General features: G+C 44.0%; 3 protein-coding genes across 12 annotated transcripts; 1 reads left to right on the top strand and 2 right to left on the bottom strand.

Annotated features, from left to right (window-relative positions):
• Window positions 1-9,135: 9,135 nt before the first annotated feature.
• Window positions 9,136-48,321, bottom strand: LINGO3 (leucine rich repeat and Ig domain containing 3). 2 transcript variants are annotated; one of them, XM_072601464.1, is made up of 4 exons: window positions 48,158-48,321; window positions 34,070-34,255; window positions 21,977-22,727; window positions 9,136-20,365 (listed from the first exon to the last, which is right to left on the bottom strand). In XM_072601464.1, the coding sequence occupies exons 3-4, from the start codon at window positions 22,691-22,693 to the stop codon at window positions 19,286-19,288; spliced, it is 1,797 nt and encodes a 598-aa protein (XP_072457565.1). In that variant the 5' UTR covers window positions 22,694-22,727; window positions 34,070-34,255; window positions 48,158-48,321; the 3' UTR covers window positions 9,136-19,285. The 2 variants fall into 2 exon arrangements, with proteins under 2 accessions (XP_072457565.1, XP_072457566.1); XM_072601465.1 differs by lacking the exon at window positions 48,158-48,321 and adding an exon at window positions 44,390-44,648.
• Window positions 48,322-81,697: 33,376 nt separating this feature from the next.
• On the bottom strand, window positions 81,698-89,763 carry LSM7 (LSM7 homolog, U6 small nuclear RNA and mRNA degradation associated). The gene is made up of 4 exons (XM_072601463.1): window positions 89,510-89,763; window positions 89,302-89,392; window positions 83,841-83,912; window positions 81,698-82,037 (listed from the first exon to the last, which is right to left on the bottom strand). Exons 1-4 carry the CDS (start codon window positions 89,513-89,515, stop codon window positions 81,895-81,897), a joined length of 312 nt encoding a protein of 103 aa, XP_072457564.1. The 5' UTR covers window positions 89,516-89,763; the 3' UTR covers window positions 81,698-81,894.
• Window positions 89,764-89,780: 17 nt separating this feature from the next.
• SPPL2B (signal peptide peptidase like 2B) lies at window positions 89,781-135,994 on the top strand. Of its 9 annotated transcripts, none has more exons than XR_011965515.1 (16): window positions 89,781-89,989; window positions 103,090-103,209; window positions 107,161-107,343; window positions 107,758-107,847; window positions 108,855-108,994; window positions 114,293-114,435; window positions 115,278-115,374; window positions 116,490-116,606; window positions 120,237-120,318; window positions 121,930-122,004; window positions 122,101-122,163; window positions 123,374-123,473; window positions 125,311-125,388; window positions 130,571-130,731; window positions 131,807-132,450; window positions 132,782-132,806. XR_011965515.1 is itself a non-coding variant. In XM_072601457.1 (16 exons), the coding sequence occupies exons 3-16, from the start codon at window positions 103,108-103,110 to the stop codon at window positions 132,965-132,967; spliced, it is 1,704 nt and encodes a 567-aa protein (XP_072457558.1). In that variant the 5' UTR covers window positions 89,789-89,989; window positions 101,071-101,166; window positions 103,090-103,107; the 3' UTR covers window positions 132,968-135,994. The 9 variants fall into 9 exon arrangements, 7 of the variants coding, with proteins under 7 accessions (XP_072457560.1, XP_072457556.1, XP_072457563.1 ...); XR_011965514.1 differs by lacking the exon at window positions 132,782-132,806 and adding an exon at window positions 132,695-132,772; XM_072601457.1 differs by lacking the exon at window positions 131,807-132,450 and adding an exon at window positions 101,071-101,166 and having other exon boundaries at window positions 89,789-89,989; window positions 132,695-135,994.
• Window positions 135,995-143,754: the final 7,760 nt, after the last annotated feature.

The raw sequence follows: 143,754 nt of genomic DNA, 5'->3' as shown, positions 1-143,754 counted from the left end.
TATATTCTTTGACCACTTATCAATTGGGGAATGACTTGTATTCTTGTACATTTGACTCAGTTCTCTCTATATTTTAGAAATGAGGCCTTTATCACAGACACTAATTGCAAAAATTCTTTCTGTTTTCTGCTTCCCTCCTAATCTTGGTTGCATTGGGCTTGTTTGTGCAAAAACTTTTCATTTTAATGTAATCAAAATTATCCATTTTGTACTTCATAATGTTCTCTATCTCTTGTTTGGTCAAAAATTTCTCCATTCTCCATAAATCTGACAAATACGCTATTTCTTGCTCCACTAATTTGTCTATAGTATCAATCTTTATACCTAGATCAAGTACTCATTTGGACTTTATTCTTGTGTACGGTATCAGGCATTGGTCCATGCCCACTTTCTGTCACACTGTTATCCAGTTTTCCCAGTAATTTTTGTCAAACAGTGAGTTCTTATCCCAGAAGCTGGGGTCCTTGGGTTTATCAAACAGTAGATTGCTGTACTCATGGACTACTGTGTCTTGAGTACCTAACTTATTCCACTGGTCTACCCCTCTGTTTTTTAGCCAATACCAAGTGGTTTTGATAAACATAGCAGGATTTCATGATCAGAGCATGGGGACTTGTCCAAGCTTGTCTAGGACTTATCCAAGCTCAGAAAACACCTGGTGCTGGTCAGAGCAATACAGTAATTATTATGTGATTGTGCCAGAGGATGAGATCCTCCAGAGGGTGGGCGCAAAGGATCATTGTCGCAAAGGATCATTGTTTTGCCAAGTTGAGGGCACAGCTTGCTTACTGGGCCTTAGCTCCAGAAAACAGTGTGTGTCTCCTAATATCCTGACAGGACAAATGCTGGGGTCCAAGACCTGAGTTGAAATCTGGCCTCAAACACTTAATAGCTGTATGATCCTGGATAAGTCACTTAACCTCTACTTTCCTCAGTTTCTTCACATGTAAATAATTTCTTCACCAGGTAAATAATAATTGCACCTACCTCCCAGGGTTGTGGTGAGGATTAATAAGATTGTATTTGTAAAAAGTGCTTAGCATAGTGCCTAGCACATAGTAGGCATTTAATAAATCCTTCCTTTCCTTCCTCCTCTTTTCTTCCTTCTTCCTCCCTCCCTCCTTCCTTCCTTCCCTCTTTCCTCCCTACTTCCTTCCTCTTTTTCTTCATTTCCTTTCTTCCTTCCTAGCAGGGCAATGGTCCTGTTGCCCTTTGTATTTGTCAGATCTCATCTGAACTATCGTTGCAGTTCTATATATCATGTTTTAGAAAGGACACTGAAGGTTGGACAACATCCAGACAGGGCAACCAGAATGATGAAGAATCTTGAATCCATGCCTTATGAAGGAACTGGGAAGGAGGCTTAGCCTAGAATAGACTCAGGGGAGCATAATTATTTTCTTCAAGTACTTGAAAGGCCATCATGTGGAAAAAGGATTAGACATTGTTCTAGGCCTCAGAGGACAGAAGTGGGAGAAATGGATAGAAGTTGCAAAGAGGCAACTTGAGGTTTGATGTAATTGAAAACAAACAAAAACAATAAGAAAATACTTCTTAACAATTAGAACTATACAAACACAGAAGGAGCTGCCTGGAGAGGCTGTGGGATCCCTTTCACTCTGAGACCTCAGGCACAGGCTGGATGAATACTTGGGGATGCTATAAAGCAGGCTCTTACTCAAGCAAGGGCTGGAATAGATAACTTCTGAAATGCCTTGTGTATCTGAGATTCTATGGTCCACTAAACTATGGAAAGGAAGGCAAGTGACAGCCCAAGGCTCTGGATCATATCCAGATGAGATGTACTTTGAAGGAAGAGAAATTGGTGAGACCTAGTGGGAGAGGGAGAATTTGAAAATGGTGATGGGGAGCAAAGATGATGGGAATCTCTTCTGGTCCAATGTATCAAAAGGCAAGAGAAGGAGGGCCACTAGTACTGGAGAGGGTAACAAGGATAAGGTGAGGTAACTTCCAGAGAGTCAGTTTTCTATAAGCACCAGAAGAGAGGAAGAGTATGAGAGGAAGAAATCTAGGATGAGGGAGATTTTGCTAAAATGCAGGTACCTGAGTGTACAATGGCAGGGAAGGGCAGGTGTGACCCTGGTCAATCCAAATCTAAAGAATTCTATTTGGTTCTGGACAATACTTTTTTCTTTGGAAACAGGATCTCTCTGTCTCACTGAGCCTTGAAATTCAGTGGCCACTTATGGACACAATTCCAGTAATGATTGGAAGCTTTGTACCACTTTATTTTTTCTGACCTGGGTCATTTTTCCCCTACTTAGGCAGCCTGGTGCCCCCTGCCCTTCCCAGCCCCAACTTCCTACTTCAATGTGCTCACCATATTGGTCCAGACTTAGAGCAGACACCCATTTGGTTTTAGTCCTAATGCATCTCAGAACTCTTGAGTTTAAACGATCCATTAGTCTCAGTCTCCCCGACAATTACAGGTATAATTACTTAACCTTTTCTTTTCTCGCCACATTTTAGGAAGGGCATTTATAAGGTTGCAAGGTATCCATTAGAGGACAACCAAGACAGTAAGATGCTTTGAGATCACACTGTATGAGGATTGTTAAAAAAAAAAAAAACTGGGGATATTTAGCCTAGAAAAGAGTAGACTTGGCAGAGGGGACATAATAGCTATCTTCCAATTTTTTTTTCTTTTTAAAAATAATATTTATTTATTCATTTTTAGTTTTCTACATTCACTTCTATAAGATTTCTATTTCTAAACTTTTCCCTATCCCTACTCTCCCTACTCCCCAAGACAACCTGCAATCTGATATAGGCTATACATGCAAAATTATATTACACATATTTCTATGTCAGTCATGTTGTGAAAGATATCTTCCAATATTTGAAGGGCTCTCTTGGAGAAGAGGGATTACATCTGTTCTGGTTGACTCTGGAGTGCAGATCGATTAAGAGCAATGGGAAGACCATTTTGGCTCCATTAAAAGAGAGGGGAAACCGAAAAAAAAACTCCCTGATACTCCCTGATAATTAGTGGCACCACTGAAGGAGTAAGTTCCCCCCTCACTGTTAAGTACTCAAGCAAAAGTAAGATGACTTGTAAGGAATGTGGTAGAGGGAATTATTGCTCAAGAACAATTTGAACATTTTATCTGCTGAAAGGGTCAGAGAAGGAATATTTTGTGCAAATACTGAGAAAAAATAGTTTATCATATAGAAATTCTGAGATGATCTGGAAGAGAATCTTTCCTCAGATGAAAAAGTACTGGTTGAAGGGTATAACTTCAGGGCATTGTTTCCCAGTGACTAACTTAAATATAACTTTTTTCGGGACTTTGAAGATTTTTACTGGGAAATTCTGAATCAAAGACTTGTTTGGGGACTATGAGACTACACCCACTAACTCTTTGTATCATCTGACAGAAATGTGTATTTGGGTTTTCTCAACATAAGTAAGGGAAAAGACCATGATTTGAAGTATTTGAAGTATCTCTGGCAGAGATAAGATGGTCATGGGTTCATGACCACAGAAGCAGGACAGGGATCAGAGAAGCCAAGGAGAGAATTTGCTTCCAGAGGTTGAGATGTCAGAAAACAGAATACAGAAGAACACAAGACACAGAAGCCAAGAAGCTACTAGAACTTAGAGGCCAACAGAAGCCAAGCCTAATTGACAGAGAAGCTCTGTTGATGTAGAGAGCTGATCTGACTGGAGGAGAGCTATGTTGTTTGAAAGAGTTGATTGGAGGAAAATAGCTAGTACATATGTAGTACTTTACAAACATTATTTCATTTGAGTCTCACAACATCCCTGGGAGACAGATGCTATTATTATCACCCTCATTTTATACATGAGGAGATATAGGTCATTTTGCCCCTGCCCTTCCCAACCCCCACACTTCCACCCTCCACTCCCTATTTCAATAGGCTCACCACATTGATGCAGACACCCAATTGGCTTTAGCCCTACTGCATCTCAGAACTCTTGAATTTAAACATTCCACTAGCCTCAGCCTCCCCACCAATTACGGAGAGCTTGTGACTTGCCCAAGGTCACATGACTAGCATCAGGCAGAATTTGAACTCATATCTTCTTCACTCTAGTTCCAGTGCTTTGTCCAGTGTGCCATTTTTTACTCTGGGTGAAAAGCTGAGAGAAGTACGGGAAAGCTGCCTAGCCTTCTAGCAAAATCTATGGCTTAAAGACTCACCTATTTCCTTTGTTGCCCTCTATGGCTTCAAGTAGAATTGGAAGGTAGGGAACCCTACAAAACCTATAGAGAACAAGACATGAATGGCTTGGCAGATCCTGGGTTTATAAGTAATTGCTTTTTCACTCAGTGTCCAACTGCCTCAGCGCCTAGCCAAGGAAGCTGACCTTCGAAACTGCAGATTCTAGTCTTAAGGGTACTATTAGCTTAAAAAAGCTTAACATTACTTCAGAGCTTTGCCCAGGAGGAGAGTGGAGGGGCTCTGAAGAGGAATGGTGTCACCCAGCCAGTGACCCATGGTACAGAATGTTCTCTAAAGAGAATATAGACATCTGGGCCTGAAGTCCAGAGTCCTGAGCTAACCTTGGACCACATGGACCCTATTTGGACCCTTGGACCCTATTTATATACCTCATAGCTAGGTTTCTGTAAGCTTGTCCCCATTCTTCTCCCAAAAGACACCCTATGCATTGGTGAGAGAGTACAACCCAGGTTTATAAGTGCACTGTTACATTTTGATTTGTAACTGATTTTGCCTCTCGTTTACTAAATGTTTCATGTTTAAGAATTAATGGTTTCATTGTGACTAATTTGGGTAATTAGGAAGCACACTGGTGGTAGTTCAGGAGCTATAGTTATGAATTTAAGTGTATAAATATACCCCTGCACACACCCCCCTTCAAAGTTACCCCTAGGGCCCTGGCAGCCATGGCTAGTCCACTCCTTTGGGAAACTCCCTCTGTTCTCAGACCTGCCAGTATGAGTACAGATTGGGCAGGGGAGAGAGAGAGAGAGAGAGAGAGAGAGAGAGAGAGAGAGAGAGAGAGAGAGAGAGAGAGAGAGAGAGAGAGAGAGAGAGAGAGAGAGAGAGATGAGGTGACATCAAGGTTCTGTGAGGATAGGGAACAGGAAAGCTGAAATTCATCAGGGATGAGAATGTCAGGGCAGGTAGCAGATGGAGGGGGACTTTCACCTCTACAGACAGTAAAAACTCAATCACAGAAATTAGGGGAATGCTCTGTAGGAATCTGCTAATCTGGTAGGGCAGAGAAGGTACTAGTTGGTAAGAACAGGAGGTGGGAGGGTTGGTGGAACGCCAGGAGAGGAAATCACTTTTCAATGTTTAATCTGGATTTAGGCGGATGGTCTCTTCAAGCATTTGAAAGATTTATGTGGGATTGAATTTATCCTGCTTGACCCCAGAGGACAAAACTAGCACTGGAAGTACAGTTTGTTGTTGTTCAGTCGTGTTTGACTCTTTGTGATTCCATTTGGGGTTTTCTTGGCAAAGATAACGGAGTGGTTTGCTGTCTCCTCCAGTTCATTTTACAGATGAGGAAACTGAGACAAACAGGTGTTAAGTGACTTGCCCAGGGTCACACAGCTAGTAAATATGTGAGGATGGATTTGAACTCAGATTTTCCTAACTCCAGACCCAGTCTTCTATCTACTGGGCCACCTAGCTGCCCCTTGGAAGTTCACAGGATCACAGATTTAGAGCTCGAAGAGGTTTCACAGGATAGCTAGACTAACCCTCTCATTCTGCAGATGAGGAAACAGAACCAGAGGAGTTAAATATCTTGCCCAAGGTCCTACAGGTAAGTGGGCAAAACTAAGATTCGAACCCTGGTCATCAATTCCAAATCTTATTCCCTTTCTGCTGTGCCAGGAACAATGAATGGAAGGAAGTCAGAGGGAGGGAATAGGTTGGATTAAAGGCTTTCTGAGGTCTCTTCCAGCCTTAGCTCAGTGCCTGGCACTGCTGGCACGCAGGAGGCACTTAATAAATGTTTACTGACTGACTTCCAGTATTCAGAATCTCTGAGATGATTCTTTGCAACCATCCAGCCAGAAGACCTGGAAGAAGACTGTGCTCTCTGGGCCTCAGATCACAGACATCCCTTCATATTCTAAGGTCTTTTCTTCCCATGCAGAGAAAAGACTTTTTCTCCAGAAGGCCCAGTGGAAATATTCATCATAATAATGGCGCATTAGCATATCTGAGCTTGAAAGTGCCTTAAAAACCATCTGGTTCCTAGTTCCTCTTTGCCCTGATTTAACCCAGAGCTGGTCCTTGGTCCTACCCCCTAAGACCTGTGCCATCTGGTCTTGGAGACACCCTTTGGGGAGGGGTGCACAAACCTCTTGGGAACCTGGGGGAGATTTATGAGTCCTGGAGGCCTTGGGTAAGGCTCTTCAAGGAACTGTTCTTGGGAGGAAGTACTTTAATAATACAGAGTTGGAAGGTCATCCAGTATAATCTATACCTGAATGGAAAAACCATCTACAAAATTCTCTGGTGTTTTCCAAATTCCACTTGAACACCTCCACTGATAGGATGGACAGTCATGTCAGTCAGTTGATCAAGAGTCATGGTTGTAACTATTTCCTTATATTGGGCCAGAATCTGCCCCTCTGAAATTTTCACCCACTCATTGCTCCTGGTTCTGCCCATTTAGCAGACTGAGTTTATGAAACTTTCTTATGATAGAGCAGTATGTGTTCTCTTCCCTAGGCTAAACAAACCCATTTCTTTCAATGAATCTTTAAGGCAGCCTGGGTTTACAGAATTCTCCCTATCCTGGCTGACCTTCCCAGGAAAATCTCTAACTTGTCAATGTCCTTCCTAAAATGAGGTTCCTGGATCGGAACATGGTACTCCAAGGGTGTGGGGAGGGGGTGGCATCTAAGCAAGGAGAACAGTACCAGAGGTAGCACCTCACCTTTTGGGCCTCCACATTCTACTGCTCCCAGCATGGCAACCCACCCCTCCTACTCCTTTCACAGCACCGGCACAAACCATGTCTCCTCACTCTGATTTGATTATCACGCCATTTATTCTTATTTCAAACCATCTGTCATATTTTTCAACATCGGAACAGCCAAACACCTGCTTTGGCTTTTGTCTGATTTTTAGGAAGGGCAAAGGATGTGGAGAATTACCCAGCAATGAGGAGGATTTACCCTCTCCTGACTGGTATCATCTACTCTTCATGCCCCCTCCAGGAGAGGGAGACAGGCAGAAACAGGGCTACTTTTTCTATTTCATACCAGAACCCACAGGAACCCAGAGAAGGCAAGTAACATTTCAGATCACTTGCTAGTCCATGGCAGAGACATTTCAGGTAGGTGATGGTGAAGGGCTTTGGAAAGAGTCCAGGACCAGGAGTCAGAATATCTGGGTTCTAGACCTAGACCTGTTATTGATGTTGTGTCACTTTGGGCAAGTCAGTTCCCCTTTCTGGTCTCTCTTTATTCCTCTATAAAACAGGGTGTTGGACTGGTTTCTCCCAATCTAGATAGCCTGCATTCTAAGGTCCCTGTCAGCTCTGACATTCTATGTTCTAAGATGACTCCTAGCTTTGATATTCTGCGTTCTAAGTATCCCTCCCATTTCTTTCGTTTGTTTGTTCTGAGGTCCCTCCTACCTCCAATGTTCCAAGTTCTAAAATTCATCCCAGCTCTAATATATACTTCAAGTTTTAAAGTTCTGACATTCTGTGTTCTTTGGGCCCTCCCCTCTCTGACAGTCTACTTTTTAAGGCTCCTTCCAACTTTAATATCTTATGGTTCTATAATGAACATGTGCGTATGTGTGTATGTGAAAGACAGACCGACAGACCGATGACCTAGGCAGACAGAGAGTCCTCCAGGCATCTGTGTCTGGCACTGCTAGTCCCAGGGCCAGAACACACTCTGATCCTACATCTTTTGTATTCTCAGCATCTCTCCTGGGATGATTTATGATTCCTGCCTCTAATAAAGGCATATCCAGCCTGAGGTCCAGAGAGACAAGATCTTTAATATGACTTTGGCTGATTACAAGATACCATGGCCTTCCAGCCTCTGATCAGCTTGTTTGTTTCATGTTAGTCACTAGCAAGTGGGGGTGGGGGAAGAAGGGGGACATTTCACTCCTACTCAGATTGTGTGTGTGTGTATAGATAGATCGATAGATACACATATACACATACATGTATATACACACACATATGTAGGCTTATAAATGTATATGTATATATACATAAATATATATAAATAATTCATATGTACATGTATATATGTTAGCTTTCCAAGAGAATGTAAACTCCTTGAGAATAGGGACTGCTTCATTTTTTCGTTTGCATTACCATTGGCTATTAAGCATATAGCAGGTGCTTAATAAATGTTGATCGACTGAATGAATGAATGAGCCACAACTACCTACCCAAAGCAATTATTTAGGGGCAGGAGTAATCAGTAATCTCTGAGGATTCTCATGCCCTGTCATGCTTTAGCTAGAGGAAGTCATTAGCTAAGGAATGAGCATGAGCCTACATACCTGAGAGATGGTGGCCTGGCACTGTCACTTATCAGGTGTGCAGTGGAGGCAAGTCACTTAGAGGTAGTTGGCTGTGTGGTAAAAAGAGCTTCTGACCCCCTGGAGTCAAGTGCAAGACTGCAGGAAGGTGTCCAATTGTTATGAGGCTGCAGGGATGCCAACATATTTCTAAAGCACCTTGGCTACCTTGATCTGAGTTGAGCTTTAATGTCTTATTTGTAAAGGGATGATAATATTTGTCTTGTGTCCCTACCTCATAGAGAACGTGAGGAAGGTTCATTATAAACCATAAAATTCTACGGAAACCCAATCATTTATTAGCCATAAAATGGGGGTGGTGATCCTTGTCCTCTCCGTGGCACTATGCTATAAACCACTGAGTACTGCAGACGTGTATTATCTACTGGTAGATTCTTGGAACTGGAGAGAACCTGTGAAATCACATGACCCAGCAATTCTTAGGATCCCTTTACCCTCTTAAATTTGAGAATCCTACTCCCTAAGAGCTCTTGTTTATGTGGGTTATATCTATCAATATTTACTACATTATATATTGAAATAGCATTATTATGAAAATAGTTTTGACCATGAGGACTCTCCAGAGTCCCTGGACCACACTTTGAGAACCACTGTTAATTCTGATTTATTTTTAGTTTTCAACATTCATTTCCACAAGATTTTGAGTTCCAAATTTTCTCCCCAACTCTCCCCTTCACCCACCCCATGACAGTATGCATTCTGATCACCCCATTCCCCCAATATTCCCTCCCTTCTATCACACCCCTCACTTCTTTTATACCCTTCCCCTCTATTTTCTTGAAGGACAAGATAGATTTCTATACCTCACTGCCTGTATATCTTATTTCCCAGTTGCATGTAAAAACAATTTTTGTCATTCATTTTTAAAACTTTGAGTTCCAACTTCTCTCCCTTCCTCCCTCCCCACCCATCCCCACTAAGAAGGCAAGCAATTAAATATATGTTATACATGTGTAGTTATGCAACAGACTTCCACAAAAGTCATGTTGTGGAAGACTAATTATATTTCCCTCCATCCTATCCTGCCCCCCATTTATTCTATTCTCTCTTTTGACCCTATCCCTCCTCAAAAGTATTTACTTCTAATTACTCCCTCCTCCCATTTGCCCTCCCTTCTATCATCTGCCAGCCCCTGCTTCTCCCCTTCTCCCCTATTTTCCTGTAGTGTAAGATAGAGTTTCATAGCAAATTGAGTGTGCATGTTATTCCCTCCTTAAGCCAAATGTGATGAGAGTAAGGTTCGCTTTTTCCCTCTCACCTCTCCTCTCTTCCCTTCCATTGAAAAATAGCAGACAATGTAAAATATCTCATTGGAAAAACAACTGACCTGGAAAACAGATCCAGAAGAGACAATTTAAAAATTACAGGACTACCTGAAAGCCATGATCAAAAAAAGAGCCCAAACATTATCTGCTTCTTTTATGTGAGACATAATTTGCCCCATTCTATTTTTCCCTTTCTCCTCCCAATGTATTCTTCTCTCACCCCTTAATTTTATCAACTCAACCTGTGCCCTCTGTCTGTATGTATATAATCCCTCCAACTACCCTAGTGCTGAGAAGTCTCAAATTATAAATATTATCTTTCCATGAAGAATGTAAACAGTTCAACTTTAGTAAGTCCCTTATGATTTCTCTTTTCTGTTTACCTTTCATGCTTCTCTTGATTCTTGTGTTTGAAAATCAGATTTTCTATTCAGCTCTAGTCTTTTCATCAAGAATACTTGAAAGTCTTCTATTTCACTGAATGACCATTTTTTCCCTCTGAAGTATTATACTCAGTTTTGCTGGGTAGGTGATTCTTGGTTTTAGTCCTAGTTCCTTTGACTTCTGGAATATCATATTCCATGCCCTTTGATCCCTTAATGTAGAAGCTGCTAGATCTTGTGTTATTCTGATTGTATTTCCACAATACTTGAATTGTTTCTTTCTAGCTGCTTGCGATATTTTCTCCTTGACCTGGGAACTCTGGAATTTGGCCACAATGTTCCTAGGAGTTTCTCTTTTTGGATCTCTTTCAGGTGGTGATCGGTGGATTCCTTGAATACTTATTTTGCCCTCTGGTTCTAGAATCTCAGGGCAGTTTTCCTTGATAATTTCATGAAAGATGATGTCTAGGCTCTTTTTTTGATCATGGCTTTCAGGTGGTCCCATAATTTTTAAATTGTCTCTCCCAGATCTATTTTCCAGGTCAGTTGTTTTTCCAATGAGATATTTCACAGTCTGCTATTTTTTTCATTCCTTTGGTTTTGTCTTATAATTTCTTGATTTTTCATAAAGTCATTAGCTACCATCTGCTCTATTCTAATCTTTAAGGAATTATTTTCTTCAATGAGCTTTTGGACCTCCTTTTCCATTTGGCCAATTCTGCTTTTTAGAGCATTCTTCTCCTTATTGGCTTTTTGGATCTCTTTTGTCATTTGGGTTAGTGTATGTTTTACAGTGTTACTTTCTTCAGCTTTTTTTTGGGTCTCCTTTAGCAAGCAGTTGACTTGTTTTTCATAATTTTCTTGTATCATTCTCATATCTCTTCCCAATTTTTGCTCTACTTCTCTTACTTGATTTTCAAAATTCTTTTTGAGCTCTTTCATGGCCTGAGACCAACTCATGTTTTTCTTGGAGGCTTTGGATGCAGGAACTTTGACTTTGTTTTCTTCTGTTTGCATACTTTGATCTTCCTTGTCACCAAAGTAAGATTCTATAGACTGATTCTTTTTTCTGTTTTTGCTCATTTCCCCAGTCATTTATTTGACTTTTGAGCTCTTTGTCAAGGTAGATCTCTGCTTCCAGTGGGGGTGGGGGATGTACTGTTAGCCACTCGATTCCCCCACAATCTCTGGGCCTAGAGCTCCAGAAACAGTTGCTGTCTCTGTCCCTGCTGCTGGGGCTGCTGTGGATTCCTCCACTCCCTTCCCCCTCTGACATCCTGGGGCTAGGGTCAGACCACTCCTCTCTCTCACAGTGGTCCCACAGGCTTATTCCACTGATGTTCCAACTTATCCTCAGTTTTTGGGGTCATGAAGTCTGGAAACTGCCACAGGTTTGAGAGATTCAGTCTCCCCAAGGCCTGCTCAGGTCCTGTCTGTGCTGGCAAGGCCCATGCTGGACTGTGCCCTGCCCCCTGCGTGGTTTGATAGATACTTCCTGGTGACCTTCCAAGCTGTCTTGGGCTGGAGATTTGCTTCACTCTGTCATTCTGTGGGTTCTGCAGCTCCAGAATTTGTTTAGAGTCATTTTTTACAGGTATTTGGCTGGGCTTGGGGGGCAGCACTCTAGAAAGTGCATGCTGCTACTCCTCCATCTTGGCTCCGCACCCCCTCCTCTTGTTTTTATAGATGAGGCAACTGAGACCCAGAGAAGAAACTGAGTTATCCACGGTTATGTAGTGAGTTAGTGACAAAGCTGGAACTGGAATCCTTTGCTCCTGGGTCCCTGAATTCCTAGGGGATGATAAAACTGGGCAGCTAAGTGCTGCAGTGGATAGACCACCAGTCCTGAGGTTAGGAAAACTGATCTTCTTGAATTCAAATCCAGTCTCAGACACTTGCTAGACACTTATGTGACCTGGACAAGATACTTAACCCTATTTGCCTCAGTTTTCTCATCTGTAAAATGAGCTGGAGAAGGAAATGGCAAGCCATTCTGGTATCTCTGCCAATGAAAATCCCAAATAGGGTCACAAAGAGTAGGACATGACTGAAAAATGACTCCAATACAACAAAGAGACCAGAGTTGCTAGACAATTCAATTCTGGACACGGCTGAAAGTTTATAAGCTTCAGAGATCCAAAGCTGGAAAGGACCTCAGAGGCCTTGTTTAAAAGCAAAGAAACTGAGGCTGGGAATCTAAGTGACCAGCCCAGAGTCATCCAGGTAGCTGATATCAGGGGAGAATTGTAATCTACTTCCTCTAACTTCAGAACCAATGCTCTTTCCACTCTTCCCCAGTAGGACTTGAACATAAGTAGGGAAATTAGGAAGCAGGGAATAAAAGGAGGGAAAGCACCCTGTGAGCTATTTTGGAGAAGGTGAGGTCAGGGAGCTGCTGGGAAGAGAGGTCAGCCTGCCTCAGAGAAGAAGGCCTTAGCAGATGGACAGCTACCTGCTTCCTCAGGGGTCAGAGCCAGTCTATTAGAATTTATTAAGTGACTGCTCTGTGTGAGACACTGTACTAAGCCCTAGGGGTACAGAGAAAGGGAAAAACCAGTCCCTGCTGTCCAGGAGCTCATGATCTAATGAAAGACAATATATAATGGATTATGTACAAATCAGCTACAAACAGGAAAAGTAGGAATCTGCTGGGTAGATCCAGAAAGGAAGAACTGAATAGAACTATGGAGAGGGGAATCTGGGCCCCAAATGGACTGTCGTTAGCCAATGGTCTCAAAGCCTCTAGGATGCAGAAATTGCTAGGACAGGGTAGCAAATATCTCAGCTTGTCTGAAATAATGATGCCTCCTTGGAGTTGGGCATTGAGGAGTGTTTATGCCTGTTGAGTTTATACACTCAACAGAAAGTCTTTAGTATGAGGGGGAGGGAGATGGGAAGGAGAGAGACTAGATTTTTTGTTCATTGAAAAAAATAAGAGAAAAATACTTTTTAAAAAAAGCATATGGATAGAGTCTTTCTCCTGAAAGGAAATAAGGGGAAGCCATTATCTCCCTTAGCTGTAGCCTCAGGGAGCATCCCAGGTGGACCCTGTGATGCTGTAGAGGGAGCAGAAGACTGCTGGGAGCTTCATTAGCGGGGAGAATTTGATAAGGTGCTGAGATAAGAATCTCAAGGTTGGAAGCAATTAGTCCAATCTGTACCTCAGCGGAGGTCCTCCAAGGCTCATTATTAACACTCTTTTATTTGGAGATCTCATCAGATTCCACAAAGATGATTCTCAGATGTATTTATCCATCCCAAACCCCCCTCTTGACCTCCACTCTCGAATCTCCAACTACCTCTCAAATGTCTCAAACTGGATGTCCCACAGACATCTTCAACTCAGCACGTACAAAACTGAACTCATTATTTTCCCTATCCCACTCTCCACCCTCAGCCCCAAATTCTCTTCTTTAATCATGAGTATCCCAAAGGGCTCTGTCTAGGGCCTTTTCCTCTTCTCTTTCCATACTACTTCACTTGGTTATCTCATCATCTCCCATGGATTTAATTACCATCTCTATACTAACGATTCTCAAATCTACTTAACCAATCCTAGCTTCTTTCATGACCTCTGGTTTCACATCTCCAACTGATGATTGGACATCTTGAACTCAATGTCTTGTAGACATTTTAAACTCAACATGTACAAAACTGAACTCATTGTTTTTCTCCCCAAATCATTTCCTCTTCCTAACTTCCCTATTATTGTTGAGGGTACCATCATTCTCTGAGGCATCCAAGCTCACAACCTAAACATCACTTTCTACTCCTCATTCTCTCTCACTACCCCCCCCCCAATTTCCAATCAATCAGTTGTCAGGTCCTGACATTTCTACCTTGGAAGCATCTCTCCTCTACGCCCCCTTCTCTTCTCTGACATGGCTAGTGCCCTGGTGCACTCTCATCATGCCTGAACTACAGCAGTGAGTCTACTGCTGGTGAGTCTACCTGCCTCAAGTCTCTCCCTCTTCCACTCAGTTGTCAGTGATATTCCCAAAGCATAGGTCTGACCATGTCACTTCCCCTCCCCCATTTTTTGAATGCCACCAGGATAAAAATATAAAAATTCATTTAGCTTATAAAACCTTTCATAACTTTGCCCCTTCTACATTTCCAGTCTCCATATACTTACTCACCTTTAGGTATTTCTAGTGACACTGTCCTCCTTCCTGCACAGGATTCTCCATCTCAAGACTGTGGGCATTTCTATGCCTGGAATTCTCTCCCTTCCCATCTCTGCCTCCTGTCCTCCATGGCTTCCTTCAAATATCTGCTAAAATCTCACCTCCTCCTTAATGCTAGTGCCTTTCCCCTAAGGCCACCTCCAATTAATCATAGAGATTTCTTGTTTTCATTTTGTTCCCCCTATCCCCCATTAAACTGTGAGCACCTTGAGAGTAAGAACTGGTTTTTCCCTTCTTCCTGTCCCCAGAGCTTAGCAGTGTGTGACTGTCACTTAATAAAGTCTAACAGACTGATTGGGAGCCTCCTATCTATAAAGTCCCTGAGAAATGATCCTCCGGTTCTGCTTAAACACCTCCACTGATGGGGAACTCACTGCCTCATAGGGTTTTTGGATGGCTCTTCATATTGAGATTTCTTTGTTAGGCTGGCATCAGCTTCTTTGCAGTTTCCGCCCCCTGCTTAAGTTCTGTCTTTTGAAGCCAAACAGAACAAGTCTCCTGCTTCTTCCATATGACACTGAAGAGAGCTTTTATGTTTCCCCATACATTTTTTTTCTTCAAGTTAAACATTCTCAATTCCTTCAACTGGTCCTTTCCTCTACCTGATTGCTCTCCTCTGGGTGGACACTAGTTTGTCAATGTTCTTTCCAAAATGTGGGGCCAGAAGGAAACACAGTATTCCAGGGAGGGTCTGACCATGGTGGACCCACCCTATCCCCCCACAGCTGTAAGGGGGGAATCCCATTTATTACAGCAATTGTAATTGCCCTTCCCCATCCTGGGCTCCTGATGGAACTGTCCACTAAGTGAACATATAATAAGAGTTCTGTTGCTCAAGAATGATCTGTTCACAGATTTGGGTGGGGAGAAAAGGGGAAAGACCCCTTGACAAGACTCTGAGGACTTCCTTCTCTAGGTTTTTTAGGGGCCAGCTCCTTATCATCTGCAGGAACAGAGAGCAAAGTAGTCATTTTGGGGTGAATGGGATGCCTGACATCTCTGAACGTACAATGAAGAATGGTCTCAGTTGAGGTTTCCCCTTCTCACCTCCCCCCACAACCACATATACCCCAAGAAGGAGGCAGAAGCCAGCAGGGGCTTAGAGAGATCACACATGCTTTTATACAGAAAATCAAGTGTGGGGACAAGGTACTTTATGGGAGAGGGGGCCAAAAACAGATTTATTCCTTTCCTCTTCAACAAGAGAAAAAACTTAGATGGAGATGGGAAAAAGTTCATCATTCTGAGGCCTGTCTGCCCACAGCCATTCAATTCTCTGGCCCCAGGAGATTCAAAACTTCTTGTCTCCAAATAGAAAAAAAAAAAAAAAGATCCCATCTATGTTCTCTTGTAAGGGCAGAAAGAAGGAAGGTTGAACTCCCATTTTACAGAAAAGAAGAAGTAGACCCAGAGAGGATGGCTTGTAGGAGCCCCAGTGCCCAGACTCTCTACTGGGTCCTTTCTCCCATCCCCTTGCTCTCCCCAAAATTAGGATGATCACACCAGTCTTTGTTAGCCGCTTTTACTCTCCCTTGCTCCACCAACCTTTATCTCTGGATCCCCAGGGACATACCTGGCATACCCTTAAAAAGAAAAACCATGACTCTCTTCCCCTTTAACCAAAACAAGGGCCTGAGAGATTTAGTCCAATCCTCTCCCCATACAGCAAAAAGTGAAGCAAGGACAGGCAGGATTTTACCCAGGCTCACAAAACTTGTCCATGGTAGAGCTAGGTTCTGATTCCCATGTTTCCCTATCTTAACTTTTGGTTCTTCTCTCTCCCACTTCCAGACTATCTTGATTCCCAACAACCAATTTGCAGGAACCTGGAGCTTGGAATATTGGGCTACTGGGTCACTGCAGATGGTGGGTGGCAGCATTCAGGATTGCCTATGGGTCACTGAAGGGCTGTAACTCCTAGCAGGCAGACAGCCCCTCTGACTAGGTCCCTGGGCTAACCGGCCTCCTTTTCTTCTTGTGACCTCTGAATCTGAGGTTCACTTCACTATGTGGGACTCAGTTTCCAAGTATAAAATGAGGGGTTTGTGTCCTAAGTGGTAAAGTTGGAAGGGACCTCCCAGGTTATCTACTCTAACCCCTTCATTTTACACATATGGAAAACTGAGGCCCAGGGGGTTACACAAGGTGCTCAGGCTCACATGGGTAGTCAGTATCAGAAGCAGGATTTGAACTCAGATCCTCCCAACTCCTGACTCATTGCTCTTTCCATTGTACCACCCTGCCTCCCTGCATGATGGTCTCTGCGGCCTCTTCCTGATCTAACATTTCATAGTCACTATGATTCTGGAGAACAGAAAGGTAACTATAATTTCTACATTTTTATCGATAATTTTTTTTTCAAAAGGTGTTTCCTCTCAATGAGCAAACTTCTTGTGGTTGCCAAAGGGAGGGCTCCAGCTCTGTGACAGGAAAAGCCATGCTGGGGCAGCCAAAATGAGGAAGTGACTCAGGACAAGAAATAAATTGAGCTCGTCTAAATCTCCTGCCCACCTCCAGCTCCATCATGCAAAGGGGAAACTGAGGCCACAGCCCTCTTCTCCTGAAACAGCCAGCAGCAGAATGAAGTGTGATGATCCCTCCCCCAACCCTGACTATTGAGGAAGAACGAAGACAGTGGGAGGTATCCCACTCCTCTCGTCCCCCTCCCCCACACAGCTCACAGCCTTTCTGAGACAGTTTCTTCTGAAAAATGAGGGGGCTGGACTGGATGTCTTATAAAAAACAAGCCTCTCCTTCCCCTTTTCCCCCTTGCTGCTGGAAGAAACTGAAAAGTAGTTTCACTGGGGGAAGTGGAAGTCTAAAGAACCATCCATTACCATCTTCAGGGCCCACAATCCCATGACCTCCCACCCCAGAGTTTTTGTCTCTCCTAGTGGATTCCCTCTGATCTCCATTTTCAGACTGTAGGGTCAAGTTGGTGGTTTCCTTTGAGTCAGAGCCACTTTTGCCTGTCCCTACCTCTTCCTCCTCCCTCCTCACCTCCCCACCCATTGCTTCCTCTTCTCTAGGGTCCAGCCCACATAACCTCCAAGTAGGAAGGGATCAGAGAAGTCACCCAGCCTACCCCTTACAACATACTGGACTAGTGGGTAACTTGAGCCAGTGCTGGGGAACCCAACTCTTTCCTGAGACAATTGACATAAATTTTAATTCTTGGGAAAATCTTCCCCCATGCATACAACTAAAACTTATCTCTTACCCTAACTTCCACCCATTCTGCCCTGTAGGGTTGAGAAGAATGAGACTCTCTTCCATAGGCCAGCCCTTGAAAGACCTGAAGACAGTTATCATCTGTTTCCTTACCCCTCTCCCCACCCAAGTCTTTTCTCCAGACTAAACAGATTCAGTTCCCTTGGACTGGTTCTTACCAGGTGCAGCCTTCAGTTAGTGCCCACTCTCCTCTGAATGCATCCCTAGTAGTGGGGAGGTACTACACAACACCCACCCCCTTTCCCATTCCTCTATGATGATTGGCTCATGTTTGTAGACAGCTGACAGGGGTTAGGCATCTAGGGTCCCAACCTCAGTTAGGAGATTGGTTCAGGACTCATCCTGGAGGCAGGGGCCAGGGCATGACATGGCAAAGGCAACTCACCAACTTGAAGCAGTGATTTTGTCTCACTCACAGAGGTGCTCTAACCATTAGGCCAACAGACCATTTACCTGGTCATGTACCCCAAGCATTTTGTTGGTGTGGCAGGTGAGCCCATGTTCCTTCTAGCTTGGTTTTCACTATGTCAACCTCCTCCATTCCTTCATAGGGCCATATGGGAGAATATGAACCATGAAAATGGAGCAGGAGATGCGAGGGGCAAAACTCATTCTCATCTCTGTTGCTGACCTTGAGCAGTAGTGAGGACAGCTACAGTTTTTCCCTAGGTGGAGGCTGTGGGTGTCAGCTCTGTGGTCACTGGGTATCTGAGTTTGAGCTGCACATGTGCTCTGGGTATGTCTGGGTGGAAACTGCATGGTACTCCCCACATGAACTATAGGTGCTGTTTTAGGTGGGAGACCTCAGTGTTAGCAGTAGGTGTTATTGATTTCTCACCTGTTTCCCCTCCTCTAGGAAACCTAAGTTCTGCATAGGGCTTGAGGAAGACAAAGGAGAACAGATCATCTCCTGTTTTTCCCAGAGTTGCAGCCCCATCAGGGCTCACCAGACCTTGGCTGAAAACCCAATGCATCCTGGAAAAAAAAAGCATCTCTTCCAGAAAGCATTTTTCTATTTTTGAGAAGGAAATAAATCCCCTTCCACCAGCCCTGGCTGTTCTCCCCTCTCTTTCCCCACCCTTTGAGAAATGCATAGTTGATTATTTTTTAAAAACCAGGTTAAGGTAGAGTGGGGGGACACTCACCCAGGCCCTGCAGGAGGTGGGTAGATGGGACATTAGGCTCTGAGGTCAGGTTCTCCTCACTGGATGCCAGGGCCTTGAGTTTCCCAGGTATGGAAATCTCTTCCATGTTCCACCCCCTCAAGAAACTGGGGTGATTACATGCCCCTTCCCCTCATCACATTACCCCAGCCAAGGTGCCTCTGGGTAGACACCTTCCCCTTCCCCCTTGGAGGTCTACTCTCCAGTAGAGAGAAGGATCATAGGACTTGTGAATTTAACGTCAGAGGGGAAGGGTCCTTAGACCTCATCTACTTGATGTCCCCTTCCCCCAGTTTATAGATAAGCAAACTAAGGCTCAGAGAGGAGCAGGAACTTTCCCGAAGTCACACAGCTAGTAAATGGTGCTCCTCCTCTGACTCCAAACCCAGGGCTAACCACCCCTCTTCACACCCCCGAGTAGGTGAAAGGAGGGAACATGGCACCACCCAGTGAGGAGGGAGGCAGGACGGGGCTGATGGGAAGAGGTCATCCCAGGTGGCTGGGAGGAGTCAGATCATCTTCATGTTAAATTTGCGGGCACCCCCTTGGCCAGCGGCAGCAGTGGGGCCATCCACCTTGCGGAAGGAGTACTCTACAGAGAAATTGCTTTTGTGTTGTCCTCGGCCCCGGCTCCATACGAAGAGCAGGAGGAAGCAGAAGAGGACAACGCCCAGAAAGGTGATACACCCCATGGCTGTAGACACCAAGATGGTGGTAAGGTCCAAAGGGAAGCGGGGTGGCTGGGTGTCATTGCGAGCGGCCAGGTCCCCCGCCTCACCAAGCCCCAGGGTCCGGTTGGCTCCGGGGTGCACCATCAAAGTGGCAAAGTACGTGTCATTGCCGCCAGCATTGCTGGCGACGCAGACATAGGTCCCACTGTCCTGGGCTTGGGCCTCCTGGATCTCCAGTGTGCCGCCCAGCAGCACCCGGGTCCTCCCGCCGCTGACCCCCGTCACCACCTGGTGCTGGGGCGTCACCCAGGTGATGCTGGGCTCTGGCTCACCTTCAGCCCGGCAGAAGAAGCTGACCGCTTGGCCCTCGGTGGCCGTAACGTGCTGCAGGCGCCTCTCCCGGATCTTGGGCTTACGGCAGACGAAGTACTCAAAGAGGGTGGAGTCGGGCAGGTCTCGGAGGGCATCGCCTCGAACCTCCGCAGGTGTGGCGCAGGAGGGCAGCCGCCCATCAAAGTTAAGCGTCTTCCTGCGCTGCACAATCCACAGGAGGCGGCAGTCACAGGCCAGGGGGTTGCCATCCACGCGCAGCGTTTCCAGGGTGTTGACAGAGTGAAAGGTGCTCTCCTCCAGCGTGGCCAGGAGGTTGTTGGAGAGGTTAAGCAGGCGGATCTGCCGCAGGCCCAGGAAGGCCTGGGGTTCCACCACGGCCAGCAGGGCCCCTGCCAGGTGAAGCTCCCGCAGCCGCACGAGGTCTCGAAAGGAGCCCCGCGGCACCGTGCTGATGGGATTGTAGGAGAGGTTGAGAGAGGTGAGGTAGGCCAGGTGACGCAGGGCAGCGGCTGGCACCGCACTGATGTTGGTATAGGTGACCGACAGTGAGCTCAGGTTGAGGCCTTGAAGGCTGCTGGCTGTGACCTGGAACATAGCACAGAACATCAGAGCTAGGGGGAAAACGACCTGAGAATACAGTACTAGACCTGGCAGGGACTCCAGACTTCATCTAGGTCAGCTCCCTCATTTTATGGGATGGGGGAGGACCGAGAGGATTTGTTCAACTTCAGTGGAAAAGAAAACCCTGAAGTGCTTTTTACAAATCTTTTCTTTTGCCACCAAAAAGCAATCACCCTTCAACTCCCCTCATCTGGGAGCACAGAATGTCAGAGCTGAAGAGACCTTATAAATGATTTTATCCCCAGATATCCAACCTACACCCTGTCTACCACATGTGGCCCTCTTGGGATTTTTAGGAAAAAATTCTTTCTCTAATTAGCTAGCACACAGAAATCAGTAGGGTCTAAACATCTGCCTGCCACAACAGTTGTATAACTAACTACCTTCTACCAGATGTCATGCTAGCAGCCTTGGCTTAATTAGTCATTTAAATGAAGCTGAAAATAATTAAATAGATAACAGAAATCCCCCATATGGATTTCTAATAATAATGCTGGAGCTAGAAGAGACCTTAGGAAAAAATACAATCCAATCCCCTCCTTTGATAACCTTTACATATAAGTAAACTGAGGCATGACATAGTGGAGGGGCTTTACTATTGCTGGAGACACAGATGTAGGTCCTGGGTTTGTCCAGGGTTACACAGGGAGTTAAGGGAAGAGAGTCTGTACTTGAACCTTGCTCTCCCTGACTGCCAGGCCAGTGGTATTTCCAATATATCATATTTCCTCCTTGGACACCCCTAACCTAGCCCAACCCCCTCCTTTTCTAGGTAAGAGAACGGAGACTATGCATTTTCACAGGCCAGGAATGCTTTCCCTCCTTCTCTCTGCCTCTTGATCCCCATCTTCCTTCAGATCCCAACCAAGATCGCTCCTTCCACAGAGTGCCTTTTACAGTCCTCTTCAATCCTTGCGCCTTCCCTCTGTTGTCTCCTCCATTAGGCTGTGAGATACTTGAGGGGAGTATTTTTTCCCCCTTTATTGCATCCCCAATGCTTAGGTACATGTTTAGTCCCATCTGACTCTTCATGGCCTTCTACAGCATTTTCTTGGCAAAGATACTGCAGTGGTTTGCCATTTCCTTCTCCCATGGATTTAAGTAAACAGAGGTTAAGTGACTTGACCAAGATCACACAGCTAGAGTGTTTTAGGTCATAACTGAACTCAGATCTTCCCGACTCTAGGTCCCCAACTCTGAGTCCCCATCCACTGAGCCACCTGGCTGCCTCCTTAAGTACAAAGTTAATGCTCAATAAATGTTTATTGACTTGACTTGCCCAAGGTCAAACAGCTAGTAGTAAATGGCAGTGTCAGGACTTGACCCAACACCTTCATGGTACCCATAATGAAAATGAGGTGTAGTAGGTGAAGTCACTTGTTCCCATTCACACACTGAACCCAGGACCTCTGACTCAAAATCCAAAGTTCTTTCTGTGGCTCTCCACTGTTCCTACCTCGAAGAGTTTACCTGAAAACTATCCACATTGCTTCTCCAAAGAGTTTGAAGTTTTTTTAACTCAGAAACTTCTTTTGCCCCTCCCCCTCTGTCATCCTCTACTCCAGCCAAACCCACCTCCTCCAGCAAGGGCCAGTTGTCGATCTCCAGATGGAGCAGACCCGGCAGGCGGCGGAAGTTGTGCTCCTCCAGGGCGGGGATGCCCAGGTATCGCAGGCGCAAAGCTCCGAGACTCTGGAGGTGCGCCAGTGACTCCCCGGAGAGGGTGGTGAGGTTACAGCGCTCCAGTGTCAGCTCCTCCAGGGCAAGCAGCCCTGAGAAGGCCCGCTGGGAGATGAAGACCAGGTCGTTGTCCCCCACCTCCAGCCGTTTCAGGTTCCTGAGGTCCTGGAACATGTGGTCCAGCAGGATAACCAGCTTGTTCTCACTCAGGTCCAGCAAGGTGAGGTTGCCCAGCTTGGTGAAGACCCCCGGCGGTATGAGCTTCAGCTGGTTGCCCCGCAGGCGCAGGGTCTGCAGGTGCAGCAGGTTCCCGAAGGCACCCGGCTCCACGTGGGCGATGACGTTCTCACTCAGGTCCAGCTCCTCCAGGAGGGGGTAGGGCGCCAGGTCGCCAGGGTTGAGGCAGCGGATGCGGTTTCGGCTCAGCTCCAAGATTCGAGTCTCCGTGGGGATGCCCTCTGGGATGGCCGTGAGGCGTCTGCGGTGGCAGACCACAGACCGCAGCTGTGGGGCGCACTCGCAGCGAGCTGGACACCCTGCCCCCGGAGCCCCGTTCAGGAGCACCAGATGAAGGCTTAGGAGCTGAAGCCAACATGTCATGGTGTGGAACATGGTCTTAGGGCCTTGCTACCATTCTCACAGGCACCTGGGGGAGAAAGACACACAATGGCTGAGTGTTCCTGGGAGGAACCTGACCACATAGAGGAATGTCGGAAGTTTCTTATTGAGTCATTTCAGTCGTATGTGATTCTCCATGACCCCATTTGGGGTTTTCTTGGCAAAGCTACTGGAGTGGTCTGCCATAGCCTTCTTCAGTTCATTTTACAGATGAGGAAACTGAGGCAAACAGAGTTGTGTCACATAGCTAGGAAGTATCTAAAGTCAGGTCCTCCTGACTTCAGGGCTGGTGGTCTATCCACTGCAGCACCTGGATAGGAAAGTCCTTAGAACATAGAATGTCAGAGTGAGGAGGGCCCTTGGAATAGAGAGCTGGGAGGGGCCTGAATATAGATAATGTCAGAGCTGAAAAGTAGGATACAAAATGTTAGGAGGACCTTTAGAACATTTATAACTGGGAAAGACCATCCAATCCCAACTGGATATGCAAGGAGACTGAGGTTCAGAGTTCCAGAACCATAAAATACTGGAAAAGATTTTAGCAGTAAATAGTGGTACCGCCTACTGTGCAAAAGGGCACTGGATGAGTATGAAGAATTCAGAGAAAATTTGGAATATTTACATGAAGTGTTGCATGGCCAATGAAGCCGAGCCAAAAGAACAACACACAAAACAAATATGGTGATGCAAATAAATGTTATTATACTCACAAATATGTCAAATACAATGGTCACTGTTGGAACACACCTGTGGAAACTAGACCACAGACAGATGACAAGAGTGGAGAGCACCCACCCAGTATCAGTCACCAGTCACTACCAGATAGTTTTACTAGGAAGCATTTGTTGTGTCAAAACAAAATAATACTGATTTTTTTAACAGAAAGAAAGGGGGGGAAAGCTGGATTGAAGTTAGAAGACCTGCACTTGCAGCTTACTTGGGCAAAGCTCTTACTGGGCCTCAGTTTCCTCTTCTGTAAAAATGGAGAGGTTCAATTAGACAACCTTGAAATTCCCTTCTAGTTCTCAATTCTGTATTCCAGCTCCCATATTTTATGATTTTATTTTATTAATGTAGGATTTGACCAAGACCACACAGCTGGACCCAAGTCCCTTCATGCCCAATCTAGATGCTTTTCTCACTACATTTTGAGGGGCTGGTAAGGGAAGGGGTGTGGTCAAATGTATTTGATTTAGAGAGATAAGGCTAGTGGTAACCCCCTCACCATTGGTCAAAGCTCTTGACACCTGTCCTCAGCCTATAGCTGTGGCCTCACCAGCCATCCCCTCTATACAGCTCCATCGCCTCCCAGTGTCTCCCAAGAAGAGAGGAGGTCAGAGACCTCCAAACAACCTTTCAGCCTCTGTCCCTGCCCTCTGTGCCTACTCTCCTCTCTTAGGAGTCTTAGGGGCTCATGATGCATGGCAATGGCCAGAGCTCAGACAGCTAAGTGGGGAGAATATCTGGATAGTATCTGGGGGAAGGGAGGAAATCTTTCCTGGACAATCTCTCTCCCTGGAAATTTCATCTTTTCACTCATTTAATTTTTCTGAGCTCCATTCTGGGTTTGGCTCTGTGTTCTGTATGATGGGGGACTTGGACTTCCCCTCAGGAGTTTCACAGTCTGGTTGAGGAGAAAAGACTCCCTAGAAAAAGGTAACTAAGAATCTTGAACAGATATGAAATGCAGTGAAATAAAAAGCCAAAAGGCCAAAGCTAGGAGGGACCTTACAACACAACACCCACTGTCCAGTTGAAAGGGGCCTTAGAATATAGATGAGATAGTGATAGCTGGAAGGGACCTCCAAGACCATGCAATCTAACCTCCCATAAGGTCTAGAGAGGGAAAGGATTTTCCAGAAGCCAATCAGAACCTGGGAGGGGGCGGAGCTCTTGGAGCCAACATCTTCGGGCCAAAGGTACCTCCCTCAACAGTGAGAGAGGCTGGATGTGAGGCCAGGCAGCCCTCCTTCCCAGGACATTAAGGCAGGAACCTCCCACCCCAGCTTTTACATGTTAACATACCCAAGGATTTCTCCTGAACCTCTCCGTTCAGCCACCCAGGGGGTGGAGATGGGGTGGCTTAGCCAAGCTGCCAGACTGGAACTGAAGCCGCCACTGTGGCAGGGCCTTTCTGCTTGGCTACCTCTTTGCCCAATTGCCTTAGTTTTCAGCTTCACTGAGTGACTATTTTTGGGTGTCCTGTCAGCTGAAACACCCCCAAACTAGGACTCCCTTCTTCCCTCAGCTAGTCTCCTCTGGGGTCCCCTGTGCCTTCTAAACATAGACCTTCCACTGTAACCAAACTGGGCTCCTCCTTGTCTGGCACAGAGAATGTCAGAGCTGGGAGGGCCCTTAGAACACAGAATGTCAGAGCTGGGAGGGCCCTTAGAACACAGAATGTCAGAGCTGGGAGGGCACTTGGAACAAGAATGCCAGAGCCAGTTCAGGGAAGGCTTCATGTAGAAAGACAAGTCTACAAGCATTTATCAAATGCTTCCTATGGACTAGGGAGGCTAGGTGGTACCAGTCCTGGAGTCAGAAAGACCTGAGTTCAAAACTGACTTCAGACACCTACTAGCTATGTGACCCTGGACAAGTCACTTAACCCTGTTTACCTCAGTTTCCTCATCTGTAAAATGAGCTGGAGAAGGAAGTGGCAAACCTCTCTGGTATCTTTGCCAAGAAAACCTCCAAAGAAGTCCCAAAGAGTCAGACATGACTGAAATGACTGAACAACAAATGCTCCGTACCAGGTACCTCCTGAGTGATTCTCAAGCAGAGTCTTGAAGGAATCAAGGCATTCTACCAGGCTGAAGGGAGGAAGGAGCATGTTTCAGGCAGAGAACTCACCAAGGCAAAAGTATGGAGATAGGAGATGGCATTCTCTCCCCACCTTTTAAAAAGTATTTTTTTCTAATTACATGTAAAGATAATTTTAACATCAATTTGTTAAAATAAAATTTTGAGTTCCATATTTTCTCCCTCTCTCCCTCCCCTTGCCCCTCTCATGTATACATGGCATGCCTTTTGTGAGGAACAGCGAGGATGGTTTGTCCAAACTAGAGCTTAGCAAGGGGAATAACAGAGAAAGTTATTAATCCTGGAGGCTGAAAGGTCAGTATGTCCTTTACAGAAATAAACAAATTTAGTTGGGGGGTTGCTGGGTGAGGAAGATAATGAATTCTGTTTTGGACATGTTAAGATGCCAACAAGACATTCAGTTTGGAACATCTTTTTAGACCATGGGTGATGTGGGCATGGAGCTCAGGGAGAGACTGGGGCTGAATATATACATCTAGGAATCATCCACATGGAGATTATCATTGGCCCCATGGGAGCTGAGGAGGTCACGGTGCCAACCCTGCCCCCCTCTCTTAAATCCTATTGCCCCCATCTTCTCCAGGAAGCCTTCCTCTACCACCTAGTTCAGACTATCAATCTAGTATCTGACCCCCAAACATTCACTGCCCCAGCCAAGTTGAGAGGTAGCCCTCCACTCACATACAGGTCACCCTGATGCACATCCATGCTTTACCAGCCTCTCTCCACACCCCAGGAATGCAGGGCCTCTGGCAGGTCCAGATGGTCTTCTGCTTCTAAAGATAATTAGCCAGCATGGATTGGGCAGCCACAAGGGCCCAAGCTCCCCGCCGGGAAGGATGGAGGGAGTTATCAGTGAGTCAATTTAATAAGGGATTGCTTTGAAATGGTGCTGGGACAGCTGCAGGTCCCTGGGGCTGGTGGTGGAGAGCCAGGCTGAGTCCTTAGTGAAGGGATGAAGGCAGCCAAGAGCAATGAGGGGAAAGCCTGACACTGAAGCCAGGAGGAAATAAAAGTTAATGAGGAGAAAGGCCACATGGGGCAATGGGAAGCCAACTAGATTAGGGACCAGAGGGAGGGCTTGGGTTTCAGTGCTAGTTCTGAGTCTTGCTACCTACATGACCTTGGGAAAGTCTTAACCTCTTAAAACGAAGGTGTTGCACACATACAAAAGCATTTATAGCAACTCTTTTTCTGGTGGCAAAGAACTAGAAATGGAGGGGATGCCCAGCAACTGGGGAATGGCTGAACAAGGTAGGGTATGTGGGTGTGATGCTATATGTAATGAGGGAAAGGACCATTTCAGAGAAACCTGGAAAGACTTGTGTGAGATGATACAGAGCGAAGCAATCAGAGCTAAGACAATAATGTGTATAATAACTTAGGAACTTGGTTCAATTCCTAGACCAACTATGACAAGAATTCTGAACAACTGCAAGACTAACTACAGTTCCCAAGGACGAAGTGAGCTGTTGCCCACCTCCAATCAACTGATCAACATTTATTCACTGTCTCCTATGTGCCAGTCACTGTGCTGAGCCCTGGCCAGAGAGGCAATGAACTCAGGGTACAGAATGGATTTTTGGATCTGGCCAGTGCAGAAATTTATTTTTTTTGATAGTACATAAGGGTTTTGTTTTTCCTTTTTTCTTTCCCTCAGTGAAAGGTTAGATGGGAAGGAGAGAAAATAGTTTTTTTGTTAATTAAAAAAATGGAACTTAATTAAGAATTAAAATTACAAAAGAGTTAGAGTATCTATCTTCTAAGGTCCTTTTAAGCCAAAAAAGAATCTCTGCTTCTGTGATTTGCTGAAGAAAGTAGGCATGGTAAGCCAGAGAGGATGACATGTGAGGCAAAGAGGTGATTACTTGCTGTCTTCAAGCATTCAAAAGGCTGTCACATGAAAGACTTATTCCGCTTGGCCGGAGAAGACATAACAAGGATTGATGGAAGATTGATGGAGGGATTGGATATAACTAGGATGGATAGATGGCTAATGAAGAGAAAGTGGTGTTCTATATTTGGAATCAGAGGCCCTGGATTCAGACCCCTGCAATCTCACTTAATACCTGAGTACGTTGGACCAGTCATTCGCTGGGCCTTAGTTTCCTTATCTGTAAGAATAAGGGAGTTGATAGTCCTGGAAAACATACAGAGAGACAGACCTCTCTCTTTTTGGCAGAGACAAGAAGGGCTACTAGAATGGTGTGTACACTATGTTGTGTATTTCTGCTTAATTGTTTTTCTTTGTTACCAAAAAGGGTTCAAGATGGGTGGTGGTAAGAAAAGGAAGGAAGGAAAAAGGGTGCCCACTATGTGCTAGGCACTAAGATCACTTCGTTTGTGCTAAGTCCTGCACAAATATTACCTCGATTGGTCCTTACAGCCTTAAGAGGAAGGTGCTATTATGGCCCCCATTTTATGGTTGAGGAAATTGAGGCAGACAGTGGTTAAGTGACTTGCCCAGGGTCATACAGCTAGCAAAAGTCTGAAGCTGCTCCAGGTCCATCATTCTATCCACTGGGAAGGATTTTTCCAGAAAGGATTGTGATATTACAAACAAAAGACATGAATAATATGCATTTTGTTTTTCAAAATGTCTTAGAAGAGGGTTGAAGAATTTTTAAAACGTGCTTTATTCCCCACCCCAAAATGAAGGCATCGAATGAGATGGCCTCTAAAATCCTCCAAGGTCCATCTCATCCAGGATACAAGGAAAGCTCTTGGAGGATGAGAATGACTCTGCAGTTTTGTCTTTGTACCCCATTCTGGCACCTAGAACTGCGTCTTACACATAGCATCTGATAAGGAAATCACTGCTGATCTGGGGAGCTGGATGCATCTGGCCAGTCTGCCAGCCTGGACACCAGGCTCTGGGAACCCCAGCTGTCATGTCCACAGCCTGCATTCTGTCTACACTGCCCCGAGTTCCAAACTATTCTCATTCAACAAGACTATAGCACTAACCTCCTGAATGGTCTCCCTGACTCCCTCACTTAATCTCCCCCACTCCCTCAATCTCTTCTGCACAGATAAGGGCCCTCCAGCTCTGACATCCTATGTTCTAAGGGCCCTCCAGCTCTGAGATCCAGTGTTCTAAGGGCCCTCCAGCTCTGAGATCCAGTGTTCTAAGGGCCCTCCTAGCCCTGACATTCTATGATTTTATGATTTCCTGTCTACCCCTAACTCTCCCCCTGACTCATCCAACTCTAACTGTTAAGCACTGTGACTGGCACAATTCTTTCCTCCCTCCTGCTTCCTTCCCCAAGATAGTGTCAGGCATTTTTTGCTAAGATGAGAACAGTACATGTTGTTTCCCATAAGAGGATAAGAGATTTTAAATACACAGAACCAACCTAAAAAGAATCCCCCAATGTCTGCAAAAGTAGCACCAGGATGTCTAGGGTCTTGAATTCTAGGCCTTAGAGTTGCCAAGAGACTTGGAAATTCAACCCATACCTGAACCAAAGACCACCTCTACAATTTAACTGACAAATGGCCACCAGGCCTTTTACCCTTCCCCCAACTATCCCCACTTCCTCTGCTTCACTCTGGGATAGTTCTAATTGTTAGCAAATTTTCCCTTCATTTAATCCTAATTCAGCTCTTTGTATCTTCCAGCCTGCTGTTCCAAGATCTGCCCTGTGAGGCCAAGCAGCGCAAATCTCATCTCCTTCACATAATAATAGCCTTTCAAACGCTGTTGTTCAGCCATGTCTGACTCTCTGTGACCCCATTTGGCAAAGATACTGGAGTGATTTTCCATTTCCTTCTCCACCTCATTTTACAGATGAGGAAACTGAGGCAAACAAGATTAAGTGACTTGCCCAGGGTCACACAGCTAGTGTCTGAGACCAGATTTGAACTAGACTCCAAGCCCAGCACTCTATCCACTGCACCAACAGGCTGCCCCCAACCTTTCAAATACTCAGACACTAACTAGCTGGTTAACCCCTCAGCAAGTCACTTTATCTGTGTGCCTCAGTTTCCTCAACTGTCAAATGGGGATAACAACACCACCTACCTCTCAAGGTTGTTGTAAGGATCAAATGAGATAATACATTGTAAAGTTCTTGGCACATAGTACAAACTTATGTAAATGACAGCTGTGATTATTATTTTAGACTGAAAAATATGACTTTTTGATTCTAACTCCAGAAGGGTCACACACTAGGTGACTTCTAGGGGAAACATCTCTTGCTCCAGCATCGCTCACTGTGCTGGTCGTAGAGAGAAACTGTAAAGGTAGAGGAGGGTACAGCATAGAAAGCGCCAAGTCTAAATGAGATTTATTGGTAATCCTATCTTAATTCTCCTACTGGGGACGTAATCCTCCTTACTCCCCAGCCATTAAATCCCTCTCTCTGTCCTTTCGGGGCTACCAATCACTTTCTTTCTAGGTCATTCCTTTGCAAGAGTCCACATGCCCGAAGGCTGGGGAAGGTATACAGCCGCAAGTTGGGGCTGGCCCCAAGGGATCCTGGAAGCCCAGTCAGCCAAATGTGGGTGGTGAGCCAGGTAGAGGGTACCCCTGAGGGTAAGAAGATGTGTGTGGATATATGTGTGTACGTGTGTATGTGTGTGTGTGTGTGTGTGTGTGTGTGTGACAGGAACTAGACCAACTGTTGGAGAAATACTAGAACCTCAAAGCTACAAGGGACCTTAAATCAGAGTGTTAAGAGTAAAAATGGCCCCAAAGGAACCATCAGGATTTAGGGCTGGAAGGGACACCAGGAGCTCTCTGATCCCATCCCCTAATTTGACAGATGAGGAAACTGAGGTTCAGGAAGGAGCATAGGACCAAAAATCTAGAGTTGGAAGGGACCTTTGAGACCACCTAGTCCAACCCTCGCTCCAAAATATTTTACAGACAAAGAAACAAGGAAGTCATGTCATTTGCCCAAGAAGACACGGACAGGGTCAGAGGTGGGATTTGAACCCAGGTCCTCTGAGTGCCAAATTCAGCACGTGAAGTGGTACTGTGGTAGTTCAGTCCCCTTATTTTACAGATGAGAATATTGAGGTCCAGACGACTTTGTCTGATTGCAGCAGGTTCATGATGTCACTCCCCTAAAGTCACAGGGTTAGTGAGGGGCTGAGCCAGGAGACAACCCAAGTCCTGTGCCTCCTGGTCTTTTCCCTAGGTCCCACTGGCTTACTGAGACCCTCCTCCACATGAAGATGTGGGGATGGGGGTGGACAGAACCCCTAGATACCTTGTTTCAGAGGCGGAGGGCTGCTGGGCCACTGGAGGCTAAGCTGTTTGCCTTCCCCTTCCCCCCTTGGCATCTCTCTCTTTTCTCTCTCTTTTCCTCCCTCTCTCCTCTCTCTCCCCTGCCCCCTCTTTCTCTCTCCCTTCACTACCCTTCCCCCTCTCCCCTCCCCCATTCCTGTCTCTCCTCTCTCCCCATGTCCCCCCTTTCTCCCTCCTTCCTTCTCTCCTTCCTCTTTCTCTCTCCTTCTCCCGCTTTCTCCCCTTTTCTTTCCTCTCCTCTCTTTCTTTTCTGTCTCTCTCCCTCTCTCTCCTCCTCCCCCTCTCTCTCTCCTCCTCCCTCTTTTGCCCTTCCTCCCTCTCTCTCTCTCTCCTTACCTCCCTGGCTGATCCCTGGTTCTGCCTGTGAACTTGACTTCCCACCTGAAACCTGTCACCAGCAGCTCACTCAGTAACAGCCTGCCTTCTAGAACAATGTGACAGAGGCAGGGCTACCTCCCTCCAATTCCCCTCTCCCCCCACTGCTGTGTCGTGACTCCCAGGGACTGTACTCCTGGGCCCAATGAGAGGAAAGACAGCTGGGGAGGAGAAACAGAGCTCTGCCATACCCATGCCCTAGGCTCCCAACCTGAGGGCTGGTGGAGGGGGGAGATGTGGGAGCAGGGATGATGGAGCCTCAGCCCTGAGTCAGGAGTAGGAGACCTAGGGGATGACATGTGTTACCTCTGGTACTTACATGTGGGATGGGGGCTGAGGCTGCAGTGGGGGAGGCTGGGAATATCACTATCACTCAGCATAACTGATGCTCTTGTCTTATCTGGGAACCCTGGGCCTGGGCTCAGCAGTAGAAGGTCAAGGAGAGCCCCTGGGAGGGAACTCCAGTAAAAAATAAATGCCAATTCTCCTTTGAACCAAAGGACCATAGAGCTGTGCCAACTGGGGGGGGGGGGGAAGGGGGCAGTGCAGTGGGAAATGGATCTAGAAACTTCCTCCTGAGTCCTTTCCCTGAGGGAAATGAAATGTAAATCATTTATAAAGGGCTTATTCTGGCCTAGGCACTGTGTAAAGCCCTGGGGATCCAAATACAGAAATGAGATAGGCTTTGCTCTCAAAGTTCCCATCTTAATAAGGAAAGACAGCCCACACAAGGTGGGGAGAGTTGTTTTAGTATGGGAAGTCAGGGATGGGATGGTGACCAGTGGCAGGGGATGACATGGCATTTCCAGAAGTAGTGGGGTGAAGCAGGGAGGTCCTGGGGCAGGGACATGGCATAAAGATGACCAGAGAGTATTGTGCTAGACTGGGATCAAGTTAGAGAAGAAGCGTGGGCGGACAGTGAGCATCAGGGGAACACTGGATTCTCTGTCCATGCTCCAGGACAGGGATTCTTAACTTGGGGTTAAGGAGGTCCATGAACTTGTATGAAAAAAAGGATATCTTCATTTCAATATAATTGGTTTTCTTATTTTTGCATTTGAAAACATCTTTCTGGGAAGAAGTCCATAGACGTCATGGGATTGGCAGAGGGGGCCAGGAAGAATCCTAATGGGTCTCACATTCTACCCTGACCTCTAGACTCAGCCGGGACTCCCTCTTCCTGCTTCCCTAGGATCTCTGACTGAGCAGTCTGGTAAGTGTTGGAGACTCCTGTCCACTCCAGGGTGATGACTTCTGCCACACCCTGAGAATCTACTCAGCAGAAGTGAGTCAGTTGGCAGAAGAAAGGTCTGGTCTAGGGGGTTACTTGAAGGAATGTGTCTCCTTTTCAGGACCCAGACACCTGGGTCCTCAGTCTGATTCAGAGGCTCCTGGGGGAGTTTCAGGGTTGACCCTACCCTGGGTTCATCCAACTCTCCAAACTCTGTGCTCCCTGCCCCTATGACAGGAGCCTGAGCCAGGATCAATTCACTGTCCTCTACCTGATGCAACTGGCATCCATACTCCAAAGAGGCCCTTGTACTTTTCCTCTGGGCTCCAGTTCTGGGTAGGATAGGGAGGGGTCACCCTGCCCAAAGCCTTGTCCCTGGTCCCGCTAGCCATCTGCTTGGGAAACAATGGATAGCCAGCTGATGCTTGGGCTAGGCTGGCTGCTGCCCTCGCAAGGACCTTGGTAGGAGGGAGGCTGGGAGGGAGGGAGGAGGTTCCCAGGCCCAGGCCTTGGAGAAGGGAATCCTCTCTCTTCCCCAACTCTGGGGTCAGGAACTGCATCACCCTGATTGCAGTCTTCTCTAAGATTACTTTAAATTTTGCCCAGGAACAGATGGCCTGGGGACCCTGGGAGGCAGGGAAATGCTGCTGCACTCCCCTAGGCTGGGTACACATAGTACCCAGAACCCAACTCCTCTTCTAGGGTCCTGGCAAAGCAAACTGATCCGGGAATTTGGTTTAGCCCTCATTTGCCTATCATGCCCTGATCTGGTTGTTTCCCATGTCTAGAGAGCTCACCCTTCTGTCTTCCCTGGCTTCATCCAAGTCCCAGTTAAAAATCCCACCTTCTACAGGGAGCCTTACCTGACCCCTCCCAATTCTAGCACCTTCTCTTGGTTAATTATCTCGTTTCTTCTGTCTAGAGCTGGTTTGTACATATTTGCTAGCACGTGGTCTCCCCCATCCAATTGTGAGCTCAATGAGAGCAAGGACGGTCTTTTGCCTTTCTGTAAGTGACCTGTCCGAGGTCACCCAGAGAGGTGGAGAGCCCCTTAAGGAGGGATTTGAACCTGAGACCTCATACTCCAGAAGCAGCACTCCTGGGTGCTGCATGCCCTAAGCAGCTGCTGCCCTGGCACCTTTTCCCTTATCAATGCCCCCGTCTTCCCCTCTCCACTCCCTTGGACATCTCCAGTTAAGCCATTTACCCTTCTCACAAATGAGCCAAATCCAGAGTCTCACTGCTTTCAGCTGTGTCTTCTGTGAAGTCCCAACAGCGGACTCCAGATGTGATTATGTAATATTTTTACTTACTAATTAACTTCCTCAAGGGGGACTGTCACCTCCTTGGGGTTAGTGCTCATGTCCATCAGGGATACTCAATAATGAATTGATTGATATGCCTTGCATTTGAAAAAAATAATGATTTTCCACCGAGGAGCACAGAGCTAGAGCTAGGAATGATGAGTTCATCAAATCCAACCCTGTCATTTTACAGAGAGAGAAACTGAGTCTAATGTCATAGATGAGGCCAGGGAAGAGCCCACATTCAAACAAAGGCACTAGGCTTTTTCCACCCCCTCTCCCATCCCCACCACACCCCTGTTGGGGAGGCAGGAAGAAATGCTATTGTCCTCATTCAACACATAAGGAAACCAGGGCCCAGGGAAACAGAGAGGCTTACTTACCCAAGGTCATAAATAGGGCTGGACTCTGGGACTTCAAAGTCAGTATAAGGTTTCCCAGTAGAGAAATGACAGAGGAGGAGGCAAAGCTGGGTCCAACTCACTTGAAGGAAGAATGCCTGCTCTGGCCAGGAGGCTCAGCACCTGCAGCTCGGCTCTGCGCAACCTGCCCATGTCTTATTCATGACCCTGTTTGAAAAAGGAAATTTTCAGGCAATGGAAGAGAAGGAAAGTCATGGCCAGTTGCGGGGAGGCGGAGGGAAGACAGGGAGGAAGGGAGGGAGAGAGGGAGAAAGGGAGAGGGGGAGAGGGGGAGAGAGGGAGAGAGAGGGGGAGAGGGAGGGAGGGAGGGAGGGAGGGAGAGGGAGAGGGAGAGGGAGAGGGAGAGAGAGAGAGAGAGAGAGAGAGAGAGAGAGAGAGAGAGAGAGAGAGAGAGAGAGAGAGAGAGAGAGAGGCCTTTCATGTTTGTAAACAAGCCTTGCATTGGTGCCAGCGTTTTGGGGATCACTTATTGGTGGCTGCTCTGGATAGGGGAGAGGATCCCAGAGGCAGCCAACCCTTCCTTGCATGCCCCCAGTGGTAGGCCACCTGATCAAGTGCAGAAGGGGTAGGTGGAAGGTCAGAATCTAGGGGAAAACATCCTTCTAGAAACTGATGGGATCTTGTTCCCCCCAAACTGGAACATTCCAGAACTTTTCACATACCACAGACTGTCAAACCTTGAGTGGATATTAGAATATAGAATATTAAAGCTGAGAGTGCTCTTGGAAGAAAATGTCAGAGCTGGGAGGGTTATTAGAACAGGGAATGTCAGAGCTGGGAGGGCCCTTAGAACACAGAGTGTTCTAATTTCAGAGCTGGCAAGGAGAACACAGAATGTCAGAGAACTTAAAAATAATATTGCTCAACTTTCTTGTTTTATGCATAGGGCAACTGAGGCTCAGAGATAGAAAATTTGAACTAGGTTATCCAGAAAATTAATGGCAGCACTGGGATGAGATAGCACAGGCCTCCTCAGTTGGATTTTTGCAGTGTTGCCTTTCATCCCCAAACAGCAATCCAAATTGGGAAGGACCCTGGACTACGAATAAGCTTTATGTTATGTTATGTCTCTGCCACTAACTCTTTTGAGACCTTGAGCAAGTCTCATAACCTCTCTGGGTCTGAGAGTCTCCATCTGTCAGTTGAAGGGACAAACTAATGAGCTCTAAGGGCCCTTCCAGCTCTAATATTCTAAAATTATTAATTTAGAACAAGGGGCAGCTGATCCCAAAGTGCCTGGCAGGGGAACCACACAAGCTGTGGCCTATTTTTTTTTTAAACTGAAAATTCTCCTCATACCCCTCTTGGCCCCAAATGTTTAACTCTTTCTTTGTTACTTGAGTAGAAAGTTATCAGGAGGAAGGAGGAAGGGAGGGAGAGAAAAGGAGAGAGAGAAAGGAAAGGGAAAAGGGAAAGAGGGGGAGAGAGAAAGGAGGGGGAGGGGAGAGGGGGAGGGAGAGAGAGAGAGAGAGAGAGAGAGAGAGAGAGAGAGAGAGAGAGAGAGAGAGAGAGAGAGCGAGCGTGTGTGTGCTGGAGAATAGGGAGGTCAGCAGGAGGTTGAGTTCTGGGACCATGCCATAGCTCTTGGCTGAAAGGCCAGATGTCCAGGTTTCTGGCTCTCATACAAACTCTGCTCATGAGCCGTCGGCAAAGTACGATGCCACGAACAGCCCACGGGTTAGAAGTCAGAACACCTGGGTCTGCACTAACTTGGTGATGTGCCCTTGGGGGAGTAAGTTCCATTTTCCAAATCTCAATTTCCCCCTTTGTAAAATGAAAGGGTTAGATTAGACCAGCGATGGCAAACTCAAATAGAAACGGGCCCCTGCTGGCCACATATTGACTTAGAAAACCACAAATTCATATTATCTGTGTTGTACTGTATTTTGATTTATTTCGTTAAACATTTACCAATTACATTTTCATCTGGTTCAGACTATACTCCTTTGAAGCAGTGAGTCATCCACAGGCCCACAAGTCTGGTACCTCTGGAGTGTTTTAAGGCCACTTCCAGCTTTGACACTTTGGATTCCAAAGACTGCTCTCGAGCTCTAATATTTTCTGTTATGTTCCAAGAGGCCTCCTAAGGCTGAATTTTTATATTCTAAGGGCTCTCCCAGCCCTGACATTCTGTGTTCTAAGGGCTCTTCCAGCCCTGATATTGTGTGTTCTAAGCACCCTCCTAGCCCTGACATCCTGGGTTCTAAGGGCTCTCCCAGCCCTGACATCCTGGGTTCTAAGGGCTCTCCCAGCCCTGACATCCTGGGTTCTAAGGGCTCTCCCAACTGACATTCTGAACTCTATTTCTCAATTCCTTTAAAACTCTAGGGTCTCTAATCCTAAACTGCTATTCTAATCTGGGCTCTCATTTCCATATCCTGAAGAACCTAGGCAAGTCATTATGGGGAAAGGGCCCCAGGCTGGGGTGGAGTCAGTGAAGAAGGTCCACCTTAGACAGGCCTGACAATTAGGAGTTAAGGTGCCAGAGACACACTGTTGATGTTCTCAGTGATGACAAATAGGCCAAGATGTTCTAGGACAGAGTGACCTGGCAGAAGGAAAGTGAAGCAGGGGCAGATCCCAAGGACCCTTGGTTCCTGGAGCCTGGAAGATGCCCTCTACTCCCCCCACCCCCTAACCCCCACCTAGGGCTGGGGGGTGCACTGAGCTGTGGCCCTCCTGCCTGTCTCTTTTGACACTGGAATCCTGAATCCCAAGGGAAGAGTCTGAGTTTGTTTGGTTTGGTTTTTTTGGGGGGGTGGGGGAGAGAAAGGATTGTTATTATTTACAAATTTTGAAAATGCTCTCAAATTTCTATAAAGACTTATTTAAAGCTGGACATCTCAAAATCAAATGCTCCCTAAAACAGAATTCATTATCTCCCCACAAACACTGTGCTTTTCTCACCTTTCTTTTTTCCTGTTGAGGGCACCACCGTCCCTCCATTGAGCTAGTTCTGCAGTCTCAGCATTATCCTTCCTCACCTTCTCCCCTTTTAGCCGATGAGTTGCCAGATCTCACAACTTCTACATCTCCCACATCCATCCTTTCCTCATCATTCCCACAGCTGCCACCCTGGTCCAGGCCCTCATCACCTACTGCCTGGACTAATGCAATGACCTCCCACTTGGTCTCCCTACCTTGAGTCTGTCCTTACCCAACCCTCCTCCACTCTTTGGCAAAAGGGATCTTCCTAAAGCACAGATCTGACTAAGCCATTTTCCTACTCAATAAACTCCAGTGGCACCCACTTGACTCCAAGAAAAAATAAAAATTTCTCTGTTTGACATCCAGACTGGTATTAGATTAAGGACTCAGACCAGTCTTGTTTCACTTTCTGGATTTTTCTACGATGCCTTTGCAAGGGTGCCATATCTTCCTCTGCCCCATGCTTTTCGCTCCCCTTTACTAGTTGTCTCCTCAATAAGAACATAAGCTCCCTGAGGTCAGGGGCTGTTTTTCCCTTTTGTTTGTATTTGTATCACCAGCACTTATGATTCCTGGCACAGAGTAAGCACTGACTGGCTGCCATTATACATCTCTCCTCTTCCCACACTGTATGGGTCCAGCTAAACTGGTCTTCCCAGAGTTCTGTTCATCTCCCATCTCCATGCTTTTGCCCCGGCTGACTCTCTTGGTCAAAACACATTCCCCATCACTGTTTCATCAGCATAAGCATCACCCTCTACCTGGAGCCTTTCCTGATCACTCTAAGATGCTAGTTAATACTTAATTCCCCATTTTATGGTATGTTTACCTATGGGGCACCTAAGTGGTGTAGGTGATAGAACACTGGACCAGGAGTCAGGAAGACCTGAGTTCAAATCCAGCCCTAGACACTTAATAACAGTGTGACTCTGGCCAAGTTATCTAACCTCTGTTTGCCTCAATTTCCTCATTTGTAAAGTGGGAGTCATACTAGTACCTATCTCTGGGATTATTGTGAGACTCAAAGGAGGAAGCACATAGTAAGCATTATATAAACGTTAGCTATTATTATTGTTATACATGAACATGTCTCCCCCCCCCCCATAGAATTTCTTTATATCCCCAGTGCCTAGCGTGGCACAGAATAATCGCCTAATTCTTGAGGGCTGTTGATGGAGTTAACATTATGGCTCAGAATTTCCTATGCTATGTGTTAGCTTGAAACCCAATAGAAAGATCACAAGATTTAAGGCTGAGAAGTGGCCTCCAGTCTACTTTACAGAGAAGGAAACTGAAGCCCAGAGAGGACAAGGGACTTGAGCAGGGTCACACAGATGAGTGGCAGAGCCAGAAGTTGAATCCCATAGAGGAAAATGGGATCTTGATCTGCCTCTGCTACTTACTGAGTTCTTTTTACACATTACAGACATGTATAATCAGGGAAAACAAATTCTTTCACTGGCTACATCCGAAAGAAAATAAATGACTCAGTCCTCACCCTGAGTCCATCAGGAGGAGGTGGGTAGCTGGTTTTATCACAAGACCTCTGAAATCAAGGCTGGCCATTACTGTTACCTTGAAACATGCCTCATCTCCCTAAACTAACTCCTTAGAGCTAGGTGGTAAAGCGCTTAAACTCTGCCTCAAGTTTCCTACCTGGAAAATGGGGATAATAATAGCATTTTCCAGAATTTTTGTGATGATGAGATAATATATGTAAAATACTAATTATTATTGTTATAATAGCTAACATTCACATAATGCTTTAAGCTTGCCAAACACTTTACAAATATATTATTTCTTTTGGTGTTCACAAAACCCTGAGAGGTAGGTGCTGTTATTATTATTCCCATTTTACAGATGAGGAAACTGAGGCAAGCAGAGGTGAAATAATATACCTAAGTCACACAGCTAATAAGCGTCAGAGGCAGGATTTGAACTCAGGCTCCTGACTTCAGGTGTCGTGGTCTGCCCACTGTGCCACCCAGCATCATCATCATCATCATTTTTGGTAACCTCCACATGGCTTAGCACAGGACTTTGCAAACAGTGCACGCTCAGCAAAGTTTCTCTGATCAATCGATTGGTGGATGACAAGGGGCAGACCAATACCCTGGCTAGAAGGGGGAGGAATAGGGCTGGGGAAGGCTCTTTATTGATCCTAAATGGGACAGAAGACAAGTGTTTCAAGGGCAGAGTCCAGCCCTGTGAGTTCATCTTTATGCATGATCAGCTGCAGAGGAAGCCAGGGAGGGGTCAGTGCTGCAAGGGGAGTCACCTGCCAGGCAGGGGGGGTCAATAAGCGGGAGGCTGGGGCAACTGATGTCCCAGGAACTTGGTCCCAACTTGGCTTCTGAGCTTTCTTGGACCAAAACCCCGGGTTCCTTAGTCTGGCTATTAATCTCTGCATACCCATGCAGGATCTGCCCTGAGTTTCTCAGCTCTAGGGAGAGTCATCTCATTCCTATTCTGTCCAGGAAGAAATGAAGGCTAAGCTCAGAGAAGAAGCAGACAGCCTTTCTTTTTCCCTAGCTTTAACTAATGGTTTTCCCCAGCTTTAAGCAATGGTCCCATTTCCCTCAACCCCAAAGAGCTCTGAAGAATGGTCAGGTAAGAAGAACTCAAATGGAAGAGGCCAAGGAAGGAGCATTTATTAAGCACCTAATACGTGCCTAAGCAGTTTACAAATATTATCCGAGTAGATCCTTATAACAACTCTGTAGGGTAGGTACTTGTGGAAAATGAGGCAGACAGAGGGTAAAGTGACCAGTCACACAGCTGACTGGATTTGAACTCAGGCTTTCCTCATTCTAGGCACAGTATTCTCTCTACTGCACCATCCAGCTGCCTCTACCAGACAAGCATGCAAAGAGTATCTGGGTGTGAGTGGTCCACCCTCCCACCTAGCTGGAAAGCAGGAGAACAGGGGATTCCCAAGTCTGTCTGAGGGCAGCCCATCCCCACTGCTAGACACTGGGCTTAGAGATCACTACCTGCTGACTGTCATTTCAGTCCCTATCTAAGCAAGCATAGCCAACATGTCCCCAATGCTTTCTAGGTTACAAAGTGTTTTTCTCACAACAGACAGTGCTGAGGTGAGTGATGCAGGTCTTCATTATACCCATTTTACAGGTGAAAAAACTGAGGATCAGGATCAGTGAAGCTGCTTGCTCAAGATCATCTAAAAACTGGTAAATGGCAAAATCCAGGTCTCCTGGATCCAAGTTTAAGGCTCTTTCCATTAGCCCACACATGCACATGAAAGAGACTGGAAAATGTGTATTGCATCTCTCTGGGGGATATCTCCTGGAGGCATCCTGCCTTTCCTGCTCTCTCTGGAGAGTCTGCCCCACTCTCACTTTTCTTTCCCTCCTGGCCTGTAGCCCCATGCTCCTTGGCTGTCCTTGTCCTCCCCATTTCTGCATTTCAGTCCGTCCCTGGGAGCTGATCACATCTGCCTGCATCCCCAGGGGACCCTGGACAGCTCCATCCTCCTGTCTCTCTTTAATGCAGTGGGACAGAGAAGCTCAGGGGGCTGAAGGCTGCCAGCACAGATGGCCTTGCTGGGAGGGCTCCAGGCAGCAAGAACCTTTTTCTTCCCTCAGGATCGAGAATGGGGAGGGGAAGGAAGGGAAGAAGGCAGCAGAGAGAGAAGGCTAACTGGGATCTGGGAGGGCCTGGCCTCCTTTCCTCTTCCTTCAGTCTGACACAGCTGCTTCTTTATTGGTATGTCTGGATCACTAATCTTTCTCCCATCAATCCCTGCTCCAGCTTCATAAAATCTGTCTGGGATCATGTCTCCCCCTTGCTTAAAAATCTCCCATCCCTCCAGGGGGTCTCCTATTGCTCATAGGAAGGGACCTTAGAAACCATCTAATTCAGGGGTTCTAAACCAAGAAGATAGATTTCAGGGGACCTGTGAACCTAGAGAGGAAAAAATTTTCATCTTTATTTCAATGTATAGATTTCCTTTGCAATGCTATGCATTTTATCTTATATGTTTTAAAACTTTATTGTAAGAAGAGGTCCATAGGGTTTCATCAGACTGCCAAAATGTTCCACAGTGCTCACATGTGCATGCGCGTGCGCGCACACACACACACACATACACACACACACCCTGTTACCTCTCCTATTAGAATAGAATATAAGCTCCTTGAGGGCAGGGACTTCCACTTTTTTTCTTTGTATCACTAGCATAGGGCACTGTAGTTGGTACATAGTATTTTCTTAATAAACCTTTATTGTTTGTATGAATTTGTCAGTTTTAGTAGAGCTTGACAAGGCAATCAAGAAAGTTAATTCAAGCATAGGCTACATTTAGGGAGCAGCACAGTAACCAAAACCAGTAGATGATTGTTTGGGGGATAGAATGCTGGGTCTGGAGTCAGGAAGACCCGAGTTCAAATCCAGCCTCAGATAACTTACTATCTTCATGACCCTGGGCAAGTCACTTAACTGCTATCTGCCTCACTTTCCTCAACTGTAAAAGGGGATCATAATAGTACTTACTTATTGTTATTATAAGAAACAAAATAGATAATAATTGTAAAGTGCTTAGCACAGTTCTTGGCATATAGTAGGTGCTTAATAAATGCTTGATTTTCTTCCTTCATTCCTTCCTTCCTTCTTTCCTTCCTCTACCCTGATCCAACCACATCTGGAGTAAGGGTCTTTAACCTGATGTCCATGGACTTCTCCAAGGGGTCTGTAGATAGATTTCAGGGAGTCCATGAAGCTGGATAGGAAAAACATTAGATCTTTATTCTCACTAACTTCTAACTGAAATTTAGCCTTTCCCACAATGTTTTAAAAAACAGGCTTCACCAGACAGCCTGAGAGGTCCAGGACAAGATTAAGACACTCAGATGTAGAGTCCTGTGAAAGGTTCTGGGTGTCACCGATGAGAAAGGATGCTGGGAAGCTGGATAATGTCCAGAGGATGATGACCAGGATGTTTCGGCAAAGCCTGAGAAGAAGGGAGCAGAATCAGAGGCACTAAGAATCCCCACCACCACCACTGAGCTCCTTTGCCATCTAGAGTTATTCTTTGGCATCTTGAAGGCATCTCAGTCCTTCCAAGTTCCTCATTCAAATCCAAATACCCTTGAGAGGTGTAACACCTCAAGGCATTATGAACTAAGAACCAGGCAGATCCCTTCTGACAGCCAGTTCTAGGGCAAGGTCAGGCAAGAATAGGACCATGAGGACTGAGAAGAGGAAAAAATTACAGACAGTTCAGAGAAGCTCAAACAGAGACAGACAATCGTGGGCTTCCGTTTTCCCTGGCTTGCTGGGAGCCAGGATTCCTCTGGGGGTGCCTTGCTAAGTAATTAGCAGCTAGACCCTCTCCCAATCAAAGGAAGCACAGGATTCTAAGGGGTGGAGGTAGTGAGGGAGTGCAGTCTGGGCACGGGGAACATGAGAAACAAGAAAGACACCAGCATCAAAGAATGCGCAAAAGATGTGTGTTCTAACCCTATGCCTCTCTTTTGTGTAGGACAGGATAACACACAGAGGCCTAGCTACAATATTAGTGGTTGAGTCTTTGCTCAAATACTTACCAACAGGATGATCATAATCACAGCAAAAAGGACCACTAACATCCCTGAGCCTCAGTTTCCCCATTTGTAATATGAGAGGAATAATCTTTGCACTTGCCTACTTCACAGGAGTGTTCTGAGGAAAGTGTCTGGCAAAACTGGAAACTATATATACAACGTCAGAGCTAGAAAGAATAGTTTTCGTGTTGCTTCCAGTGCCCATGATTTCACTGGAAACTCCCAGTAGGGAAAACTCCCTTTGTGATCCCCTCAAGGGTTTTCCTGGCAAAGATACTGGAGTGGTTTGCCATTTCCTTCTCCAGTTCACTTGACAGATGAGGAAAGTAAGGCAAACAGGGTTAAGTGACTTGCCCTGGGTCATACTGCTACTGTCGAGAGAGAGAGAGAGACAGAGAGAGAGAGAGAGAGAGAGACAGAGAGAGAGAGACAGAGAGAGAGAGACAGAGAGAGAGAGACAGAGAGAGAGAGACAGAGAGAGACAGAGAGAGAGAGAGACAGAGAGAGACAGAGAGAGAGAGAGAAAGACAGAGACAGAGACAGAGACACAGAGACAGAGAGACAGAGAGACAGAGAGACAGAGAGAAGCAGGATTTGAACTCAGTTACTCCTAGCACTACAAGCTATCCACTATGCTTCAGGAACTACTGGGAGGGACAATAGAAAAGCAAAGGAGAAAATGGCTTGACTAGAAAGGAACTTAGACCATCCACTTCAAATTCCCCTCCCCCCCCATTTTACAGATAAGGAAACTGAGACTAAGGGAGATGGAAGAGAAACAGGGAAGGCCTGGCTGTGACTCAGATTTTATGCTATACGGTAAGACAGATTCAAACACCAATGATCACTTCACTCTCCAAATTCCACCCCTGTCCCACCTGACCTTTTTCTTTTTCTGCCTTTAAGCCCCAATTTTGAGGGGTAAAGGGATTGGTGTGTTGGTTGTCCTGGATTTCCAACCCCTTCGGGCTTTAATGTTACAGCAACTCATTAAATGCTTAATTAGCTACCAACCGGAACCTAATTTGAGCATCTCAACCCTTAGCATACCACCCAACCCACTTGCTACAGCCTGTTCTATGTTGGTGGTCTGGGGCCTCTGCAGGAGGGAATATCCAGCGGTCCACAGGAGGCTGGAAGCCCTAGCCCTGATACCTATTCTATTCTCAACTCAAGGACTTTTGCAAGTACATGAGTATCTCATCACAAAAGTGCTGGGGTCTGTAGGATCAAAGGCTACTGAGCTGAAAAAATCATCTGATCCAGTCCCCTTATTTTACAGAGAAGGAAACTGAGGCCCATGGAAGGGAATTGATTTGACCAAGGTCATACAGTCAATCAAAACTAGAACTCATTCAAAGCCTGGATCTAAGTCTTGTGGTCTTTACCCTAGACCAGAGATAATGGACTCCCAAGGGGAGACTGCACAGCCAGGATCCACTTCCAGGGCTTTCATAAACTCCCAGGTGACCTCCCTGGTCTGGCTGCCTCAATTTATCTCAGTCCCTAAAACCAAGAGAAATCACTCTCCCTTGGAAGGGTATGACTGTAAAGTACTCTGAGTTCCAGCCAGTGGAGAGCAGGAGGGTGACTCAGGCAGGAATTCTGCTGTTGAGTAATGATGACCCTTATATCTCTACATGGCCTTCAAAGCCATTATCCCCAAGAAGCTGGAGTCGGAGCAGTGGCTGTTACCCACATTTTACAGATGAGGAGACTGAGATGAAACAGAAAGAAATTGTAGCATAATGGAAAGATCCCAACACGAGGAGTCAGAGGATGTGCTGCTTACCAGCTGCATGACCTTGGACAAAGTTCACCTCTCTGGACCTCGGTTTCCTCGCCTGTAAAATGATTGGGTTAGTCCATATCAAAGATGTCAAACATACCACCAGTGGGCCAATGCAGTCCTCAACACTCCTCAGTGCAGCAGGGACCAGATTAAAATGCATTTGGGAGGGACAGCTAGGTGGCCCAGTGGACAAAGCACTGGCCATGGAGTTAAGGACCTGTGTTCAAATCTGGCCTCAAACACTTACTAGCTGTGTGACCCTGGGCAAGTCACTAATCCCATTGCCTCGCCCCCCGAAAATATAATTGGGAAATATTTGACAAAATTAATAAAATACAATAGGACATAGATAACATTAATATGTGATTTTCTAAGTCCATATGCTGCCTGATCCTTCTGTATAGTCTGACACCATGGACTAGATGATTTCTGAGGTCCCTCTCAGCTCTAAAATGCCTCTGTGACATCAGTTCAAATATTGGCTGTTACTGACTAGTTGTATGTTTTTGTGCCTCTGTGAGGCTCAGTTTCCTCATCTGTAACATGAAGGGGTTGGATTAAAATGACCTCTATAGTCTCTTCTGGCTCTAAATCTTATGATTTGCTCAGGTTCACACACCAACTTAGTGTTAAGAATTGAACCTTGGACTCCTAGCCCAGCATCCACCTTAACAGACAAACCAGGGATGACTTTGGCTCCCATGTTCTCCTGGAGGAGACATATGCAAGGCTGAGTTTAGAGCAGCAAGCCTCGGGCCAGAGCTTGGTTCTGGGCCATGGCATGAGGAGAGGCTGGGTCTGTAAATGAAGGGGTGTGGAGTGCCCAGGGCCAGAGCCAGCTCCACATATGGGTAGCCACTGCCTGGGCAAGATCTGAAAGCCATCCCCACTTGGGTGACTCTCCCCTGCAATCATTGAGCCTCAGGTGACCTGATTAATCCTCAAATAAATCCATGCTTTCTATGGAGAAGAGAATTTCCAGTATTAAAAATAGATGCGTTTGTATAAAGCTATATTTTAAAGTATCCCTCATTACATTCCTTCTGACTCCTGAGTGGTGTCCTAGGCAGCTGCCTACCTCTGGTCCCAGCTCTCAGGTCTCCTTCCAAAGAACACCAAATGAATGGAAAGCATTTATTAAGCTCTTACTACATGCCAAACTGTGGGGATATAAATGCAAAATTGAAACAGGCCCTGCCCCTAGAGTTTATGTTCAAGTTAGAGGAGCTGAGTTCTGTTTCTGCCTCTTCAACCAGTATGACATTGGGCAGATCACTAGACCTCTCAGGAACAGTTTCTTCTTCAATAAAATGGTCTCTGAACTGCCTTTCTGTTCTAGATCCTATGATCCTAAGATGGGGGCCCTTTCTTGGTCAGAAGATGAGAATGACCTGATCAAAGGTGATGGATACTGCTTCCCAGGATAGAGACCTGATAACTCTTAACCTAGATCCTGGAGGCAGGGGAAGGAGGGAGAAAGGGAAAGAAACAGGGAAAGTGACTGGAGTGAGCACCCTGAGATGGCTGACTCCCCTTTTCACTGTATTGGGAGCTTGAGACCCTCATCCACCTCTCAAATCCTCATCTCCCATTGGTTCTCCTACATGTAGGCAGGGACCACCTCTTTGCAGACTCCTGGTCCCTCACCCAAAACATCACCTCCCCACTTGGAGAACCACAGGATCAAGAGCTAGAAGAAACCTTAGCCTTCATCTATGATCAGGAGATGAAAAGGATCTTAAAGATGGAAGCTAGCTGGTTCAGTGGCTAGAGCTCAAGACCTGGAGTCAGGAAGGCCTGAGTTTGAAATCTGCCTCAGACACTTCCCAGATGCGTGCCTCTGGGCGAGTCTCTCAGCCTCTTTTAGCCTCCATTTCCCCATCTGTAAAATGGGAATAATCATACTAGCATCTCCCTCCCTGGGTTGTGAGGATCAAATGAGACAGATAACATATTGCAGCACTTCGCAAATCTTGAAGCAATAAATTAATGTTAGCTAGTAAAGACTGCCTAGTTCCGGCCTCATCATTGTCCAAATAAAGAAACTGAGCCTGAGAGAGGAAGTGAAGGAGGTCACAAAGGTAATAAGTAGGAGAGTTGAGATTTGAATCCAGGTTCTCTGACTCCAAATCCTGCCCTCTGTCCAGGAAACTTCCCCTGAGACCAGCCCCCCTGGATCACCCATGGCTCCAAATGTAGCCCTTAACCTTAGACTGTTTTAACACTCCCACATTTCAGATGAACATATCTTAGCATCTGACTGTGTTGCAAACTCTCTGAAGACATCATCTCTTGACCTCTGACACCGCCTGACAGGGCAGGATAAGACAAATTGCAGCTGTTTTGCAAGGACTTGTTGAATGATATTTCCCCCATCTCCCCTTGGGAGCTACCCCTTGGTTTACATGTTTCCATTCCCCCCCATCCCCCACCACTGTACTCCTCACCCCTGATCCTGGCTCCTAGCAGGGGCCGAACCCAATGTCAAATGCTGAAGGGTAACCAGGTCTAGGGGAGTGGTGTTAATAGAACTCGACAGGAAAATAAAGGTGTTCCTAGAGATCCCTCATCTTCCCTGACCTCCCTGAGGCCTGTGTGTCCCCAGCACATTCCCATGGTTGGTTGGTTTGTTTGTTTGGTAAGTACAGTGCCGACTCAGCAACCCCCATTCCCTACAGCTTGCTGCCAGCCAGCACCAGCCTCCCACCCCAGCACACCAGAACAGCTAAGCTCATGGGAAGCCCTTTCTAGTTTCTGGAACAAGAGTTGCAAGCTTCCACCTTGCCCTCTTGAATACTTCAGGTTCCCATCTTGAAGGTGGGCAGTGTGAGAGGGGCAGAACCCCTACACACACACTCCTACCCCTAACCATGGTTCTTTAAAGGAAAATCCTCAAACCTCAGCAGGGACTCTTCCCTAATGCCCACGAGTAATTCATCACTTGTCCTAACATACAAAGTGAAATGGGTGCAGAGGGCCACAGGAGGGTTGGCCCTACTGAGACTTTAACCCAAAGTTTCAAGTAGGGTGATGAATAAAGGATAATGGTAGAAGGAGAAGGGAGGCCTGGAGAGGGGTAGACAGACCCTCTGACTGCATCTCCGAACATGCAGATGGATTTACTTCCCAGAGAAGGAGGTGGCCCTCCTTTTTTCCTCAGAGAGCCCCGCAGACATCTCAGCAGCACCACAACCACCACAGCTCCCAGCTTTCTTAAGAGCTCTTGGGGAATTCTCCCAGTTACCTGGGGAAAATGAACCTGGGGAAGGGGGAGGGGGAGAAGAGGGAGCAGCTTAGGGGATGGGAAAGGCCAAAGGGACAAGGAAAGGGGTGATGGTGTAGGGAAGTGGGGTACCCCGGGCAAATAAGGAAGGCAGGGGGAGAAGTGTGGAAGGAGAAGGAAAAGGAAGGAAGAGTGGGAGAAGGAGCCCCGAGAAGAGGAGGGAGCTATGAGACCTGCTGACCCGGGCTCCCTGTCTCTGTGCCAGAGCCCACCCTGGCACCTGGCTACTGTAAGAAGGCACACAATTGGTGTCCCGACACTCCAGGCACCTGAGAAGGAAGTCGGAGACGAGGGTGCAGCTTTCCCATTCCAAGGCTGGTCCCTGGACCTCCCCACCCAGTTTGGAGCAGGGACGCAGGCGCGGGCACTTAGCACCCTGGGCACGGAGTGGGGGGCACGGGCACTGCTGGAGCGATGGAGGGGGCAAAGGGAGCACCTGTAGGGCTCCCGGCCCCCCACCCCAAGCTGGGGCTCGGCTCACTTACCTCGGCTGCTCCTCCGCGTGGCTGCCGCGCCTGCCCCCGGCTCCCTGCAGCCCAGGCTGGGGGCGGGGACGGAGGAGCCGGAGCGGGAGCCGGAGCCCAAGAAGAAGCCCGCTGCCACCACTGCCGTCGCCTCCCCCCGCCCCGGCCCCGCCGCGCGCCGCGCGCTGCCGTGCGCCCGCCTCCCCCGCGCGCCCCGAGCCGCCCGCCTGCGGTCTCGGTCTGCGGAGCCCAACTCCGCGGCCCGGGCCGGCGCGGGGCGGGGGCCTGGGGAGGGGCAGGGGGAACGGCGCGCGAGCTGCTGCGGCAGGAGGCACGGGGAGGGCCCGGCCCGGCCCCGGGAGCCGACCCGAGCCCTCCGGGCCCTGGGCAGGCTGGCCGGCGGGCTCCCCACCTGTGTCCGACCGGCCCCCACGCGTGCGTGTGCGTGCCTCCCACGCAGAGTCCCGGGCGGGAGCCGGGACCGAGCCTCCTCTGAACAGAGGCGGGCAGAGGGCGGGGGTGTGTGTGCGGGTGTGCGCGTGCTGGTCCGCGGGTGAGTGTGTTGGGGGCATTGATGTGCCTGCCCTGCGCACACTTGTTAATGCGGTGCCCGGGGGTCTGGCATGCAGTACGTGTCCCCGCATGTGTGAGTATGCATTGCGTGTGTATGCCCGCACACAGTGCGGAGTGAGGGTGCAGACGCTTGGGTGGCCGACTGTGAGCGTGGCAGTGTTTGTGCATTGCGTGAGTCTAGGCATTGTATGTCTGATTCCTTTTGTATAGGTCTTGAGTATACTCACGTAGGTCCGCGTCGTCTCACCCGAAAGCATGTAAGCTCCTCCAAGGCAAGAGACCAGCTTCCCTCCTTCTTTCCTGCCCCCCAGTGCCTAGCACTGCGCCTGGCACAGAGAGGCTTCATAAAGGCTTGTTGGGTTAGATTGTTGAATATGAGGCTAGGGAGAGGGGCATATCCCAACATCAAAAATGGACATTTGTGAAAAACCAAATTCAAAAGAGTTCCTCACTGTCACCCCACTTCACCCAGTCATCCTCATTGTGTCCCAGGTAGATAAGGTCTACTTCTCCAACCCCCCCCCCCCCCCCCCGCCCCTATTCTGCCAGGGCTTGTGCCCCAGGGGAAGGGTTCTGGGGAAATTCTCCCTTAAAAGCTGTGACATTGAGGGAAAGGGCCATTCTGGAAAGTCTTTGGGTGGTGGGAATGGGCTTCACTCATTCATCAGTGTCCAACTCTGTGCTGGACTCTGGGCTGTGTATGTGGGGAGAGATGCAAAGTTTAGGTAGAATATGGTCCCCCATAGTCTGGTAGATGGGTGCTTACTAGTTCAGGTCTCTGTTGAGGAAGGTTCCCGGTGAGAAGGCAGAAAAGGAATAAGCATTCATTAAGATGATAATTAGTGCCAGGCACTGTGCTAAGTGCTTTCCAAATCTCTCCGTGGAGTTTCCCCAGCCATCCTTGAAGGGAGATATCATTATGGAGAAGGGGACCACTCACTGCTGGCCAAATGCCAACAAGTCTCAGATAAGTTCTGCTTCTGAAGATAGCCATTTTCTAGAGAGATAATTCCTGTGGACAAGGAGCCACTCATTCTCACCGACTGACAACCAACAGCCTCCCACAGGGATGATAAGCCAGCCTAGCAGAAGCAGCAAAGTCCCCTGAGGGAGAGACAGGAGACAGTGTACCCTGGGAAGGTCAAACCACCACCTCTTGACCACTGTCTTTCCCCATCCCCAGCCCAGGACCCTGTACCCAAGAACCTTGGGACTAGCAAGGCTTCCAGCCCAGTGTCAAATGGCATGATTTTTGTCAGTGGAAGTGACATTGCAGAAAAGACATTAGCATCTGCTTTATGACTACACCACACCTAAGGCTGAACCTTAGGACTTCTCCATCTGACTTGGAGCTGAAACCTTCCATGTGTGTCTTCTTATGAGCTCTTTGAGAACAGCGACTAGCTTATTCTTCTATTTATATCACTGGTGGTTTGCACACAATAAGCACTTAATAAATGCCTCATTCATTCATTCATGGAGGAATCAGGGAGGGAACAGTTGGGGTGGTTGTCACACACACACACACACACACGCTGCTGATATCCCAGCTGGTTGCGGAGGAGGAATAGTTGAGTTCACATCATTAGGTCATGCTTTGAGGATTCTGGGATGTGGATTGAAATCTTAACCCTTGGGCCAATTTCTGTTTCCCTCTCACTAACTCCATTTCCTGATCTCTGAAGACTAGAAAAAAATGCCTTGTGCCAGACACCCTTTCAGATAACTGAGTAATGTGCTGGTTGGTGCTTTATTACTTCTTTTCACAGTCTTAGAGGGTGGTGGAATCATAGATTAAGGCTTGTAATGGACCTCAGGGGTCATCCAGTTCAACCCTCTCATTGTACAGAAGAGGAAGTAGGGTACAGTGGCCCCAAATCCTAGCCTGGGAATCAGGACATGTTTTTTTCTGTTGCCTCCGCCTGCAACTTCCTGAGTGATTTCAGGTGGGTTACTTTTCTTCCCTCTTTGATTTCCTCATCTACAACATCTTTGTTTACCCTCTCCACTGCTCACATTTCTTATTCTCGGGTCCCTCCCAGCTCTAATGCTGTCCTTTCTAAGACACCTTTTGACTCTGACATTTTCTCTTGTTTGTTCTAAGGCCTCTCCCTTCAGCTCTGACATTCTGTGATTCAGTCCAGGGGCTTGGCTCAGCCAAAAGCGGAGGCAGTCATCTCCATCGGAATTACTGGGCCTGGGAAGTGGGTCCTGTTGGCTGGATTCCTAATTAGCATCTTTGTGAATGATCATGGGTGGGAATAAACAGCCGGTGCCTTACTCTCAAGGCTGCCATGGGTATTGCAAACAGAGGAACCCAGACAGCAGAGGAGGAGGTGAGAGCCAATGGTAGGGAGAGGGAAAAGCATGTTCAGAGGCTAGGGAACTGTGTGGAGGCAGCGTGCCTTGGTGGGCCTAGGACAGGAGGCCAATAGCCAGAACTAGCCCAAGGCCAGGGAACACAAGAAGCGGATTTAACATGAAACAGCAGCTAGAAGAATTAGGTGAAATTGAGAGGATCTGAAAAGAAAGGAGGGGGGGATACAGGAAGAGCAGGTTTGGGATGAGGAGTCAGAGTCAGTCACTTTATTTGTCTGAGTCTCAGTTTCCTCATCTTCAAAATTAGAAAGTTGCTCTAGATGACGCCTAAGGTTCTTTCTAACTCTGAAGTATGTTCGATCCTATGATGTCTTCCTTGTCCCAATGTAATACCCCAGAAGGAGCTAGTATATGGCATTTATTTAGCACATTACGGTTTGCAAAAACATTTTACAAAAGTCATCTCATTAGGTCCTCACAACTATCCTGGCAGGTAGGTGTTATTATTATCCCCATATCCCCATTTTACAGATGGAGAAACTGAGGTAGACAGGTTGTGACTCATGCAGCATCATATAGCTAGTAAATGTTTGAGGCTGGATTTGACCTCAAATCTCCCTGACTCCAGGTCCAGAGCCCTATCCAGTTCACCACCTAGCTGCTTCTCACACCGTCTGTAAACTTGGGGGTTCTTGTACATACCAATACCTGAGAATATTCCAGAATGTCCAAGCTGGGTGAAACCTCAGAATATATAGAATGTTAGTGCTAGCAGGGAGCTTAGAAGTCCTCTAATTCAACACTCTCAGTTAACAGAGGGGGAAACTGAGGCATAGAAGGTAAAAGTGACTTTCCCCAAGGTCCTCCAGTGGCAGATTCAGAAGTGGAATTCCAGGGTTCCAAATGCTCAGTTCCAGACTCATTTCACTAGACCATGCATCCTGGAGTGGTAATGAAAAGCGGGGAGCATGGGCCGAGAGCAATTAGGTGAGTAACTCCCATCGGAGTCTCAACCACTGACTAATCTTCAGAGAAGGGGCCACGTGGGTACCTGGTTGTCATGGAAATGAGCCACCTGTAATTTGGGGGTGGGAGCATGGGGGTGGGAGCATTGAAAAGGCTAGGATCAAACAGGCCCAGGGGCTGTTGTCAAGGTGATGGCCTACCTGGGCACATTTTACCCTAGGAGGTGAGGTGATTCCCTGGGGAGGGAGTCGAGAAGGATGAGATAGACAGAGAGAAGGAATGGAGAAGGGAGGATATAGGGAAGGTGGTGTTTTCCTTCATCCTTGACATGAGTCTGAGTGGAAACCAGCCACCCCAGAATTCCTTTCCCTTCCCCAACAAGTTCTGCTAAAGGAATGGAGAATTGAAATGAGGTTGAACCCAAATCTTCACAGTGCAAATCAGGGAAGGGAGTGGGGATAATGGAGGAGGAGGAGGACAGGGAAATTGGCTTAGGTATCTCTGCACCAATTCTGACAAAAACCAATCCCAGCCCCACTGCGGAGTGGCTGCTGCCAGAGTCATTACTTCCTAATAATTGTTTCTATAATTAAAAGCCCTGTATGCCTACTTTCCCTAATAGAAACTCTTGGATGGTGAGAAGGAGGAAGCAGATCAGAAGCTACCATTGATATCCTCTCTGTCCTTCAAGGCTCAACCAGAATGTTGCCTCCTTCTGGAAGACTTCCCTGGTCATATTAGCTTTCTGAGGCTTCTCCTTCTGAGCTCCAGCAGCCCTGTCTACACCATTCGTTTGATCCTGAGTATGCAGGGCATGCAATTAGAGCTACTGCTTTTCTTTGGTGGGATGTGTGTGTGTGTGTGTGTATGTATGTGTGTGTGTGGGGGGGTGTATGTGTGTGAATCTGGTCTCCCCGTCTAGACTGTAAGCTCTCCATGAGTATAACATAGACATGTTTTTGATTGACTAGGTACTTGTCAGAGTCTACTGAGCAGAACACCAATGCTGAAGAAGGGGGGAGGGGTAGGATCAGTATAGGCTTCAGGTGGTATCAGAGGAAGGAAGATGTAGGGACTCTTGGGTTCTTGTTTCAGTGACCCTACCAGAGTTTAGGCCCTTGATAACTAGGGAAGAGACCATAGAATCTCCATTCCCAGTCACTTCAGCACCTTGGATAGTATCTGCAAAAGTATTTTCAGACCTGCTCAGACCCCACCTGGAACATTCTGGGAATCTAGTTTTGGGAAGGATCTTGACCAAACCCAAGCACATGTAGAGGATGGTAAAGGGTAGTGGAAACCAAGTCAAAAAAGGAATGGCTGAAGGAATTAGGGGTGTTTTAATCTGGAGAGGACAAGGCTTAAAAGAACATAATTTGGAGACTAGAAGACATCTTGGTTATTACCTTTATTACCTTGACCTAGTCTCAACCTCACAACCTTGTGAAGAAATGAGGACTAGATGGTCTCAAGGGTCCCTTCTATCCTCAATGAGGCACCTAGGTGGTACAATGGATACAGGGTTGAACTGAGAGTCAGGAGGACCTGAGTTCAAGTCCAACCTCAGATATTTACCATCTATGTGATCCTAGGCAAGTCATTTGATCACCTTCTGCCTCAGTTTACTCATCTGTAAGATGGGGATAATGATAGCACCAACCTCTCAGGGGTATTTTGAGGCTCCAATGTAAGTTGTAAATTGTAATGTAAAATTTGTAAATTGCATTACAAACCTTAAAACACCATAGAAATGCTAGCTTCTATTATTGTTAATAAATAGATGACCTTTCTGAGTTTCAGCTTCCTAATTTGTAACATGAAGAGGTCAGACTATATGTTCAAACATATGGTCCTTTGATCTTGTCTTCAGCTATCTGAAGGGCTGTCACTGAGAAGAGAGATCAACCTTGTTCGGCCCTCCCAGGCTAAACAGAAGTGCTTGGGAGGTCAGGGAGGGCACGAAGAGCAGAGGAAGAAGTTACAGAAACGCAGGTTTGGGTTGAGTACACAGAATTTCCAAGCAATTAGAGCTGTCCAGAAAGGGAAATGGACTATCTTGGGAAGCTGGGGTTCCTGCCTTGCTAGAAGTGTTCTTGTCAGGGATGATTGAGGGGGTTCTTGTTAAGGTCTGGAGTGGACTTAGCTGACTTCTAAGGCTCTTTCCAACTTTAAGGTAATGGCCTGGTCTCCAACTCTCTCAGTGTTCTTTGGGCTTCTTGGGTTAACACTCCAGTCTTTCTAAAGATTCCCAGAACTGAATGCAGTACTCCAGATGGTATCTGAGCAAAGGGCAGTGGGACTGTCTATCACCTCCCTCCTGAATGCTACACCTCTCTTAATGGAGCCCAAAATGGTGCTAGCTTTGTGTTCTAAGGACATTAAGATCCAGAAACCTCATTTGAATTGGGTCAAGCAGATTGGGATCAAAGTGCATTTAGGTGCTGGGAAAGGGTTAGAAGGCAAGCCAGCTGCATCCCGATTCCTAAGGGGACACTGACCCCTTCTGGCCCAGAGCAGGATGGCAGGCAAGTAGGTCTCAAGGTGAGGGGATTGAGGGTAGGAGACAGAGAGGGCAGAGGCTTGAGAAGTAAGCTATTTTGTCTATGACAGCGCTGGAAAAAAATCAGTGGACTCTGGAACCAGCCACCTGCTTTTGGAAGCAAGAATTCAGATTTCTTCCAATTCCTCATCTCCAATGAGAAGTGGGCTTCTTTCTGCCAAGGACTGACCTGAGTGCATGAACGACTGGGCAATTGTTCATGATCTTGAAGCCATAAGGGACTTTTCTCCCTTTATATGACTTCACTTGGTGATCTCATCGGCTTCCATTAATTGAATGGCCATCTCTATGCCAATGATTCTTAAACCTACCTATCATACTCTGACCTCTCTGCTGACTCCCAGCTGCTTTTTGGACATCTCAAACTAGTTGTTCTGGGAATGTCTTAAACTCCACAGGTCCCAAACTGACCTCATTACCTTCCCCTCAGCCCCAACCCCCAAACCTTCTACTCTTCCTAACTTAACTATTACTGCTGAGGGTACTACCCTTCTTCTAGTCACCCAGGCTCACAACCTAGCCTCACAGCCAATTTGTTGCTAAGGCTTATTGATTTTTACCTTCATTACGTCTCTCACATACCCCACCCCTCCTCTCCTCTAACACAGCCACCAGCCTAGGGCAGGCCCCCATCACCTCAGGCTTCGACTGTGGCAAATACCTGCTGGTGGGGCTGCCTGCCACAAGGCTTTCCTCATTCTTGCCCATCCCCTACTCAGCTTGCAAAGTAATCTTCCTAAATTGAAGGTCTCATAATGTGACCCCCCCCCCAACTTTATCAATAAACTATTGGCTCCCTATCACCGCCAAGAATAAATACAAAATCCTCTGGCACTCCAAGTCCTTTGTTGCCCAGTCCCACAGTTGTCTCTCCAGTCTTCTTGCCCCTTGCTCTTCTCCTCCTATTATTTACTCTGGTATCCAGTGATACCTGCTGCCTTATTGTTGCTTGAACTAGAGACTCCATCTCCTAACCAGACATTTCCCTAACTGTGCCCAATGCCTGAAATGCTATCACTTTTCATCCTGCCCTGCTTCCTTGTTGCCTTCAGCTAAAATCTCACTTCCTACAGGAAGCCTTTCCCAATCCTCCTTAATTCCAGTCCCTTCCCTCTCTTATCTCCAGTTTGTCCTGACTGTAGATTGTTTGCACACTGTCGTTTGCCTGCTGTTTCCCCCATTAGGTCATGAACCAAAGGGACCATCTTTTGCCTTTCTTTGTATCCCCTGTGTCTAGCAGGATATGCCTGGCATATAGTAGGTACTTAATATTTATTGACCGACTGATTGACAATCCTTTCACTTTTTAGATGCGGAGACTGAGGTCCAAAGAGGAGGAGTCTCATGACCAAAAACACTCAGCAGGTTGGTGGACGAGGTAAGTTCTGGAGAAGCCAGGCCTCCAGAACTCAGGCTCTACCTGTTCTAGCCCTCTGTCTCATTCCTCTAGTAGCACCCAAACCTGGCTCTTTTTCTGGAGTAACACTCTTAGATTGGAATATATCGGAATATTCAGAGCTGGATAAGACTTTAGAGGTCATCTATTTTTTTTTCTTTTCTTTTTTAGACATCCCTCCAGGGCCCCCAAGGCTAGAGGAGATGTGAGATATATGTGGGCAGTACCTTGTAAGATTCATAGATCTAGCTGGTCTGCATATGTTAGACAAAGGTAGGATATAGGATCTGGCCCATTTCTTCTTCAAGGGAGACTGAGATTTCTGTCTTTTTGAGAAGCAAGAGGAGACACACAGCTAGCTAAGTACTCACTCCTTCACTCAGCTAACTTCAAGAGGGATTTGGGGGCTAGAATTATATCTACTTGACCCATCTCAAATCCTGGTAGTCTTGGAGTGCTAGAGATTCAGGATAAAAGGCATTTTTCCTTAATCACTCCTCTGGAAAATGTAACAGATTATTTTCACTAACTTCACTCCCTTCCTCCAGAGGCTGGTTACATAAAAACAATGACCAACAGCTCTAAATGTTTTTATTGCTGGAAGCGGTAAAAGAGAAATTGGGAAAGTTTTAAAGAAAAGAGTAGGAAATAGAATATAAACTCTAAGTGGGGTCTTGGACTCTGAATAAGATTTCAACTCAACCAAGTGGAAAAGCATGTTTGGGGATGGGGGTGGGGGCAGCCCATTCTTAGCAGAGGTATGCTGCTAAATATTTAACAACCAGCTGCTTTCACCCCCCAAAAATGCATGCTTGACACACCTTTAATCTACATTTTAAATATTTTCTCCATCCCCTTCTTAAATCTAAATAATAATAAAAACATGATTTTTAGTTTCCTGATTTCTGAGGGATAAATGCTCACAATGGAAATTTAATAATTGATTCCCCTGTACTAGGACAGCCCTCAATCTTAGCAATCTCTAGAGCTTCAGGTGCTGGGAAACAAGGGACATGTTGAGGACTGGCTTTCCCATACATCTCCTGTGGAGCTCTCTAGGCTTCTGTTTAGAAGTTTGTGATTGCTTCTTATGTACCTTAAATTCCTCCTTTCAAAATCCCTACACCTTATACAGATGCTGTGCCAAAGGCCCAAAGGTCTCTCAGCCAATCAGGAGTCATGTCTCCTACCCTCCCTGCCCCTATACAACATAAAGTACCATGTGGCTATCCCTCAGGAGATCACACATCTTGGGCAGGGCTAGTGAAATTCACTTCTCCTTGTGGAAATTGTTTACACTTGGTAATCCACCTTTCCCAGGCCATCTTCTTCAGACTTTCAGGTCCTCCTGGTCTTCTTCATGTAGCCCAAGGCTCATAGGCTAAGGTGGCCAATGTCCTTGGTCTTCCTCCTCTTCCTCGTCACCATCCAGCCTGGACTTGCTACTGCCAGACTTGGGTTTCACACTATTGGTGTCATGGCTCACCCTTCTTTGTCTGTCTGTTTCCATAAGCTCCAATGAGTCACCCAGGTTTGGTTTTGTTTACATGTGAGACTACCACATTTATGTTAAAGGGAGGAAAGTACAAGATTTTGTCAAGATCTTGCATTTCATTGCCAGCTTTACTCAAATTTTCTTTTCTTTTATTTATATTTATTGTCACTTCATCTAGTTTATAATTGATCAGGTCTTTGTTCTTGGACATATCTTTCTCAGATGCTCCATCATGGTGAAGAGGTGACCTTAGCTTCTCCAAGGCTTTGCCAGTGGAATGCAAGCTCTGGCAGGTCCTACTAAGCTGGAGAGGCTTCAAGTACCAACTGTGTGTCTGTTATCCCAGTACCAGACAGACATTGCCAAGAGGCCCATCCCCACAAGGTTGGCTGCTGAGGACTAATTTTTTCAGCCACAGTGACTCAGAAAGACCATTCACTAAGGCCTGAAAAGAGAAAATGGATATAGTGGAGAGAGGGCTATGGGTCATAGAAGGAGGTCTGGGTTCAAGTCCAGCCCCTGACACATGCCACCTTTATGCCCCTGGGTAATAAGCTATTTGGACCTCTCTGAGCTTCAGTTTTCTTATCTGTAAAATGGGGTAATAAATTTTGCTCTCACACTGCCAACCTCAAAGGAAAGCATTTTGTAAACCTTAAAGAACTCACATAACATAAGCTCTCATAACTTGTTGCCAATGAAATCTCCTCTATTAATGCTTGTGTCTTAATCCAATGTTTCTTTTCATAAGAATAGCCAGCATTCCCGCAGGGTTTAAAATTTGCAAACCACTCCACACATGTCATCTCATTTGACATTCACCATAACCCTGGGGTGGGGGGGGTTATTATTATCAACATTTTGCAGATGGGGAAACTGAATATCCCAATATATATCCCAATGCTTACATATAGAATAAACACATTAAAAATGAGTTGCAAGTAGGCCATCCAGGAAGCATGGTATAGTGGATAGAGCACCAGAGCCAGAGTCAGAAAGGCAAGGGTTCTACTCTTACCTCTGAAACTAGCTGTGTGACCACAGGCAAGTCACTTCCCTCTCTGAGCCTGTTTTCCCATCTGTAAAATGACAATCATGTGATATTTTCTTCCAAGGGTCATTTGCAAGGATACAAGATAATGTGTGTAAAAGCATTTTCTGAACTCTAAATTGCCTTAGGAATGTTATTATACAGTCATATCACTATCCTGGGATCATAGATTTAGAGTTGGAAGCAACCTTGGAGACCAGCTAGTCTAACTTCCTCATTTTACTGATGAGGAAACTCAGGCTCCAGAAAAGGACATGTCCAACGTAGTCAGGACCAGAGCTGGAATTTGAACTCAGGTCCTCTGATTTTAAATCTAGTACTCACAATAGTCTCCAAAGTCTGTATTCTATGAAGAAAGCATTGCAATGTTAAAAATAATAATGACTCCAGCATTTTTTCCCATGTGGTACTCACTTCAATATGCCAGTCGCTGCAGCCTGTCTGCCACATGGGTCTTCATCATGCCAGTGTCAACCACTGATGGTTCATACCTTCTCATCCTGGGCAGGCTGGTCTTTCCACAAAGTAGCTACCCAACTTCTCTTTGAATGTTTCACAGATGTCACAGTCTCCACCAGGCTGGCCATCTGTTACTCCTCAGTCTCAAGATGTGACCAGCCCGCCTCCTCTTCTGGCTTCTCCTGTTCTGTAGGGAGGTTCTTGATGTGGCCTCTCAGACAGAAGCCAGGACTGGCAATGTGTTTCTGCTATCAACCCACACCCTCTTCATCTTCACATTTCTGGCTCCTTGAGGGTCCTGATTACACAGCCTAGGGATAATATACTGGGACATCTTGATGGACCCAGGCTTTTCCTTTTGGATCCAGAATCCTGGGGGTTGGTGGTTGAATCTCTCTCTGCCCCTCTCCCTCTCCCCTTCTTCCTCTCTCTCTCTCTCGATCTCTCTCTCGCTCTCTCTCTCTCACTCTTGCTCTCTCTCTTTCTCTGTCTTTAGGACAGATGCCATCAGTTGCAGAGGTCCCAGGCAGTATGGTAGGTCCTAAGAGACTCCCTCGAGGAGGGATACCCTGGGGAAGCTGAGATAGTCTTGAGTGATGGCCAAGAGGAGAAGGTTGGGGAATCATGAGGGGATTCTTCTTAGGGCAGACTGAAGTGAGAGGCAGGGGGCAGCAGAAGGGATGGAGCCCTAGTGGACCGTGACTGGGTGAAGGGAAAGATTCTAGGGAAAGGTGGTGTAGTCCAAGGAAGAAAGTTCTGGACATAGAGTCAGAGGGCCTGGACTCTTATCCCAACTCTACTACTTACCACCTTTGTGACCTTGGGCAACTCAGTTTCCCCATTTGTAAAAAGGGGCAGACTCAAAAGTTTCTAAGATCTCCACCAGTTTTATGTTCCCTGATCCTAAGAACTTCTCTGGGACTCAGTTTTCTTATCTAGTCCATAAGGAGAGTAGAAGTAGATAACCTTTAAGGTCCCTTCCAGATGGTCTGCCACACCACACCCTCCCTCTCTATACTACATCATAAGGAAGCAGTGGGGGCTGGGGACCTTTGGGGGAAGTGGTTGGGGGGAAGATTTGGGGTTGGACCCCTGGGAAGGACTCAGAGGTGCAGCCAGGAACTTCCAAGTAACCATGTTGTTCTTCAGAAGGCTCTTCTTTTGAGGGCCAGAGCTTTTCCTTAGGTTGAAGATGATCTTTGTTCCTGGCACACATAGGCTTGGTCTTCCTCCTGGCAGCCTCCCTGGTCTGGAGTCAACTGGACTTCTCCTTGTGGTCTGTTGGAAGAATAGGGGTACTGGGAGGTGGTAAGGGGACACAGGAGGATCTCCTCACTGGCCATAGCTGGCCTCTCCCCAAGGGTCACAAAGCCATAGGGCGTGGTGACCTTGGGGAGATGGACCAGGCTCAGAGTTGCCCCAAGGTGGGGATCAGGAGGGCTGGGTAGTGCCTGCAGTTTTCCTCTTCCTCTGGGCTGCTTCCTCTTGGGAATGGTGAAAGGAGGGATACGGTCAGGGGTCATCAACAAGCCAAAGATATCCTGAGCTGGAGGACTGCCTCTGGCTGCCATAGCTGTCCTGGTGGCTCTGAGTTCCAACCTGGCAGCTTTATCCTTCAGGGCATTTATACATATCCTGGCTGTCTGCCAGGCCAGCCCCAATCCCCCTGCTGGGCTGCCAGCAGTAATGCCCACTGCCTCTGACCCTGTGGGAATTCTGCAGATGGGGAGAAGGGGAGGAAAGAAGGCATGGGAGAAGGGAGGGAGAGAGTAGAAAAGATACCTCCCTCTTCATTCTCCCTCCTTCCATTCTACTAAGGTTCTTATTTCCTGAGCTGCAGAACAGAAAGCTGGTCATAGATTAAAGGATTTAGAACAAGAAAGGAGCATCTAGGCCACTCCTTCCCCCTCCCCCCAATCTTGTAAAGGAAGAAGCTGAGGCCTAGAGAGGGAAAAGGACTCACCCAAGATCGCAGAGATACTTAATGGCAGATCCAGGATTCTAATCCAGGCCCTTTTAATTAAAAGTCTAGTGACATGGCTTTGGCCTTCAGGGCCCAAGACAGGAATCTGAAAAGGAAGCTTCAGCAGGCCCCAGAACCTGGGTCAATCAATCACTCACTCATCAACCTTTGTTAAGTACCTACTGTGTGATAGGCACTGTAACAGGTGCTAGGGCTACAAAAATAGAAGTGAAACAGCCCCTACATTCAAAGAGCTTACTGACAAGCCAGGGAAGATAGTGTGTGTGTGTGTGTGCGTGTGTGTGTGTGTATATGTGTGTATATGTATATGTGTATATGTGCGTATGTATATATGTGTATATATATGCACATACATACATATATATATATAAAAATGGTACATCTCTGTGCCTTCCCTTTTTCTCTCTCTGTCTCTGTATCTCTCTGTCTCTGTGTTTCTGTCTACTTTCTTCCTCATCCTTCTCCGTTCTTTCTCCATTAGAATCACAGAATATGAGATTTGAAAATACACTTAAGAGATTAGAAAGCCCAACCACTTCATTTTGCAGATGGAGAAACTGCATCTCAAGACCAGAAAGAAAAGGGTTTTGGGGGCAGCTAGGTGGCTCAGTGGATAGAGCACCAACCCTGAAGTCGGGATGACCTGAGTTCAAATCCAACCTTAGACACTTACTAGCTGACCTTGGCCAAGTCACTTAATCCTGATTACTTCTGTGTGTGTGTGTGTGTGTGTGTGTGTGTGTGTGTGTGTGTGTGTGTGTGTGTGTGTGTGTGAGAGAGAGAGAGAGAGAGAGAGAGAGAGAGAGAGAGAGAGAGAGAAGGGGGGCAGGGAATTTGGCCCCAAAGTCACACAGGTAGAAAGTAGCAGAGTGCGAGGTAGGCTGCATGTCCAGAGCTCAGAAAGGATCATAGGCTGTTGAACTGGAAAAGATCTTAAGGTCCATAGATCGAGGAAACTAAGGCTGAGTGGGTAGGAGGGCCTTGCCCAATGTCACATGACAAGTCCATAAGTTACATTCTCTGATTCTAAATTCCGGGCTCTTAGGCTGCATACTTGGAGAGGCCAAGGGCTATCTTTGCCTTTATTTCCCCAGTGCTTAGTAGAGTAGCTGGCACAAAGCACGTGTTTAGTGCTTATTAGCAGTACTTGACTTTTCTCCATCTCACACTGCCACCAGACTTTCCTGTTATGTCCTTTTTATTCAGCGAGTCAGGGTATAAGGGGTGTCAAAGGAGGAGTAGCACCTATGACATGAGGGCTTGTTGAGACTTCTTCAGGGCTGCTCATTCACCTAATTCACTCAACTCTCACCTGTGGCTCCTGTGGGGCAGCTAGGTGGTGAAGTAGGTAGAGCACCAGTGCAGCAGTCAGGAGGACCTGAGTTCAAATCTCACCTCAGACACTTGACACTCACTAGCTGTGTGACCTTGGGCAAGTCACTTAACCCCAATTGCCTCATCCTGGGTCAACTCCAGTCATCCTGATGAATATCTGGTCACTGGATTCACATGGTTCTGGAGGAGAAGTGAGGCTGGTGACCTGTACAGCCCTCCCTCACTCAAAACAAAGTCAAGTGCAAGTCATGTCATCATTTCTCTGATGGCATGGTCTTCTTTGATAATGAAGGAGGAACACACACACACACACACACACACACACACACACACACACACACACACACACACCTGTGGCTCCAAGAAGCAGCCACACCCCAGTAAAACCATCTAGACAGATTGGTTAGACTAGGTTAAGGAGTTAGGGAGATGTCTATCCCACGCATGTGATGACTCTCCCTGGCAGAACTGGTGGATGAGAACAATTTGTTCCAACATCCATGAAGGCAGCTGAAGGCAGCACTGTTGGAATGCTTAGAGTTTGGTCAGGTATGGAACATGCCCATGTCATCCAGTTTCCCAGTTCATCACTCATCCTGACTTTTGTCCTGCTGCTGGATTTGGATGACTCTGGAAGAAAGAGTGAGGCTGATGAATTCTCTTGACTCTGCCTCACTTAAATCCAGTTTAGGGCAAATCAAAAAACATCCCCTGTACCATTTTATATACCCAAAGTCCTGTGGTGACAGGTGCAAGACTTTGTCTTGCCACTGGGCTTGAATGACTCTGAAAGAGACAGTGTGGTTTTCAACTTTGCCCCACTTAAATCCAATTCACACAAAAATCAAGACATCCCCCCACGATGTCATTGGTCTTCTTTGAAAATGAAGAATTATGCCTTTAACCACAAGTGAACTGTTTTGTGGCCAAAGGCCTAGTCAGAAAGAATTGAATTGTAGCCCTGATGCCTCAATCTGGATGTGAAGTCTGCAGGATAAGCCTGACTCCTCAGAGGAGGCTGCTAAGACAAATAGTGGAAATGGGACAAGAGTTGGGGGAGTTAGGATAAATAGGCAGGATTTTTTTCTAATGTGAGAAGGATCCAGTTTGATATGTTGATGATCAAGGGGTTTGTGTGTGTAGAAGTGTGTGTGTATTGATCTTTTCTAACAAAGACTAGTCATAGGGTTTATGTACTGTATTATATCACAGGACTGAGGCCTTGAAGAATCAGGAACCCTCTCACCAAGGAGCTACAGCAGACAGGGAAACTGAGTTCTATCCCAGTTGGGCAAGTGAAATGGCCCGAAACAGCTTTGTGCCTGGAATTTTAAGGAAGAGGGCATGAATCAGATCTGACAAACAAACAAGAAAAAAGAGAATTAGAAATGGAAGCCAGCCTGGTTAAGGAGAGAAGGGTATGGGTGAGGAATGGAGTGGGGGCTCAAAGGAGTCCCCTTAAAGGCCAGGTGCTCCTCTTGGGGAAAGTCAACAAAAACGATGTCAAATCCTGGAATCCGTATGACACATGAAGATTCTTATGGTATCTTTTATATTAAAATTGCATGGTTTCTAATTTTAAAAAAAGAAGAAACAAGAAAATGAAGAATGAGCAACTTTATTAAGGGTATAGCAGTGGTATAGTAGTATATATAGTGTGGTAGACTAGAGAGTATACCAAAATCGACAGAAGAAAGACCTATGTGCAAATCCTGCCTGGACATTTAGTAGCTGTGTGACCCTGGGCAAATCACTTAACCCAAGTCTCCATTTCCTCATCTATAAAATGAAACTTGCATCAAACCGATAGTAGCCCCTATCTCTCAGGGCTGTTGTGAGGCTTAGATCTGTATACAGCACCACATAAATGTGAACTTGTCTGTGCTTCTTTCTCGTTCTGTCCATTCCTCCTTCCCCATCTGTCCCAATCCTTGTCAGTGTTTCATCCTCTTTCCCTCTGCCTGTCCTGTCTCATATCATGCCTTTGTCTTTTTTCCTTTATCATCTTTCCTCTCTCTGCCTCTCCTTTTTTCTTTTCCCCTGTTTACCTAAATCCAGTTCATACACAAGTCAAGACATCACCCTCATGATGTCACTGGTTCTCTTCAATATCAAAGCATGGAACACAAAACAAAGTAAAGTTATGTCTCCCTCATCCTCAGAGTCACAGAACCTCAGAACTGGAAGGGTTCTCGGGGATCATCTTGGTTAGTTATATACTGAACACGAGTGCCTTCTCTCACAGCCTTGACTATTGGTCATCCAGACACTCTCTGAAGTCATTCAGTGAAGCAGAAGTTTGTCGTTCTCCAGGCAGCCCAGCTCATTTACCTCTCTGCAATTTCCACCTGTCATACCCACTGCTCCCACTCCTCCACTCTAGGGCCAAGCAGACCACATCTAAACCATCTTTCACAGGACCGCCCTTCAACCCAATGAAGATAACAATTATGTCCCTTCAGAATCTCTTCTTCAAGCTACATGCCCCTAGTTCTTTTAATTGATTCTCATAGGGCAGTCCTCAGTATTCTGGTCTTCATTCTCTCAGCTTGTTCAAGTTTGTCAATGTCCTTCCTAAAATGAGGTTCCCAGAATGAGACTCAATGATTTCTAAAGCTCATTAAGGTTTACAAAGCACTTTCTAAGTATTGTCTCAATATTGCAGTTAAGATCTGCTCTGGTACATATATTTATATATATCCATATATCTATATCTATATATATCTATATCTTCTACATACAGTTTTTGGTACATTGACTCCCCTACTAGAATTTAAGCTCCTTGAAGGCAAGGAACTTTTCTTTGTATCCCTAGCATTTGGCAGAGTACCTGGCAGATAGTAGGCTCTTGATAAATAATGTATGTTGATCAATCGGTCAAAGGGTAATGTGATTTTGGATAATATGCTTTTATGAAGGAAGTCTATTGCAACTTAATTCAATTCCACAAACATTTATTGACCACTAACAGTATATAGAGAGCTGGACTTGGCATAAGGAAGACCTGAGTTCAAATCCATCCTCAGACACTTACTAGCTATGTGACCCTGGACAAATCACTTAACCCTGTTTGCCTCAGTTTCCACACCTGTAAAAATGAGCAGAAGCAGGAAATGGCAAACCACTTCAGTATCTGCCAAGAAAACCCCAAATGGGGTCACAAAGAGTCAGACACAACTGAAATGACTAAACAAAAACAGCAAAAACCCTAGGAGAATTAGGGTAGGGAGGAAACACTTTCTGCTGGGGTGGGGAGAGGTTAATAAGGAAGAGCTTCACTAAAGAGGCGGCACTAGGCTAAGCTATGGTGAAAGAGAAAGATTCTGAAAGAAGGGATAAGACATTCTAAGTATGTGAAAGGAATGCATAGAGTTAGAAGAACAATAAATTTGAAAGGTAGTTACTAGTCTAGTTTGACTGGAAAAAATGTATGAAGAGAAATGAGGTTGGAACCAGAATGTAGAAGGCCTTAAATGACAAGATGAAGAGCTGCTATTTTGCCCTCAAGGCAATAGGGAGCTACTGAAGATTTTGGAGCAAAGGAGTGAGTCAGGGGTGTGTCTTTAGGAGATGACTTTGGCAGCAATGTGAAGGATAAATTGGAAAAGGGAGGGATTGGAAGGCTATTAGAATATTCTAGCTAAGTGCTGAAGAGAACCTAAATCAGAGAAGAGACAATAGAGAAAAGTGGGGCAGAGAGGAGAGATATCACGGAAGGAGAAACGACAAAATATGGCCACTATTGGGAAGCCGGGAAGTGAAAGAAATAGAAGATAATTCTCAGATTCCCTGCTTGGGTGATTTGGTTTCCCTATCCACAGAGATAGGAAAATGGAGGAAGGGGCAGTTTTAGGGCCAGGGTGGGTGATGATGGGTTTTGGACTGGTTCGGTCTGAGGTGTTGGCAGGGTATCCAGTACAGACATAAAGCAAGTACAACTGGAGATAAGGGATTGGAGTTTAGGAAAAAGGTGAGGCCTGAAGTTATAGGTTTGGGAATTGTCTGTACAAACAGTGTGATTGAAGCTGAAGAAGCAGATGAGACTGGCAACACAGAATGGTTATGGAAAGAGACCTGAGACAGAGTCTTAGGGGAAATTCATCCACATCTCAGTGAAGGTGATAAGAAAAGGAAAAGTTAGACAGGTAGGAGATAATTGTGATGTGATGAGAAGAAGGCCAAATTTGCCATCAAGAGACCTGGACAGCATCCAGGAGAAGGATGGTCAGCAATTGTCAAATGCTGCAAGAGAGGTCAGTGAGGGTGAGGAATGAGGAAAAGGCCATGAGACTTAGCCATTGAGAGATCACTGCAACTAATCACTGCCTAATTTAAAAATTTTGAAATTCCATTTGCTTTTTTCTTGGATGCCATGGCATCTCCCTCTGGCCTTCCTTGTTTCTGGCTCTCCCTCTCGGTCTCTTTTGACCTCTTTCTCTTTGCCCCTCTATCTCTCCCTCTCTTCCTCTGGCATCCCAAACCTTAGCCTTCCCCTACTCATACTGCCCACTCCACCTTTATCAGAGTGCCCTGTCCCTTTGAGTCACTCTCTGAGAAGCTTGTCTGTTATCTCCAGCTCTCCTCCCCTGATGCCCATCTGCCTCTCTCTCTCCACCTTCCCCAGTTCCTGTGTGACAGGGCACCTGCTTCCTTAGGCAGAAGTCCACGTCTTCAATAACAAAACAACAAGAGTTTCTTGCTGGCAAATGCCACATTTCCCCTCCCTGGCAGCTGCTTACCTCCTCCACTGAGGCCTCTTGGAAGGAGGCCAGGCTGGGAGGAGGAGAAGAAGGAGATGAGGCCAGCCAGCAAGGAGAGCCAGCCTGTCAGGAAAGTCCAAATGCTTCCCAGGCCTCGGAATGGGCTAGAGGCCTAAGGATGGAAGGCAGAGGTAGGTGGCTGTCCAGGTAAGGATGCTCGACTGAATCACAAACTATCAGACCTAGAAATGGTAGTGCCTTAGAACACAGGATGTCCACAAGGAAGGACATGAGAGCTAGAATCTCAGTGCTAAGAGGAGAATTAGTGCATAAAATGTGAGAGTTGGGAAAAGAGAATGTCAGGGCTGGGAGGGCCCTCCAAACACAAGATGTCAGGGCTGGGAGGGCCCTTAGAACATGAAATGTCAGAGCTGGGAAGAACCTTAGATGTTGAACCAAGGATGTTGAGAGCTCGAATGGATTTCCATCCATTTCCTTTACACTTCGCAAACCTTAAAACACTCTATAAATGGTAGTTATTATTTTTGTTATTAGCCTATAGTCATCAGACCTCCAGTCTAGTGATATCTTCATATCCTAATCCTTCTATTAGGCTCCAGCTGAGCTCAGGCAATATTTATAGAGTAATACAAAGATACGCTGGTAAAAGTTGGACAACTGGACTCTCCAGATTCATGGACACTTTTAAATTTTTGTTTTTGTCTAGACAATCAACAGAACTAGTCAAGCATGATTTCTTAGGAGTAAATGGTCTCCCCAAAAATTTAAGGTTGGTACTCATAAACAAGCTGGTTAGAACTGGCTCCAGCACAGCCCTGCTTGACCTTTGGATACAGAATGTAAGAGTTTGAAAAGACCTAGGACTGTCTAATCCAACATGCCCTCCACCTCCTCAACTGTACAAATGAAGGAACTGAAGACCAGAGATTTGAAGGAAGGGTCCAGAGATACAGGCCTGGAATCTACTCTCTGCTCACTTGCACCTCTATGAATCCCTGGCTTCCTCCAAAGCTCATCTCAAACTCTGTCTCCTACAAGGGGCCTTTCCTGGTTCTTTCCCCTGCCTTTTACCATGTATCTGCTTCATATTATGTAGCAGATATTTTTATTTTCTGGTTTATCTATCTATCCATCCACCCATCTTTCTGTCTGTCTTTCTATTTGTCCATCCATCCAACCATCTATCCACCCATTTATTCATCTATACATCCATCCATCTATTGATCCATCATCCATCTAGCTAGCTAGCTGTCTGTTTATCTCTCCATCCATTCACCTATCCATCCATTCATCTATCCATCCATCATCCATCTATCTATCAATCTATCATTTCTGTGTTGTTTGCTCCCATAAGTATATAGAATAGTTGAAGGCATGGCGTGTCATAATTTTATCTTTGTATACCTACCACCTAGCAAGATGCCTGGCTTAGAGTATGCTAACAACAAATGCTTGCTGATAGATTGGTAGTAAATTCAGTTGGTCTAATGATATCTGATATATAGGCATGTTTTTTTGAGACTGGCTCTTCCTGTCCCTGTCCCTTGCTGGGGCAGCTAGATGGTGCAATGAATAGAGCACTGGTCCTAGGAAGATTCACCTTGCTGAATTTAAATCTGGCCTCAGATACTAGTTGGGTGACCCTGGGCATTACCTAACCCTGTTGGCCTCAGGGTTCTTCATCTATAAAATCATCTGAAGAAGGAAATCGCAAACCACTCCAGTATCTTTGCCAGGAAAACCCCAAACAGGATCATGAAGAGTCGGATACGACTAAAATAACTGAACGGCCACAAAACAACATTCCATTTTGCCCAGGTTGGAAGAACAATAGGCCAGACAAAAGCCCAGTCCTACTGGGGGTCAGCTGTGACCTGTTCATTTTATGACCTGGGCTGGTTTTCACTTTCCTAGGCATCCAGGTGACTCCCCATCCTCAGGGGCTCAGCATGTTAGTACCAGACTTAGTGCAAACAACATTTTAGCTCTAGTGCAGTTTGGAACTCCCAAACTCAAGTGATCATCAGCCTTAGCCTCCTGCAGTATGAGCGATTATAGGTATGAGACGTCATGCCAGGCTCTAGGATTCTTTTCATTACATGATAGGTCCCCCAGTCTAGTCACCAGCCTCCCTTGGGGTCTTTATCTCCTTTCTAACCTCTAGCCAAAACATTCTGCGTATAGAGATTGAAGCATAATCACAAGCCCTCCTTTCCCATTTCAAGTTGGAGATTTACATCAGCGGAATTTTATTCATTTTTTTAAAATACCAAATTCCATCATCCTCTTAGAAATTTGCTTCATTTTAGTGAAACTTAAGAACTCCAAACACCATCATTAAAATTAATTATTAAATTAAATTAATTAGGATCTTACTGGGAGTAATAAGAGCAGATCACTGACTTCCTTCTCTCCGAAGATGGTGGCATTTCCTGGGCATCAGAGTGTTGTTAGAGGAAGTCAATTTCTATTTTTTTAAATATAATTGTTCCTTTATCACCTAAATTTTCAAATATATCCCTTCCCTCCCCAGAGAAATATTCCTTGGAACAAAGAAGAAAAAAAAAAAAAAGAGAAAAGACAAGCAGGTCAGCCCTTGTGTACAAGAGAGGCATATTTTCTGATCTCCTCTCTGGGACCAGGTTGGCTCATTTTCATTACAGCTAGGGCAGATATATAGTACACAGACCCATGGGCCTGGAGTCAGGAAGACCTGAATTCAAGTACTGCATCAGACACTTACTAGCTGTGTGACCCTGGGTAAGTCCCTTAACTTTTGTTTGTCTTGATTTCCTCATCTATAAAACAGGGATCATAATAGCACCTCCCTCCCAGGGTTGTTGTGAGGATTCCATGGGATGATATTTGGAAAGCGCTTAGCACAGTGCCTGGAACATAGAACATAAACATCCGTGTTAGCTATTATTAAATAGCATTCCATTTCAGATTTTTTATTCCTTGTGTTCACTTTTTATCATCCTGAGGTTTATTTTTTGTCCGGTTCTGCTCGCTGTGCTTTGTATTAGTTCCTGTAAGTCACCCCATAATTCTCTGTACTCTTCATATTTGCCATTCCTTTTATACTGTAGTAAATATTATATCCAGGCAGTTAGGTGACACAGTGCATAGAGCACCAGGCCTGGAGTCAGGAGGACCTGAGTTCAAATCCAGCCTCAGATACTTACTAGCTGGGTGACCCTGGACAAGTCACTTAATCCTGTTTGCCTCAGTTTCTTCATCTGTAAAATGAGCTGGAGAAGGAAATGGCAAACCACTCCAGTATCTTTGCCAGGAAAACCCCAGCTGGGGTCATGAAGTCAGACAGGACCGAAAGACTCAACAATAAAATATTATTATGTCACATATATTACCATATATGTTTGTCTATTCCCCAGTAGATGGGTGTCTACTTTGCTTCCAGTTATTTTCTACTATAAAAAGTATTGCTATAAATATGTCGATGTCTATTGGGGCCTTTCTGTGTTTGACTCCCCCTTGGGGAATGTGTTCCACACAGTGATTTCCTCCCCTTTTCAAACAGAAAGATGTTTTCCTAACTGGCAAATTCAAATCAATTTAATAAACATGTATTATGTACATACTGTTGGCAAAAAAACCACAGTTATGCTCTAGGGAAAATATAATTTCAGATAAGACTCAGTCCTTGCTGTTTCAGAGCTCACAGTCGTGTGTGCGTGTGTGTGCGTGTGTGTGTGTGTGTGTGTGTAAGACATAAATATAGATCACTATATGACAAAATGGAAAAAAGAAACCATGAGAGGCAATAAAAATAAATTATATTTATGTAGTGTTTGGAAACTTTACAAAATACTTTCACAGCCTGATGTGGTAGAATGGGGTAAAAGTCTAAATCAGAGACCCTATAGTCTTCCCTGACCCACCCAGGCCCTCCTAGATAATACTGCTTTCTTCTCTCTTCAGTCCTCTGTGTTTATCTGTTTACATAGTCTTCACACACATTATCTCATGTGATCTTCATCACAACCCTGGGAAGTTGTTCTTCCCATTTTACAGATGAGGAAAGTGAGGCTGAGAGATGCCCAGGGTCACACCACTGGTGAGTGTCTGAGGCCAGATCTGAACTGGGGTCTTCCTGACTCCAAGTCCAATGTTCTATCCACCGTACCACTTGCTGCCAGCAAAATGTGTTCAGACTAGGCCAGAGGTAGCAGAACTATCCTTCCCTGCCTTGATATGGACTCTAGACTTCTGTTAATACAACTTAATAATATGAGAGATGCTTAGATTCCTGCTGCCCATAGCCTTAATGAGATTGAAACGGACTTTATGCCCTCAGGAAGTCTTTCCCACTCTGAAGGTCAGGGCCTAAGCCTAATGATGGTGGATGATGAGAAACTCTCATTAGATATGTAAGTATGATTCAGACTCAGGGCTCTGGGGTCAACTTTGACTCACTCACCCAGAGCATTAAGGCACTGGTCTTGGCCTGGACCCTGCAGTGGAACTAACAGGCAGGAAAAAAAATAGATATTTCCTGAGACCCTTCGCTTCCTTCTGGAACAGGCCAGTAGCTGCAGTCCCTCCTTTGGGTCATAAACTAAGAGGAAACCTGTTCCTTGGGTGAAAGAGAGACAGAGAAGGAAAGGGGAGGGAGAGAGAGAGAGAGAGAAAGAGATACAGACAGACAAAGAGACAGAGAGGGACAGAGACATAAAAAGACAGAGGGACCAAGACAGACAGAGAGACAAAGATAGAAAGAGAGACACAGAGACAGAGGGACAAAGACAGGGTTCTGAGGTTCTGGGTTCTAAGGTCTCTCCCAGCTCTGACCTCCTGGGTTCTAAGGGCCCCAACAGAGGATGTTCGAGCTAGAAGACACTTGAGAATTTAAAAGACAGATTAAAAGCTGAGCTGGGGGATCTGCTGTTTTCTTCTGGGTGTCCCCCCACTGTTGCTGCTGCTGCTCCCTGCTGCCATCTTCTGGTCTTCTGCTCCTCTGCAGTATCTTCCCCTGCTGGAGAAGGGGTCTTCTCAGCTTTTTACCTTTTTTTTTGGTGGGGGTGGGGGACAGCGAGGAGAGGGAGAGAAGGGGAAGGGATAGCTCTTGATACTTTTCATAGCACTTTCAAATACATTATTTCATGTACTACCAACTTTACTTTCAGGCTCCCGACGCTGGAGTCATCCAAGACTCCTCACTACCCATCAATCCTCACTACCACCTGCCATATCCAAGCTGTTGCTAAGGCCTGTTAATTTTACCTTGAATACCCCCTACCACACACACACACACCCCTTCTCTCCTCTGGCACTACCACCCCTCTAGTGCAGAGCCTCATCACCTCACTCCTGGATTATTTCAAGAGCTGCTGGTGGATCTGCCTGCCTCCAGTCTCTCCCCACTCCAGTCCATCCTCCATTCAGCCACCAAAGTGATTTTTCTAAAGCTCAGATCTGACCATGTTACCCTCTCCTACCACACACACACACACACACACACACACACACACACACACACACATACACACACACACACACACACACACACACACACACACACACACACACACTCTACAAACTCCAATGAGTCTCTAGCCCCTCCAGGATCAACTACAAAACCCTCTGGCATTCAAATCTTGTTATAACCCAACACACAGCTCCCCACCCTTCCAGTCTCCTTACACCTTATTCCCCATCATATACTCTTGGATCCAGTGACACTGGGCTCCTCTAGGAATAAGACACTCTATTTCTCAGCTTCAAGTATTTCCTCTGAAGGTAGCAAACAAACAGCTCTCCCTCCTCATTCACCCCCTGGCCTCTCTTGCTTCCTTCAACCATCCACTAAAATTCTACCTTCTACAGAAAGCCAACATGATACCTCTTTATTCTAGGTCTTCCCTCTCTTCATCATTTCCTACTTATCCTTTATGTACCTTGTTTGTATATGTTTCCATGTTGCCTCCCCATTGGATCGTAAGCTCCTTCAGGGCAAAGTACACTTTCTTGAGTTTTTGGAGGTAGCAAACAAACTGGTGAAGGAGACCTGGGAGGTCTTTTTCTCCATCAAAGTGAGGCAAACATAAGAACATACTATTTGGGAAATAACGTTGGCTACTTCTCCTTTGGTTCTGTGTTATTTTAATAAATGAGAAGAATTGAGGAGGAAGGGAACTCATGATCTGAGCAGATGGAATAATCCAGGAAAGTTGATCAAGGGGAATCTACGTAAGATACACAGTCTAAAGATGGCCAGAAATTGAAGTCCACCCATCCCATACCCAGGAGGCAGAGAGGATGAGTCAGCCCACCATGCTGCCCATTGGAACAGTATACAGTGGTTAATCCCTGAGCACCTGTAGATTTGTGTTTCCTTTGATTTCGTGGGTGTTCATGATGTTTCATAACATGCACTTAACCATGATTTCTTCATATTCTTCCAATATCAATAAGCTTTCAATTATACTCTTGCTTTCTTCGGATTTGGATATCATGATGGCAATGTATCCACCTCCCACTGGATGACTTTTCATGCAAAATGGATGGTTTCCCAAGGATATTTTCATTTATTCTTAATGTTATATTTATTTATTCATTTCTTATTTATTTACTCAATAAACTAATGTCTACCTAGCACCTCCAGGATCAAATACAAAATACTCTTTGGTATTCAAAGGCCCTTATAACCTAGCCTGCTCCTACCTTTCCAGTCTTCTTACACCTTACTCCCCTACAGGTACTTTTCAATTCCATAACAATAGCCTTCTGAGTGTTTCATGAACAAGATACTCCATCTCCTGTTTTAGGATACCTGAAATGTTCTTCCTCATCCTCTCTGCCTACTGACCTCCCTGGTTTCCTTTGTGTCCTAAATAAAACCCCAAGTTCTACAGAAGTCTTTCTTAATCCTAGAACCCTCCCTTTGTTAATTATTTCCTATTTAGTTTGTATAGAGCTTCTTTCGTATATGTTTGTTTGCTTGTCGTTGCTCCATTAGATTGTTAACTCCTTGAAGGCAAGGACTGTCTTTGGCCTCTTTTTGTATTCCATCACTTAGCACAGGGCTTAGCACGTAGTTGTTCAATCATTTTTTGTTTGTTTGTTTGTTTCCAGTGCATCCAAATCTTTGTGGTGCCATTTAGGGTTTTCTCAGTGGAGATACTGGAGCGGTTGGCCATTTCCTTCTCCAGCTCATTGTAAAGATGAAGAAATTGAGGCAAACAGGGTTCAGTGACTTGCCCAGGGTCACATAGCTAGTGAGTGTCTGAGGCCAGATTCGAAGTCAAGAAGATGAGTCTGCTGCAGGCCTGGCAATCTAGCTAGTACCACCTAGCTAGTGTACATATACACATACACACACAATATATATACACACACACACACATATATACACGTATATATGTATATACACACATATATGTGTATATATATACATAAATAATGTATACACACAGTATAGTATATAGTAGGTGCTTAATAAATGTTTATTGATTGGTTGATTGATTCCCACCAACCATCCTCTCACACAGTGAGAAACCATCTACTCCCTGACATCTCTATTTCCAGGCTATCCTACAAAGAGGGCCAAGTTCTGTTAGAAACTGGGTCTTTGATTTAAACTTCCCAAAGACCCTGTTCTGAAGCCTTCTGAGGTTGTCACTGATTTGGTCGTTAATATTCTTACTTTTCTGGTTTGAAAAAGTGGAATATGCAGATTCTCCCAGAGTGTGGCCATATAGAAAGTTCCTCATATAGCTCTTCTTTAACAGTCACCTTGTACCTGCAAGTGAAACAGTAATTCATCAGGGATGGGCTGCCATGGTGAGCTCATCTCCCAAGGTCTGGCCCAGCCTTGTAGCTGGATACCCCAGAGACCTTCTTTAGCTCTTTTGTGCCATAAACCTAAGCTGGTCTCTCCTAACCAACTAGGGAAAAAGGAATAAGTTAGCATTTATGGAATACCTTTTGTGTGTCTGGGCCATCTCCAGTCATCCTGATCTATACCTGGCCACTGGACCCAGATGACTCCAGAGGAGAAAGTGAGGCCCTACCTCACCTAAATCCAATTCACTTGCAAGTCATGGCATCATCTTCCTGCTGTCATGGTCTTCTTAGAGAACAAAGGACAGACAATAACTGTGTGCCAAGCATTGTACTAAGAACTTTATAAATATTATATTGAATTGTTATATAATGAATATTATTTAATGTAATTCTCATGACAACCCTGTAAGGTAGATGTTGTTGTTATCCTTATTTTGCAACTGAGGAAATTGAGGCAAACAGAGGTTAAGTGATTTTGTGTGTGATAAGGTCACACACTAGTGTCTGAGGCAGAATCTGAACTTAGGTCTTTCTGACTCCAGGTCCAGTGCTATTTAACCACCTTACCACCTCTCTGCCTCAGCTAACCAAAAGAACCCTACGATATGTTGTCTGGTTTTTTTTTATTAAGGATAGTTGTTCCATCCTTGGCTACTGGGAGGAAGGGGACACAGAAAGATCAAAACTTGGCCATTGACGATCAGATTGGAGAATAGTTAAGCAAACTTGGTGGTATGGGAATACAGAGGAATACTGCTTCGTCTTATGAGATGAAGAATTGGGGGGAAGCATGGGAAGATTTAGCGATGAGAAAGAAGAATGATGTCAGTAGAACCAAGAAAAGGAGCCATACAATGACTACAGCCACATAAATGGAAAGAAAAAAAGGGAAGGAAACTGAATTTTATGATGTGTAATTCTAATGGTCAAGCTTGGTTTCAAAGAAGAAAGAAGGGAATGCTCCCCCTCCCCTGCAGCACCCTATTTGCCAAAGCAAGGTGCTGCACATACTTCCAACTCAATTGGTTTCTTGGTTACTTTTGCTGAATTGGTTTTTCTCCTTTTTATTCTTTGCTAAAAGAGTGACTCCTTAGAGAAAGGAGTGGAAAGGGTTTTTAGTGCTTGTTTTTCAGTTTTGTTTTTATTTTTAAATCAGACCTTTGATTTCATCAGTATAGAGAACTTCCTGATGAGAAAATTCCCTTTGAGTAACTGCTCTGTAACTTCACAGGCTTAAAGTAGGAGTTCTTAACCCTAAATCCATGGATAGATTTAGGTGTGCGGGTAGGGTGGTCTGTAAAAGTGTATGGAAAAAAATATATACTTTTATTTTCATGAACCTATAACTGAAATTTAAGTTTTCCTTTGATTTAAAGAAAAAGTTACTCTGAGAAAGAGTTCATGATGCAGAAAAGATTAAGAACCCCTCCCTATGTTAGAGAGAAGCCTACAATATAGAGAGGCTAAGTAATTTTTCCAGGATCACACAACCAGTATGTGTCAAAGGCAGGTCTTGATTCTAAAACTTACTAGTTCCAACACTGATTCTCTATCCACTATTGAAAAAGATAGAGGTCTAGTTTTACAGAAAAAAGCCTTTATATTAAATGGATTTGTTCCGTGAAGTTTGGATTCAGTTAAAGGACTGTACTTGAGGACACGTGGCCACGAGGCTGCAGGTTCTCCTGGTTAGGGTGATAAGAACTGATAAACAGTTTGGAGTAGGGGCCGGAAAAGTGTTGATGACTATTTTTTCTAGTGGACTCACAGAAGAAAAAGAGCTTTGCCAAAGTCACATACTCAGTATGTGGCAGACCCAGTACTTTCACCCAGGTCTCTTAAGATGTCAAAACCAGAACATTTTCCTTAGTTGTAGGTAGTTTTTCTTGGCTTGCTGGGACCAGCTGCTAGGTCTGAAATCTGCTCCGCTTTGTTCCTCTTATCTTGGGGGTATCTTAGACCACATCCACTGGCAGCTGGGATCCAGTGACAATGGAGCCTGTGGGTTTTGCTCCCTTCAGAGGCCTGGATCATTCTAGCTTAAGAGCTCTGACCAGTGGCATTAGGACTTCAGGTGAGGAATTACCTGTCCCTGACATTAAGCCCTGGGGATCCTGTTCCTATTTTTTCTCCAGGTTATTCTCATCCTGCCTGACCCTGTTTTCCTCTTCCATGTGACTCCTGCACCTGTCCCAGGTGCATTTCTTCTCTATCTCCCTCCCAAGATGGGTCCACTCAGCTCTCCCTAAAGTGAATTGTTCAACCAAGGTTTAGGAGAGGATAATAAGGGTGGAGGCCTGTCTCATTGGGGTATTCAGTACCTGGCTTAGTGATTCTGCTTGATTGTTTATTATCTATGTAATTTAGGACAAATCATTTAAGTTCCTTGTGCCTCCGTTTCTTTCTCAGTAAAACGAAGAAGTTAGCTGATCAATTAGGTAGATAGGATAGGTGTCTCTACCGAGAGCTGAAAAAAGACCTGAGTTTGAATTCTACTGCATATGCCTCCTAGTTGTGTGATCCTGGACAAGATACTTCTCTCTGCCTCGCTTTCCTCATTCTGTAAAAAACTGGAGAAAGAATAGGAAAGAGGATCCCCAGGGCTTAGTATCAGGAACAGGTAATTCCTCACCTGAAGTCCTAATGCCCCTAGTCAGAACTGCTAAACTAGAATGATCCATGCCTCTGAGGACAGCAAAGCCCACAGGCTCCATTTTCATTGGACCCCAGCTGCCAACAGATGTGGCCTAAAATACCCCCAAGATAAGAGGGCCAAAGGAGAGCAGATTTCAGATAGAGCAGATGGTCCCTGCAAGCCCCAGGGAAAACCCCAAGAAAAACCACCCACCACAGCACCTATGTCATATGGTTACACATTATGTGTAAAGTGATCTGAAGCACTATACATCATGCTTGCTCTTAGTCAACAATCATTTCCACGTGCCAAGCACTGAGCTCAGCAAAAAAAAACAAATAACCCACAAAGCCAAAATGGTCCCTATCCTACACATCCTGATAGGAGGAGGCAATTCTAAGGTCCTTTCCAGTTAAAAATACACCCATTTTCCCTGATACCACCCAGGAGCACTTATTTCCACTTGGTTATGGACTCTGTGACAAAAGTTTTTCCCCTTCAAGCATTACGGTTGCACTTCACCAGTAACACTCAAGCTAGTCAATATATAGACTATCTCCAAATTAAGCAAATACTTCAATAATTGTTGGCTCCCTCAACCAGACCATGAGTTCCTTGAGGTGATTTTCTTTGCTTTTTCCAATTATTGTATTCCCAATACTTGACACATTGTAATTGCTTTACTAAAAAACACCTTTCTCACTCATTTATTTTCCCCTTCCCCTCCCCCCCAGGAAGGACAGATGTATAGATAAATGATACAAGGTGAGATCAGTATCAAGGATGGATACAAGCAAAATAGAAAGAGTAAGGAATTTAGAGTCAGAAGATCTAGGCTATGAGAAGACTTGTAATGAACGTACATAGTAAACACAATATTTATAAAGACAATCAGTTTCAAAAGACAGGAACTCTGATCAACATAATGACATACCACAACTCCCAAGGACTCATGATGAGCCACGTAGAATAAAAGACTGAAGCATATTTTTTCTATTTCTTGCTTTAAAAAAAATGCAGAAATTTGTTTAGCATGGTTATACCTCTTTGTAAGTGGTTCAATTTTTTTTGTCTTCTCAGTGGTAGGGGGAGAGGGAGAAAATTTGGAAGTAAAAATAAAATAAAATGGAACTAAATGATGAAAAAAAAAGGCTGAGGCTAGAATCCTGGCTCTGGTATTTGCTATGTGGCCCCCAGTGATGCACCTGAACCTTTATATGTGTCTCATCATCTTCGCCTTCCCCCCACCAATATACTGTGAACTCTCGAGACCAGGGCTTTCTTTCTCTTCTATTTATTCTCCCAGGACCTAGCATAGTACATGGCACAGATGAGGAATTGATGCCTAGAAAAGGTAATAAGTGACTTGTCCAGGGTCAGACTGTGAGAGATGAGATTTGAACTCAGGTCCTCTTGACTCCAAGTTCATCTCTACCCATTTCACCATAATGGGCTCATGGACACACAAGTAGAAGGGGATGTCCTTGACAAGAAGAATCACATTTTCCTGAGAAGCTATAGCAAAGGATGAGGGACAATTTAGAGGTATCTGGTGGGGGAAGTGAAGATGTTCACAACAGATGGCCTCAGTTTTCTTTGTGGAGTATGAAGGGAGGTAATTCGCTAAGGGGATGTTTGAGATAGGCAGTGGGAACAGTCAACCAGGGAAGAATAACAGACTTGTCATGTATTTGTGGCAGACCCAGCTGGCATGACTTTGCCACTTCCATCTCTGTTCAGCCACAGGGTGGTAAGGACCAAGGAAGGTGGATGGTGGGGGTGACTCAGGCTGAAAAGTGAAAATGATAGGACAAAGGAAAGCCACATGAACACATTAATATGTTCCTTGGTAAATACTTTAAATCTTTTTTAAAAAATGGTGAATTTATCGTCAACAATTATAAATACTTGAAGATACAAACAGGAAATGAGGATTGCATTAGAAAATGAACTTTTGTTATGTGGTTTTTTCTAAAAAAACAAGATCCATATCAAACTTGACAAAGTAGTTATAAAATTGTTCTCCTTTGGTACTTTTTCTTCCCCTTCCATGCATTTTAAAAAACTACTTTATTGATGTCTTTATCCCAAGAGTGTCACTACTTACTAACCCACCTTCCCTTCCTCCCCAAATTATGAAGGTGGCTAGGTGGTGCAGTGGAGTAAGTGACAGGCCTGGAGTCAGGAATACCTGAGTTCAAATCTAACCTCAGATACTTACTAGCTGTGTGACCCTGGGCAAGCCACTTAACCTTTCTGCCTCTCTTCCCATATGTAAAATGGGAATAATAAGAGCAGCTACCTCCTAGGGTGGTTGTGATCAAATGAGATAATGATGGTAAAGGGCATAACACACATGCTCTTTTGGTACAGAGTAAATACCATATAAATGTTTGCTATTCCTTATAACAAATACGTACAATCAAACAAACTAATATGCTGATCATGTTTGAGACGCATCTCATTCTGCCATGTAGGCAGTCCATCACCTCTCTGCCAACAGGTAAGATGCATTTCACCCTGTGACTGGCTGACGCTTGGGGCAGGAACTCTGTTTTCTTTTTCGCATTTCACTCTGTATCCATCCATAAATATCTTTATTTCTCTAACTCTTTCATATTCATCATTCTAATAGCACAATAAAATTACATTACATCCATAGTACCACAGTTTGTTTATTCATTTCCAAACTGATGGGTACTTACTGTTTCCAGTCCTTTGCTAGCCTTAGCATACTTTGTGGAATACAATACGTAGCTTAATCAGCATTATTGCCATTTTCTCCATTACTTTCTTCATTCTAGACAATTAATGAAACAATAAACCACGGCCCGATTGTAGTTAGCCAATTTCCAAGGTGTAAATGCTCATACTGAAAATTTAACCATTTGCCCACCAGCTTGGACGAGGTGGTTCTAGCACACCCCTGCTTTCAGAATTTTTCCTTATTCTGCCAGATGACCTTCAGAATCTTTCTAAGACAGTTCAAATGGAAGCGATTCAGTTTCTGGGCATGGTGCTGGTAGACTGTCCATGTTTCACAGGCATACAACAGTGAGGTCAGCACAACGGCTCTGAACTAAAAGGAACTTTAAGAGATAGCTATAACTTAGGAACAGCATTTGGAGTCAGGACCTGGGCTCTACTTACCTGTGTGACCTTTGGACACCCTCACCTCAGCTTAGCACATCTGGCCTAGTAAGCATTTAATAAATAGCTTGTAGAGGAGAGTTATCTCCCTATCATCCTTTGCCCAAAGGCCTCAAGTGATGGGGAGACCCACTACCTTCCAAGGAGCCCACTACACTTTGGCATAGCTTTTAATGTTGTTGTTTTTTTTAATGTCAAACCTAAATGTCTTTTCTTTTCCTGTAACTTCCCTTAATGTAGCAGTGTCTTCGGGACCAAGAAAAACTATTTTAATTCTCTGTCCCCATAACCATCTACACAACACATCCAAGAGCTGATTTTAAACAGTCAGGCCCTGTTTAATGCTGGCATTATTTGAATTAGCTAATTTCCACTGAAATGGAACCAGTGACCATATTTGACAAAATCCTAACTCTAAACATTCTAGAACTGCCTGTGTAATAGCCATTCTAAGATTCACAGATTCTAAAAAGGCAGCCATCCCATCTTGCCAAGCCTTTCTTTCTCCTGCCCATCCTCAGCATGGCATATCATCTCTGCTGCCTTATCTGTGTCTTTCCTCAGGTCCAATGTAGAACCAACCCTAACATTTCAGATGCTGTCTCACTGGTACAGCACGGGGCCTGCGCTGGAATTTCCCCTAATTCCTGCAGTTTGAGATTTCCTAGACATCTTAACTGCTACATCCATGCAGCTGGCCCACCACTGAAAACCTCAGATCTGCTTCAAACTGCAGTTTGAAATTATAACTGAAGTTATACTTCTCCCATACCTTGGACCTGAGAAGTTCAAATGTAAACTCAGTGCAATTTAAGGCTTTAGGGAGCTTTAAACTGCACTAAGACTTTTTGGGACACCCTACATTTATGCTAACTTTCACCTCATGAGATGTGGCCTGTCCAAGATTTTTTGAATCCTAACTCTCATTTCTGAAGTATATGTCCCAGAATAGCACAGACAACTTTGTAACAAGGCAGTTCCATTTTCTAGCACTCAGAGGACCCAGAAATTCATCTTTAGTAGTAAGGATTATGTCAAATCTGGCCTGTGATTCTGATCCTTCACCACTAATACCAGAGGGTAAAAGAAAGAAGAGCTTGTACTTAACAGATCTGTTTTTTAATTTTATTAGAAAAAAAAATACACCAAAAAAAGTCTCTCTCCTCTCCCAGCTGGCAAGTTGTAATGAGGGAAGGTCACTGAGTCCTTTCAAAAAAGGAAGGTATTTCCCTGCCGAACTGAAATCTCATAGCTCTGTTCAACAGAGCTGCTGCAAAGCCATCAGGCATATCTGGACACAGCCTGGGGCTATCCATCCTGCTGCTGGATGAAAGGGTTTGGAATGGCCTCCATGCCATCCTGAGGGCAAATCAGCACTACCGAGGTACCTCTGCAGACCACTAGCCCCAGCTGACGTGTGTCTTCAGTGAGCTTGTACTGGTCATCAGGATCTGAAAGGCAACCACAAAAGAGGAACCTAGAGGCAAGAACACCACCACCAGCAGCAATGGCGATGCTCTAAAAGAAAGCAAATTCTTCTACCAGACATGATAATTTGACAGAATTTTTTCTCTTCTTCCTCCTCCCCAACCAGAGTACAGGAGTCCCTGTTTATCCACTACCTACCTCACAGGTCTGCTTCAAGGAAAGTGTTTCTGTTCATTGAAAGCTACTACAGAAATGTGAATTACTATTCATAGTGGGGAAAGGATATCCAGAGAGCTCTGCAACTAGCTAATCCCAGGAATGCTGCACTGTACCTTGGGAAGATGGTAAATCCTTATTAGGCACTTGACTCCAAAGGGTTAATAAGAAAGCCTGGGGCCTGTTGGGCTGCGTGCAGCTAGAAAGTAAAACACTTATCACAGACAGCCTATGGGGCCCTACAGCTATAGTGCTCAGGACCATGGGTTGGCCCTGTTGGCCCATACACTGTAGATGTTCAAAACTGAAAACTGAAGCAGGAAGGTTTCCTTTGTCTTCAGGGCTCAATATGCTTGGTGATAGACCAGGAAGCCTTACTTGTTTTCCAGGTCAAATTTTAATCCTGACAGGCTCTACCATAAAGCAAGAAAACTTTTAATTCCAGAGTCTTATTTGCTAAAAATGTCCAGCTTCTGTGGAGGATCCCAGTCAGTGCCATCAGAATTGGGGAGCCAACTGAATAGACCTGCTCCAGACCCCGCCCCCCAACTTTCTCTTACATCTCCAGCTAGTGTGATGGGGACTTAGGAATCCTACCAACTGAGCCTGGGAGCAGTGGGAAAAGGCTGGCATAACTACAGGCCAAGTCTGGACAGCAGCATGTTGGAATGCCATAAGACTCCCTTCTCCTCTGCCATGCCCAGTAGCACCCCCCAGTGGATGCCTCCCAGTCTTCCTTCAATTTGTTGTGGAAGTATCTGGGGAGCAGACGATTCCATAGTGTTCTACCTGCTCCTGGTTTCCCAGCTTTGAGTACTTCTGGGTAAGCCAGGGCTTAGTCTGACCTTCCCTTCAACATGCCACATAAAGGCCTACCGCTTTCAGCACTGAATAGCCAGGCTAATTCTTCTGTAAAGTCTCAAACCACTCTATCAGACAGGAACACTACTATGATAAAAGAAAACCTTCCTGTTGCTTCATTGGTGTGAATATGATTTGAGGTATCCCAGATGAGTGGCCCAAAGTGGCTATAACAGAGATTACTTAATAGAATTTGAACCATAGCCACTGAACCAAGGGGCTAATGGGGCTGCTGAGCAGAGCTGTGGAAACCAAACTTCACTGTACTTTCTTTATTCCTGAGTACATTGGTCCAGGGTCTTGGTTGGAAGCACATACCATCCCTCATACTTGTAATGGGCTTTCCTACTTGGCCGCGTTTCTACCTGTTGAAATATTTCCATTTCTTCAAGGCAAATTTAGACCCCACTTCCTCATGGGATCTAGAGCTAGGAGAGACCTTCAGGTTCACATTACCCCAGATCCTAGATAATGTGTAAACCAGAACAGTGGGAATGAGTGACAATTGAACTGTATACAATGACCACATTAAATCTGTGGACCTGACTGGCCTGGCTGAGTTAATCCTCCCTCTCCCCTTCCTGTTGCTAAAGGTTAATGGATAATGAATGACTGGGTCCCAATAAGGTTATCAAAAAGAGTGGTCAGTTGTATAATTAACAAAGAAAAGTATTAGATTTTTAAACAAAATGACAATTTTAGCCCATCAGATTTATCAGCAATCAAGCTTCAAAGTTTTGCCAACCTACCTCTCATATATTCAATGGTGCCATCAAGTACCAGATTGAGCAAAGGGTCAAATCCTTTTAAGATCCCACTGGCTGGCAAAGATGAAAAAGAAAGAGGAAAAGGACATCTATGATTTCACAGGTACATAAAAACAATATATTAAAAGCTGCATTGAACAAAAAACAACAACACCCACCCCAAATACCTCAAAATGCTTATCCATCTTGCCAAACCCCAGCTCTCCCAACATACAAGAGCCAGGGATGGAGAATCTGGGCAGATAAGAGACACCAGAGCATGCAGGATAAAGTCCCTAGCCTGGCATTCAAAGTCTTCCCTATCTGCTTCCCACCTACCTTTCCAGATTCATCACATTGCTCTTCCCATCAACTAAACCGGGATAACTAATGATAACCCATGCCAGCCTTCTCTCCTTCCTAGCAGGTCATCCTTTATGGCCCCATCACTAACCACTGAAACATTTTCATCTCTTCAAGGCTCATTTAAGACCTACTTTCTCATAGGATTGAAATTGTTCTTGCCCTCAGGGAGCTTACTTCTACTGGAATGTAATCTAAAGTAGCACCTTCTCATCATGAGGCTCTATGATTACCTCTGGAGAGTGTTCAGCTTTGTAAGAGTATGCCATTAAAGTATGAGCTTTAATAGTTTAAAACCACACCAAGACTTTTGGGACACCCTGTTCAATCCAAGGCTAAGTTATGTTGTATAAGCTACAATCTGTTAGAATTTCAGAGGGCAGAGACCAAAGACAGAGAAGACTTCTGGAGGAAGGAGGGAACTTCAGCTGGGCCTTGAAAGACCTACAATAACATGCCAACTGCTACAGCTAACCTTGACATGGGGTCACTAGATCCCACCATCCCAGGGCTCTCCTATCTCTTTTCTCTCTCTTTCTTGACAAGCTCTCTGGGAAAGCAATCTACACTTGTGGCCTCCTTCCCTTTCTTCTCATTATCTATGCAATCTGACTTCCAACCTCACCAAACTGAAACTGCTCTGTCCCAGGTGCCTAATGATCTCTTAATTGCCAAATTTACTCTAGCTTGCTAGACACTACTCCTCTCGGGGTGTTTGTAAGGCTCCTGCTCAGGTTCTTTTGGTCATTCATCTCCCTCTAACTGTGAGTGTCTCCTGTGGCTGTTCTGGACCCTCTTTTCTCTTCTCTTTCTTGGTGACTTCATTAGCTCCTATGCGTTTGATGATCTTCTCACTTTCCAGACAACACCCAGATCTATTCTGTCCAACCCTAGTTTCTCTACAGAGCTTCAGCCCTGCATCACCTACTGTCTAGTAGACATTTCAACTTGCAAGGTCCATAGAAATCTACAACTTAAGCTGTCCTGCCCAAAGTGAACTCTTCCTTCTTCCCTTTCAAACATCATCACTGAGGACACCCCCAGCCTTCAAGTCACCCAGGTTTGCAACATCGGTGTCACCCTCAACTCCTTGGTCTCATTCAACCCACAAAACCAGCTGCTGAATCTTGTCACCTCCACAACATCTGGCTCTCTATTCGCTCTCTAAGACTCACACAATCGCAACCCTAGTTCAGGCCCTCATTCCCTTCTCAGCAGATTCCCAGCCTACAGTCTCTTACTTGCACCAATCCTACCTTCCACACAATTGCCAATTATGTCACACACCCCTCCTTTTACTCAGTAAACTAGCAGCTCCCAATCACTTCAGGGATCAAATAAAACTCCTGTTTGTCATTTAAAGCTTTACACAAGCAGGACCCTTCTGAACTTTGCAATGTTCTTCCATATCACTCCACACATGGACTAGCCACACTTGCTGTTCTGTCTCTGCTGTCTCCTGTTCCTGAAATCCTTGGCCTCCTTAACTCTAAGCATGTCCCCAATGCAGGACCCCCAGCTGCTAGAGCCTACCCCCATTTGATGCTTGAATTGGATGTGTTCTGTCTGTGCATATACAAGTCATCTTTCCATCTGAATGCCAGTTCTGAGGGGAAGGGCTCTCCCTTTTGACTGGGCATGCCCAGCACAGAGCACAGTGTGCCTGACACAGAGCAGAGGCTTCATGCAGCAGATCCCATGGCCTGATGTTGTGTCACAACCTCCCTAGGCCTCATTTCCTCATCTGTGATCTCTTCCATCTCTGGATCCAGGCTCTTCAGATGAGATACATGGTCTATACTTGACCAGATGAAGAAAGCAGGGCTGAGAAGGGATGTGACCTGCCCAAGGTCACACAGCCACTGAGTAGCAACTGTGATCTGGATGGATCCTGGCCTTCTAGGGTCACGTGAGTGCCTTCCACTACACCACTGCAACTTCTCAAATACAGCTTGGATTGAAAGGGAGAAGAGGAAGGCAAGCCTAATCCCCCTTCATATAGTACTAATACTTCTAGGCAGAAATTACATCCCACTAAACTTTTCTTGAAAGGCAGCAGGGGTATAGCAAATAAAAACACAGGGGTCAGGAGACCTGGGTTTGAATCTTGCCTCAGACACTTGTTTGCTACCACAGACATGTCACTTAATCTTTTAGGTGCTCAGTTTCCTTCTCTATAAAATAATATTCACGCTAACTACCTCACAGACTTGTAGTGAAGTTGAAAACACTTTGCACACCTTAATGAATTATAAAAATGTGAGTTATTATTGTTTTCTTGTCCAGGTAGAATACCCCTGGTTCCTTCAGTGAACTTCTTTCTCAGACATCACCTATCACACTGAACTCTTAATATACTCATCAGGTAATACTGTGTATTATGGTCATCTGTTTGTTTCTTTCCCCTGACAGACTGTCAGTTACATAAGAGAAGGCACTGTTACAGAAATTTTGTTATCTTCCTGAACAAAACACAAGTCCTCCAACAGGGGAGGGGTGGTCCTTAGTAAATACATGTTAAAAATAAATTGGATCCCTTCGAACAGAAAACAAAACTCTCAAAAACACGCATTCCAAAACACAGTCTAACAGGACATGCTTTGTTTTATACCTGACTTGTAATTTCATTGTTCTAGGGAACTCCTGATGCAGGTTAGGGGCACTGAGAAGTTAAACGATTTGCCCTGGTCACAGAGGCTGGTATTGAGCCTAGGTCATCCCAGTTCCGAGGCCAGCTTCACATCCATGAAGCCAACACCCTCTTTTATCTTGCTCATAGACTTAGGGATTTGTTTTACTGTTTATATTTTCAAGCCTTGGTGTGGTGGGAGGGACGTGGGGTCTGGAGCCAGAAGACCAGAGTCCAGCTCCAATTTTGCTACTAACAACCTGAGTAACTTTGAGTCATAGACTCTCTCTGGGTCTCTGATCTCTTCATCAGTGAAATGAAGAGAGATGACCTCCTAGGTTCTTTCCAGGAGGTCTCTATCTAGGATCCTACTGAGTATTCCTTAGGGGAAAAGGACCCAATCTTAACTCAGACACATTATCTACCCCAGCACCCCGAAAGACAGGGATCCACACATAGTGCTGGAGTATCAGGGAAGATTACAGGACACCCTTAAATCAAGGTTTATTGAAGGACTATCTATTACAAGATATTGGACATTATTTATGCTTGCATTACAAACTGCAAACCCTGCCCTGCCACTGCTACAGAACTACAGAGACTACTAAACATACCTACTGTGTGTTTATTGTTTATTATTATTTATTTTTTAAATTAAATTATTTATTATTAATTGTTTGTTAATGTTTATTGAATGACAATTACCTATTATGATTATGTGTCTTATCTAAATATTGCAGGTCGAGCAGCAGGTAGTCAAGGTATGCTCCATGACTGTCATGACTTACACTTATGTCTCTTCCCTCTATGTGGGGGGGAGCTCCATAAAGAGAGAGTCTGTGTAAATTTGTGCAAAGGTGTACACACACACAAGCACGCACGCACGCACACAGCAGGTGCCTCATCAATGTTTGTTGAGTATCATGCTATTTTTTTATATTTCTATTCCTGGGGCACAACACTGACTTTGCACATTCTTTTCCACATGGAAACTGCCTCCCTTGCTATTAACTGACAACAACTCACCTATAATAACTTACAGAAGAGGTTCTTCACCTATGGTCTGTGAACTTTAAAAAAAGAAATTCTTTGATAATTTGTTTCAATGGAATTGGTTCCCTTTATAATCCCATGTTGTTTAATTTTGTGCATTTAAAAATATGATTCTGATTGAAGCAGACCATTTTCTTTTGTATTATGTTTTGTTTTATGGTTTCTCCCATTCATTTTAATTCTCCTATGCAACATGACTAAGGTGAAAATGTATTTAATAGGAATGTATGTGTAGAACCTATATAAGAGTGTCTGCTGTCTCAGGGAGAAGTGGGGAGGGAGGGGGGAAGGAGCAGGAAGGAAGAGGGAAAGAGCCAGAGGAAGGGGAAAAAAAATCTAAGCTATATGGAAGTGATTGTAGAACACTGAAAACAAAATAATTTAATAAAAAAATAAAATAAAATATTATTCTGAGGAATCTGTAGGCTTCACCAAACTACTAGTCACCCAACTTGGAAAGTGACCTGGGGTACAGAAGTTAAGTGATTTACTCCTGCATGGTCAAAAAGCCAGTCTGTATCAAGGCTGGAAATTAGGATTCTCTCTGGGTCACTGAGCTGGCACTCTCCCAGATAGAGTGTGGATCTGTGATCTCACCAACACCAGGACGGAATGTCAGCAAAAATCTCATTTTCCAGGAGGCCTTTCCTGATCTCCCCTTATGTTAATGCCTTCCCTCTACTGAAAATCTCCAGTGTATCCTGGACAAAGTCTGTCTGCCCGGTTCTTTTCACATTATCTCCCCCACTGGACGGTGAGACACCTGAGAGCAGAGGCTTCTTTGCTTTTGTCAGCTCAGGGCCTGACTTACCGATGACAGTATCTGTACAGCACAAGTATCTCCCTGAATCTCCGTTTTACAGCAGAAAAGGCGGATTTGCTCAGTGGCCCTGCTGCTAAGTATCTGCGCTCGGAGTCCCATCTTCCAGACTTCGGGGTCCACTGCTCTACCTACCTACCGCACGACCTAGCGCACAGCATACCGTAGGTGCTTAATAAGTGCTCGTTGTCCGACTGACTTCCAGAATGCAGATCAACAACTCCTAGTCTCAGAAAGCTGACGAGCACCGAAAGGTAGTGACCTGTCTGCAAGTGTCTAGCAGGCCTTCCTGACTCCTAGGCCGAGGGCGGCCTCTCTACCCGGTACACAGTTGGCACCTGTGCCCTGGATTGACTCTGCCTTCCAGGCTCTTGGCCCGCCCAGACGATGAGCACGCTCCCTGGGGGCAGGGACCCAGAAGGCGCGGACCTACCAGAGCCCCGGAGAGAAATGAATGGAGAGCGCTCCAGAAGCCAGGGAGGTCCCACCGGAATGTACCACCTGCCGAGGCAGGCGGGGGGGGGGGGGTGTGAGGGGAGGACGGAGACCCTGGGTCAGACCATGTGACGGGAACGACGGGGGGGCGGGGTCCTTCTTACCCTCTCGGCCTCCCTGGAACTTCACGCGGATGGTCTTGTCGATGTACTTGGAGAGGTCCAAGATGCTCTCCTTCTTCTTCTTCTCCTTGTCCTGCAGAGAAAGCACAGCGGATCAGGGGCCCGGGCCTCCGAGCGCCGGGTCCGTCAGTCCGTCCCCCTCCCGCCCCAGCGGCGGCAGCGGCTGCAGCGTATCCCCCCCTCGGCTCACCGCCATGTTGCAGCCGTCAGGGTCCCCTTTGCGTCCGGCGCCTGCGCCCTTTCACCTCTTGGCGCAAGCTTCGGCGTTAACGTCAGGGACGCGCTTGCGCAGATGGGGCAGGAGCCTAGGGTTGGAGGCGGAGCCCGGAGGTTGCTGGGTAACGCCTGGCAGCGCTGTGGCGGCGGCCGCGGCAGCGTCGTCGGCTCGCCGCCATCTTGCTTTCGTCACAATCCGCCTCGTGAGTCGCGCCCCGGCCTTTCACCCTGCACCCGGGCCCTGCGGAAGTGTGACGCGCGTGCGCAGGCGCACGCGGCCGCGGAGCGGCGCTGAGGCACGAGGGGGCTAAGAAGCGGGGCCCAGGGCTTGCTGGGTAACGTCCGGCAGCTGAGGCTGCGGGGAAGGGAGGCCGGAGCCGTGGGGCCCTGGGGATCTCGGGCGAACATGGCGGTACTGGTGCGGCTGCTGCCGGGACTTCTCCTCATAGCGCAGGTGAGGGGGAGGGGGAGGCCTGGCTCCTTCTTCCTCCGGCTCCCCTCAGCGGCCCGGGCCGCCTAGTAGGCCCTAGCCCGGCCTCGCTGCACCGCGGCCCGGTATGCCCCACGTCTCTAACTCCCCCAGGTTAGGCCGGCGAACCCCATCCTCCTTTGCCCCGCGAGGCCGCCTCGTCTTACCCTGGAGGAACTTGAGCCCCAGACCTCCCATAAGCTTTAGGAGCGGCGGGTCCTCCGAGCCCCTCTTTCCGGCTGGTGTCTTTTACTCACTTTTTTCTCACAGATGAGGAAACTGAGTCAGCGCCGGCCAACAGGTCCGCTTCCCAGCATGCCTTGCTCCTTCCTCCCTCTTGGTCGTTCCTTGAGTCCCTACCCATCTTTTTAAACTCATCGCTTCTTATAAACGTGAAGCACACTTAGCCCAGTAAGACTTGTGGGACACTCTGTGTCCCTCAGCTAAACCCAAATTAATTTTACATAAAACTAACAAACTCGTCCCTCCCAAATTCACCCCTGGACCTCTCAGCACTTTGGGCCTCTCCGTTGAAGTGCTGTGTTATCCTCCTCACTGCGCCGTGTTTATCGTGTGGTATTTGAACTTTACACCTTGCACACTGTAGTATCCTGGTCAGGGGTCACACTTCTGTCCTTCCCCTTTTACAAGTGAAAAGCAGACTTAGGGTCAGGCACCGTCAGTAAGCATCTATTAAATAAGTCCCTGCTGCATCCCAGAGCGATCTGAAGCGAGACACTGACTCACGTAAATGACTCCCTTAAAGGCACACAGTACGTCAGGGCCAGCATGTGAAGGTAAGTCTCCTGTCCTCCAAGTCCAGTAATGTTGTCCCTACGTTTAGACCTCTTTCCAAAAGCTCATAATCCCACCCCAGAGCCCTGCTAGGCTGAAGCTCCCTGAATCAGTAATACCCACATGTTAATAATACGCTTATTTATACTTAAAGGTTTTATGATTTATGCAGTTTATAAAGTACTTTGTTATCTAATTTGCTCTGTGAGGGATATCATACAAATATACCTGTTTTATAGAAAGGTTAACTTTTTATGGTTATGGAATGGAAAACTTCCATTTTTTTCCCCTGGCAAAATTAAGGGGTTAAACGACATGTTCTCTTCCCACTCATAAGTCCTTTGGGGATTTATACAGTGATTGCCTGGCACCCAGTTATTGACTGTCCTTTGTGGTTCATTCTTCTAAATTAAAGTGAGTTAAAATTCACTCTTGTTTGGAGGAAAGAATTTACCATATGCAGTAGAAACAGGATGTAATTTATAGTGGGGTTTGAACCTTGGGCAAGTCATTTCACTTCTCTTGGCCTCAGTTTTTTTTGTTGTTGTTTTCTTTTTTTAAACTGTCAGTGTGAGGGCATTGAACTAAATGGCCTATGAATCGATAATCCTGTGGACATTTTGGTGACACCTGAATGACATGGTTTCACAAAACCGTGGCTGGGAATCACTGCTCACTGAACTATTGTTTCAACTTCCAGATTCTGCTAGTAATCTAGACTTGAATTCCCTCTGGAACTGTGGTGGTCACTGAGTGCCTTTGTACTGGTGATTTGCTTTACCAGGGTGAGAAATACTCTTCTCTAAAATTCACTAAAAGGTTATGGGTAAATCATCTCACATCACACTTTTCCAAAGTCAGAAGACCTTGGCAAAGTTGCACCTTTAGCCTCATGTGTATTTTGTGTTTATCTACAATATTCCATTAAATCTTTTTTTCTTTTACTGAGACAGTGTGGTTTAGTGCAGAGAATACTAGACTTTGAGTTGGTAGACATGGTTTCAATCCTGACTGATGGTTTACTAGTTGAATTATCTACCATGGGAAAGCTACTAAATGTCTCTGAGTAATGATTCTGATCATCTTTCAGACTGATAGACTTGCAGTTGGATGGGCAATCTTTAGAGCTCATTTATCTATATGAATAGTGCTGTACTGATAAATGTTTAACAACTGGCTCTCCAGAAAAAATGTACCCATGACACACACTTGAGTTTAATATTAGTTATCAGTATTTTCATTACTTTCTTAAATCTAGACAATCAACAAAGAAATCAAATTATGATTTTATAACCTCTTCTGATTTGTGAGCTGTAAAAATGCTTATATTGAAAATGTAACCGTCAACTCATGCATAGGTTTGATCTGGATCCAGCATACCTCTAAGGAGTACACAGATCTGAGATAAGATGTTGCAGATAGATGAGTCTGGCTAAGAACTGAACTGGAGGAATAGAGCAGGCAGCATTGCCTTTGGGTGATTGTGCAGGTTGTTTTATTTTGTTATTTTTTTTAACAATCTCCCCCCAGGATGAAGGCCTATTTTGTTTTTAATGTCAGTATTCTTGCAGTGATGAAAAATGTTGCTAGTCATGCAGTAGTGTGTAGCCTCTGAAGAACTGAGGTCAGAAATCGTGCAAGGAGCGATGGAGACTGTGTAATTCATCACAAGTTATGCAAGAGAAGTGGTGTGAAGGACATCATCACTGAAAATCAGATCTCAGACCACGTTGTAAAGTGCAATAGACTTACAAGCCATTTGGTAGTTTAGTTAGATAGTTTAATTAAACTAAGACCAAGAAGCAGTTGAACACAGCCCAGTTAACCAAAATACAAACCACTTTAGGAAAGAGCTCACATTTAACAAGACCTGCTGGGAACATTGGAAAGCAATTCAGCAGAAATTAAATTTAGATCAACCTCTTATACTACATGCCACAATAAGCTCCAAATTGTTTAAGAAAAAAAAACCTAAAAAGAGGAGAATGAAAGGGGAGATACCTTTCAAATCTGTAGTTAGAAAAGACTCTTAACACATAACCAAGAAATAGTGGCGATCTTGAAAGATAAAAATAGTCACTTTGAGTCATAAAATTAAAAAAACTTTGCACAAGCAAAATCAGTGTAAAAAATGAAGCTATTTGTAGACACTCAATTGGGGGAAAATCTTTATACTATCTCTGATAAAAGTCTGACCTTTAAGATATATGTGATCAAAAACCATTCCCTAATAAAGTGGTAAAAAGGTATAAACAGTTTTTTAAAAGAAATGCAAGTACTATAAGGTACTCTAAATCAGGGCTTCTTAAACTTTTTCCGCTGCAGACCACTTTTCGAAATGTTCTTGGCTCTTCGTGGGCTTGAAGGCATGTGAAGTACAAAGTTCGTATGTCGTGTTCAGAACCAAGGCTGCAATGAAGTTGTACCATGCACCCATGGGCAAGCAAAGCCAGAAACACCTTGGAGTCATTACATTTTTGATCTTTTAATTTATTTTTGATTCTTATGTGTTCAGAAATCTTTTACGGTTGCCAATTTTTTCACAATTAAAGAAGCACTACTCTAAATTACTAAATTGGGGGTTGGACCAGAGACATCCCGGATGAAACCCTGTGCCATGCAAGTAAGCAAACAACTTCTGTTTGACTTAAAGAGTCTTAGAGAGTGACCTAGAGGACCAAGAAGCTAACTGACTTGGCCAAGCTTTCATTGCCTGCTGTGTGTGACAAAGGGAGGACTTAAGGGTGTTTGTAATTCTGAGACCCAGCTCTTTATCCACTACCTACAGTGGCTCTCAATCCTTAATATGAAAAAAAAATGCAAATTAAAACAGCTATAAGGTTTCACCCACCAAATTGGCAAATTTCATTTTTAAAATGGTAATAGTAACTGAAGGGGTTATGGAAAAACAAATACATTATTAATACAGTACCTCTGGTGAATCTGCGAATTAGTCCCTCTCATCAAGAAAACAGATTTGGAACTGTGTGAAAAACAGTCAAACCCTTTGTTGACCTCTGGGCAACAATCATCCCACAGTTGGGCATTTATCCTATAAAGGAGGTTCCTCCAGGGGAAAGAAAAAAGGTCACACATATTAGTAAAGTATTCATAACACTTTGTTGTAGAGGTGACAAAAGTAATAACAAAGAATTCAGAATCTTGGGAAGACCTGTGATTCTAAGAAAGACCTGTATCAATTGATGCAGAGCATAGTAAGCCGAAAATAAAAACAGTATATGTAACAAAATTGATATAAAGGAAAGCAATACTAAATCTGAGGACCAAGATTAATATAATGACCAGCCTTGACTAGAGGACTTCTGTAGAGATGTAGTGGACTACTGTTGTAGAGTGCTATCATACATGGTCTTTATGTTGATTCTTTTTGCCCAGCTGTTTTTGTGACAAGGAAGCATTCTACCATTGAATGCTGTGTATTAACAATGACCAAGCTTGTCCTAAAGAAGTGAAAAATTCCATCTCTCGCTCCCCCATCTTTGCAGAGATTGAGGACCATAGGTATGGAATGTTAAATATAAGATCAGATTCAGTGGTGTGTTTCTATTGAACTGTCTTTTTTCCTCTACTTTTTGTTACAAGAGATGGCCCTGTTGGTAGTGGAGGAATATATTTGAAAATGAAGGTGATATAAAAACAAGATGTCAATTAGAATACAAAATAAAGCATTTGGTAAAATAACAATGGACAGTCTGTGTTCTTCATTTGTATCCACACAATATGAAGAGAACCTAAGGAAGGCTTCTAGCTTATTGTGAAGAAAATTTGAGGAGGGACTCTATTTCATTAGGTGGATGTGGATCTCTTGTGTTGAATTTGTGGAAGGACATGGATGAGTGTCAGACAGGACAGGCAGGCTTTTTGGCACAGTTGGAGGAAATGTCCATGAAATCACAGATCTTGGAGTTACAGATGGGAAACTAAGACTCAGTGACTGACCGTACCAGCAAATGCTAGATCTGAGATTTCAACTCAGATTTCTTGACTCTTAAGTTCTCTTTCTATGTGATTATGTTAACATTATGTTTGCATAAATGAAAAAGTGATTCTAGTTATCCTCTAAATGTTTAACTAAACTGGGAAGCAAAAGTATAATTCCTCCCATTCAGATCCTCCTGTGTAGCTTCTTAGCTTTGGTTTTTCCTAAGTGGAGTGTTTGTAAATCCAAGATTTCCTATAATACATGATTCATGGACCAAAATGGTATTCCATATGGATTGGAATATTACTCTACTTGAGTTTGTTAACCTTTAAGTTTGGTTAAAGTAGAGGCAACAGGCTTAATGCATACATTTTCATTATTTATTATAGATGAATTCATTCTCTTTAAAGTAACAGTACGTGAAGTCCATGGAGCTAGATATTAAATCTAGCTACTAGACACCAAAAACAGCCAGCCTTAAATCTGTTTTAGGACAAAGAAGGTGTTCTGTGTCCTTCAGATTTATGGTCTCCATAAGTGATTAACTAGACTGTTAGAAAGGAATTTCTTAATTACATAGGTTGTAAATACAATAAGATAACAGAGTTTGACAAAGTTTCAAATAGAAATTACAACCCAAGATGTCTGTGTTTTCTTTACTCTTAACATGGCATGATGTAGTATACGTCCACAAAATATTAAGATATGGAAAATGTCCCGTTATTCAGAAAAAGGATCTTAGGTTAAAGGTCTCTTAAGGAATGCCAAGTCAACCCTATCTTCCTTTGTTGACATAGGAAGAGGCACTCTCTGAATTTGCTTCAGAGAGAACAAAGAGATTATTCCAAAATTTTATATTCAGTATTATCAAGTTGGAGTAATCAATGCAAGATCACATAAAAGTTGCATCTTTAGCTGATCATTGAAGGTTTGGGGATGTACTAAAAGTGAAGACAAAGATGTGAACAAAAGTTTGCTTTGAGGAATGAACATGTTGCAGTAAGTGTACTTGTGGGAAAATTGAATGGGACGGAGTAGTCAGTAGAAGTCCTTTTTTTATTTTATTTTGTTTCATTTGTAAGAAAGGGGAGAGTAATGTGGATAATCCAAACTGATTAATGAAGAGCAGTGTTTGCTAAAGGAAGTTACCTTGATGTTCCACAGACAAGTCATCCTTCTCACCATGCCTTAAGTGTCTGACCTCATTGCAAGACCTAGCAGAAAGCTGAGCACATAATTGTAATTGTTTAATAGTACCAAACACAGCTGTGATTAATTTATGAGAGGAAGTATGGCTTAAGTGGATAAAGGGCCAGCCTTACAGTTTGGAAAACCTGGGCTCCAGTGCTTTCTCAGACATAAACTAGCTGTGCAAGAGTAAGCAAGTCACTTCAGAGCCTCAGGAACTTCTTATTAAGACTGCAGATTCATTTCCACACTTGTTCTATACTGATGAACCTCTTCATCTCAATCACTTAATCAGACATTTATTAAACACCTGCTGTTATGCCAGGCATTGTGCTAGGTGTTAAAGATAAAAGACAAAATTGAAAGCGCTTTGGGAAGCTTGCAATCTAGTTAGGGGAGACAACATCTATGTATATGGGTATATTAGAAAATAGGTACAAGATTATTTTAGGAAGGCATTAGTACCTGGGGGAGATGGAGCTGAGTAAGATGGTATATTCCAAACGTGGGCGACAGTCTGTATTAAGGCACGGGAGATGTAAGAAGGCTAGTTTGGCTGGATCAAAGTGATCCTGAAGGGGAGAAATGCCTACAACTAGGAAGGTTGATTGAGGCCGGATTGTGAAGTACTTTTAAATGCCAGAACAGAAATGAATATGTCTATGTCTGTCTGTCTGTGTGTTTATCTCCTAGAGGGGAGCCTACTGGAATTTATTAAGTAGAAGAGTAACATGGTTAGACGTGTGTAATGGTGGATTGGAGTGAGGAGAGCTTTGAGGCAGAGAGATCAGTTACTGGACTATTGGAGTAGTTCAGGTGAGAAATGATGAGGACCCAAATTATAGGGTAATGGCTTTCTCAGTGGAGAGATATTGTTGAGGTAGCGGTAACAAGTTTGGCAATTGATTGAATGTGTTGGGGTGACTGAGAATGAGGAGTAGTGGATAATATACTAAGGTTGTAAATTTGGATATCTAGAAGGATAATGGTACCTTCTCTAGAAATAGGAAAGTTTGGAAGAGGGGTGGATTTGAGGGGAAAGCTGAGTTCTGTTTTGGATATGCAGATTATGAGAGAGCTATGCAAAAATGTGGGACTGCTGCTCAAGAGAAAGACTGGGGCAGGATTGTAAATTAGAAATTCATCAGCCAGTGATAAGGAGCCATTGAATTCAAGTCTCTACCTTTGCAACTATCCTTTCATGTAGACTCAGATTTTTCTCTTCTCAAAAGCACTCACCATTGTCTGTATTCAAATTCCAGTTCCTTTCTGCCCCACTCCATATCTCATCCTCTACTTAAGTATATTTAACTTCCCACTGTTTACTGCTGTTGTACACTGGCTTCTTTCCTTTAACTTTTAAATATTCCTTAATTCTCCACATTGAAAAACCCTTTTTTTCCCACCTTTACTGGTACTTTGTTATTGTCCCATTTCTGTCTCATTTCTGATAGTTAAACTAATTGAATAAGTTGATCTGTTTTGCTGCTGCCATGTTCTCAATATTGTTTCCCCTGGAAAGTACCAGCAGACAGTGTAGTAGAATGAACGTCAGATTTGTAGTGAAAGGACTTAAATGCTAATCCTGACTTTGACATTTATTATAACTACTGTATGATCTTGGACAAATTGCCCACCTTGGAACAGATGACCTCTCAAGTCCCTTCTAATTTATGATCTTTAATTCCTCATAATCTGGTTTCTAAATTTACCACTCAATTCAAACTGTTCTAAAATCACTGCTGATTTTTTTTAATAGAATGTTAGAGCTGTAGAGGCCCTTAGACTATTTGGTATCCAAGAATGGGGAACCTGTAGCCTCAGGGCTACATGCGGCCCCCTAGGTTTGGTCCTCAAGTACGGCCCTTTGAATGCAAACTTCATAGAACGGATCCTTTATTAAGGGGATTTGTTCTGTGAAGTTTGGATTCAGCCAAAGGGCCATATTGGAGGACCTGGAGGGCCACATGTGGCCTAGAGTGTGTAGGTTTCCCACCCCTTCTAGGGAACTCATTTTCTGTTTCTGTCAGGGCTAGATATAGCTTAAAGTTAAACCAAGGTGGCACAGTGGATAGAGTTGCCAGGCCTTGGAGTCAGGAAGACTCATCTTCCTAAGTTCAAATCTGGCCTCAGACACTTACTAGCTTAACCCTGTTTACCTCAGTTCTTCCCTTATCTGTAAAATGATCTGGAGAAGGCTGGCAAACCACTCCATTATCTTTGGCAAGAAGACCCCAAATGGGGTCGAGGAGAGTTTGTGGGGACTGACAAGACTGAACAACAAAAGATCATCTAGGCCAACTTTTTTGTTTTGCAAATGAGGAAACTGAGGTTTAGAGAGGGGTTTGATTTGTTTAGAATCTGGGCATAAGTCTAGGGCTATTTATTTAGAAGGGATGCTATGCTGCTCCCTGTCACATGGTCTTTTCTCAGTTCGTATCATTTTTGTTATTATTTTTAAAAAATTATTTGGATAGACAGTAATAAAGTGGATAGAAAGCTGGCTTTAGGAGTCGGGAAGACCTTATTTCAAATCTTTGCCCAGAATTATCCAGTTGTGTGATCCTTGGCAAGTTATTTAACTTCTTTGTCTTAGGCAACTGTTAAATTACAGGTGGTATGTTGTGTATCGGAGAAGGGAGTTTACACACTTGGAGTCTCTCTTCCTCCCCTCCTCCCCCCCACCCCAATACCACTATAATCATCTGAGTAGCTCGTTCTTTGCTGGCCAGGTGGATGGAGTGCTGGACCTGGAACCAGGAAGACTGGAGTTTGAATCTGGCCTCCCACGCTAGCTGGGCAAGCAACTTTACCTCTCAGTTACTTCTGTTTCCTCAACCTGTACAATGGGGCTAATAATAGTATTGTTGACCTGAAAACTTGGTTAGAGAAAAGGCAACAGGCTAAATGCATACATTTTATGATTTAATTAATTAATCAATTCCCCATAAAGAAAACGGTTACATAGCGCTATGGAGCCAGGATCAGAACTGGCTGCCTTAGTACAGAAATTGACTGTCTTAAGTACATTTTGCCATGAGAAAGGAGTTCTCACATTGTAAACACAATGTAATTGGGTTTTGTGATCCCAGGCTATGGGCATCTTCCTTCCATAGCATGCCTTTGTGATTCAAGGTAAGGAAAAGTCCCATCGCCCAGACTGCAGACATCCTGTCCTAAACAGGCCTTTGAAATGTTTATTCACAACCCAAGGTGTAGGCATCCTCTAAACAAAGGAGGCTATTAGGTCCAGACTCTTCTTAATTCAAACTTTGGCCCTTATTAAAGTCTAAAATTTATATTGAATATTAATAGTATCTACCTATTACAAGATCAAATGATACGATATTGGTAAAGTGCTTAGTCCCTGGCACATAGTGAATGCTATATAAATGCTAGCTTTTATCATTAGTTGTGGTTCAACTGGTTACTACCCCTTCCTTCAGCTCTCTCTCTGTATAAAGATCATAAAAATGGTCAGTCACATCTCTACCAAACCAGGATCTAGCTTTGGACAAGGATAACAAAAGACGGTTAGGAGGGCATGGTTGTCTTTCATACAAAAATTCCAACTTTTTTCCCCCCAACAATTTTTCTTTAAGCACTTTTTGTCTTTCAGCCATACTGGACTATTTTCCATGTGAAGATCACATCCTGCTTCTCCCGCCATCCCCCACCACCTTTTCATGCTACCTCTTCCTTCTACATGGAATAGATTTCTCTCACATCCCTATACTATACAGTAAAACCCTTCTCTTTCTTCAAGGTATAGCTCAGGTGTACTTCCTCCCTGAACCATCCCTATTCCCAAGTGGAAGTGATCCTTCCTTGAATCTCTTATTCTTTTTTCATCTTTGTTTTCCCAGTATCTAGTATAGTGCCATAGATTCATTGAGCAGAATGTCAGCCTCAGAGGTTAGAAATAAAGTAGCCAAAGGCACCTACGTTTCCTTTAATAACCCATCATGGAAAAATCTCTTCTTCATCAGAGGTAGCATAGTGCAATGGAAAAGGAACTGGACATGGAGTCCAAAGGCCTATCGAGTCCTGGCTCAACCACTCAATAGCTGTGTGATTGTTGTCAAGCCACTTGACCTCAGCGGGAACATTTTTGAAAGATTTAACTCTGGTCAACAGAATGATCAACCATGATTTCTGAGGACCAGTGATAAAGAATGCTATCAAGAGAGAGGTGATAGACTAAAAAAATAAATGCTTGACAATTGAAAATAGAATTTAAATCCATCTAGTCAGAAAAATGCTTTCTATTTAAGGAGGAAGATGTGGCTAGTATTTCCATAATAAAGTGTTCTTTCCTGAGAATGTCACATAAGCCACATCTTAGTATGTGCAAACTGCTAAAGCTTCCTTTTGGGAGGTAGTCACCGAGGCTATTGTTGCCATGCCTGGCATTCTTCCCTGGAAGCTGTTTGAAGCACATTAGCAATTTAATTTTAAAAACAAAATAAATATAACCTAATTTCAGCCTCTCTTGCCTAGAGCAGGAGACACCCACATTTAAAGGTAGAAAAAAAGTCAGTGATATCATAGATAAACCATGTAGTAATGGTTAGAAGAAGCTCTAAGCATCATGGAAACCAGAGCTGGAAAGAACATTTGCCACCTAGCTGTCCTAGGGGATGCACCAGTTGAGCCCTCTTGAAGTTAACTGGGTCTTAAGAGCCTTCACTGGCCTGCATTTGCCCTGAGCGCTGTTACCTCTATTGGTCCTATTATTTTTCCTTTCTGTGCTACCCTCTTTTAGTTTTCACTTCCCTGATGCCCCTTAAGTCCAGTCTTGATTCTCCCATCTCTTGGTCTTACTTTGACTCCAAAAACAGGAGATACCATCATCTATAAAATTAACTTGCGATACATAGAATAAATAATATCATAGATCTAGAACTGGAAGGGAACTTGGATCCATTTAGTGTAATCCCCATATTGAGGCCCAGGGAAGTTGTGACTTGCTCGAGGTCACAGAGAATGTGCCAGAAGCAGTATTTGAAACTAGGTCCTCTGACTTCAGAGACTGGATTTTACATAGTATCATTCTGCCTCCCAAACTTAATCTTTTGCACATACATTTTTGTTGAATCATCTTGTTGCTATCAGAATTTTTGTTTACTCCTACCTGCAGCCCACCCAGAGTTGGAAAGGAAGGGCTTTTCAGGTCGACTGACTGATCCCTTTTCCATATCTAAGCAAGATGTAAACCTGAAAACAGAGGGAAAAGGTAACCCTACCTGTTTGGTACTTTGTAAGACTTATTCCTACCACAGAGTGAGAGTGGGAAACAGGGAAGGATCAAACTAAAATTTAGAGAAACCAAATGAGTTTTGAGTTGGTGTGACTTTATTATGTGATGAAGTATGAATTTCCAGAACATTTGTCTTAATCATACTCAAATATTAATGTAAAAACATTTCAAAGTCAGTGATAAATAGTTTAGGGACTTTGTTATGATACACTTCCATAACATGGGTAATACTTGACATTGATGCTTTGCACTGGGTGATAACCCATAAGGGATTGTATTCTTGGGTCAGTAATATGACCTGAAAACTGAGAAGCAAAGAGGGAGTCAGCTCTTGAATTAATAGTAGAATGTCAGACTTGGAATTAGGCAGACCTAAGTCTAATTGTGTGACCTTTGGCAAGTCACCTAACTCAGTTTTCTCACGTGTAAAATGGGGATAACAGTAGCACCCTCCCTCACAGACTTGTTGTAAGAATCAAATGAGATATAACATGTAAAGTGCTTTGCAATCCTTAAATTGCTGTATAAATGCTAGCTTCTGTTATTTACAGTGTGATTTCACAACCACTTATGTGAAGTTAACTAAAGTGTTATTGCGAAGAGAAATGAACCGATTTATCTCTGCTCACATAGCTAATGAGTGCAAAGTCTAGATTGGATCTCATATATTCTGATAAGAAGTCTTATTTTCTTTCCACTAGGGAAGACTTAAGAAATGTCTAGGCCTATAAGGTAAAGTACTGCTTTGGTGTCCTGGCAAGGAGAATGTGATATGGTGGAAAGATTACTGGATTTGGAATTGAGAGACCTAAGTTTAAATGGTAGCTTTACTACTTATTACCTATGAGATTTCTCTGTTTTGATTTCTCCTTCTGTAAAATGAGATAATTGGACAAGTTGATCTTTGAGGTCCTTTCAGCATATATACCTGCTATGTGCCAGATGCTGAGGAATATAAAAAGGCTTCATGCCACAATATAACAGTAACATAATATAAATTAGGATATAGTTAAAAAGCACAAGGTGATGTGAAATCATGAGAGAAAAATCCTTTATACCTAGGAGGATTAGCTTTTTTCAAGTTAGCCCTCTATAGACAGGAAAGATTGTTATTAGCACTTTAGTGGAAGGTCTTTCTGCTTCATCTGCCTCAGTGGAATGAAGATGAATTAGAACTACATAAAGAGTAGCACCAGGTCTCAGTAAAAATCATCCTTGTTTTCACCATTTGAATTCAATTCAAATATTTGTTAAATTCCTACCACGTGATAGGCAGTGTGGCATGGTAGATAGAGGACAGATTTTTGAATTAAGACCTGGATTTTAGTCCTGCTTCTGATGATAGCAAATTACTTACCTTAGACACTGGATGGTAACCAGTACTCAGTGTTCCAGGTATCTCTCTTCAATACCATAGATTATGGATAAGATCTTCATTAGTGCAAGGAGCTTCTACATTGAGGCATCTCAGTTCTGGAGTACAGTTACAAATGTGGGCCTCCCTAAAAGGTGCCAGTCAGTGAAAAACTTAGATTCTTTTGGAGAAAGACCACATTTACATATAAATAAATATGAAGTGTGCACACAGGGACATGGGGGGAAGGAGTAGGTATAGGACACAACATGAGGTCTTCTGTAGGAGGTAGAACTTGATGGATTTCAAGAGGTAGAGATAGGTAGAGGAGAGCATTCTAGGCATGGTTGATAACCAATGCAAAGATAAGGCAGTAGAAGATAGAATATCCCATATGGGGGAATAGCAAGTGGGGCAGTTGGACTTTGAATAGACTGTATGACAGGGAATTGTCTATGTTTGTATATAAACCATGAGTAATTTGGAGATTCATTGCCTGACATCTCTTGTATCTTTGTTCTCTTAAAATTCTCTTATGGTTTCAGGTGACCTGTGAGTATGGGATGGTCCATGTGATCGCTGAACCAGGGATTGGCAAAGAAAAAGACTACTGTATCCTGTACAATTCCCAGTGGGCACACTTGCCACCTGGCCTCGGCAAAGCAGTAAGTACCCGAATTGGGCATCAAGTACTCATTTGTGCCACAGGTAGTCCTCAGTCCTGGATGGTCCTTCTCATGGGCCCTCTAGTGCTTTTACTGGACTTTAGAAGGTTCTCTGTTTCACTTGCCTTTGACTTCTACTCATGTTGGAAGCACCCCCTCCAGTGTCAGTGTGTGTCATGCAATTAACTATTTTAGAAGTTCCACTTCATTAAAGGAAAGTCAGTAGAACAAAACCAGTTAGGAAATCCAGACATAAATTATAGTTTTGGAATTTTATTATCTTGTTGTTAGAAGAACCCTGAAGTTGATTTTGCCCAACCCCTCATTTAAAAATGAAGAAAATGAAGCCCACGGAGGTATGGTGACTTGTGTGATATCATACAGTGTAGACCTAGAACTAGAACACCAAGTTCACTGGCTCTAATTTGGGTGCTTTTTTCTGTTATACTGCACTATACTGTCTCCTTAGGGTAGTTTCCTGATTCTTAAGTTAGTAGACCAGGTCCAGTCCATTAACTTGCTCTGTGGCATTGGGCAAATTAAGTCCTTTAACCACTCTGAAATTCAGTGCCTTTAACTATAAAATTGGTATCATAATACCTATCTCATAGGCTTGTAGGAAGAATAGAGACTCCATTGATGCCGGAGAACTATTTTTGTGTCTGTAACTCTAATAACTATTACAGGGCCTTTCACAATAGGTACTTAATAAGCATTTGTTTAATTGAATCAATTTAATGACTGAAAATATATAGTGTGGTACATATATATAGTATAGTATAAAGTAATATACAAATCTAAGATTACAACATTGGTAAGGGAGCCAACAGTTAATCTGCAATTACAGTCCCATTCTTAGCCAGAGTTGTATTTGTAGAGTTGGAAAGACTCTGGAGAGGTCCTCTAGTCCAATTCCTGTGTGAAGAGTGAATCCCCTCTGACAACCAGTAACAAATGGTTTTCCAATCTCTACTATTTTCAGTAGTGAGGAACTTTACTACCTTAGGATTTAGACAGTGTATTTCACTTTGGATTGGCTCTAATCATAGTCCTGCATTGATATTTTGGTTAATTATCCTTTGTTTAGAAGCTAGTGCTAAAGGCACTTGAATGAAAGAGGGTAAGTTTTAGCATGATTTCTTTGAATCTTGGTTTGATCTCCCATGATTCATTTGCCTATCACAGTTCATTCATCCACTATTAATCTTGCATCTTGGGAGCCAACTCTAAAATTGTGGTAAAGGTCACAATTATATTTGACAAATATAGAATTTGTTGTTGGTTCTCAGACATGTCCCCCAAGGTTTTGTCCTGGGCCACTTTCTCCCTCTATGTTATGTCACTTGATGATTTCATCAGCTCCCATGGATTTGGTTATCATCTCTATGCTGATGATTTTCAAGTCTACTTATCCATACTTACCCTCTCTGCTGACTTCCAGTCTCACCTCTCCAACCACCTGTTGGACATCTTAAACTAGATGTTCCGGAGACACCTTAAGCTTAACATGTCCAAAGCTGAGCTCATCATCTTTTCCCACAAATCCTTCCCCACTTCTGGACTTGCCTATTACTACTGAGGGGACAACCATCATTTGAGAAACAGGCTTGCTTCCTAGGTTGTCATCCTCGACGCCTCCCTCTCACTACCCCTCCCCTGCCCCCCATTTCCAGCATCTTTCAGAAAACCCCACTTCTTTTCTCTGACACTGCCCCCACTCGGGTGCAGGCTCTCATCACCTGTCTTTTGTTTTGTCAGTCATCTCATTTGAACTCTGTTCCTCAATGATTGTAAATGTAAATATGCGGGGGGGGGGGGGGGGGTGCCACCCCCCACCCCCCCCAGTAGTAATCCAAAGTAACATGCAGGTTAATGTGATTTTATCTCAGTCATCATGCACCCCAGCTGAGGCTGCTTAATAGTTGAGTCTAAGGGTGGTTAGAAGACTGTTGATGTGGTGGAGGGAATGCAGTAGTTTCCCTATGTGACTAGCCTGGCCCAGTGGGTGACAGCCAGGAATTGAGTCTAGGAATCTTTTTTAACCCCAGGACCCTTGTCTATATCAATCATGTTAAATATTCCAGAAGGTGGAAAGAGTAGAGAACAAAGATAGGGAGGTGAGTTAGGAGGTAATTATAGTAGAGGATGAGATGCTCAACTGGGAGGTCACCATAGGAGTAGAAAGAGAAGGACTACCAATGATCACATCACTTCCCTGCCTTAAGCCTTCAGTGGCTCTCTCTTGTCTATTGGCAATAAAATGTAAACTCTAACCTGCCTTTCTGGCCTAATTTTATACTCCCATTCTCATTTTCTCCCTGCCTTCATGCATTCTTTATTTCAGCCAAACAAGACAAGTTGAGTGGGAGTCCTATGGGAGTTTTTAACTTGAAGTTGGTAATTTGGAGGTGTATTTTGTGTGGTGGATAATTTGTGACTCACTTCCTGGAGACAATTAATGTGACCATAGTTCTTGAAAGAAGTTGGGAAGTGGTATGGATTCATGGAAAAGCTCCTAGGTTCAGAGTTCAGACCAAAGTTTTGACTCTGACTCTGCTCCAGGTATACTGTGATATGACTTCCCCCTTTGGGGTCTCAGGTTCCTCTTTTTTGAGATGAGGTTGTTGGACTAGATGATTTTCTAGCTGGACTTTTCTGTGACTCTTAGTTTCTCTTATTTCCTTCTTTGCCTGTAATTCCCTTTTCTGCAAACTAAAGATTATCCCTTTGAAGTTTGGAAGAAATAAAAATGTATGCAGAATAAAAATGTTCTTAACACAGTAGGTAGTAAACACTGCATTCATTACCCTCAGAGGTGGTAGACACTGAAATAGAATCAGAGGCAGAATAGAATATTGGTTTCAGTGGAATGAGACAGTTCTTACATTCCCCACCTCCAATTAGCTGTCACATCCATGACATTTTCCTGCTGTGATATCTTTTGCATTGATCTCCTTTTCACTCCTGCTATTAATCTGGTTTATACCCTCATCATTTCTTATTTGCAGTGCCATAACAGATTTCCTAACTAGCCCCACTGCTTCCTGTTTCCCCTTTTTGATCCCTCCTTTACACTGTTGATTGTAATCTTGTTGCACAGATCTCTTTGCTCAGACATCATCAGTGACTCGTCATTGCTTTTTGAATGAAATGCCAAAAAAAGATCTGTTTTAATCCCTCTATAGTTTAGCTCCAGACTACATTCCCAGTCTTAGTAGTTTCTTTCATGCAATTTTATAGTCAAGCCAAAGTAGTCTACTTAGTATTCTTTAATAGTGTTCTGTCCTTGTATCTTCCATGCCTGGAACAACTTGTCCTTCCAGTCCTATCTTCACCCTATGCCAATCTCCACCTGATGAAATTCTTTCCTTCAAGGCCTAATTTAGGTAATATTTCTTCTATGGATGCTTCCCGGGGACCCCATCTAGAAATGATGCATCTTTTTCTCTCTCAGTCTCTTACGTAGTACAACACTTAGCACATCCTAACTTAATTTCTATCTCCTCACTAGATGTTAAATTCCTTGAAGGCAAGGACCATATCATTTTTCATTTTCATATTCCTAGTTTCTAGAACAGGAATCTTATACACATACACAGTCAGTGCTTAATACATGTTTGTGGAATTGAATCTCCAGACACAGAGGTTGAGACTTGTAGAAGTGATTTTAGACTGGAAAGGAGATAGAATAATTTTTTAATTCGTTGAGCAAACATTAAGTGTCTATTATGTGCAAAGCACAGTGCTAGACATAAGTAGACAATAGATTAATATGACACAGTCTCTGCCCTCTTTTCTTTTAAAGAATTCCTTCCACCCCTACCCTTATGAGAAAAGAGTATAAGGGAGTTTATTTCAGGAAACTGATAAGCCATTTCTCAGTACAAACCCTTATTTTGTGGCTTTGGCCATGTTACAAAAACAGACTCATTAACACCTTTTTCTTTTCAGTCTTTGTTACAGCTGCAAGACCAGACAACATCTGTCTTATGTTCTCAATCTGATGTCCCCAGTGGGGGATTTAACAACCGAATCCCTATGGTGTTGCGTGGAAACTGCACCTTCTATGAGAAAGTGAAACTGGCCCAAATGAATGGGGCACGGGGGCTGCTAGTAGTTAGCAGAGAAAAACTGGTATGAAATACTTCCTTTATCTCTTTTGCTAAGATATGCTTTAAAAAAAACAAAAACAACCCTCTGCCATTTACTTATATGATTGATATAGGGAAAGAGCTTTTCTCTGAAGTTATTCATTCCTTAGTAGCCGCACTCTGTCAGAGTTCTATTTCAGTTGATTAAACCTTTTATTTTTGAGTCAGGTAAGTCTGTTTAGCAAAGATTCTTAACCTGGGGAGTTTGTAGATAGATTTCAGGAAGAATTTGGAAGGGAAAAGTAAATTGCATCTTTTTCAGTATAATTTGTTTCTTTTGTAACCCTGTGTGTTTTATGCATTAAAAGCATTATTCTGAAAAGGTGGCCATAGGTTTCACCAGAATGCAAAAAAAATTTTTTTTGATGATTTGGGGTGGTTTTTTTTTTGTACTCAGGTTCCTCCAGGAGGCAACAAGACTCAGTATGATGAGATTGGTATTCCTGTGGCTCTCCTCAGCTATAGAGACATGCTTGACATTTGCAAGGTAGGCACTTTGCTGCTTGTGCTCAGTGTCTTAAAATTCTCTCTCTAAAGAAGTGCAAAACTGTTCAAAGTAGGAGTGTGAGTGTCCTCTGGAAATAAGACATCCAGAGCATCAGTTTCTCATTACTTTCAATCCATTTGGTTGGTTCTTAATGTGTCAAAAGTAAAAGTCTTATTTAAAAGCATGTACTGATACCATTGCTTCAACAAAGCTGTTTGAAATGCTAGGCACTGACATTGTGGCCACCCAAGACTGCCTCAGTGTTCTACCCCACATTATTTTCTGTTCTGAAATGCAGCTGTTTAGAGAAAAGCATCAAAACTACCAGTAAAATCTTAAGTTTCTCAAGAAATCTTTGCTCTCTCCTATAATTAAAGAATTTGTTTCATGGGCTGGAGAGATTTCTACAATTCTGAGAAATAATCTGGAAGCCTTTTAGGTAGATACAGTTCACTCCGCAATTCAGAAGTATGTGGGTCCTTTTTTTTTTAAGTTCCCTAATCCAAGAGAAGAATGGAGGTAGTTTAATCTTCAAGATTTCACTGCCCTTTGAGATGATTGTGACTGTAACAGCAGTGTTGTGATGATGAACTGTGAAAGGCTTGGATAATCTGATCCATACAATGTTTTAATCCAAAGGAATTGTGATGAAAAGTGCTATCCACCTCCAGAGAGAGAACTGATGAACTCTGAAATATAATTTTCTCACTTCTTCTTCCTTTCTTTCTTACAATATGGAAATATATTTTGCATGATTTCACATGTACAAGTGATATCATCTTGCTTGCCACCTTGGTGGGAAGAGAATTTGAAAGTCAAAATTTAAAAATAAAAGAATGCTCTAAACAAATAATAAAATGAAAAAAATTTTTCATTGCCCTCTAAAATAACAAGGTACTTTAGTTTCCCCCTATGCAAGCAGGTTAGTAAATTGAAGGATAAATTTATTTAGGACTTAGGGGGAAAGTTTGCATTGTCATTGAACTCTGATGTCTTCTCTGAGACAGACTTTTGGTCAGTCAGTGAGAGTGGCAATGTATGCCCCCAAGGAGCCTGTCCTTGATTACAATATGGTCATCATCTTCATCATGGCTGTGGGGACAGTTGCAGTTGGAGGCTACTGGGCAGGAAGCCAGGATGTGAAGAAGTAAGTATTCTGAATATATAGGTACCATGTTTCCTGGGTAGAGCCTAATCCTCATGGGTCCTAGAATTAATAATCCAGTCTGAAGGGTCAAGTTTTTACAGATGTTTTCTAAAGAAAAACTGAAGAAACTCATAGTATCCCACGAATCATCTATGGGGGAGGGACTTTGAGGGCTTCAAAAGAGCATTTCATTTATCCAAAATTAATCTGGCTTGCAGTTAGCCCAATTTTTGCTGAATACAGCAAACTTCTAGTCACCTGGATCTATACCACTCCTGATCTTGGAACTAAATAGAAGAGGCTCAGAGAGCCTTGGGTTCAAATCCTGCCTCTATTTCTTCTATTACCCATGTGTCCTTGGGCAAGTCACTCCACCTCTGTGGACCTTGATTTCTTCATCTGTAAAATGAGGAAGTAGTATCTCTAAATTTGGGACCCCAAGTTAGTTTTGTGTGCTTCAGATAACAATGATGAAACTCCTTTACCAAAGTCACGTGCTTCTTTTCGGTTCAGTGAAGTGCCATAATAATTTTTATTTTTAACATAACCATTTTTTAAGCTTGGGTTAGTGTATTATAGTGGAATGAGTCCCTTAGAAGAGCTAGGTTTGAATCCTAGTTCTTAACACTTAAATAACTGTGCAAGTTTTCCTCTCTGACCTTCTGTTACTTCTTTATAAAAATGCATGAAGTTGATTTTTTTGGTCCCCACTTGCAAGGCTGATTGACTTTTATCCCTGTTGAGTTGCTTCTTATTAGACCTGAAAAAGACCCTAGCCAACGTCTCCCCCTGCACCCAGGGCCACCTCCAGTCATCCTGATCTATATCTGTTCATTAGACCCAGATGGCTTGGGAGGAGAAAGTGAGACTGGTGACGTTGCATAGCCATCCCTCACTTAAATCCTCTTCCAAAACAAATCACTACCACCACCAACAACAACAATTAGTTGTGTAGCTTGTCATCTATTGTGCTAGCTTTCCTTCTTAGCTTATTGTCAGCTGCAGGTTTGATAAGTATGCCATCTGTCTCTTTGTTCAAATCGCTGATAAAAAGATTAACATGGGGCATGCACGTATCCCAGGGCATTTCACTGGAGACCTCTTGCCAACTTGACATGGCACCATTAAAAAGTACTTTTTAAGTCTGACCATCCAACTGTTATGATTCCATCTGACTATATTATTGTCTGATCCATGTGTCTCCATCTTTGGCACAAGAATTATGTGAGACACTTGTTGAAATCTAGGTAAACTGTATCCACAGTATTTCCTGCATCTGCCAGTAATAATCCTATCCAAAGAAAGAAATTAATGTAGCCTGTCATGACCTGTTTTTGATGCAGCCATGGTGGCTTTTTGTAATCTCCCCCTTCCCTTTCTTGATATTTAGCAAACATTACTTTAATGATCCTTTCTGGAATATTCTGAGGATTTGAAGTCAAGCTTACTGGCCTGTAGTTTATAAACTCCTCCCATTTTTGAAAATTTTGACATTTGTCCTTTTCCAGTCTTAGGGTTCCTCTTCTGTTTTCCATATCTTTCAAATATTACGGACAGTGCCTTGGTCATCAGATCTGCCACTGCTTTGAGAGCTAGAGCTGCATTTCATTGGGACCAAATGACTGGAATTTTTCAAGAGCAGCTGAGAGCTCTCTGAATCTATCCTTAATTTTGGGCATTAGCTTCCTGTTAGTAATTTTTGTTCAGTCATTTCCAGGGAAAAGGTTGATCTCCTTGGCAGAGAAAACAGGAAAAGAAAAAGTATTAGATCCAGGTAAACTTGAACAACTCTACTGTTATCATTACCCCATCCACCCTAAGCAAAAGTCTTTTCCTTGGACTTTTTTTTTTTTTTAGTATAACTTTTAAAAAATAAATGAAGCAAACCAAAAAGCCCCTTTTCATTGCCCTTCCAGGCTTAGCTTAAGTTTCATCAGTCCTATTTTTTGTTTTTTGTTTTTTTTTTCTTTTTTAAAGAATAATTTTATTGTATCTTTTGTATTTTTCTATCACCATAATTTATCCCAGAATTCCATCCCATCCCCTTCCTGAGAGTCTATGCCAGATAATAGTGTGTGTGTGTGTATGAGTGTGTGTGTTTTAAGGAAAAAAAGATAAATTAAATCAACAAAACTGAACAATTGATAAGAAAAAGTCTTAAACTCTGTGCAATGTACCATACCCATGAATCTCCCATCTCAGCAAAGGAGTAGGGTGGGAGTGTGCAAATTATCTTATCCAACCCCTCTCCCCCAACTCTTTGAATTCAGAGCTTGAGGGCTTTCTAGTCTAGTCTCCTGCACTTGACATCTGAACCCCCTTTCCATCCCAGCTTTTTCTTTCACTGTTTCATTTCTAAAGTCAGTAGCTCAGTTTAAGAAGGTTAAGTTTTGATTTTTCATTACATTTATACTATTACTTTTGACTAAACTCCTTTCAAGCATTTTCAGGGAGAAACAGCCTCTATTTTATTCAGTACCACCTTTATTTTTTGAAGGGGCATGTGCTTCTGATGACATGCTGTAAACAGTCCTATTTTTTGTAAGACTATGCCACACTTTCATATTCATTTTCTGCTACTTGGACTTGATTTGATCTTCTATATATTTCCTTTTAAAATTTGTTTGTTGGCAAGATCCCACATCTGATTTCCTCTGAAATTTTTACTTAATGTATCCTACCTTTCTTCTGAATCCCTTGAAGTTTGCTTTCACAAAATCTAGAATGCATGTTACACTGTGCCCAAATTTCTTATCCTCCTTTAGGCTTAAACCCTAAAATGTGGTTACTTCCACCCAAGGTTTCAATTTTTCCCACTCTAGCAACCAGTTCTCTCTTGGTGAGAATTAGATCCAGAATAATTCTCATTTTTGTTTCCTCTACTTTGTGAAGGATGAGCTATCACAAGCTGCCCACTGGGGACCAAATTAGAACTGGCCAGTTGGGCAACACATCTGCCTCCCTGCCTTCTTCCTTTTCTCTCTCTCTCGCTCTCTTTCCCCCTCTCTCCTCACTTAGAGTACCCTTACCTATGGGTGCTCTGTCCAAAGGGAATGTAAATTTTAATCTCTGAAACTTTTTTCTTAAAGACCATCCTGAACTCCAAATTACTCTGGCTCTCAATTGGCCAACAGTTGGTCCCAGGACAAGCTCTACTTGGTTGTCATTTCCCCCTTCCTCCCCCCAGTTGGCTCATAATGAATGTAAATAGCAAGAGCTTCTGTTTTGGTCAGAAACCCTGAGGGTCCTTCCTTCCCAATTTTTTTTTTTTTTGGACTTTTCTTACCTAGCCTCAATCATGCATTGCTCCAGTCAAAATGAGACTTGGTAAAGACCTTAGTTTGAAAAAGCCATGGTCCCCCACTGCATCCAGGGCCATCTCTAGTCGTCCTAATCCATATCTGGCCACTAGACCCAGATGGCTCCAGAGGAGAAAGGGAGGCTGGTGACCTTGCACAACCCTTCTTCATTGAAATCCAGTTCACTTGCACGTCATGGCATGACCTTCCTGGACATGGCATGATCATTTTGGAGAACAAAGGACAGATGACAACAGTGTCATGTAAACAAGTCAGGAATTTATTCGCTGCTCTGCTATTGTCAGAAAGAGCTCTAGCAGATATCTGGATAACTGATGTTCCCCATCACTACTATCTCATACCTCTCTGTGTTAGGTTTGTGATCTATTTTCTAAATTTCTCATCCATGCTTTCTGTCTTGAGTGACCCAATACACTCTAGTGATGAAATTACTTCTATTTCTCCTTTGACCTTGACCCAAATATTTCCCATCATACTTTCCTCCCTTTTTAATATATAGTACTACTCCCCTTCTCTAACCTCCCTTCCTCCAGACTTCCCTTTCCCTGTTCTTCTGCATATGGTATACCCATCCAGAGCCAGTCATGGTTTCATGAATCTCAGTTGATACCTCATGTTTGTTTCCTAAGCTTTGGACATTTATGAAGAGACACTTAACATGTTACTGGTTTTACTACTTGCTCCTTTTCTTGTATTTTGTTCCTCATGAATTTTTGGGTTCCTCACTACTCTTCTTCCTTCTTTGTGGCCACTCTTGATGGTACTTAGCTACAATATCATTATCAGCTTTTGTCATATGCTTAACAATTCTATCGTCTGGCCTGGAATTTGTCAGACCTATATTGTAAGCCAGGATTCAAAAATATAAACCACCTTCTCAGACAGTACCATCTTCACTATCAATTCACTTCCTGAATTAAATTTTTCTTCTCCCCTTGTCTTTAGGGGAAAACACATCCTTCCTTCTATGGTTTCTTGCCCAAGATTTCATGGATAATACTTTTTTTAGATTCTTTCCTATAGTGCCCTTAGTGGATGGCCTCTTCTATGATAGCTTCTGTTTTTCTATTATATCATTCTTGGGAAGACAAGCAGCTTCTTCCTCATGGACTTCAACTCTTTTCTCTTCAGGAAGAACTCAGAATCAACATATAAGCTCTAATTGTACAGCTGTACTTTTCCTTTGTGTAATACATCTCCATCAGCTTGACAAAAGTCAAGACTTTTATTCAAGACTTATCTTAAGTCTTTCCTGATTCCCCCAAATTGCTAGTGCTTCCCTCCCAAAGCCACCTTGTATTTGTTTTTGCAGATATTTTACATTTTGTTTCTCCTGTTAGAATGTAAGCTCCTTGAGGGCAAAGAATATTTCATTTTTGTCTTTGTATCACTAGTACTTGGCACGTTAATTATTGATTGATTAATTTTACTATTCTGAAGTCTCCCATTCCTCTTCTTCTTGGAGATTCATGATGCTTCCTGTTAGGAAACCTTCCATATTGGTATAGACTCCATCTGCTTATTAACAGTGACTCTGTTAATAACTAGATATTGGCTCTTCTGGAGTATTCTCTTCTTTGGGTCAGGGAAAGGGGGAAACTGTAATAGATCTGATAACTGAAACTGGAACAAATTGTCATATGGAATGTGCCCCTCCGTGTTAATTTCCCCCTATTCTGGCATTTCTTCTGTCCAAATTGCGAGGCTCTTGAATACTATATGTTCAAAGTTTACCATTCTCAGGGTTTGTTTTTTTTTTCTTCCACAGCAACCCTTGTGTAGCTGGTGGTATGAATATTATTATTTTCCCAGTTTTACAAATGAAGGAACGATCTCCATATAGTGAAGTCATTTGCCCATGTTTATGTAGTTTAATGTTGTCCACAGTGGTGTTTGAGACCCAGTGTCTCTGATTCTGAATCCAGGGCTTTTGTCATTAGACCAGACTTGATTGTATATGAACTCCTCTATCTTTTAGGAGGTCCATGAAGCACAAGCGTGATGATGGGGCAGAAAAACATGATGATGAGACAGTGGATGTGACTCCCATCATGATTGGGGTGTTTGTGGTGATGTGCTGTTCCATGTTGGTCTTGCTCTATTACTTCTATGATCACCTTGGTGTGTATCCAATGACTATCTTTGCTTCTTTTAACCAGTTGCCTTGTTAGCCCCCAAGCTAGATCTTAAGCTATTTTGTCAGCACTTTGAGAAGTAACACCTTTTCCCTAACAGGTGTGATTGTATTCAACTTTTCCTGTCCTTATGTTGAGCACCTTGAACTAAGGCTTCATAGTGACTGAAAACATAGGTCAATCAGAGCTCTGAATGGATTTTGCTTTACCAGGGTTCTTTTGTCTCCTTCCCTCTCCTGAATCAGGATATATTATTCAAATATATAAACCCTCTGATTTTCATTAGCTTGTGGCATGGAGCTACAAATTAATTGTATGAAAATGACATTTCCTTTTATGAGTTGCCATTTTTTGGGGTGGCTCAGTTGTCCTTTGAAATGAAACCAGTCCGACAATTCCAAAGGACTCATGATGGTAAATTCTGTCCACCTTCAGACAGGGAACTGATAAACTCTGAGTGCAGATTGAAGCATATTTTTACTTTGTTTATTTTTCTTGGGGTTTGTTTTCTTTTGCAGTATGACTGATAAAGAAATATGTTTTGTATGACTTTACATGTATAAATGATACATTACTTGCCTTCTCAAGAGTTGCAGGGGGAGGGAGAGAATTTTGCATTCAAAATTTTTAAAAAATGAATGTTTGAAACTTTACATGTAATTGGGAAATATTTAATGAAAAATAGAAATACATTTTTAAAAATCACATTTAAAAAAAGAAGAAATGAAACTGATAGACTAGCCTGTGCTTATCATGTTTATAGTATAGGTCCTTTTCTAGATACATGTTTTCAGCATGGCTACCTGTACCTATGCTTCTCTCTTACAGTATACATGATTATAACTGTATTCTGCTTGGCATCATCCACTAGCCTCTATAGCTGTCTTTCTCCTTGTATAAAAAGACTCCCATTTGGAAAATGCAGGTAAGAAAATTTAGCTGTCCTCAAAATAAGATGGATTTGATATAATACTGTCTATAGGAACAAGTCCAAACTTAACCTGTCAGTCAAGGCACTTCCTAGTCTGTCTGCAACTTAGTTTTCCAGCTTTATATGCCACAGTTCTTCCCATACCAGAACCCTCCACTTCAAGTCAGTCTCCTCACTCCTTCCTGAGCTTGTCAGGAAAACTTCTTGCTCACTTATTTTCATAATTTTAATTCAGCTCTTAGAACTTACTGCCTTGTTTCATGTGTAAATGTTTTACTTCTCCAGTTTGATAAGCTCCATAAGGAAAGGGACAATGCCTTATATACATTCCTTGTATTATATACAATTCCCCAATTATATACGTTCCCCAATCCAATGCCTTTGTGTATATAGTAGGTACATAGTAAGCACTTGTTAATTGAACAGAACCTCTAGACTTGGTCCAGTTGAACTACCTGTCATGTACTGATAAGAAAAAATAGGAAGAACTTGTGTTCTACTTGGGAAAATAAAGCTAAAACACGAAGCAATTTGAGAAATATATAAGATGATATAGTCATAGAATACAAGAATTCTAGAGTTGAAAAGGAACATTAGAAGCCACTTAATGGAAGAATCCCTTACAGTGACTTGCCAGGTGGATCATCCAGCCTCTGCTTAAATCCTTTTAGTGACAAACTCTCACTACCTTACCCAGGTGGGAGATGACTACCTACCAAGGCAGCCTGTTTCTTTGTTGGCTGTTTCTGATTATTAGAAAGTTACTGTGTTGAACTGAAACATACCTCCCTTTAACTTCACACTGGTACTCATTTTTCCCTTCTGAAGGTAAACAAACATTAAATCTTATCTCCCTTCCATATGAAAGCTCTTTAGATATTTAAAGTAATCACATCCAAGATCACATAGCCACATAAGTGGCAAAGCTGGGGGTAGCTGCCATATGCAGCATGATTTGAGAGTAAGAATAGTTGAAAAAGGTTCTTGGAGAGGATGAGTATCAAATCACAATTTCAGCAGAACCTAATAGTTGGGATGTAACTAACTGACCCTCATCTCCGATGATTCCTTTTGGTTATTTTTTTTTCTAATATGATTTTCTTTCTTAGGGTTCCAGAAAACAATTTACCATATTTTCACAAGCGCCCACGAGTTCGGATGTTGCTCCTGGCAGTGTTTTGCACCACAGTCAGTATAATTTGGGGAATCTTCCGAAATGAAGATCAGTAAGTCTGGACTTTCTCTCTCTCTCTCTCTGTCTCTCTGTCTCTCTCTCTCTGTCATGGCTGTGGGATTTCAGGAAGCTAGTTGTCCTTAGGACCCTATTCTCTCTGCCTCCCGTACAGGCTTCTTCTGTGCCTTGTCCTTAGGCGCTCCCAGACTCACTGCCTCATCTGAACCTCCCTAGAGGCAATGAGTCGATGAGACTTGGAGCCACTTGGGTTTCACTGTTATTAAAAACCCTGCCTTTTCAATTTTATGAAAATGTTTTCAGTGATGTTGGCATCAAAGCTGCAATCTAGGCACATCTGATAGGAATGTCTAGGCAGTGACTTCTTTGCTTTTAACTGCATCTAGTTTCATTCCAGTTTGAAACAAGTTGGGCAGGTTTATCTGGTTGTTGCATGAATTGAGATTAATATCTGGGGAGAAAATCCCACAAACAATCCACTTCTGCTGGTGCTGGAGTGTCTTAGTCCTCTTGGTCTCTGATTCCAGATCATGACAGGCTCCTTGGCCTGTGAAGGGAAGGAGAGGTATCTCTCCACCAGTGGTTTGCCAAGCTCATTGATCTTTTCCCCTGCAGGAGAAAGACTAGTGTTTTCTTATGGAAAATTTTGAGTTCTTCAGATAGGAGCCCCATATGTTCAGCACTGAGCTGGAACCTCAGAATCAACAGGAATGGGAGGACAGAGCTAGCTTGTTTATGGGGCTACTGTGTTGTCTGCCCTGCTATCGGTGACACCATCTGCTATTCTCTTAGGGAGCTTTCTTTCAGGTTGTTAAAGATTCTTGGCATTTGTGTAGTTTGAAATGTTAGCAGAAGGAAAAACTGAAAATATTTTAAGAATGCCTTTTACACAGAAGACTATTCCCATTACCTCCCAGCCAGGATAGTGTATTTCCTAATAACAAATAAGATGGACCGATCTCATCTGAAAGCTCTGTTCTTGTTGAACTATGGGCGGGCCCCCTCATTTCTTCAAATAGTTTCTTCCTCTATAAAGTTGAAGATTTGGACTAGAGAGTCACTGAGGACCCTTTAGTTCTAGATTCTTCTACCCCGAAGGTCTTTCTCCTGTACTCATCCTCTGCCTCTGGTCCAGGGATGCGGTCTTAGCCTTTCTTCTTGGGTCTGTTTTCCAAACTTTGAATTCTTTAGTTTCTCCCTTCTGTACTATTCTCCTAATATCTAGTTCCCTAGGACCACATTGTTAGAGCTGGAAGAGAGCTTTCAGATCATAGAATCCAATCTCTATCTCACAAAGGAAGAAAATGAGGTTCAGAGAGGGAAAGGGTCTTGTCCAAAGTCTTATGGGTGGTAAGCAGCCTCTGGAGACCAGGTAGGGATCTTGGTCCTTTGACTTCAAATTCAGTTTTCTTTTGACTACATCCCCTTTCTCTTGTGATCTCGTTGTGGACTGATAAATTCATTCAGTGAACATCTATAAAGAGAGTGCTCTGTGATAAGCGGTGGGATGCAGAGGCGTGAGACACTGAGCTTTCTCCAAAGAAACTTTTTCATTAAACGAGTACATAAGACATGTGCTATGATAAAAGGAAGAGAGTGAGATGTACAAGGTACACTGCTATGAGAAATACTGCGGGAAACCACCTTAGACTGAAAGTGTGAGAAATTGGGGGCAAACAGGAGAAATAGGACCATGGGTCCCTTCAGATGATGAGCCTGATTGTGTATTGGCCATATTACCTGAGTCTGCATAACTGCTACACTTAGACACATGGTAGGAGCACACAAACGCATGCAGGCACTCAGGAGAAACTGGGTCATCTTGTTCCTTGGGACAGACAGACGCTGCCTATAACACTCTTAGCCCAGTGTTCTGATGTCAGCTAATCTGTGAGCTCTCTTGAGACCTGACACTCTATTTCTTCATAGTTACTGTCTGCTAGTGCTGGGCACATAGAAGGCACTCAATAAGTGTTTGTCATGTTGTCCAGTATGTTAAGATAAACCCAGAATTCCTAGAGACATAGAACTTTTAAGAGTTCAACTCACTTTATTGTGTAGATGGAGAAAATGTCTGTGATACCCAGACATGAGTTTGAAGAATCACGGAAGTGTGGGGTTGGGAGGATGCTGGAGCATGAATCCTGTCCACGGTGGCTCTGACAAGTGGCCTTCTGGTCTTTCCAGTGACCAGTGCTTCACTATCACCCAGAGTGGGACACTATTTTTGGACTACTGTGTTTGTTAAGAAGTTTTTCCTTATGTTAAACTGAAGTCTACTTCCAGTCACCGGCAATAAGTGGAACAAGTCTAATCTGTCTGATACGTTGCAGCTCTTCAAGTATTTGCCAGTACACCATGCTACTATTGAGTCTTCCTTCTCCAGGCTAAATATCCCTAATTCCTTTTCTGGGCTGCTTGGGAGGGGCAGCAAGTGTTAGGAGTCTGTCAGAAGGAATTAAAGCAGCAGTGTGGGAGATGAGGTGGGTGCTCCTGAACTGCTGGCGGGTATGAGGCATCTGGTCTTTCCATTCCTGTGTGACTTTTGCTGCTGGTGAGTTTTTGGAATGCTTGGGTAGATGGTGCCCACAATGTGGTGACATATACGGGAATTTTTGTGGTTTTATTGACAGAGACAGGTCTTACAAGGCATTTTTAATTGAAAGCCTGGAAGCTTTATGAGAATGGACGTCTTCACTGAACAGTACTTACTTGTGAACTTTTGACCAAGGCAGTGACAGAGAATGCCATATGTTGAGCTGTAGTAAAGATAATGTTTGGGTTCTAGTGGAAAGAGCAGTGGCTTGAGACACACCAAACTTGGGGTCACTTAGCAAAGTCTCCCAGCCTCAGTTTCATGACTTTCAAAATGGAGATAATGATACTTAGATACTACATTCATTCAGACATTGCTGCCAAAGGGATTTTAAAAACCAAAAGCACTGATGCCTAGAAAATGTTTTGTAACCACAAAGGGCTATGTAAATGTGAGTCATCATTATTCTGTAATAAGTTTTTAGAGGGGCTTAGTATTTCCAAAGAGCTGTGACTTTGTTTCTGTACTGAAGCAGATTAGAATTTTTCCATGCCTTAGTGTTTGGTTTTCTTAAGTTATCGTGGTCACAAAAATTGCTTACTGGTGGTGAGCTTTCTCCAAACTTGACCAGGCTAATCCTTGCCCTGTAGATATATAGACTGGTCAGGCTTGTTCCCAAATCCTTTCTAGCTTTGATAAGAACCTACCAGGGCTTGAGTTTTGTTGGCATGACCTTCAAGAGCCCAGGCCAGGACTCTCCTTGTTGTGAAGAGGCATCATAGGAAGACTAGTAGTAGATTGAATATATTTTAACTAATGTCTCTGATAAATGAAAATTCAACTTAGTTAACTCAGTGGCAACATATATTACTTTATATGTTATACAACATAATTAGGCCACATTTGATACTTGTAGTATCTATGTGAAATAAGTATTTTCCACATTTTACAGATATGGAAACTGAGGCATCCAGAATTTAGATGAGTCACATGGCTAGTTACTGTCTGAGAACTTGGATCTTTCTGACTCCTATGCCGATGTTTGCACTCTGTTTTGGAGCTGATGTGACATACCCATCTCAGAGCCTCTTATTTCAGGGTAATGATTTTAGTGCTTTTATTTTCTAGGTGGGCTTGGGTCCTTCAGGATGCTCTGGGAATTGCCTTCTGCCTTTACATGTTAAAAACCATTCGCCTGCCAACTTTCAAGGTATGGGAACCTGAGGAGGGCCAGTGGGTAGGTTAGAATTCAGCTTCCATGCAGAGGTTGTGATTGATAGATTGGAGATAATCTTGGAAAAGGGCATGTTTTTAGGGCAGTTGTCATCTATCTTGTGTTGACACCTGGTCCTTTTAGTTTACACTTGCCCTTTTTCCTTCTTTACAAGATTAGGCGTGTGAGAGAAGAATGTCTCCAGAGAATAGCTGCAGTTCTATGTATCTTCCTTCCACCAGCAGGATATGGACATTGTTGCTATAACTATCATCTCTCAGTTATTCAGGAACTGATTACTTTGTGGGTCAGTTAGGACTTTGGCTTATTTCTTCATCCTCCTTTTGGCCACCCACCCCATGATTGATTAGTGTGTGCATTGGAAAAATGAAAACTCTAGCCAGCATTACTTTTTAACAACAGATTGTGGAAGGTTTGGCTGAGGAGAAGGATGAAATACTGCTTAACATCATGCTTGGACATGATTTGTGGTTTCTCAGTTATCTAGGCTGATTCTATCTGATTTTACCTAGCAGTAGCCAAGAGTTAACTCATTCTTAGAACAGAAGTGCTAGAGAAGCACGTGGCCCTGGTGGAGAGAGTTTAATTTTGTGTAGTGGAAAATAAACTGACCTGGGGGTCCAGAAAGACCAAGGTCCAAAGTCTGTTTGTACCTGTCACCAGTACTGTGACAAGGGACAGCTCACTTCATGTGCTGAAATGCAGTTTCTTCATTCTGTCTGATGGAGATAATCCTGCCTGGCCTCTCTCACAGAGTTGTGAGGATTCAGTGGGCTTATGTAGGTGAAGGAACATCTTAAATTGTAAAGAACTATATGTAATGTAAATTGATATCAGAAATGCTAAAAATCAGTTTTACTGTCAGTGACTTGAGAAAAGAACAAAAAAAAAAAGCAAAAAGAACTGAAGAAAAAAGTCAGCTGTCTAAAAAGCAGAATCAGCCCTCCCATAAAAACCTGCAGCTGAAATTTCCCAGAAAATGTATCTCTCTTACTTGGTCCATTTTGATTTCTTTTTTCTTTCTTTAGAACTTGAAAAGTTTTAATTTTTTTCCCCAAGCTAAGCCCCAAACTTAAAATGTTTGAAAGCAGACATACACCCAGGAAGATAATTTCTTCAGCCTTTCTTTATTCATTGAAGCTCTTTTGAGGGGTTTGTCTTTGAGCTGAAACCTGGGGTGGAAATTTTTGGTCTGAAAAGGGGTTTTTTAAAAAGTTAAAAGTAAATTTGTAGTCTGTATGCTTATCATCGTACATGGGAGCTTTTTTGTTGTTTTTTCCTTTTCTTTTTTTAATTAAACAAAACCAAACTAACATTGAAGTCAGGCTTGATTCTCAAGTGCAGCATTCTTCCTAGCATAGCACTTGCTTGAGGGGAAAAAAGAAGGAATGGAGCAGTAACAGAAAGCGTAGGAGGCAAACCCCAGAGTGGGGCTGGTTTGAAGTCAGCTTCTGGCTCAGCGCTTTGCAGAATTCCTTGAGCTTAGACAAAGTAATTTGATTGTGAAAATGCATACAGTGCGTGCTGGGCAGAGAGTTTAAGAGCTTTTTTCCCCACCTCAATGACTGACCTTTTTTTCTTTCCTAGGCTTGTACTTTGCTTCTGTTGGTGCTTTTCATCTACGATGTATTTTTTGTATTCATCACACCCTTTCTGACAAAGGTAGGAATTGTCCTAGCTGTTCTGTCCCCTGAATAGAGCGAGACTCAGCCCAGAGTCCCAGAGGAGTTCAGTTTCCTGTGTCCTTTTCTTCTTTAGAGTGGGAACAGCATAATGGTGGAAGTGGCTGCCGGCCCTTCGGATTCTACCACTCACGAAAAGGTATTTCATAGTAGCTCCGTGATGTGAGGTGGATTTATTACTCTTAACTTCTGAGTGCCTTCATCTCCAGGGAGGGCTAAACTACAAAGAGCTACCTGAATAGGAGCTCACAAATTGTGCCTACATTTATGGTGACTTCAAAGGCTCCTAACTTCTATGCCAAGCCTGTGAGGAAGGTATGTATGTGGGCAAGATGTGGAAAAGTAAGAGGAGGCTGGGCACCTGTGTACGTGTTTGGCAGCCTGAAGACGACTGAGGTGGGTCTGCATTGGGTGATAGACCGACCGACCTCACCCCCACCCCCCAAAGACTAAGCCCAAAGGGAAGAACACACAACATGTGTGCTAAGCACAGAGATAGAGAAGCCTAGAGAAGTGGGTCTGGGGAGGGGCATGGAGACAAAATTTTCCCTGGTGACTTTTTCCCTCCTCTCTCCCCCTCAAATTTTCTGGTTTTCTAATTTGCTTTTGTTTTTTAGACTGTTGCATTTCTGCATAGATTAAATGTGATTTTGTGAGCAAACTCAAGTTGTATATAACATTTAACAAAGAATTGTAATACAGTGGAAAGAGCCCTGGACTTAGAAGACCTGAGTTCAAATCCAGGCTCTACCACTCTGGGTCTGAGTTTCTTCATCTGTAAAAGGAAGGGGTTGGACTAGAAGACCTCTTGTGTCTCTTCTGTTGCTAACATCCTGTGATTTGTATTTCAGGATTAAAGTCACTTCGGGTGGTGACCAAAAAAGCCCCCACAAATGTATGTTTATGTGTCCCATTTGCCCCCCCAAACCATGGTTTCAGAATTTCCAGAAATTTTCCAGCCTTGTGTTAAGTCTGGCAGCACTCCCTTAAGGATGGCTGCTTTGATAATACTCCCTAAATGGACTCAGACAGACATGATTGAGATCATCACCCTTGTTATTATGACTGATGCCAAAAGGCTTGTTGTACTTGTGTATGGAGCCCTTTGTTCTGATTGCACACTTGCCTTATGGACATTTCCTCTGGCATTACAGGAAATTGTTTGCTGTGAGTTTGAGAAACTTTCAAACCTAGCATTTGTTAGGGAAAGACACTCTAGCTTCCAGTTTGCCATAACTTGTTTGATATTTGTAGAATTGTCATGAGAAAGAGGTACATGTTTTCATGACTTTGATTGTAAATGTACAGATTTTACACTAAAAACATGTTGTTTCTTCCCCTCTTTTTAGCTCCCCATGGTGCTGAAGGTCCCAAGATTAAACTCTTCACCATTAGCACTCTGTGACAGGCCATTTTCTCTATTAGGCTTTGGAGATATCTTAGTGCCAGGTATTTCAGTTACTAAACTTGCAGGCTAATGAGCCAAAATAGAATGTGGTATAGTGGATTTTGGAATCAGAGGACCTGAGTTTAAATTCCAGCTCTGCTGCTATTTCTTATGTGACCTTGGGCAAGTCACTTCTGTTGACCTCTAACTTCCCCGTCTATGAGATGAGGGTTGACTAAATGTTCTCTGAGGTCTTTTCCACCTCTCAGAAAGTGTTGTTTGGAGCCCGTAATGCTGTGCTAGTTACTGTGAGGGAAGATGAAGTTTAAGGCATAGTCCCTGTCCTCAAGGAGTTCACAGTCTAGTTGGGGAAACAAAAAATGCTCTTTAAACAGTCAGTGAGTACTAAATTGTGTGCTGCACACCATAGCTGTTATAGCAGAGATTGATGATGCGATTGTATCTCAAGAGCCCCGCATCCAAGGCTTTCTGTGATCTCCCTCCATCCTGCCTTTTTAGTGTTGTCTTCCTCTCTTCCACTGGAGTCTTCTGTGCCAGCTCAGATACATCTGTTCTCTTTTCCTTTTCTCATGCTGATACTCCACTTACTTCTTGCTTCTCTAAACCTTCCTCAGCCCTCAAATATCTTAGCTCAAGTCTCACCGCCTCTGCAAAGCCTTTTGTGGTTACCCCTGCCTAAAGTGCTCTGTCCCTCCCTTGAACTGCTATGACACTTCATAGTTGTGCTACTTTGGGCAAATAAAGCACATACTACTTTGAGACTTCTTTTGTTGTTTTGAACTGTGACCTAATTACTTTTGATGCCTTCCCAACTCCCCAAGATAGGGACAATGTCTTGATCCCATCCTTGTCCCCACAGTGGATAGCACAGTGCCTTGCGTGTAACAGATGCTCAGGATCTGGTTTTTGTGCTTGTTTTCCTCATGCATGCATGCATGGCGAGCAGTAGGGGGTGATAGCTCCATGGAGCCAGAGTTCTTGGGGTGACTGTTTAGAGAACTTTTGAAAAGTCTCTGCCATGGTGGCTGGGTGCCAGACTTTTTGTGAAACTCCACTTACCCCATTGGGATAATTTCAGTTAGGATTTTATGAATTATTATAATTTAATGAGTATATGTAATGTAAATCCTCTATGAATGGTCTCTGCACCATGCTGGAGCCTTTCCATTTCTTTTGATACATGGTTACTTTACTATGGAAAGACATGGACAAGAATCACAGAGAGAAGATGGATGGTTGGGTTGTAATATGCACCAGTGGAGGGAGCAATCATACCCATACCAGTGAGATCTTAGCTCTGTTGAATATGATCTGGAACCATTGATATGACTGTTTGGTTCCTTTTCAAACTTGGGTTGTTTTAAATTCCATTGTGGGTTCATTGGAATTAAAGCTGACAGTCTCATAGGCAGTTAGAATTGGAGGAGATGTGAAGTTTTGAAAAATATACTAAATAGGAGTCAGGAGCTATGGGGCCTAGTCCTCAAAAGCTCCTTTCCAACAATTAGAACCACTCCAAAAGAGAATGACTTCTTTTGAGAAGTAGTAATCTACCCTCACTGAAGGGTTTCCGGTATAGAATGAGAAACTGCTTGATGGAAATGTTCTAGAGGGTATGCCTGTTCAGGTATGGGCTGGAGTAGATGTCCTCTGAGCTCCTTTCCAGCTTGGAGAGCCTGTACTTCTCTGGGTCTCAATTTCTTCATTTGTACAGTGAGAGAGTGGAGTAAATTTGATGGCCGTTAAAGGTGCTTTCCATCTTCAATATCAACTTATTCTAAATTCTTTGGAAATGTGTTAGAAAAGGGAGTAAGTACAGTAGTTTACAAAATTTTCAGCAAGGGAATGTAAAAATGATTTGTTTTCTTTCTTTTCCAGGGTTATTGGTAGCATATTGTCACAGATTTGACATCCAGGTGCAGTCCTCTAGAGTCTACTTTGTAGCCTGTACCATAGGTAGGTACAAATGTCTTGTAGCAAATCTACAGACAACTAGACTGTAGCTCTGTGATCAATTTGTTTAATCTTGGGAGCAAAGTACAACTCAGTTATTTCATTTCTTTTGACTTTAAAGACCCTACGGTATCTCTAGAATTTTGACTGTAGGGTGGTGAATCTGTGATAAAATCTTGGTCTTTTTTTCTCTTCTTCATTTTTTGTTGTTTGTTTGGTGGCTGTGGTGTTAACTACCAAGAACATTCCATGAAAACAAACTTCTTAACCTAAAAAGTGGCTGCCTTGTTTTCTCTTATGCAGGGTCAGAAAATCACGTGTGACATTATCATTTCTTTCTCGTTCTTGTTTGGGTGCCCCAAATAAAAGAAGCAAAACTGAGTTTAATCCTGGCTCTGCCCCTTACTACCTCATATGGCTTTGAACAAGTCATTGCTGAAGCTCCTTAGAATGAGGGGCTTGTACTGGATAATCCCCAGAGTCCCTCGCTAGTTCTGAACAAGCCGTACCATGTCCAGAAGGAGGGGACTGCAGAGGAATGGACTGATGTGAAGTTGCCTTTGAGAGATGGTCACTATTTGAGTAAGATAGGAAGGTCAGTAGAGGTGGTCATTGAATCATTTTTCAGTCGTATCTGACTCTGTGACCCTATTTGGCATTTTTGTGACAAATATACCAGAGTGGTTTACCATTTCTTTCCCCAGCTCATTTGATACATGAGGAAACTGAGGCAAATGGGGTGAAGGGACTTGCCCAGGGACACCCAGCTAGTGTCTTCCTATGCTAGGAAGATTTGAAACCAGGAAGATGATTCTTCTGACTTCAGGCCCAGCACTCTATGCACTGTGGAGTCATCTAGCTGCCTCTTTCAAGGTAGGGCTGGATATTAGCTGAAAAGACAGACTGGAATTAAAAGAGCATGATGCCCTGGAGGGCAGTGAGGACATTGATTTGACTAGACTGAGAATGGGGAAGAAGAAACAGGAGAGCCTTCAAGGAGAAATTTTGAAAGATGTTGTGAACAGCTTACAGGGCAGGGGCAACTTTGTATTGAATGACTGCAGTGTTTGTACCTTGCACCAGAGACCATAACCCAGACTTAGAACTCAGCAGTTAAAGGAAGTGGTACATCAGAGCTAATAGATAATACCAGTAAGGATTGAATCTGGATGATAGTATTTAGCATATGTAAAACTACTCATTATTATTATTATTATTATTATTATTATCTAAGTCTAGTCCATGTGGACTAAGTCCAAATCCTGGTCTAATTGAGTTGGTAATGTGCCTTGCTGTTGAAAATTGACTTTGCTGGGAGGAGGAAAAGCCAGACAGAGTATTGGATGTTTTAGGTTTTTTTCGCTAGACAGTCTGGGTTAAGTGCTTTGTCCAGGGTCAGTCAGCTCGTAAATGTCAAGTGCCTGAGGCAGGATTTGAACTGAGATCCTCCTGACTCCAGTTGGTGCTCTATCCACTGTGCCATCTAGCTGCCCCCAGAGAGAGTATTGTTGAGACTTGCAGGTTTTCTGGCCATCCTTCCTGGAGTCAGCAAACTGGGCCTTCTTTTGTGCCATCTTATCTGTCAACTCCCTGGTTGTCTTCAGGCAGGCCTCCACCACTTTGTGCCTTGGGGTAGGCATGATCAGGTTGGGCTCCTCAGAGAGAGCTTTCCCAGATTGAAAAAAAATGATCTTATTTAAGAGGCAGTCTGGCCTGGCACAGTGTGCTTACCATGACATTCCTGGTAGGAGCCAAATAAGGATGTGGAGCCTTAGATAAGACATGATTCATAGGATTCCCTACAGGTTGGTAGGGAAATAAGACAGGATACAGCTCTAAAACATGGTAATTATATGATGAGGAAATGGAGATGGGCAGGGGGAGCGGCCATGCAGATCAGGTACTTCCTCCATGGATGAAGTAATGTATATCTTTTGACGTTGCTCCAAAGATCAAGTAAGTGTAGACTCAGAGCCAAGCTGCCTTGGTCCCAGTCTTCCTGTGAGATAGAATGAGTGGTCACCTGTCTGTCACATTGCGGGGGGGGGGGGGGGGGGGTGCTATATGATGCTTGATACAATTCTGCCTTGCATTGTCAGTATTTTTTAAACAACAAATAGAAACATTAAAGGAAAGAAGTAGAACACGAGTCTGAGTATACGTTGCTTGTGTTTAGGGTAATAGATTTCACCTTGGGTAGATGCTGGTCTTTGCCGCGATGGGAGGAGAGTGTGTTGTAGTAATGATAGCTGCAGCAGAAGCAGTTCACATTTTGTTTACAAAACAGCAGCTCTGTGAAGGAGGCATAGTGCAAGTGACATTAGCCCAGTTGTACAGTTGAGGAAACTGAGGCCCAGAGTGGCTTATCAGTTACTGTGCTTCACCCTCAAAGGTGACTTGTAATGGGGTGTCCCCACAATGTGTAGATTACCACTTAATCATCTCCCATGTGCAGAGCACAGCATTGGGTGCTGGGAATGTTCAGCAGTGGAGCCTTCATGAGACCAGAGAAACAAACCAACGAAGATGACACCTGGGGCATCATTAAGAGGTGAAAACAAAAGTTGGATGTCAAGTGGAAAGGGAGGGCCATGGCCTGCAGAGACCGAGTAGTATTTCAGCAGTGAGAATGAGAGGGCACTCCAGCCATGGTCTACAGAAGTTTCTAATGTAGATTGTTCCCATTGTGAGAGAAAAACAGTGAATCAGTTGGTCCTTGGTTATTTGTTGAATTCTTTATTTATTGAATGATGGACCTACCATGGTTCTAGTACTATAAGATCATACCAAAGATACTTGATATGTAACTGCCTGCAAGAAAGTGTTGGGGAATACAAAACACAAATAAGGTGTCTACATATAGTACTTTGTTTGAGTCTCCTGGGAATGCAATTCCTTTATAATAAAGTTTGCATTTAAAAAAATAATCATAAAAGTCTTCAATCAAACTTTTTTTTAAAAATAAAGACTTTTTCGTTTTTGAGTATCACATATAGGGATAGAGGCTAACTATCCAGAGGGCGAATGACCAGGGTGATTGGGGCCTGAAGGCTTTACCAAACTAAAATTGGTCAAAGGAACCCATGATTAACCAAAGGATGATTAGCCTGAGTAAGAAAAGATGGAAGGAGGTACACTATTTGCAAGTAATTCAAGGCTTTTTTCTCCTAATACATAATGGGCAGAAAACAGTAGGTTTTTAGCTCAATAGGAGGAAGAATTTTCTAATACTGAAAATTGTGTGAAAGTGTATTTGACTGCCTCAGGAGGAAGCAAGTTTTCCTGTTCAGGTATGACTTGGGCTGATGTCCTTCCAGCCCTGAGATTCTCTGACTTTATAAATGTAGAGCTGCAATGGTTCCAGTTTAGTTAGTGAATATTGGGCCAAATGGTGAAGTCTATATCCAGGGCTAAGTTCTTCCTCTTCTTACCAACCTCCTTCCACTTCCTGAGTCCAGCAACCTCCTGTTCTTTTCACTTTTCCTCGAAGAAAAGGATTGAATCACACTTTGTTTGAATGAACTTCACTAAACTTAGTTGTGGAAAAACGCCATGGTCCCCTAGCAAGAGAACTTCAGAAGTATGGGGCCTTCCTAGTATCTAGTGAGAGAGTACTGGATGAAGAGTCAGGAAGGGCTGGATTTGAGTCCTGGCCCTTCTGCCTTATATGGCCTTGAGTAAGATACTTCCCTTGTCTGGCACACAGGTTGTCTGATCATTCATGATTCCATAGTATTAAGGTTTATGGAGAACATACGGAAACTGAGGCTCAGAGTGGAATGATGATTGGCTTGTCATCATCACACTGTCAGCCAGTAAGGGGTCATTATGTGCCAGGCACTGCACTGGGTGCCAGAAATACCAAGACTGTGCCAGCCCTTTTGGAGCTTCCATTTTACCAAATGAAACAGAGCTAGTAGGTTTCAGAGCCAGGATTGACAATGGGCTAGACAATCCCATCTGCCCTTTTATTGCTAAATTCTGTGATACTTTTAGGCTTCAGGAGTGATAGTCATTGGTCTCTTCCCCACTAGGCTTTCCTACCCTCCTCCTTGGAGGTAGGGCAAGAACTGGCCTAGCATTGGCTGTTTGAGGCCTGTTTGCAAGAGCTCTTTGGGGGCAGAAGAAGGTGTCCTATCATCATTGACTTCTGGGATTTGGCTTGTCCCCTCCCTGCCTGAACACAAATCAAGCTTTCTCTGCCTCTCATCATTAACTCCTCATCTCCCTCTGACCCAAGACTACAAGGTGCATAATTTGTTATTCTGGCACATTTGACCTTAATTAATATTTAATGATACAGTCATTTCAATAACCCTTCCCTTATGTCCTGACTTGAAGCATCCCCAATGCCTACTATATTGTTTTTACTCTAGTTAGAAAGTTGGTTATATCATATCTCAGTACCCTTATCTCTGATTTGCTCTGCTCTCTAGCCTCCATACACGTATCTGTGACCCATACTGCCCCCATCAATGACAGGGTGCCAGGGTATCTCCTGGAAAGGGAAGGAAAGCCTGAGTGGGGGAACCTATCATAGGACAAACACAAGCCTCACATGACGTCCAGCTACCTCCTAGAACCCATTTATGTGGTTATCTTATGTTATTTATATGTATGAACTTGGTAACTCTTTGTTACAATTTCCTGCCTCCATGTTCTTGTCCATGCTCTTCTCTGAATCCTGGAATAGCCTTCCTCTCCCACTTTTCACTGTGCCTGGTAACTCCCTACCAATTTTTTAAAAAATCTAACTCATATAATCCCATGTAGTCTACAAAACTTTATCCTTATCATCCCTTTGGTTAGTAACACTTTCCCCTTGGGACCTCATATAGCACTTTGTTTTTTATCTTAATGTACTTAATTTGTCATTTTATATCATAGGGTCTCTATGTTTTCCCTATAGTAGCCTCTAGGCTCCATGAGGGAAGGGACCCTGTCTTATGTAAGCTTTGTGTCTGCCCCAACGTCTAATTTAGTATTCTGCACACAGTAGGTCCTTAATAAATTTTGCTGAATTAATTAATGCAGGTATTGATGTATACAAGTTTTCTCATCTGTAAAAGGAAGAGATTGGATGATACTGTGTTCTCTTTTAGCTTTAAACTTATGTTTTAAATAAAATGTCAAATGAAACAGTACATTGAAATAACTTAGTTCTCCTCTTCTTTGTCTGATTTAGCCTATGGCATTGGCCTTCTGATCACCTTTGTGGCTTTGGCATGGATGCAGAGGGGCCAGCCAGCTCTCCTCTACCTAGTGCCCTGTACTGTGATCACAAGCTTTGTGATAGCTTTATGGCGCAAGGAGCTGAGAATGTTCTGGACAGGCAGCGGCTTTGCGGTGAATACCAGTTTGATATGACTGTCTTCAAGAAATACTAATATTAGAAATCCTAACTAAAGTTAAAGTTGAGTAAAATATTGTAGTTTTATCATCAAAATCATACTGCTGATATGTTTGCCATAATACTTGTTTTCTGATTATGGAAAGGTGATTTTAGTTTTTGGAGTTACATTTGTGGCCCCAGAATGCTTTAGAAGTGTGGTGTGGCCGATATAGAGATGTATGAACTTTTGAAATAGCACGTTAACTTTTGCTCAGTATTCTCTTTCTTAAAAGTTCTCTTAATTCCAAAGTATAATCACACCCCACTTAACTGGAGGTCAGACTTCCTGGCAACCTCAGCCACCTGGAACCCTGCTTGCAGATCTGGAAGTAAGCCCAAATAGGCCTTTCTGCAGCAGGGAGAATAACTGTTCCAAAGCCCAAATTCTTGGTTCAGTAAAAGTAGGCAGAGCCAGCCACTCTTGGACCAGAGTCATGAGTGAAATACAGGGCATCGTATTAGAAGAAGCAGTATCCCCTGACAACATGGTAAGTGGCAGCTCTGACTGTGAAAGGAGGAGACTGAAGAATTTGATGAAGCAGTAGCCTTCAGAGGTCTTTCTGTTCTGGGGGAAACTTCCCTGAGCAGTGCAGTGATTGGAATTCATCATGGTTACCATGTGGCAACAAGAAAGCATAAATTATATTTAGTCTTCATTTCTTAAGAAAAAGGGGACATGTGTAATACATTTTAGAAAAGTTTCCATCAGAAGCCATTCAATAAGATTTCATCACTTTATTTAGATGCCCAGATGATGGAGATGTTGAGAGGGTTGAATTAGATGACCATTAAGGTTCCTTCAAATTCTAAGAATTCAGGCTTCATTTAATCTGGAAAATTCACTTAAGCTGAATAATACCTCCTTCCCCAGAGCCATTACCCTATTGTGGTTTGAGGTTAACAATATACGCTTTTGTCATTCTGTCTGTTAAAAGCATTGTTGGGGAAGTGTGGGCCTAGATTTTAATTTGGAACTTGTTATATCATCATTATCATTTCTGAGTTGTACATGTCACTTTTTTTTTCCAGGTTTTTTTGGGGAAGATAACTTGAATTTCAAAACTGAATTAAAAAGGCTTCCTCATAGCCTTTCCCTCTGATAGCAGTTTCTGATTGGTGTGCTTCTCATCCAGCTGTTGATCTAACATTAAAAGAATGATTTGTTTGAGTTAAGGTTGAGTATAGGAGAAGGGAGCATGACAATTTATGAGCAGGTGAGGCAAGTTAAACTTTCAGAAAGGGGGAGGAAAGGAATCCTGGACCCCTTTGACAAAAGGAAGGACACTCTTTGTGCCGTGTACAGCAAAGCCTCTTAAGCTGAAGAGGCTCAGATGTAAGGAATCCGCAGCTCTTTTTAGAATGGCCCTTTGGGCAGCCATTTTCTGCTGAGTCTGACCACCATGAAGGATTTTGGCATTTAACATTCCCTTTTGATTCAAGAAGCCTTGCTGTATTTTTCTAACAAGTGGAGCTGTCCAGGAGTGGGCCTTAGGGGTAACAAATCTTCCATCAGTAGAGTTCTGTAAGCAAAGGCTGCATCATCACCTTCCAGGTGTTACAGGGACATTCTGTTCAGCTGCAGGTTGGACTGGCTCCATTCTGGTTCTGAGATTGTGTGATTTTGTGGAGTGATGAGTGCATCTTAAAAGGAGTCACAATTCTTGTGGATTCAGGTAGCTATAATTATAAAATATTTTCAGTGGCCCAAATTTATTTTAATCTGGAATCAACTGCATATGTGATTTCCAAACCATTTGAGAAAAGAGTTTGAGCTTCAGAGCTTATTGTTCTTTTGCTCTGAGAAGTCTGACTTGCCTTACCTTCTTTTACCACTACCGTTTCTATTTCTTTCAGGTCTATGTCAGGGGTCTCACTGGTTGTATTTACATTGCCTTACCTATGACTTTTCTTTTGTAGAAGGACCTGCCTCAACCTTCCTGGGTGATGGCTTCATCTGAATGTCCCCAACCCCTAAAAGATTCAAATACTTCCCCTTCTCAACAGGAGCCAAACAAAGAATTGATCAACCCTACCCTCCAAGCTGACCAGCTCTCTGATATACCCACATCCCTGGAGCAAACAGCAAGTGCCAGTGGACCTCTGAGCTCTGCCCCTCGTGTGTCAGAACCAGCTGATCAAGATAAGGACCAGCCTCATCAAGAGATTGGAGAGGCACATCAGACTAGATGAGGAGCATGGAGACAGGAATTGTGGCACCTGCTGTATGGCCACAGTGCCCACGGACTGGTTCTAACTTTCACTAAAGAGCCCCATAGCATCATTCTTCCTACAATTGCTGATACTTGTTAGGTCCCCCTCCCCCTCTTTCTGAAATATGGTGCTCTCATTCCCTTCTGATGCCCATTTCAGGGAGAACTTGAATAGGTTTCTCTTCCTCCACTCCTGACTTCCTTCTCATGCCCGCCTTGTATTAAGGGGTTTTATTTATGCATTGCCCTGTGCTTGGGTGACTGCTCTGTTTCTCTAGCCTGACTGAGGTTAATCTTGACAGAGAAACACCAGACAGTTTAGCTAACATGAGAGGCTGGGAGAAGTCACTGTTAGCACTTTCTCTTAGCCAGCAGTTAACATTTGATTTTTCTCTTTATGATATCTTAATTACAAATGAATGATTTAGTGTAATCAGATATTTAAGAAGCAAGAAATGGTCCATCATTTCATCTCCTTTTGAAAGGATAAGCATTTCTGTTTTGGTGCAGGAAGTGCATCATGATTCTCTAGGGTTCCTCCCTCACCCCCCACCCCCCACCCCCGTTTAAAAATTGGTCTGGTCAAAGACTCTGAAGTAGAAGGCTTTTCTAGGTAATCATTCACTGAGTAGACTACCTCTTGTCCATCGTAGTAAGTATGTTAAATTCTTTGTTACTCAGGAGATGTGAAAACAAGATCACCATATGCTAATGTCCAGGTAATGCAGAAAAAGAATAATTGTATATAAATGATCAAGGAGAGAGTGCTGCAGGAATTTGGAGGCACTGGTTGATAGAGGAAGTGAAATAGACCCTAGAGTCTGTGTGTTAAAGAAGGTGTTGTTATGTTTAATAGATTGTGTCTTAGGAGCTTGAATAGAAAATGGGAGAGCATGTTCAGAAACCTGGATATTTAGTCCTAACTCTTAAATATGCCTAGTCTGTTTTCTTGAAAAATAATTGGCTACCTCCTCACTCCACCCCATGCTGTCGAGATCCAGGGTCTTGTAGGCAGTGTTCCATGTATTTTCTAAGTCACTAAGAGGCTTATTCATTAGCACTAAAACAGTATTGCCTCTGGAGATTTGGCATCTCTATGGGATGGGGGTTCAGAACTTAAAGATGAGGGGAAGCTACAATCTCACTTTATATAAAACATGGCTTTTGGGTTTCTAGCAGATTCGTTAGGCTGAGTTCTGTGAGTTAGCATGGAGTCCCCTAACTCATTAAACTTCAGTTTTTCTACCACTGGAAAGTTACTGAGGTTGTATCGACCTGTGGTTGGTCTCACTGCCCTTTGTTCTTGAAAGGGGGTTTGGGTGAGGACTTTGCTGCCATTTCCTTCATACGTAGCAACTGGCTGTATCTGTTGCTGAGCAAACCAGTGTAGTGGGTAAATTTCTTGAGCCTCTTTCGAAGATGCAGCATCTCAACATTTGTTTACTTTTTTTAGGCATAAAGATCCATTTTGTTTTGAACAGAGAAACCAGGAGCTTTAAAGTTTATTTTTAAGACTCAAATATTCCTGTTTTTTAACACTATACATTCCAGTCCATAAAAGTAACTTAAGTCCTGCACCTTGCAATAGTAAGGAATGCATTTAAAAATCTAGCTGAGGAATTTTTGCAGTATATGGGAATATTCTGGAATGGTATTCTGTCTTCTACCTCACTGATCAGATTCTCACAACACCATTGGAGAGACATTGTTTAGAGCTTGTGGTGTTTGGTACATACACAGAGAAGGGCAAGGAAAGTCTAGCTGCCAAACGGCATTTGTGGAGAGGCACTACTGACTGGTTCCATTACACTATGGCTGAAGGGCAAGGTTGCCCATCTTACCTATCCTTTCCACTCTCTTTTCCTCCTGAAACATCTGGAGTGTTGTCCCTTTTATATATTTAGAAAGCTCCTTATGTGTAAGAGTGGGTGGTTCTTACCCTGGTCTCCCTAGACCATAGGAAGCCCTGATGATGCCATCACCCCCCATCCCAAGTCACAGTAAGGTAACTAAAAGACCTAAGTTCTAAAACAAAGCCTCAAAGGACTCTTCAGGGAGATTGGAGCCCTTCAGGTACTCCTTTATTCCAAAAGCATTCCACTTCTTAACTCACCACCTTCCCTGAAGCATCAAGGTGTTCCCTCTGTTGTGCTTTGGCTCAGAATGTCTTTGTACATCAGTATTTGGAGTTCTCTCCAGCCCAAATGCCCGATGGGATGAAGTGTCAGTTGGGGCTATTTTGGCAACCTTGCACTTGACTACTCTTATGATCTTGTCTTCAGCCCTCCAGGCAGCGTTTTCAAATTTCAGCTTTGAAAAACTTTCCGCTTAATGGATAATGAATGACAGACACTCACACACTTAATTATTTTTCATTCAACCAGTCTTAAGATGATAACTTTCAACATTGTAGTTACTGTTTAGAGTTCTGCCTTTCAGGGATACCTCCTCATTGTCTCATTCTTGGCCAAGTTTCCCAGAATATCAGAGGCTTTGGGTAAAATCATAAATTTCTGGAAAAAATACCAGCATTGAGGATTTATGAACAGCCTTAGTCAGCCATTACTTCTCTGGGGAGGAGAGATGGATTTTCTAATTAAAGGAAGAAAAAAATGTCCCCAGAGTTCTTCAACCTGTTTGTGTAATTTCTCTTGGGTTAAAATAAACTGATAACAACCTGGGAACAGTACCAAATGGACCTTTCCCTCCTTGTGTTCCTGTCCTTTTGTGAGCATGTTGCCATGGGATATCATGATGCAAATGAGCTCCTGTGCCAGGGAGAGACCTGAGTTGGAACCTGCTTCAGCCAATTGGACTATGCCTTAATTTAAGCCATTTTATACTTGTGTATGGTAAATGTGGGTTTGATTGTTTTGGTGGGTTTTTTTTTTTTAATTAGAAAAATGTCAAGGAATTCAAAGGCAGATGTTCCTAAAGTTTGAGTTTCATATTTTTTGCCTTGCTTCTGTTTAACCTTATCATTAAACATAGTTTTTTATATTTAAAACATAGCATTTGAGATTTAATTTGAAGCATTTGGAAAAAGAATTGTCCTCATTATCATTGCCAAGTTTGCCATCAAAATAAAGATGCCATCACCCAGGTGAAGTGCTTTGTGGGGATCCCAGGATTTCACCCTGTCTGTCTAGTCCAGCCCCTTCCTTTTACAGATGAAGTTGAAACCCAGATTATTTATGACTTGCTTGAGATCCTTGGACTCCCAAGCCAGTGTGCTCTTTTCTTCTCTATGAATACATTCACCTGTGGCTAGCTTTTGAGATGGCCATGTCTTGTTGATTAGTGAATCAGCAAACTTGTTAGTTTGCATTAGGAAGAAGGGAATCCGTCAAGCACGTATTTTGAGTGGGTATGCACTATCTAATGGAGGAGAAAGAAGGGAGGGATGAGACAGACTTGAAAGTGGCATATCCAAAGCCACCAAAGCCTTGAGTGAAGGAACCAGAACTAGCTAGCACCCAAGGCCAGGGCTCTTTCTGCTCTGCCTCTTTGCATTCAGAATGAGAAGATAACGTAACTAAAGTCACATAACTCGAATTAATGAGTTGGAGTTTGTCTAAATTATTGACATTTGAATTATGTAAAACATTTTTAAAGTACTGTGACTTTGTTTCAGGTACATGTGATAGTACTAGGCTAAGAAAAGAGCCTTAGAGGGGTCTACTTTAAAGAATTAAGAATTGGTTTGTAAGCAGTGTATCAGTTATAAATAGCTCTCCCAAAAGCTTTCAAGTCATTTGAAACCTCTTCAGTTTTGCTTGTAATTTATACTTCCTTTGAAGAAAATAATTTTTAAGCAAATGTTGACTTCAGTCCTAAATGAATTTCTAAATGAATGTTCAGGGCTTTCTATGTAACCTTTCTGCAAAGTGGCTTATGAGAATTTCAGAATTTACTTAAAAGATTGAATAGGAAGAAAATCTGTGAGTGTTGAGAGATTTTCACTTTCCCTCCTGCACTCCCTCAATGAGTGACACTCCCCTTTCAGTGAGAATGGACCAGCCTGCGGAGTGCACAGGGAGCAAGAGGAGGGAGGATTCTGGTGTCCTACAGAAAACTACAATACCCGCATGAAAAGTTCCATTGTTTCTCCCGTTGGAGGAAGATCCAATTACTTCTAAGAAAAACTCATCTAAAAGCCCCTGCAAAGGAAAATGCACCTTCTCCAAGTAAAATAGCAACAAGTTGCTAAAATTGGGCACTGATAACATGCAGTTAAGTTTTTGTTGCGGGGGTAGGGTGGGGGCAGGGTGGAACGGAGCTCAGCATCAGGATTCTTTTTGGGGAAAAGGCAAGAAGAAAGGATTTTGCGGCAAAGTGCTGTTCTCTCGTCTCTGCTTTGCCTTTCTCTATATGGTGGATATCGCATTCTAATATATAAATGGAGTATTGTGTCTTTGATGAGAGCAGACAATCAAGCGGAGTGCTTCTAGTCATAAAATGGCCCCCCTAAGTCCACCTGGGAAGCTGAACTAAGCTGGGATGTGGTCATGAAGACCTAGGAACCTTTCTTTGTAGAAGGGATTTCTAATATGGTCTTACTCTGCAAGTTGTGTATTCTCTACCCCCAGAGAGCTGGGTCAAAAAGTCTCCAGGACTCTGGGCAAGGAGACCTGCTCATTTGCAGATGTATCTTAGAAACCATCCTAGTGACTTATGGGAAGGGGTTGCTGGATTTGGAGTCAGACCAAGGGCATCCTAGCCTTGCTACTTGGACCATGTCTTAGAACTCTGCACCTTGGTTTTCTCGTCTGTGAAGTGAGTAGAGTTGTACTGGCTGGCCCTATGATCCCATGCCCTGGAGGAGGGGAGGGTCTTGTCATCAGTAAGTTGGTTTGGGTGGGTTGGGCGGCCTGAAGAGGGTCACGGACGGCTCCTGAACCCCTCTGGCATCTAGGCAGTGTCAAGAGCTCCCACCTCCAACCAACTTTGGTTTATGGATTACAATCTGCCGCTGAGGGACCCCTTATCCCAGGAAAAGTCAAAGACCTTTTCTGTGGAGTCTTGGCAGAAAAGAAAAGCGGGTTCCCAGGTTGTCACTCCTTCTGGGAGCTTGTGAAACTCGGGTGGAGTGGGCTGATAATCGGAGCGAGCAGAGCCTTTATGTGCGGTTTCCTCGCACCCTGATGCTAGAAGCCGTGGCTCCCGGTTTTGGCTCACCTCTGCTACCTAGCGAGGTTCAGTCTCTACCCAGGATTGGAACAGCCCAGGTTTGCACCACGAGCCTCTCGTGAGGTGGCGAGCAGCCCCCCTGGGACCGGGAACCCTGTCTGGGATGAGAGGAGAAGGCGGGAGGAGGGAGGGGATGAAGCACTTGATACCCCAGAGACGTGGAGAAGGGAAGGGGAAGTTAGAGGGAAAGAGGGTCCTGACACCGAGCGTGTCAACACAAGATGGGCCTAGGAAGGAGGGGGGCCGGTCCCAATCCCGAGGGGCTAACGAGGACGGAACCGTAATCCAGAGGGGACCCTAATCCCAAGGGGACAGGGGAGATGGGATTCTAACCTCGACGGGGCGGGCAGGGGCGCCCCAGACCCGAGAACGGGTGGGCAGGGCTGGGGCCGCTCCTCTCAGGCACTTCCTTCCCGCCCCCTGCCCCACAAAAACGGGCAAGCAGCCACCAGCGCCAGCCACTCGTGGCAGCAGCGGCGGGATAGAGCGGCCCGGCGGGGCGAGTGAACCGAGACAGCCTGCCTGTCTGGCCTCGGGAGGCACCGGGAGCGGCCCGGGGTGAGTCTGTCTCGGGGAAGGGGCGGAAAGGCGAGGGCAGGCTCAGCTCAGCAGGGGCTCCCAGGGCAGAGACGGCCCGAGGCGCAGGCATCCTTAAAGTTTGGGCAGGAGTCCACTCCGAAAGGGAGGTGAAAGAAAGCGCCAGCTGGGGGAGAAGCCGACTTCTGGGGCATCCCTGCTCAGTCCAGGCACGCGGCACCAGGCAAAGGCCAGTCGGTGTGCTCGGCGCGCTGGGGTTAGTTACAAAGAAAGGCAAGACAGCCCCTGTTCTCCAGAAACTCCCAGTGAGACGGGGGAGACAATACGCACACATCTGCGGACAAACAGAGAAGGTGAACCGAAGCCAGACGACAGGCGACACCGGCATTAAGGGAGATGGGAAAGGCTGCTTGCAGAAGGCGGGATTTTAGCTGGGACTTGAAAGAAGCCAGGGAAACCCGGGCAGAGATGAAGAGGGATGCCTGAGCAATCCAGGCATGGGATGTATGGAGTCTTGTGTGAAGAAAGCAAAGGGGCCGGTGTCACTGGATCCCGGAGTACGTGGAGGGGAGGAGGGTGTAAGAAGACTAGAAAGGTAGGAAAGGGCCAGGTTGTAATGGGCTTTAAAAACCAAAGAGGATTTTATATTTGATTCTGGAGGTAGTAGGGAATCCCTGGAGTTTATTGAATGGGGGCAGGAGGAGGTGAATACAGACCCCGAAATTTAAGAAGATCACTTTGATAGCCAAATGGAGGATGAATTGGAATGGGTTGAGTGATGCAGAAAGGCCAACCAGCAGATTATTGCCATAGTCTAAGCTGAAGGTGATGAGGGCCTTCCCAGCAGGTAGCAGTGTCAGAGAAGAGAAGGAGGCATCCAGGAGAGGAGAAATGTTTGGAAGGTAGAATGGAAAGGACTGAGCTACGGATTGGATATAGAAGGCTGAGAAAGAAAAGAGTCAAGGACGACACCTAAGTCACAAAACTGGGTGATGGTGCCCTCCAAAGTAATAGGGAAAAGAGGATTTGGGAGGAAAGGTGAGGTGAGTTAGAAGGCAGGAAACAAGGGACCCCGGGACATGATTTACCCAGGAGAACTACAGAGTTCCTAGCACTGGAAGGTATTCTGAAGGTGATCTCATCAAAAACCCCTCATTTTACAGATGGGGAAACTGAGAAGGAGGGAGTGGGGGAGTGTCTAGCTCAAGGTCACACACTTAGAAAATGGCAGTCAGCAAGCAGTAGCCAAGTCCTCTCACTTCAAATCCATGGCATTCTTTCTACTCACTTTGCTGACTTCCTCCTTTTTAGCTCTTCTAAGGAAAAGAGCAGGTAAAGAGCTGTGACATTTTCAGAAAAGGGTTCCACAGTTATCAAATTTATGGCTGTTCAGTAAATCTAAGAGCCTGAAACTGCAGCCTGGGCACTTACATTTCCCGGCTCATAATAGCCTTGAGCATCGGTGTGAGTATCTGTCACTCTTCCCTGTGCCACACAAACTCCTATACCCAGGAATGTGGATAGAGCATTGGATTTGGAGCCAGAAAGAGTCAAGAAATGTTTGAACCCAGCCCCAGACAACACTGTAAGATGTGTGACCCCAGGTAGGTCATTCCCTTTTCTGGCCTTCAGTTTCTTCAACAGTCAAGCGAGGAGGTTGGATTTGATGACCTCAAAGGTCCCTTCCAGCTTTTAGTCTGTGATCCTAGGAATTAAATCGAGAACCAGTTTAATGGAAAGACTGTGTTCGGGAGTGAGAGCATTTCCACATTCATGACTAAAATGAATTTGATAAAGAGGGAATTAGATTGAATTGAGCAGAAGAGCAAATGGGTTAGAGGGCAGGACATGAATTCCTGTTTTAGCTGCCCAAGACTGTATATGAGACAAGAAGGGTCCAGAATGCGACAGGGAAAGGTGAGATTCTCTAGAGTGGGCAAATGTCTTAGGATGGTCCACATCCTTAGTCTGCATTAAGAAAATTATGTCAACTTTGGCGTGTTTTAAAACAAATTTCATTTTGCTGGCAAGGGCCAGCCTATGTGTGAGCTCAGGCTATATTAAGAGAGGCTTAGGGTCCAGAATGAGGGAGGGGATAGATAGCCTAGCCTAGTGTAGCCCAGTCCAGCCCAGCACAGACATCAGAGTGCACCTAGAAAATCATTGTCAAGTCTGAGTAGCACATTTTAGGAAGGATGTGGACAGCCCTAGGAAGACAAGGAGCTAGATGCCCAAGGGTCAGGATGCTGTGAGTTTGGGTACAGGTTGGGCGAGCTTGCCTCTAAAATCTTTTCAGCCCTGTAATCCTGTGAATTTAAGATGAATTTCTGATGGAGTGCTTGAATGAACCCCATTTGTCCCTAATTTTCTTCTCTGCCTTCTTCCATATTTTTGATCAAGCCTGTATTTATCTTTCCAAATCTCTTGAACCCATTACTCAAACTGCTTGACTTTCCTTTACATTTCTACCATAAAACAAGATAGCTCATAAGTTGTTACTCTTCACCTACAACTGTATGACCTTAAACAAGAGATTCCTGACTTGAACCTCACAACTGAATAGATACATATCCTTGTTCAACAAGCTTGTTTATCCTTCTCTGATTATATTTTGAAGCTAGGGAGAAATGTGGTCTTGGAATTGGGGTCCAAGCACGCCATCATTTTTGCCTTTCTCTTTCAGTTATTTGCTTACTTCTTTTCCTATTCTCCAACTTTCTCCTGCCTGCCCCTCCCCAGCGTACACACAAACATTCTTCTCTTTCATGAGATTATACACAGGTATCTAGATCCTATCTAGTTATAAATCCTGAGCTCCTGTGACAAGTCAGACCATGTTCAGGGATGGCTGACCAGGTTGGGGAAGAGATTTAAAATTATGTCACATAAGGGCTAGGTGAAAGAAATGGAGATATTTGGTCTAGACAAGCAAAGACTTGGGTGACATTTGTGTTTTTATCTGAAAAAAGTTTCATGGAGAAAGAGGGAAATTAGTTATCTTCTATGTATCTCCAAAAAGCAAAACTCTAGGTATAAGAAGACAAATTGAATATTAATAATTCATAATTAATGAGCACTTTAAGGAAGGGCTTTGAGTACCCAGCATAGCATTTTGTATTTGATCTTGGAGGTGATGGGGAGCGTCCAGAGTTTATTGACTAGAGGGGTGACATGGTCAGAGCAGACCTGCCCTTTGAGAAGATCACTTTGGCAGCTCAGTGGAAGATGAACTGGACTGGGGAGAGACTTGAGGCAGGTGAATCCACTGCAGGTTACTGCAATAATCCAAGGTGGAGGAGATGAGAGTCTGCACTAGTATGGTGGCAGTATCAGAGAGAAAGGGGAACGTTTTTGAGAGAAGTTGCAGAGGTGAAATTGACAAATTTTGTCAACAACCAATTGTATATAGAGGATGACAGACAGTGAGGAGTCACAGATAAGACCTTGAGCATCCACTGTGTATGAGGTACTGTGCTAAACTCTAGGGTCTAGGCATTCAAAAGCAAAAATGAAACAGTCTTTGACCTCAAAGTGCTTACATTAGGTGGAACAATAGATGGGCTCATAAATAAATACAATGAAGTAATTTCCAGGGAGAGGGCACTGGATGGGGAGAAGCTTCCTTTAGAAGGTAGCATTTCATCTAAACTTTGTTTTTGAGGGGTTAAGTGACTTGCCCAGGCTCACACAACTAGTAAGTGTCTGAGGCTGAATTTGAACTCAGGTCCTCCTGACTCCAAGGCCAATGCTCTATCAACTGTGCCACATAGATGCCCCTTCATCTAAATTTTGGAAAAAGCTAGTGATTCTACGAACAGAAGTGAGGAGAGAGCAAATTCCAATCATGAGGGATAGATAGCATTTGCTGTGGATACATAGGATGGAAAGTTGTGTATGAAGAACCACAACATATAGAGTTAAAACAAAGTGAGTGGAGGAGACCAATGTACAGTAAGCTTAGAAGAGGTAATTGGAACCAGAGGTTGAAGAACTTTATTATGCTAAACAGAGGAGTCCATATGTCTTTCCTAGAAACAAGAGAGATCCACAGGAGCTTTTTAAGTAAGGGGATGACCTAGTCAGACTTGTGGTTTAGGAATATCCCTTTGGGAATAAGGCATTCTCTACTTGGTAAATAGTCAAAGGATATGAATAGGCACTTTTCAGAGAATGAAATACAATCTATCAAAAACCATATTAAAATGCTCTAAATCACTAATAAGCAGAGAAAATTAAAACAACTCACACTCATCAGATTATCAAAGATAGCCAAAAAAAAGTAAAGTGATCAATGCTAGAGGGGCTGAGGGGAAAATAGGTACATTAATGCACTGTTGGTGGAGTTGTGGATTGGTCCAGCTTTTCTGGAAAACAGTTTGGAACTATGCCCCCAAAGTTATTAAACTGTGCCTACCCTTTGATCCAATGATACCCAATATTAGATCTATTCTTCAGAGACTGAAGAAAAAGGAAACAGATCCATGTGTCTGAAAATATTTATAGCAGCTCTTTTTGTGGAGCCAAAGAGCTAGAAACTGAGGGGATATTCATTAATTGGGGAATGGTTGAAGAAGTTATGGTATATGAATGTGATGGAATACTATTGTGCTGTAAGAAATGATGAAGGAGCCAATTTCAGAGGAACCCACGAAGACTTGTACAAACTGATGCAGAGTGAAGAGAGAAGAACCAGGAGAATGATTCATACAATTACTACATAATTGTAAAGACAAACAACTCTGAAAGTCTTTAGAATTCTCATCAACTTAAAGATGAACCATATTCCCAAAACTCTAATAATGTAAGCAGTCAGTTGATCAACATTTATTAAGCACCTACTATATTCCAGTCACTGTGCTAAATACTGTTCTGGGGATACAAAGAAAGGTAAGAGGCAATCCATGCCCTCAAGGAGTTTCCAGTCTAATGGAAAACTCCACATACAAACTACTTTACACCAATAAGCTATAAACAGGATAAACTGGAAATGATCAGCAAAGGTGAGGCATTAGATTTAAGGAAGATTAGAAAAGGCTTACC

This window comes from Notamacropus eugenii, chromosome 4 (assembly GCF_028372415.1).
Source record: "Notamacropus eugenii isolate mMacEug1 chromosome 4, mMacEug1.pri_v2, whole genome shotgun sequence".
Lineage (NCBI taxonomy): Eukaryota > Metazoa > Chordata > Mammalia > Diprotodontia > Macropodidae > Notamacropus > Notamacropus eugenii.
Note: the sequence above shows the minus strand (reverse complement) of the source record. Positions and strands in the feature narration are given on the sequence as shown.

Bases quoted from the DNA above. Each gene is read 5' to 3' on its own strand.
- LINGO3 (XM_072601464.1), bottom strand. From the start codon at position 22,693: ATGTTCCACACCATGACATGTTGGCTTCAGCTCCTAAGCCTTCATCTG. The intron at 20,366-21,976 runs GTGGGTTTGGCT...GCTATGTTCCAG, and splicing joins ACTGGCCCTTGCTGGAGGAG to GTCACAGCCAGCAGCCTTCA.
- LSM7 (XM_072601463.1), bottom strand. The intron at 83,913-89,301 runs GTAAGAAGGACC...CATCTTTGCCAG, and splicing joins GTTCCAGGGAGGCCGAGAGG to CCAGTGGGATCTTAAAAGGA. The intron at 82,038-83,840 runs GTAGGTTGGCAA...GTTGCCTTTCAG, and splicing joins CACCATTGAATATATGAGAG to ATCCTGATGACCAGTACAAG.
- SPPL2B (XM_072601455.1), top strand. From the start codon at position 89,942: ATGGCGGTACTGGTGCGGCTGCTGCCGGGACTTCTCCTCATAGCGCAG. The intron at 108,995-114,292 runs GTAAGTATTCTG...TCTATCTTTTAG, and splicing joins GGAAGCCAGGATGTGAAGAA to GAGGTCCATGAAGCACAAGC. The intron at 120,319-121,929 runs GTATGGGAACCT...TTTCTTTCCTAG, and splicing joins TTCGCCTGCCAACTTTCAAG to GCTTGTACTTTGCTTCTGTT.